This window comes from Oncorhynchus keta, chromosome 2 (genome assembly GCF_023373465.1).
Source record: "Oncorhynchus keta strain PuntledgeMale-10-30-2019 chromosome 2, Oket_V2, whole genome shotgun sequence".
In the NCBI taxonomy this organism is placed as follows: Eukaryota; Metazoa; Chordata; class Actinopteri; order Salmoniformes; family Salmonidae; genus Oncorhynchus; species Oncorhynchus keta.
In genome coordinates this window covers 74,801,994-74,913,767 of record NC_068422.1, presented here as the reverse complement: position 1 = coordinate 74,913,767, position 111,774 = coordinate 74,801,994, and the positions used below count along the sequence as shown (strand labels likewise).

At 42.6% G+C, this 111,774-nt stretch overlaps 5 protein-coding genes across 16 annotated transcripts; 2 read left to right on the top strand and 3 right to left on the bottom strand.

Moving 5' to 3' along the window:
- Positions 1–645: 645 nt before the first annotated feature.
- Positions 646–28,897, bottom strand: LOC118360151 (vesicular glutamate transporter 2.1-like). Its single transcript, XM_035739362.2, has 12 exons — positions 28,400–28,897; positions 25,992–26,247; positions 25,330–25,448; positions 23,408–23,522; positions 13,304–13,391; positions 13,083–13,169; positions 12,310–12,452; positions 7,074–7,223; positions 6,763–6,895; positions 6,468–6,578; positions 4,557–4,684; positions 646–4,427 (listed from the first exon to the last, which is right to left on the bottom strand). The coding sequence occupies exons 1-12, from the start codon at positions 28,471–28,473 to the stop codon at positions 4,086–4,088; spliced, it is 1,746 nt and encodes a 581-aa protein (XP_035595255.1). The 5' UTR covers positions 28,474–28,897; the 3' UTR covers positions 646–4,085.
- Positions 28,898–32,273: 3,376 nt separating this feature from the next.
- On the bottom strand, positions 32,274–60,607 carry LOC118360149 (anoctamin-5-like). The gene is made up of 20 exons (XM_035739346.2): positions 60,282–60,607; positions 42,307–42,377; positions 40,396–40,503; positions 39,669–39,737; positions 38,416–38,700; positions 38,220–38,339; positions 37,983–38,098; positions 37,233–37,367; positions 36,743–36,848; positions 36,371–36,431; positions 36,102–36,253; positions 35,926–36,000; positions 35,578–35,806; positions 35,140–35,318; positions 34,904–35,001; positions 34,585–34,706; positions 34,257–34,462; positions 33,879–34,078; positions 33,578–33,683; positions 32,274–33,377 (listed from the first exon to the last, which is right to left on the bottom strand). The coding sequence occupies exons 1-20, from the start codon at positions 60,355–60,357 to the stop codon at positions 33,153–33,155; spliced, it is 2,739 nt and encodes a 912-aa protein (XP_035595239.2). The 5' UTR covers positions 60,358–60,607; the 3' UTR covers positions 32,274–33,152.
- Positions 60,608–61,090: 483 nt separating this feature from the next.
- LOC118360119 (protein TSSC4-like) lies at positions 61,091–64,836 on the top strand. Of its 9 annotated transcripts, none has more exons than XM_035739287.2 (4): positions 61,091–61,166; positions 62,788–62,929; positions 63,251–63,324; positions 63,431–64,836. In XM_035739287.2, the coding sequence occupies exon 4, from the start codon at positions 63,502–63,504 to the stop codon at positions 64,435–64,437; it is 936 nt and encodes a 311-aa protein (XP_035595180.1). In that variant the 5' UTR covers positions 61,091–61,166; positions 62,788–62,929; positions 63,251–63,324; positions 63,431–63,501; the 3' UTR covers positions 64,438–64,836. The 9 variants fall into 9 exon arrangements, with proteins under 9 accessions (XP_035595180.1, XP_035595208.1, XP_035595169.1 ...); XM_035739315.2 differs by having other exon boundaries at positions 61,155–61,254; positions 62,788–62,912; XM_035739276.2 differs by having other exon boundaries at positions 61,155–61,254.
- A 325-nt stretch (positions 64,837–65,161) lies between these two features.
- Positions 65,162–79,694, top strand: LOC118360108 (anoctamin-9-like). 2 transcript variants are annotated; one of them, XM_052483417.1, is made up of 24 exons: positions 65,169–65,422; positions 68,781–68,852; positions 68,995–69,117; positions 69,324–69,466; positions 69,561–69,610; positions 69,712–69,770; positions 69,927–70,006; positions 71,082–71,216; positions 71,364–71,457; positions 71,549–71,609; positions 71,714–71,796; positions 72,040–72,144; positions 72,261–72,425; positions 72,503–72,539; positions 74,314–74,425; positions 74,931–74,988; positions 75,114–75,211; positions 75,475–75,674; positions 75,884–76,036; positions 76,138–76,282; positions 77,334–77,456; positions 77,723–77,816; positions 78,172–78,284; positions 78,435–79,694. In XM_052483417.1, exons 1-24 carry the CDS (start codon positions 65,399–65,401, stop codon positions 78,466–78,468), a joined length of 2,361 nt encoding a protein of 786 aa, XP_052339377.1. In that variant the 5' UTR covers positions 65,169–65,398; the 3' UTR covers positions 78,469–79,694. The 2 variants fall into 2 exon arrangements, 1 of the variants encoding a protein (XP_052339377.1); XR_008083593.1 differs by lacking the exon at positions 78,435–79,694 and having other exon boundaries at positions 65,162–65,422; positions 76,138–76,277; positions 78,172–78,226.
- A 1,839-nt stretch (positions 79,695–81,533) lies between these two features.
- On the bottom strand, positions 81,534–98,087 carry pkp3b (plakophilin 3b). 3 transcript variants are annotated; one of them, XM_052483390.1, is made up of 14 exons: positions 97,953–98,087; positions 96,383–96,560; positions 93,411–93,499; positions 92,308–92,984; positions 92,041–92,164; positions 91,600–91,804; positions 85,882–86,056; positions 85,663–85,780; positions 85,098–85,262; positions 84,760–84,942; positions 84,461–84,614; positions 84,108–84,303; positions 83,904–83,991; positions 81,534–82,250 (listed from the first exon to the last, which is right to left on the bottom strand). In XM_052483390.1, the coding sequence occupies exons 1-14, from the start codon at positions 97,956–97,958 to the stop codon at positions 82,209–82,211; spliced, it is 2,400 nt and encodes a 799-aa protein (XP_052339350.1). In that variant the 5' UTR covers positions 97,959–98,087; the 3' UTR covers positions 81,534–82,208. The 3 variants fall into 3 exon arrangements, with proteins under 3 accessions (XP_052339350.1, XP_052339361.1, XP_052339341.1); XM_052483401.1 differs by lacking the exon at positions 97,953–98,087 and adding an exon at positions 96,791–97,001; XM_052483381.1 differs by lacking the exon at positions 97,953–98,087 and having other exon boundaries at positions 96,383–96,784.
- Positions 98,088–111,774: the final 13,687 nt, after the last annotated feature.

Below are 111,774 nucleotides of genomic sequence, written 5' to 3'. Positions count from 1 at the left end.
GTCCCAAGGGTCACTCTGAATCGAGCAGTTCTTCCAAATAGCCCTATAAGTGCTGCTCCTCCCTCCCATCTCCATTAAGAGGTTAGAAGAGTCAATAGGTTCGGCTGAGCACGAGGGACTGGTCCATTGATTTCACTACAAGTCAAAGAAGGAGAATAGAGAGGGAGGAAGGGTCCTTTAGTGGAGAGGGGTCACCATATCCTGTAAGCTTAGTGCAAGACGGACTCTGGTCGTGCGCAGACATCATGCAAGGTATACATACCATAAAGCAAATTCTCAAGGAGAAAGGGTGCTCTGGAGGAAGCATGTAACTCTGAAGGACCATTGTACCAATGTTAGTGGTCAGACACATTTGCCACTTTTTCCTTTGGAATCCAAAATACCACAGTTGGACTTAAAGCCAGGCTTCTTCATCAGCCTATACAGACTTCACTGACTGAGCTGTACGATTGTGGATGTGTTCACACAAATACAGACACAAGTTATGTTTTGTTCATTCATTTTTTATAAAATGGATATATAGAGCATTTCATTTTGACATCAACAAATCTCTCCATTGACACAGCCACAGCAAAATAAGCCATAGAATCACACTGCAACTTCACTCAGAGGCACAAAACAGGAAGAAGGTACCGTTACTTCATGTTTTACATCTACCATTTCTGTAAATGTTAGATCACCTTTACAGACAATCTTCACGTCATTGAATATTGCAACAATGAAAGGGGTTTAGGTGGTTAGAGACAGATGGTTAAGGGGGCAATAGGGGTCCAGCCACTGACAGAACACACATCAATCAAACCAACAGGGTTTAGAGAGAGAGAAAAAACTGAACAATAGCACACCCTCCAAAACGACCACTGGAAACTGTACAGAACAACGGATGCGCAGACACCAACAGGAGTGGAACCATAGAGATATGGAGAAGGACATCATCCATGTCACAGGAATGGCCCAGGGTATCATTCTCTTCTGGTGAGCAGTCCCCTCACAAACTCCCTGCATTATCAGCATGTCAAAGAGCTGTGTGGAGGACTCTAACTACATAGGTTTGATATTTTTACAAGTACTTGTGTTTGTTCTTTTCTATATTTGATATCACAAAAAACACCGCTTGAAACGTAAAAGTAACGCTCTAGTTACATATGCTAGTGTTTTACATTTTTCAATGGTTGACAACAACTGTTACCATGGATTTATTGCTTTGTACACTGAGTATGGTTAGCGCCACCTGGAGAGGCCTACAGAGGCCATGCAATGTCCAGCAATTCCCTTAGTATATAGCCCTCCTGTTCAAACCCAGCTTGACACGTTACCTTTGGTTAATTGTGCAAAGAAATTGACACATTAGTAACAGTTTGAGAGACAAAATACATTTTGTGAAAGAAATAAAAAGTAAAAACATTTAGTCTACGGCTTTGTTCCATGCATAAATACATTTCCATAAATACATTGTGAAGTGCTGACTTTAGGTCTCCACAGACAGACAGTGAAAAGCAGGTTTAGGTCCCTGACACGCTACTGAAACCAATGATGTATATAAACCCTGGATTGCTGATGCTATGTATCGGCCAATGAGAGGCTTTGAAGCCATCGGTCAGCCATATTGGCACTCTGCAGTAGGAGCTATCCTCCATTGGAATGAATGGATTTCTACAGTATTTTAATTAAATGTTTATAGGCCAAAATGTAATGTATTTAAGTATTTTTTGTTGTTGTATTGGGGACAGTAACGTTAGAACTTTCAAAACATTATACTTTTAAGGAAAATGTTTTAATATATATATATATATTTTTAAATGTTTAGCTCACATAATATAATTTAAAATGACTCATTAAATGTTCTGTAATAGAATAAACGTGGCAAAAACAAATGTAGACAATAATAAATTAATTTCTATAGCTTCCAAAATATTTATTTACAATGTTGGGGAGTGCCAAGATGGAGGCACGGTGGCTTCTAAACAAGGCCGCTGTCAGTCATCGAGTGTATATATAAATTATTGACTGGAACCCAGTATCTCTACACTGGTCATTCCCACTCTATACACACTGGCTAAATCATGTCTTGCTGCTCTTTTGATTGTCTACCTACTCTTTAAGGAATGGTAAACGTTCAATGTGACATACATTACATAGGCAGCTATACTGTCATGTTTTTTTAAATTCTGTAATGCTCTAATGTTTTTACAAGTAGACGTAATATGAACCTCAATCACCAACTTGGCTAATTGTCCTCCTGGACTGCAATGTATAGTTTTCTTTAACAACATTGTCTATCTGGATCACTATCCCAGTCTAAAAATGTTTCCTTTTCATTAGCAAAACATATCTCCTGCTGACGGACTGTCTGTACAGTAGATATACTGATTGGCTACTTCTGGATCGGCTGGCTGGTCTTTCTCTGCATTGCACAGGCCCTTGATAGTGCCGGGCAGCATTTCTTTATATTGTCCATGTTATATTTCTTTAGTCACCTCAGACAAACATCTACCTTTAAACAACAACAAATCTCATTGAAATGACTTGAATTGACCAGACAATAAAATGGACATAATGATCATAAGAATTACATAACCGAGTTATGAATGTTTGTAACCTCCAATCATAAACATTTATAGATGTAACATTGTTATAGGCATGAAATCGAGAGCTTGGGACTATAAGGTTCTATCTGCAAAAAGATGATACTTAGATAATGTAATGTCTGCTTCCAACTCACACTCTCAAACACATAGATCCCCCTCACTCTCCAGATCCCAATCACCTGAATTCTGATCACCTGTTCACACACCTGTATGTCGTTATCTCACACTATTTAGTTCAGTTCTTTGCACCCCATCATTGTGAGGTATTGTTTGTTTTGTGACACACTTCTATTGGGAGCGCTGTTTTTCCCATAATGTAATCCTCCCGTGTATGATAGTTTTTGCCTGCCTCACTAAAGATGCCTTTTGCCTATTCCCTGCCTGTACTTTAGCCTATCGGATTTCCTGTTATCAAACTTTTGCCTGATCTCCCAGACAACGTTACTAGCCTTTTCCCTGCCTGTACTGTTGCCTTGTTGGACCCCCTGTGTATAACCTTCTGCCTGTCCCTGGACCCAGCTACCTGCCTCCTACTGTGGTCCTTTGCAATAAACACCTGCGCTTGAAACCAGCTCTCCGTCGTGTTCATTACAGATAATTGGCTTGAAAGTTCCGAACCCTCATTGGTTTGAATGGTGTCCGCTATTTTTATTTTGCATTCCTTTGAACTTAACAACTTGAATTGGGGTATATAAGTAGAGAACATTGAACAAAACAAGGCTATGTCACTAACTCCATTTAGTAAAAAATGCAGATAGAACCGTATAGTCCCAAGCTCTCAAAACGGCACTGTAAACACGCAACGCTTCGTCATTATTTTCTTTCATGCATCTTAAGACTTTTACATCAACTAGCGAAAGTGTTATGTTGTTCTTCAAAACATTATTGTATCTGTATGCCTCTGTGTTAAAGACAGTTATTCAAACACATAATAAAAAAAGAAAATGATATTATGCATTGAAAGGACACTACTTTCAGTGCATTCAGAAGAGATACTGTACAACCTAAGACATACAGTCTCATTCCTGGTTAAGTCCCCTTTTTACAGTGACATGTTTCTTTTACACTGCAATGGCTGGCTCATGAGGAGTTGTAATAGGAACCAGTTAGGCATGATGATCCAGGAAGCCAGTTAAATCTTGTCTGATCGTACATAACAGGCTTCTCCAGAATGAAGAAGCTCAGATTGATGAGGTGGAAATGGTTCACACTTACACACAATTGCACTCCAAATAAATATATCTATAATTTATATGCATATTACATTTACAAATAGATCTGGCAATTTGATGTGCTACATCTCTATATTTTGTATTTTATTTGTACAATAAAATCATCTTTTGAACAAATTTTATCTTTTGAAATAATGATTTGAATTTGTGCAAACATACAACAATGGATTGTTATCTTTTTTGTTTGGTTTTTGACTCGTTTCGTCTAAACTGGTAAACAATACAAAATAAGTTTACCGTTAGATGGTCAGTGAGTCTCCTGTCTCTAGGAGTAGTCCTGGTCCTGCCTGTAGCCATACGGCCCTCCCTCTGCCTCTTCCTGGACAAACTCCTCCTTTTTATCCCAGCTGTCAGCCCAGCCCCCGTTCTGCGTAGTGGCACCGTACGTTTTGGCCGGACCGCCGCCCAGGGCACTGTAACTCTGGGTGATGTCGCCCGTCTCCTCTGCCAGCTCATCCTCATCGATGAAGCCACACTTCTCATCGCTGGTCAGCTCTGGGTCGGCCCACGGCTGCTTCTCTCCAGAGGCAAAGATGCCATAGAAGATGACTCCCCCGTAGTGAACAAGAGCAGCGATGAGGAACACCCACTGCCACTCTTCTCGAGTCTTCATGTGGACAGATGGAATATAAAGTGTCTTGTACAAAGTCACAGAGAATTGTAGTTCTATCCGATAATGAATCTACGTTTAACCATAATGTTTTATGGACTTTCCAAGGGTAACAGAATGTCTTACCTTGTTTTTTGTCATGGCACCTACGATCAATGGGCATACCATGCCAGACAGGGTGCCCACACCATTGGATATGCCCATAAGGATACTGGCATAGCGTGGAGCAATGTCTAAGTGATTGACGTTGAATCCTAGTGGAAAGAACGTTCAGAATGAAATACAAGGTTTTCAGTGTGAAGTTACTCTCTATAAGACAAATCTCTAAGACAACAATTGATTAGCACTTGATTAAATAAAAACAAGTGGTTATAGTTCTTGTGGTTTAACTGATTTCACTCTAACTTAGACCTCGTTTCAATCAGATCGTATCAGACCGCGTTGGCCGACATCCGCATAGCGACTGTTGTTGGATGTGTAACTGCGTTATGAACTGACAAATAGGTGAGTGGCTGTTCTTGTGTCACAAACCACTCCCTTCCTTAGTATCCCCACTGCATTAGAAGTTCAAAACGCCAATAGAAGGTGTAGGCTAATGCATTATTTAATGTTAATTTGGATGGGGGGATTCATAGCCTATCAGGAAATAAAACATCACGCATTCGAGTGTTTGAACTTGTAACATGGCTGCATGAACTTCTAATTATAAAGTTGGATTATGAAGTCGGTTGGTTTCGTATTTTGCATCCAATGGCAGTGTCCGCGATAAGCTGACGCAAGGAGCCACTTATGGATTTGATAGCTCTAACGCAGTTCCACCTCAGACACCGTCCAAACAACCGCTATGTGGGTGTTGGCTAGCGCAGATCTGATAGGATCTAGCCCTTACGGTCTCTAGAGCTTTTGCTCATTCTTGGTAGGTAATAAAAACCACCATTATTTAATTACCTTTTTTCTTTAATGAAGACCACAAAACTACTGAAATAATACTGAAATATCAAAACTACTGAAATACCCCAAACATAATATAAATGTAATGGAAATGTAATGGAAATGAAATTGCGATGAATATCAAAGCCCCATGCAGCCATCTTGTTGCAACGGGAGTAGCTGGCCAGTGAATCTCCTCCCCCACACGGAGTGTCCTCTGTAGCTGCACACAGCCAGCCTGTATGGCAGCTCCTCTGGGACTTGTGCTGAATTATTAAATACTCCAGGAGAAAGCCCAAGAAAAATTAGTAGTAGTAAAACCAAGGTCTGCCTTGCAGCCACAAGCTTCAGCTGGAATAGATGTTTGAGAAATGTGAGAAATCGACCCTGTTCCCTTTGTACCTGGATATTGCTGATTGCAAGTCCTTTTTAGACCACATCGGTGGCTGTTGAACGACAAATAGGCAAGTTGGAGTTTTCATCATGAATCTTGTTCTGGAGGCAGCTCTGCAGATTGGTCACTAGCTGGCAAGGCCACAAAGTCATAAAATATTATTTAAAATCTAATCCTAACCACACGGCTAACCCTAATGCCTAACCTTAAATTAAGACCAAAAAGCTATGTTGTGTTTTCTTGAATTTTTACAATATAGCCAATTTCGGTTTTTCATGTGCCCATCTAGAGGAAATCACTCAGTTCTGCCTCCATGGCAAGATTCATGCAATAAATAGTGGCCATTCTAGACAGAATCTACGGTGTAGTTGTTAGATTTGTTCTCTGTCTATGTAACCATATTGCTTCCGTCCCTCTCCTCGCCCCAACCTGGGCTCGAACCAGAGACCCTCTGCACACATCAACCACAGTCACTCACGAAGCATTGTTACCCATCGTGCCACAAAAGCCACGGCACGTGCAGAGCAAGGGAAACCACTACTTCAAGGTCTCAACGCGAGTGACGTCACCGATCGAAACGCTATTAACGCGCTCCACCGCTATCTAGCTAGCCATTTCACATCGGTCACATCTACAAAGAGTAAGGGAGGAGTATCCTACAGGCAGCTGTGATCTATACTGGCAGACTCTCTGATGCCATGTGTTTAACTGACCTGATATGGCAAATCCACTGAAGCCCACAGCAAGGACCAGGAAGGAAATAGCCACCCCTTTTGTGTGGGAAAATCCCACTACCAGCAGCAGCGTAGCCTCCATGCCAAACCCTGCAGAGACAGACAGTCACACACATGCTACAGTAACCCAGGGGCTATGGGCCATCACAGTTGCAATTTAATTACAGTCCCAAAAGTCATTGTACCACATTCATACAGATAGTGTAAAAGCATTACTATTCTATCAAACACATTTGATATAATTGTACATATTGTGCTGAAGGGGCTCTCTCACCTCCACAGTTCATGATCTTCCTGACTGTAGTGGTGGATAGGATGTTCCTGCTGCGTAGGTAGTCAGCCAACTGCCCTCCAATGGGCACAATGATTGTCATCACCAAGTGGGGCAGGGCAGACACCATGCCAACCTGAGGACAAGAACTGTTGCAATCAACATCCACATAGAGGTATTAAAAGGTATTAAAGTCAGTTAGAGCCAAGCACAACATTTTCACACATCCCTCACCTAGGCCTCGAATACCATACCCCAGCAACAATGTTTGGCTAGGCTGGTGCCCTACCCTGGCAATGCTCCACTGGTCTCACCTTGCTTATCTCAAACCCAAACACCTCCTCAAAGTAGGCCGGCTGACTGATAAGCAGTAGGTAGAAGGTCCAGCTTCTGCAGAAGTTGGCCACGATGATTGCATAGACAGGCATGGAGGTGAAGAACTTTTTCCAGGGGGTCTTAAATTTCTACAATGGAGCAAAAGGGAGGAATATACATGAGTTACCGGTGAAAGGCTAGCTGCGGTGAGAAAGAGAGAAACACATACATGCAGCCTATAGAGAGCGCCTGTCCGCACATTCTGATAGATTTATTGTATATTTTAAACCATTTAAAAGTAGGCTAAATGCTACAACCATCACACTTCTATGCAAAATACGAATTGTTGTTCAATATTTAGTTTATCATTATATCATTGGATTTCTATGTCCTGCCTTCCTATAGGCTCTGAGTTGAAATAGGCTATGATGTTAAACTCCTATCACACAGCAATACTGTAGCTACCCATACTGTCAAATATTTTACATAAGCTACCGGTCTATTTACTGTGTTGGCAGAATCTTTTAATATTTAGCAGTAATTTATGCTGTAGCTGACAAAAGAACTGTCAGTTTCTGAAAGAGAAAACAATGGAAATGTTGTTGACCTGTGTTATATAAATAATCTAATATGAAGCGTTACTAGCAGACCAAAGCTCTGGTTACAGTCAAGTCTAGAGCCTGTGTGCAATAACATGATTATCCGAAGGACACACAGCTGCCATCACGCAAATATACTCCCATGTAAACTACAAAGAGCAGCCTGCAACAATAACGAGCTTAGAAGTGCCAAGCTATCTCACTGACATTGAACCCTTGCATGCACTCCTGCAAAGACAGGAAACACCTGGGCCTAAAGCAGACATTACCAATATCCACGTTTCCTTGACACACATACATTTCATGAGCACTGTACACACACACACTCCCCCCCCCCACCCCCCACCCTACTGGTCGGGTGCCAAGAGCAAAGGACTTTGCTGTGCACCAATGGGGACGCTCTGGCTCGAGCAAGGCCCGCCTCCAACTCTTCAGGACCAGTCAGAAGACCAACACGACGAGACTCCACCTACATTATTCTGTGTATACATTCTGCTGTAAACTCTGGCTGAGCAGCCTAATTATTCTGACTCCTCACAGGAGTCACATTCCTTAGGTCCGTGCACGATAAATGGCAGGACAGGATAACTTTGACCAATAAACTGCCTTTTTGATACACCTGATTCCACTCTGTCCAGCGTCGTTGTTTTGCATTCCCTCTCCAGTATGAAACACCAACACCTGTCAGCAGAACGTTTGAATTCAACAATGTTTTGCATGGACTTTTCCCCCATCCTGGTTACGATGGTCTGCCCGCAAATTCTGAAACATTGTCTCGGCTGAAAAAAACATCCATTGCAGTACATCAACCTGGCCTTGGAGCCATATGGAATATACTTTACTTATTTCTGAGCATCTCCAAGACGTCCTGTATCATACCTACTAATGGTCTAGTTACTTTGGACATAGGGAGGTTGGTCGGTGAGGATTGGTGGGCCAAAACAGTTCGGGAACAGTTTGTGCATATATTTTTATGACATTTTGTGACTTTTTTCTTAATTGTGGACTGGCAAGGGTTTTTTCGGCTGTTCATGCACACAAAACATTTTCTCCAGGCAAGCCAAAATTGGAAGCCGAAGTGCCTGTTATCATTCATCGAGAGACAATACTCGTTCTCATGCAAAAAAATACTGCACCAAACATCCTAGTCAGATGCAAAACTGGACGACTATGAAAATAAATGACAATTTCTTGAGTTATTTTAGATGAACTATTTTGAGGAAGCGTATACTGGCTATGGCATCTCAAAATGGACAAACAGTACGACTGATGCTTTTCCTCGTTTTTCAAACAAGGGACTTTTAAAGTAGTATTTGAGCACACGCGTTCAGTTCACTTGGCCAAACTTGCCTAGGCACCAGCCAAATTGAAGCAAGCTGACGTCTTAATCCACGACAGACTAGCAATCCAAAAATTGCATGTTCAAGTCGCGTCAGAGACAACTTTTAGCTAACCCTTCTCTTAACCCTTATTCTAAACTTAACCAAATTCATCTAACCAGCTACATAAATTCACGTAAACTTTGTCGTTTTAGTTATCCTAACATTTTGTCGTTAGTTACCCTAACCGCCAACATAAATTCTCTCCATAATTCTCCTTTGTTATTATGGTGCAAGCAACCTGATCTCAGATCAAGACGTACAATACTATACCTCATTCAAGATGTATGATAAATTAAATCCAATTCGTATGCTATTGTATAACTGGGTAAGATGTATGATACTATAAATCCTCTAATTCATAGAATATTGTACAAGCGCTATTCCATTCATAATGTACCTAACCCCCTGAGACCCAGCAATAATTCATCAGTTCTTGGTCCGTATCTCTAAGGCCATACATGCCACTGTATTAAGACCTGTTGTCCCTTTGAGAGGACATTATGGGCTTTTCAATTATATCACATGTGGGGGTGTGACCTTGACAACTTTATCTTCCTGGTTCTTTAAAAAAATGGATGCCTTTCAAAATGTACACACTTTATGGTCATTTGAAAAGAAGTGTGAGTAATTATAAATGATAATTTTTATGAGTTTGATATTCAAATTGTTTCTAGTAAGTGGATTTCTCAGGGATAGTTAAGTGAGTTGTCAGGACTTGTAATATTTTTTTCACATTAAATAAGAGCTAAACAAGAGCTTATAAAAAAAAGTGCTCTATAGTGGACACCCACATGCTGCAACTATGTTTTTCATCTACTTTACCCATTGACTGTAATGTCAATTTTGTAATATTTACATCCTAATGACCGGTACAGAGGACAATTTTGCACATACAATAAAATATAAATAACCATATTTTTAGACCCCAAACAAATTTTTCCGGGTCACAGGAGGCTAACGTAACGTAACATACCATACTAAATAAGAGTGTCAGCGTGTCACAGATTGCCCTGAGACTATGTTGTGTATTACGGTCGCCAACATAGGCCTACTTCAATGTAAAAGATCAACTGTTTACCTGTTAAATTCTACTATATACTATAAACCGTGCTGCTTAACGGATTGCATAACTTGAAATATACAGTTGAAGTCGGATGTTGACATACACTTAGGTTGGAGTCATTAAAACTTGTTTTTCAACCACTCCACAAATTTCTTGTTAACAAACTATAGTTTTGGCAAGTCGGTTAGGACATCTACTTTGTGCATGACACAAGTCATTTTCCAACAATTGTTTACAGACAGAATATTTCACTTATAATTCCCTGTATCACAATTCCAGTGGGTCAGAAGTTTACATACACTAAGTTGACTGTGCCTTTATGCAGCTTGGAAAATTCCAGAAAATTATGTCATGGCTTTAGATGCTTCTGATAGGCTAATTGACATAATTTGAGTCAATTGGAGGTGTACCTGTGTATGTATTTTAAAGCCTACCTTCAAACTCAGTGCCTCTTTGCTTGACATCATGGGAAAATCTAAAGAAATCAGCCAAGACCACAGAATCAAAATTGTAGATCTCCACAAGTCTGGTTCATCCTTCGGAGCAATTTCCAAATGCCTGAAGGTACCGCGTTCATCTGTACAAACAATAGTATGCAGGTATAAACACTGTGGGACCACGCAGCCATCATACCGCTCAGGGAGGAGACACGTTCTGTCTCCTAGAGATGAATGTACTTTGGTGCGAAAAGTGCAAATCAATCCCAGAACAACAGCAAAGGACCTTTTGAAGATGCTGGAGGAAACAGCTACAAAAGTATCTATATCCACAGTAAAACGAGTCGAGTCCTATATTGACATAACCTGAAAGGCCGCTCAGGAAGGAAGAAGCCACTGCTCCAAAACCGCCATAAAAAGCCAGACTACGGTTTGCAACTGCACATGGGGACAAAGATTGTACTTTTTGGAGAAATGTCCTCTGGCCTGATGAAACAAAAATAGAACTGTTTGGCAATAATGACCTTCGTTATATTTGGAGGAAAAAGGAGGATGCTTGCAAGGCAAAGAACACCATCCCAACCGTGAAGCACGGGGGTGGCAGCATCATGTTGTGGGGGTGCTTTGCTGCAGGAGGGACTGGTGCACTTCACAAAATAGATGGCATCATTACGAAGGAAAATTATGTGGATATATTGAAGCAATAGCTCAAGACATCAGTCAGGAAGTTAAAAGCTTGGATGTAAATGGGTCTTCCAAATGGACAATGACCCCAAGCATACTTCCAAAGTTGTGGCAAGATGGCTTAAGGACAACAAAGTCAAGGTATTGGATTGGCCATCACAAAGCCCTGACTTCAATCCCACAGAAAATTTGTAGGCAGAACTAAAAACAAGTGTGTGCGAGCAAGGAGGCCTACAATCCTGACTCAGTTACACCAGCTCTGTCAGGAGGAATGGGCCAAAATTCACCCAACTTATTGTGGGAAGCTTGTGGAATGCTACTTGAAATGTTGGACCCAATTTAAAGGCAATGCTACCAAATTCTAATTTTGTGAATGTAAATGTATTTGGCTAAGGTGTATGTAAACTTCCGACTCCAACTGTATATAGCCTATCTATTTACTAGGCTACAAGGTCCACTTAAATGAGAGCTGTGCATTGTAATTTGTTGTATGGCTACTTCAAGAATATGAACCTGTCATGGAAAGAAAAGGTGAGGAATTTATTCTGCAATGGTTATGAAAATAAAATAAATAGGAAAAGATTCCTATGTCTATATGTTAGAATAAAATGAAACACATAGATTTTCAGAGATGTGAGATGTGCTTCCGCATGGTCTAAAGTTTCCGGATAGGTTAGCACATTGTCTCAAGTTATATTTGTATAAATGTCAACTTTTTTGGCGCATGCACAATTTGTGGTATATTCTGGACGTACTCACAGTTTATGCATGAGGCCTCAGGGGAGCAGAGATCAAATCAAGCCTGAGTAGGAAGTGGGGCATAGCATCATCTCCCAATTTAATATCATAGGAAACGATTTGAGGAGAAGTGGACTTTGAAGACTTTGAGAACTCTGGCCTAATATCACTCAGAAAACGTAATGGCCTACTAAAAAACCTTGTCAAACTTTCACACAGATTTGGATTATTTCACTGAAACAGAGAAGCAGGGCATGAGGTTAGTTGAGTGAAAGTTGTTTGAAACCCTTCAAACAACTTTTATTCAACCAACCTCAAGCCCTGTCCCTCACCTCAGCAGGGCCCATGAGCTTGGCACTCTCCCCGATGCTCTCCTCTATGTAGACTCGTTCCTCCTGGGTGATGGTAGGGTGCACAGCAGGACTTTCATACGACACAAGGATCCAGAACATATACCAGAAGATCCCAAAGCACCCTGCACAATGATATTGGGATTATTACACAGGATAAATAAAATATGGGTGGTGGATTATGTATATCTTCTAGTCATTATGCAACCATGCAGCAAAGCTACAGAAACCCTATTGTAAATGTGTTTTAATTGTGTCATTGTTGTATGTGAACTTAGATCGGCCTGTACAATAACATTACATTCTTAAAAGGCAGCCGGATCTTTTAGAAATCCCCTATAGACTAAACCCTCAGACAGAAAGGCCAAATTCATCTAGTCCAGGTTGAGATGGAAAATTATTGGAGAACAGACACACCAACACATTGGAAAGAAATCAATGGTCTGGAGGTCTGAAAGCATCAGCAACCAGCTTTAAAATGTCCTGAAGAGGATGTACTCTACTCAACATATTTTCAATATTTTCAAATAGGTTGTTGGTTAGAATGTGATGATGATTAAAAAAAATGTAAAAAACAAATTTTGAAGCTATATAAAAAGATAAAAAGAAAGTGGAAAACTCTATATATGCTCCCAACAATTGAGTGGGTAAACCTAACCAACATTTCGGCACGCAGTGACTTTTCAGGATGGGTGTGCAGCAGCTCATGCTTTTACATTTGGAAGCTATAACATCGCCATGGAACTATATCTTACCATAGAGATAGAACACAGAGGACCAGCCTGAGTACTGCACCAGGATCCCTGCTAGAGGCATGGCAATGACAGCACCAGCATAGGAACCTGTAAGAGGAAATGGTAGAGAGGGGGAAGACACGAAAAAGGACATCTAAATAGACAAAGGAAGTACAACTACTGTCACTCTTGCTTCACTACCATAGTGTGACAGATAAGATACTATTGAAAAGAGTATTTACCACAGAAGGAGGTGGTGGCCAGGCGACTCCTCTCCAGAGGAGGAGCCCACTTACTCCAGATCCCATGGCAGGCTGGGTAGGTCACTCCCTGGGTAGGTCACACACACCACAGAACCATGAGCAACTAAGAGTAGGTAACTGGTTTAAAGTAAATCATACTGCTGCTATTATTCTTAAGTTATAATGAATAAGACGGCCAGAAAATTCTGATCATCCTGCTCCTTATGGCAATAGCAATGGATTCTAGCAACACTGCTTAACATTTAGTATTTAGCATTTTATTAGGATCCCCATTAGCTACTGCTAAAGCAGCAGCTACTCTTCCTGGAGTCCACACAAAACATAAAACATGACTTAATACATGTACACAAGTACATCACAAGACAGAACTACATACATTGTAAATAAGTCTACACGCTTTCATACATTTATACCTTCATAATCATGTGATTCATAGACTACTGAATGCAGGTGAAACACACAACAATGGAAATACAATAAGAAGGAGGTGCGTTGCAAATAGGCTGACACTTTTCACTAAGTTCCCATGATGTGAATATAGCAACCTTGTTCCTCTAAATTCCCCTAACGTGAATAAAGCTAACTTGTTTCTATAGTTCCCACCCTTAATAATTGATATCCTGGGGTAAATCTAAGTATAGACTTTTTTATAGTTACCACACACAATGGGTTAAAAAATCTAATACATTGGAGGAAAACTCGCCTCCCTGCGGACCTGGCATCCTTTCACTCCCTCCTCTCTACATTTTCCTCCTCTGTCTCTGCTGCTAAAGCCATTTTCTACCACTCTAAATTCCAAGCATCTGCCTCTAACCCTAGGAAGCTCTTTGCCACCTTCTCCTCACTCCTGAATCCTCCTCCCCCTCCCCCCCCTCCTCCCTCTCTGCAGATGACTTCGTCAACCATTTTGAAAAGAAGGTCGACGACATCCGATCCTCGTTTGCTAAGTCAAACGGCACCGCTGGTTCTGCTCACACTGCCCTACCCTGTGCTCTGACCTCTTTCTCCCCTCTCTCTCCAGATGAAATCTCGCGTCTTGTGACGGCCGGCCGCCCAACAACCTGCCCGCTTGACCCTATCCCCTCCTCTCTTCTCCAGACCATTTCCGGAGACCTTCTCCCTTACCTCACCTCCCTCATCAACTCATCCCTGACCGCTGGCTACGTCCCTTCCGTCCTCAAGAGAGCGAGAGTTGCACCCCTTCTGAAAAAACCTACACTCAATCCCTCCGATGTCAACAACTACAGACCAGTATCCCTTCTTTCTTTTCTCTCCAAAACTCTTGAACGTGCCGTCCTTGGCCAGCTCTCCCGCTATCTCTCTCTGAATGACCTTCTTGATCCAAATCAGTCAGGTTTCAAGACTAGTCATTCAACTGAGACTGCTCTTCTCTGTATCACGGAGGCGCTCCGCACCGCTAAAGCTAACTCTCTCTCCTCTGCTCTCATCCTTCTAGACCTATCGGCTGCCTTCGATACTGTGAACCATCAGATCCTCCTCTCCACCCTCTCCGAGTTGGGCATCTCCGGCGCGGCCCACGCTTGGATTGCGTCCTACCTGACAGGTCGCTCCTACCAGGTGGCGTGGCGAGAATCTGTCTCCTCACCACGCGCTCTCACCACTGGTGTCCCCAGGGCTCTGTTCTAGGCCCTCTCCTATTCTCGCTATACACCAAGTCACTTGGCTCTGTCATAACCTCACATGGTCTCTCCTATCATTGCTATGCAGACGACACACAATTAATCTTCTCCTTTCCCCCTTCTGATGACCAGGTGGCGAATCGCATCTCTGCATGTCTGGCAGACATATCAGTGTGGATGACGGATCACCACCTCAAGCTGAACCTCGGCAAGACGGAGCTGCTCTTCCTCCCGGGAAGGACTGCCCGTTCCATGATCTCGCCATCACGGTTGACAACTCCATTGTGTCCTCCTCCCAGAGCGCTAAGAACCTTGGCGTGATCCTGGACAACACCCTGTCGTTCTCAACTAACATCAAGGCGGTGGCCCGTTCCTGTAGGTTCATGCTCTACAACATCCGCAGAGTACGACCCTGCCTCACACAGGAAGCGGCGCAGGTCCTAATCCAGGCACTTGTCATCTCCCGTCTGGACTACTGCAACTCGCTGTTGGCTGGGCTCCCTGCCTGTGCCATTAAACCCCTACAACTCATCCAGAACGCCGCAGCCCGTCTGGTGTTCAACCTTCCCAAGTTCTCTCACGTCACCCCGCTCCTCCGCTCTCTCCACTGGCTTCCAGTTGAAGCTCGCATCCGCTACAAGACCATGGTGCTTGCCTACGGAGCTGTGAGGGGAACGGCACCTCAGTACCTCCAGGCTCTGATCAGGCCCTACACCCAAACAAGGGCACTGCGTTCATCCACCTCTGGCCTGCTCGCCTCCCTACCACTGAGGAAGTACAGTTCCCGCTCAGCCCAGTCAAAACTGTTCGCTGCTCTGGCCCCCAATGGTGGAACAAACTCCCTCACGACGCCAGGACAGCGGAGTCAATCACCACCTTCCGGAGACTCCTGAAACCCCACCTCTTTAAGGAATACCTAGGATAGGATAAGTAATCCTTCTCACCCCCCTTTAAGATTTAGATGCACTATTGTAAAGTGACTATTCTACTGGATGTCATAAGGTGTATGCACCAATTTGTAAGTCGCTCTGGATAAGAGCGTCTGCTAAATGACTTAAATGTAAATGTTTTAAATATACAGTACCAGTCAAAAGTTTGTACACACCTACTCATTCAAAGGTTTTTCTTTATTTTTCCTATTTTCTACATTGTAGAATAGTAGTGAAGACATCAAAACTATGTAATAACACATATGCGATCATGTAGTAACAAAAAAGTGTTAAACAAATCAAAATATATTTTATAATTGAGATTCTTCAATGTAGCCACCCTTTGCTTTGATGACAGCTTGGCACACACATTCTTCTTCACATATGCTGAGCACTTGTTGGCTGCTTTTCCTTCACTCTGTGGTAGCCATGCTGGTGAAGTGTGCCTGGAATTCTAAATAAATCACAGTGTCACCAGCAAAGCACCCCCACAACATCACACTTCCTCCTCGATGCTTCATGGTGGGAACTAAACATGCAGAGATCATCCGTTCACCTACTCTGCGTCTCACAAAGCACAGAATTTGGAACCAAAAATCATACATTTGAACTCCACCGGTCTAATGTCCATTGCTTGTGTTTCTTGGCCCAAGCAAGTCTGTTACTTGAACTCTGTGAAGCATTTATTTGGGCTGCAATTTCTGAGGCTGGTAACTCTAATGAACGTATCATCTGCAGCAAAGGTAACTCTAAGTCTTCCTTAGTGATGATAGACTGTCGTTTCTCTTTGCTTATTTGAGCTGTTCTTGCCATAATATGGAGTTGGTATTTTACCAAATAGGGCTATTTTCTGTATAACACCCCTACCTTGTCACAACCCAACTGATTAGCTTAAACACATTAAGAAGGAAAGAAATTCCACAAATTCACTTTTAACAAGGCAAGGGAGTTTCATTTGTTAAGAAAAAAAGATGGTGGTTTACGTCCGTGTATTGATTATAGAGGTCTAAATTCCATCACAGTGGGTTTTAGTTACCCACTACCTCTCATTGCTACGGCAGTGGAATCATTTCACGGAGCGCAGTTCTTCACTAAACTGGATCTCAGGAGTGCTTATAATCTGGTGCGTATTCGGGAGGGAGATGAGTGGAAAACTGCATTTAGCACTACTTCTGGCCATTATGAGTACCTCGTCATGCCATACGGTTTAAAGAATGCTCTAGCTATATTTCAGTCCTTCGTGGATGAGATTCTCAGAGACCTGCACGGACAGGGTGTAGTGGTGTATATTGACGATATTTTAATCTACTCCGCTACACGCATGTATCTCTTGTGCGCAAGGTTCTTAGACGACTGCTGGAGCATGACCTGTATGTGAAGGCGGAGAAATGTGAGTTTTCCAAACAATCAGTTTCCTTCCTGGGTTATCGCATTTCCAGCTCTGGGTTGGTAATGGAGGGTGACCGCCTAAAGGCCGTGCGAAATTGGCCGACTCCGACCACGGTAAAGGAGGTGCAGCGGTTCTTGGGGTTTGCTAATTACTACCGGAGGTTTATCCGGGGTTTTGGTCAGGTAGCTGCCCCTATTACCTCACTGCTGAAGGGGGGGCGGTGCGTTTGCAGTGGTCAGCAGAGGCGAACAGAGCTTTTCATAAGTTGAAGGCGATGTTTACTGAGGCGCCGGTGTTGGCGCATCCGGACCCTTCTTTGGCGTTTATAGTAGAGGTGGACGCATCCGAGGCTGGGGTTGGAGCGGTGCTCTCACAGCATTCGGGTGCGCCACCGAAGCTCCGCCCCTGTGCCTTTTTTTCGAAGAAACTCGGGCCAGCGAAGCGGAATTATGATATGGGGGATAGGGAGTTGTTGGCTATGGTTAAGGCGTTGAAGGTGTGGAGACACTGGCTTGAGGGGGCTAAGCACCCTTTCCTTAACTGGACTGACCACCGTAACCTGGAGTATATCCGATCAGCTAGGAGACTGAATCCTCGTCAGGCAAGGTGGGCCATGTTTTTCACTAGATTTCGTTTCACTATCTCGTATAGACCAGGTTCCCTCAACACTAAGGCCGACGCGCTGTCAAGACTCTATGACACTGAGGACAGGTCCATCGATCCTACTCCCATCATTCCGGCAGCTAAGCTGGTGGCACCAGTAGTAGGGGATGTGGACGCGGACATCGAGCGGGCGCTAAGGGAGGAACCTGCACCTCCACAGTGTCCGGAGGGTCGTAGGTACGTGCCGCTGGCTGTCCGTGATCAATTGATTCGATGGGCTCATTGTCTACCCTCGTCGGGTCACCCAGGTATTTATAGGACAGTGAGAGGTCTTGAGAGGAAGTACTGGTGGCCCACTTTGAAGAGGGATGTGCGATTCTATGTTTCCTCCTGTTCGGTGTGCACCCAGAGTAAGGCTCCTAGACACCTACCAAGAGGTAAATTACAACCTCTTCCCGTTCCACAACGGCCGTGGACCCATCTATCGGTGGATTTTCTTACTGACCTTTCCCCCTCTCAGGGTAACACAACTATCCTGGTCGTTGTGGATCGGTTCTCTAAGTCCTGCCGTCTTATCCCATTGCCCGGTCTCCCTACGGCCCTACAGACTGCGGAAGCTCTTTTCACCCATGTCTTCCAGCACTACGGGGTGCCCGAGGATATAGTTTCTGATCGGGGCCCCCAATTTATCTCCCGTGTTTGGAGGGCATTTATGGAACGTCTGGGGGTCTCGGTCAGCCTGACCTCAGGGTATCACCCGGAGAGTAATGGGCAGGTGGAGAGAGTTAACCAGGAGGTGGGTAGGTTTCTGCGGTTGTATTGCCAGGACCGGCCAGGGGAGTGGGCGAGATATATTCCCTGGGCAGAAATAGCCCAGAACTCACTAAGCCACTCCTCTACCAACATGTCACCATTTGAGTGTGTGTTGGGGTACCAGCCAGTCCTGGCACCGTGGCATCAGAGCCAGACTGAGGCTCCTGCGGTGGAGGAGTGGGTACAGCGCTCTAAGGAGACCTGGAGGGCGGTCCAAGAGTCATTACGCCAAGCGAGTATAAGGCAGAAGAAGAGCGCGGACTGTCACCTCAGTGAGGCCCCCGTGTTTGCACCTGGGGACAGGGTCTGGCTCTCGACCCGAAACCTGCCCCTCCGCTTGCCCTGCCGGAAGCTGGGTCCGCAGTGTATAGGGCCATTTAAAGTCCTGAGGAGAATAAACGAGGTTTGTTATCGATTATTACTTCCTTCGTATTATCGCATTAACCCCTCGTTTCATGTGTCTCTTCTCAGGCCGGTGGTAGCTGGTCCCATGCAGGAAGATGAGGTCCCGGAGGTTCCTCCGCCCCCTCGGGACATCGAGGCGTCCCCAGCGTACAAGATACGAGCTATTCTGGACTCGAGACGCCGGGTGAGGGGCTTGCAGTACCTCGTTGACTGGGAGGGGTACGGTCTGGAGGAGAGGTGCTGGGTTCCGGTGAGGGATATTCTAGACCCATCTATGTTGAGTGAATTCCATCGCCTCCGTCCGGATCGGGCAGCGCCTCGGCCCCCGGGTCATCCCCGAGGCCAGCGTCGGCGCGATGCGGGAGCTGCGCGTCAGGGGGGGGGTACTGTCATGAATATTACCGAAGGTGACTCCCCTTCCTGTTCGGGTGGCGCTCGGCGGTCGTCGTCGCCGGTCTACTAGCTATCGCCGATCCGTTGTTCTGTGTTCCTTTAGTTCTGTCTAATTGGTAGCACCTGTTTCTTGTTTGGTTGTTAGGGTAGGGTTATATATAGTCTGTTCAGCCCGCTTCTGTTTCGTGCGGGCTTGTTCGTCTGTTTTGTTGTTTGAGTGTATTTTTGTTTGCATTTGGGTTTCACGCTGTCCGTTTATATTTCTGTTCATTTGTGTTTCCACTTTTGTTCATGTTATGTTTCCGGGACATTAAAGTGTGTTTTTTCCCCACATCTTTTGCTCTCTGTGCCTGACTCCACACCTCATCACTAATTTGCCGTAACAGGTGGCTACTTTGAAGAATCTAAAATCTAAAATATATTTTGATTTGTTGAACACTTTTTTGGTTACTACATGATTCCATATGTGTTATTTCATATTTTTGATGTTTTCACTATTATTCTATAATGTAGAACATTGTACAAACAAAGAAAAATCCTTGAATGAACAGGTGTGTCTTTTGACTAGTACTGTATGGTTTATTTGTCACATATACCTGATAGTTACAGTTTTACAGGGTCATCCAGTAGTACGACGCCCTTGGAGCAAATTAGGGTTAAGTGCCTGACTCAAAGGCACATTGACACCTTGTCGGCTCGGGTATTTGAACCAGCGACCAATCGGTAACTGGCCCAACGCTCTAACCGATAGGCTACCTTTCCTGGGGTAACATGTAATATCTTATACTTGCAAGCCTTTTGTTAGTTACCACCAGCTATGGGTTTCATTAGGTAAAATTAAACATTTATGAACATGAAATAACCTCCCACTGGGCACAGACGTCAATTCAACGTTGATTCAACCAATGTGTGCCCAGTGGGCAGGCCTTGAATCTTGAGCCTTGTTACAGTCTATTGCCCTTAACGGGTTAGCTGAGATATAGTGTAACGTGTTACAGTACCACCTGTTATTGGATTCATTAGGTAAAATACAACGTTCATTTGTTATCTTAACCTTGTCTTCTAATCTTTCTTCACATGTCCTTTAAATACCTCCCCCATTTTGGCCAAACTGATTAATACATATAAAAAAAATGTTTAAAAACACAAAGTTGCACAGAACCATTTTAAAGACTAAATGTAGGGAACTGTGTTATTCAAATAGATGGTTTCAAACAGATTGTCACAGAATAATGGGAGAAATTGTAAACATAAGACATACTGATAATAGATTTGCCTGCACTGAGCTGACAATCACAAGAGATGATACTACCAGATATGAGCTGCCATGGTTGTAAATCAAATATGATCACAAACAAAAACCAACATACTCTCTTCATTGCCTGTTTGATTAACATTAATAAGAGACGCAGTGCTCTGAGCTAACTGATGAGCTTCTCATTACACTGACAATGCTGCTGCCATTAAATGTTCATTAGCTGCTAATTGGAACAGAGTGTGCTATTTGAAAATGCAATCTGCATGGACATGCTAGGAGGAGATTTATCCTAGCTATCCACTGGACTGATCTGAGATCACTATATATTAATCACTTTTAGGTCCTCCTATAAGCTCATGGAATGTGTACCACTCACAACTGAATTAATATTGCTCTATTTACTGAATATATCCAAAACACCGAAGCCTTTCCTTACAGAGACAAAAACAAGACATAACCAGATTAGCCTTTGTCATCTGATGGCTCATTCAAATCAAGGACCCACTGGGCACAGACGTCAATTCAACATCTATTCCACATTGGTTCAATGTCATTTAATTGAAATGACGTGGAAACAACATTGATTCAACCAGTGTGTGCCCAGGTGGGAGCTACTGGCCCAGTCTCACCTCAGCCATCAATGCCAAACAAGTAAATGTGCGGTTGTTATTGAATTACACCATTCAGTATCACAAGACATTAATTTGAACCCTATTTCTATCACTCACAGCCAACACAATAGACAATTATTTTAAGATAATTATTGCATTGAAAGTAGTTAGTAATGAGTCAGGCTTGTGAGAATAAATACATATTTCCATTCTCTGCAAGATAATGGACAATAAAGTATTATTCTAAAATTCCATCTATGGTGTTCAAAATGATTCTCAATGGTTGGCTCTGGTGCCAGGATGGTGTATCGGTGTAAAGTACTTAAGTAAAAATACATTAAAGTACTACATACGTTTTTGGGGGGGAATCTTACTTTACTATTTATATTTTTGACAACTTTTACTTTTATTTCCCTACATTCATAAAGAAAAGTATGTACTTTTTACTCCAATGCTTAGCAGTAGAGGAAAAGGTCCAATTCACACACTTATCAAGAGAACGTCCCTGGTCATCCCTACTGTCTCACATCTGGTGGACTCACTAAACATACTTTTACTCAAGTAGCATTTTACTGGGTGACATTCACTTTTACTTGAGTCGTTTAATAGGTATCTTTACTTTTACTCAAGTATGACATTTGAGTACTTTTTCCACATCTGATTTGTTTAGCTGGATGTGTTTTATTATGACACTGTGAATGGCATCATGTTTTACTGTACAAGGCAGCCGCTGCCAACATCTCATGTTTCAATATGCCTACTGGACAGTGGATTCATGAGCTGCTGATATATCAGCACATTGTCTTTGGGAATATGATTCTGGCTAGACCAGCATTTTTCTAACTGTGGTGTTACTACCAGAGAGCAGAGCAGATATGTTTCAGCAGGTTTATTGGTTCATTCGGATCCCTATTAGCTTTTGCCGAAGCAGCAGCTATTCTTCCTGGGGCCCACACAAAAACATAACACATGTCAAGTAACAACCCACTGGGCACACACTGGTTGAATCAACTTTGTTTCCACTTAATTTCAATGAAATGACATTGAACCAACAAGGAATGGATGTTAAATTTCCATCTATGCCCAGTGGGAAAACACACTGATAGAAAAGAACAGTCACACAAATTTAAAATAAAAACATATATAATATGTGTGTGTGTGTGGTGCGTGCGTGTGTGCGTGTGTGCGCGTGTGCACGTGTGTGTGTGTGTGTGTGTGTGTGTGTGTGTGTGTGTGTGTGTGTGTGTGTGTGTGTGTGTGTGTGTGTGTGTGTGTGTGTGTGTGTGTGTGTGTGTGTGTGTGTGTCATTTCACCATCCCTATTGTGCCATGAGAAGTTGTTTTATAATTTTTTTAAAGGTAATTTTGCTGTTTGCTTGAGAATTGGAGATGGAAGGGAGTTCCATACGATCACGGCTCTGTATAATACTGTGCTTTGCCGTCAATTCGTTTGGACTTGGGGACTGTGAAGAGACCCCTGGTGGCATGTCCTGTGGGGGATGTATGGGTGTCTGAGCTGTATGATATTTGATTATGCAGACAATCTGGAATTTTCATCTGTTAATCATCAATTAATCTCTGATCAACCGTCAACCAGGAAAGACTGACATGTGCAGTTAAGGGCAAGGTGTGCTGCTCTGTTTTGAGCCAGCTGCAGCTTTACTAGGTCTTTCTTTGCTGCACTTGACCATATTACCCGACAGTAATAAAGATGGGACAAGACCAGAGCCTGTACAACTACAGTTAATTTTTGTGTGAAAAACACAGAACATATTTTTTAGAACAGACAGAGGGACTCTCCCACAACAAATACCCAGCTGCAGATCAATACAACAGTCTCACATTTCCCCAGGGTGCATTCTGGCTGTTGTACTGCCTCTATTCCATTGCCTCTGACATACTGTAGCCTAAACACTGCCACAAAGAAAAACTAGCTATTTTCGAAAACTGTGCTATTGACAGGATAGGCGTACTCAATCTGAATTTGCAAATAAGAAAAAAGCTCTCCAGAAATGTGACTTTTCAATTAAAGAACTCCTTACCTCCACCAGCCCTTGCAATATCCTCACAAAGATGACCAGTCCATAATGCGTCCGTGCCGCCGAGGGGATTAACATATTGAGCGTCGAGGTAAGGAAAATGGCAAGACCAAAAACCCTAAAAGAAACAGAAATATACACATTTCCATGTATCCTATGTCGTAGGCCTTATACATCATTTTGATAAACAATGTGTCCAGTAGGCCTAGTGATTTATTTAAGCTGTATTTATGTCTTGGCCAATTTATTCTTCAAAGCAGGAAACAGTTAGTTTAGTTTAGGCCTAGGCCTCTCATTGACTTCATGTTTAATTAATGTATTAATCTCCGATTTTTAAAAAAACCATCCGGACTAAATTTAGCAGGGACCCATCGAACAAATCACATTCCACACTCATTTACTGGCTTACTATCTAAATGGAGTTAGTCCTATTCAATGTAATTTCTCTGTCCCATTTTATAATGGTTATAAGGCCTATATTCTTCTTCTAATCAAATGGCCAATCTTACGTCCAAATATATATATAATTTTCTTGCATCATTAAAATATTTAAGACTTTGATTTTTGTCATGTCAAGCATTGGCTAGTGCACCATTAACTTCTTGATTTAGGTTAGATAGCAATAATTCATTTGGAGAAATAAATGAAAGCGTGATGACAGGGAGTGCCGACAGCAGAGGGCATTGAGCGCAGCTGAGCCAGTGGAGGCAATCCCAAATGAATAACCGAAACCATGTTATTTTTTTTTTTTTTGTCACGTCTTGTAAACACCCGGAGACCACGCCCCTCCCACCCGCACGCGGGGGGCAACTCTAATCGGATTGAGGCAACTCTCTGGCATCGATTACATCTCAATGTCAATCAAGAAAACATATAGACAATAAACATGTTATACATTAAACTACATTATACAAATGTAATACATCGTATATGTTTAAATAGCCCGCTCAACAAATAATATTGTATTTACTCAACAAAACATTATGATGCCAAATCATTCATATAATTCATATATATTCAGGGTATAAATTGCGATCACCAATTATGGACACTACAATTATGAACAGTGGACCAAAGACCCACTAAAATATATAGTAATTTCCTATTATAATATCCTATATTTAAATGCTGCTCATGCCTCATGTAAGCTAGGCCTAAACCTTATTTATAAGCCATGTTTAGTGTGCACCGTGCATATGAGCGTGAGTAAGCCTTCGGCGACGAGGACCGGGCTGGTCGCCATGGCCCCAGAATGCAGCAAGTTAGACACGGCTCCCCCCGGGGACCTCATTAACAGGTGGCAGAAAGCCCTGTGGACCGGAGCGACACCGTCAAATCTCAATAGCCCTGCCAGCGTCAGCGGCTGAATCGCTCCCTCCCAAATTAATTATCCATTAATGGCCTTCTCCATTGCAGTCACTATTGCCTACTGTCTGTTAAACCTTGGGTCGCAATACTGGCCTGCAAATCCTCCCTCTCATTTACAGTAAAGGTCTAATTGTCATAAAGATGTGAAACGTCCAATTAAACCCTTGTGGGATGCCTTTGTGTCTGCAACATTTCCAGACCATTAAAATGTTGATTTTGTTTAAAAATTCGTTCCTCACATAATTTATTCTGACGGGAAAAGGTGTGATAATGACAAGTTGAAAACCGATAATATATCCAGGCTTCAATAATCTACATCTACGTCATTATCCCAGTTGCTCGGATCTTACATATTGGGTACATCTCTTGATGACTAAAATAAATCGGACCTATTTTCATTTTTTTTCTTGAGGGTCGTTCATTTCATAGTGATACATTTTAGTAACCAATTGAATAATTACGAATAGATCGCATTTGAGACTGTGAGAAGGAATACGAACTTGTGTAAAATAATATATATTTAAAAAAATTATAATAACGAATGTAGGCCTGCCTACCTGTTAGCTGCCAGTCTCGAGCATATGTACCCTCCCGGGATCTGCGTCACTATATAGCCCCAGAAAAACGAACCATGGATCATACCGACTGTCTCTGGGTCCCAGTTGAACTTTGCTTTCTTTCCAGTGAAATAAAAACAAAGACAATAAAATAAACAATACACAATCGATGGAACATCGTAATAAATCATCTTCACATATATAATTCCATTGTAATTCAATACAATAATTCACAAAACGTATAAAGACGTATAATAACCTTAACAAAAGCCTAAGGTCACATATCATAACAGGAAATAGGGATATAGTGAGAAGCAGAAATGTGAGCTATAATCATTACCATCATATACGGTACACGCTGTGTAGGATACACATGCTAAATGCTGTGTTATTATGGAATACAATAGTTTATGATTGTGGCATACCTATAATGGCTGCACTGAAAAAGCATGGAACAAAATGAATCTAGCTATGAAACCAATACACGAAGGGAAATGTCCTGTATCTTCCTTTGCTTATTTTTTATTTTCAATATAAGGTCAGGTCAAGTGTGAGAAGATTAGGAGACCTCGAACATCTGGACTATTTTTAGGGACGACAAATTAGGGAGCAGGAGGGCGGTGACACGATGTTGACGTCAGTAAAGTGTGCACCACACACACCTCTGTGATGATGATCTTCCCATCTTTGTGAATCGTGCTATTGTTGACCATTCCCACGATGGCCACGCCCAGATTGCATCGGATGCCGAAGGAGATACAGAAGCCTAGACCGCTCATGATGGCGATGATGTATCGGCGGGGCAGCCCAAAACACGTGCAGTCGCACAGGGGTGCTTTCTTCTCCTGGGCCTCAGAGGGCCTGCCGTCCTCTGTTAGTTCGATAACTTCACCAGTTCCCTGTCGCTTCTCCATCACCCTTTAAACAGCCAGATAAAAAAAGTCATCCAATTTCGTCGGAAAATCAGCCTCAAATTAATGGATTAACCTATGTTCGATATTTGAATGTTGTGAATAATAAATGCATTTTAGTGTAGCAAAAATTCAGGCCTGTAATTAAGTTCAATGATAGACCTATACAGTTATATATGTTGTAGTCTGCAGCCTTCAAATATAGCCTGCATCAAGTCCAATAAAAATCTTTAAAATGTAAAAGTTATTGAAAATAAGGAAGGAGACTCATTTATATTTTAAAACCATCTTCTTCGGATAGCGTACTGAAACACCATTTTAGGTTATCTAGGTCTACATTAAATATCTATGCATATTCAATCCGCTGTTTTATGAGGATAGTGTATTCGCCCCAACGACTGGGGGCGCTATCTGATGAATGATAACCAACATGATTCAGAACATGATAACTAACATGATCCAGAAAATGTTTTTGTTTTTTTCATTAAACGAAAAGTCTACTTTAGCAAGGTAATTTAGCAACTATTAATAGAAAATAGCGCTGTATGTTAGCGGCACCAGGTTCAGTTTCATCAAATGCCCCCCAAAAAAGCATCGTACATTGGAGCAAGAAGCGAATGAAGATGCGCCCACCGCATTGCAGCAACCGCTCACCTTCACCCTCATTTGCATTCACGGATTTGGCTGTTGCTAATCTCTCCAGGAAAACATTCACCCTGCTGTTTCAAATGCATTATTGGCCATATGCACAATTAATTCGTTTGCCAAAATAAGGCCAAATAAAGCTTAGGCTACAGCTACAGTATTAGGCCTATACCTAAAAAAAAAGAAAGTAAAATCGCCATAAGGAAAAAATTACAAGAACTCTTATCTTATCTTAGCTAATTATGAACTCCTGTTTAGAATATACATTTGGAATATCAAAACTACTGCACATGAAATAGATTAATGTGATCATTTCGTTATGCCCAACGAAAAATACATATTTTTTACGCAACAACATGCAGCTGTTATTTCATACAAGCTAAGTTTAAAATGGGACTTGGAATCCAAATAGGCCTATCGAAGGAAGCAACAATACATCGAAAAAAATCTAAACCAAAACTAAATAGATTCATTTAGAGGCTTCAACAATACATTGATTGACATTAGGCTGCAACTACAAGCATCAGAATAGATGTCAAATGTTATTTGTCACATACACATGGTTAGCAGATGTTAATGCGAGTGTAGCGAAATGCTTGTGCTTCTAGTTCCGACAATGCAGTAATATCTAACAAGTAATCTAACAATTACCCAACAACTACATAATTCACACAAATCTAAAGGGGTTAATGAGAATATGTACATGTAAGTATATGGATGAGCGATGGCCGAGCAGCATAGGCAAGGTGCAATAGACGGTTTAAAATACATTATATACATGTGATATTAGTATTGTAAGATATGTAAACATTATTAAAGTGGCATTGTTTAAAGTGACTAGTGATCCATTTATTAAAGTGTATCAATGTAGGCAGCAGCCTCTCTGAGTTAGTGATTGCTGTTGAGCAGTCTGATGGCCTTGAGATAGAAGCTGTTTTTCAGTCTCTCGGTCCCAGCTTTGATGCATGAAGCCCTTGCCACTTAGCAAGACAAATCAGTTCGACGTTTAGGCTACTAGCAATAAATCGATATCCATCCCGTAAATAATGAAAGAGATAACCTCCTGTAGTTGTTGGTTTCAGTAAAATATTTTAAATATTACAGGGACCCGGTCACAAGCCAATTGCAAACGAAGATAACACTCCGTGGATCTGTATTTAATCGCATACATAGTAGACTAGTTCGCGGCAAATGCTTTTCGCAGCTATCTGTTTAATGCATTAAGGTATTGTTGACTTTTTCCACATGCATCAAGGTCCTTCCTGCGCTTTCACGAGGTTATGCATAATTTTCCCACTACGTCTATTAGAGGCGTGACCATGACTGCAAGCTGTTTGAGATAAAAGTAACACACTTCTCGGCATAGGATAGGAACGTACAGTAGTCTACTACCATTACACCACCATATGACAACACCATATTGTAGGCCTATCACTTGAAAATACAGAAATCATAACCAGCCCTATGTTTAAACATGGGCTAGCCTGCATATTAAACATAATTTCAACACCTACTTGTACATCTGTCCCAGGGTCTTCGCCCCAAATTCCTTTATCCCCTCTTTGGCTCTCATCTTGACGGACTCCATATCCAAATTTGATGTTTTTCTATAAAAGGTCTACTGTTTAAGCTTCATGTTACGGTGCAATGTGACCGAACAAACCCGTGGAGCAAGCGATGTATCTGATTATTTGATAAGAAAAGCAGACAAGATCTGTAGCCTATCACGCGTCGTTCGCTGTAAAAACGCCTACATGTGAGAGAAATCAGATGATCTCTGATTCCCCATTCCCCATATAAACTAATCGTTCACCTCACGTACATGTGCCATCGCAATGAAAATCAACAGATAATTCCTAAATTGAACGAAAGAGAAAAAAGTTAGAAGCGTCGACGGTGAAAACCATATAATCTAAAACAAGAAACAACCAGTAAAAGCGGGAACTAGCGGTGTGTGGAGTTGCTTCTATAAACCACAGAGCTGGGCTTGCGCGTCTCAGTGGAGAGCGCCAGCTTTTCTGACGTCGCGAGAACCTCTGGCTGTTCAGCACCAAGGTCAGCGACAGCCTCGTGCACACTATCTGCGCTTGGTGCACGCCGCATCCACATACCTGATCACCAGAGTAATACTCAATATAGCCCACTGTCCAGAAAGCTATTGTTGTTACACTGTAATCGACTGTTTTAGGGAGTGGTTCAGGCTGGAATAAAAAAGGATGGTTAGATGGTTTGTTTGCATTTGGAAATCATAACCTTACAAAGTGTGAGGGCTATGCGTGGTGACATACAAACGCAAGTTATTTTCAGTTTTACAACCTTTCCCAATATTTGTTTTTATATTAGGCATGAAGTCTACATGGAGCCTACATAAAATACTGTCTTATCTTCCGGAGGGCGGTGCTATGGAAACCAGATGAGGGCTGGATTCCCCTCCTATGAGCTCTCGTGAAAACAGGAATCCATCAATAATTTAGGCATCCCCCCAACACATACACTTTTACCCACTTCTCTCTCTTGCTTGCTCCACACACACATACACACACACACACACACACACACACACACACACACACACACACACACACACACACACACACACACACACACACACACACACACACACACACACACACACACACACACACACACACACACACCTGTAACTATAGCATCAAAGGGTAGATCAAAGTTATTTTGCGGTTCCACCACAGTTCATTCTGAAATATTAAAATGTAAGAGCCGAACACCTTTGAGAGACACATGGAAATTCTTAAAGAAACTGGCAGCTACCTAATGCTAATAGAGTATAAATGGATTGGGGAACTGACGCCATCTGGCGGCCACTTAGTATAATTCCTGTCAGGTTTTTGCATTAGGCCAGTGAGACATCCTCGAAGTACACTACATTTTACATGCAGTACTGGATTGGATGAAAACGTGATAATATATATATATTTTTTAAAACCACGATATTTGATTTGAAGTATTTCTGATATTAATAGGCTGCTATTTTCATGCCTGTATCCTCCAAGATACCCTAGACCCACTTAAATTTGCATACCACCCCAACAGATTCACAGATGACGCAATCTCCACACTGCCCTTCCCCCCTGGACAAAAGGAACACCGATATGAGAATGCTGTTCATTGACTACAGCTCAGCATTCAACCCCATAGTGCCCACAAAGCTCATCACAAAGCTCATCACTAAGCTAAGGACCCTGGGACTAAACACCTCCCTCTGCAACTGGATCCTTGACTTCCTGACGGGCTGCCCCCAGGTGGTAAGGGTAGGCAACAACATGTCTGCCACGCTGATCCTCAACACTGGGGCCCCTCAGGGGTGTGTGCTTAGTCCACTCCTGTACTCCCTGATCACCCAGACTGTGTGGCCAAACACGACTCCAACACCATCATTAAGTTTGCTATACATGTTCTATACATGTTCTTAGTTATACAATAATTGTTGTGCACACATTTAAAATCCTGAAATATTTTATTTAAAAGGACATTATCAGAATGTTGTTAATAAGTTCAATAGCCCTTCATGCAAAACAATTAAGACACAACATATTTAGACAACACAGACTATGATTTTAAAACATATGAGTTGTGAAACATCAAAGGAATGGAACAATAGAAAGTTATTGTTTTTGAAGAACATCCCAAAAAGTAAACATAGACATTTAAGGCATTGATCTACTGGTCATGTACTGTGGCTTCCACCCTGTACGCAAAAAGGACATGAGGAGTCAAGAGTCTCCCAAGGGATTTTGTCTGTATGGCTGAGAGTGGTGTTAGTCAAGCACTGGAATATTGACAAGCCTGAGATAGTGATGTCGTACGTGACTTTGAAGTTGAAGTTATACCAAGTTATACCAAGTCAAATCGTCCAGGGGTATATTTTCCACCATCAGCATGAGAAGATATTAACATTTACAAAACAGATTAGTTCAAAACAGATGAACCTAGAAAAAGCCTACAAATAAAATCTGATCAATATATTACATAATTAACTGCATTATAAGACCTAATCCTACATTGAGCAAACTATACTTTACAAATGTAATCTGTACAACAATCTAAATAAGTGATTTGTTTACTGAACCTAATATGGCAACTACTGTACATACCCCAACATTTTTCATGTGTATACAGGCTGTGATAAAATAGTGTGAACTGATTGCTGTAAAGGGGACATTATGCAGGTTAAATGATGCATGTTTCCTTACATTGAATGTCTATGGGACAGGAGATTGTGATGCATACTCTGAGTCTATATACTGTATAGCTAACACCTCTGTTTGCACAACTCACTTTACAGTAACTTGAAATCTATTCAATAAGCTACAGTTCCTTTTGAAGTTGAATTTCATAACAATTGCTTTGCAACATGTAATCTAAAGTCAACTTTCCTTTTAATATGAGACCATCCAGACATGTTGGAATGATTGACATTAAACAGTAATAATGTAATGGGGTTTTCTGTCTGAAAGACTCATTGGCTAAATAAAACCTGTCCCATATAAGTGCTCTGTGCTAAATCAAAATTAAAAAGAGAAGGCCTCCCATTGTGCTACTGAGTACAAATATAGAGTATGACTGAAAAGCAGATAGGAATGATCAACTTAACTTAAGTGAGTAATGACTAACAGGGCTGAGGAATCTGATTTTCCTGCTTACAATGAGTTTGATAAGTGTCAAAATAAAGAGCAGATAGAGATACATGTGCAAGTAACACAGGCAAAAACACATTTGGGTCCCACACCAGAAAAAATCACACATGCAAGTTGCATATCTTGCCATAAATCTAAACAAGGAAGTGGAATGCAACCCCAAAAACAGGGCTAATATTTTGTCTGGTTTGATTTAATATGCCACTCAAAACATTTCAAACTGAGTGTAGATTATATCCACTGAAAAGAGCTCTATCAGACCAAACATATATACAGTAGACATGGGTGTATTACCGTCTTGGACCATTACAGTATCTCTATCTATCATTACCCAGCTGAGAGAAACCGTTTTTAAAGGGCCACTACAGTCAAAATGCTTTCCCCCCTGTGTTTTATATTGAAATTATACAACAGCTGATGAAATTAACACTCTAAAAGTGTGAAAAAATGTGATCAGTGTTAATTCCTGATAATCACTGGTTGAACATACAATCTACACAGGACCTCCTAATCATCAGGTTTGCATGGATGGGAGTTTCAGCTTTCCATGGTGACATCACCATGTGGTAAATTTGTTGATAGACCAAAAACAAAGAGAGTTCCAAACCTCTCTGCCAATAACATCTAGTTTTGAGTTTTCCCCTCCCCACTCAGACTACTCCCAGACAGTCCTAGCAAAATTCTTGATTGAAAAAAAAGTCTTGATAAAAAGTGATTTTAGCCAATTTTTATGGAAATCTATTACGGTAAGGTACTTAATTGTTACCCAGAAATTATTTGATATTGATATACAGACGGTTGCATTGGTCCTTTAATTGACAGTTTTTACATTGACTCCCATGAAAATATTTCAAATACATGACATTAATCAAAGGAAAACACATCACATTTAATGTAGCCCAGTTACAGCCAAATTGCAACAGATAACATGCCAACATTTGAAGGAAAATAAATTAGATTTTATATGTTACATTCTATCAAACACGCATATGACTTTAATAAAGGTAATTCATTAGATAGCTGCTGATAAAAGCCATGGGATATCTTTGGCAGTCTTTGCTGGATATGTTAGTAACATATTACGACATTGTGGATAAGGTGAGCATTATAATAAAACATTTTCAAGAAGCTGTATATTGTTGGTACAATATCATGAATCCCAATAGTATTTAACAAGTTGGCACATACTTTTGTAGGATTCCATAATATCCCATCACAATCAACACTGGCACTGAATGACTGAAACAGATGCAAGAAACCTCATTGCACAGAAGATATGAAGCAAGCTGAACAATAGGAGCTTGCATTGCAACAGCATTGGACGCTGAGAAAAGGTGACGAGATGTGGCCATCGATCAAATTAATCGGTCCCTGCCTCCAATGAAAGTCCTAATATAGGCGAAAAGGTTGAAATCTGCTAGCTGCTCATTAGAAAATGAATAAACAACAAAACAAAGAGAAACCGTTGATAGGATTGCCCCACTGACAGAAGCCCTTTACTGTACTTCTGTTTGCCTTCAGTGGAGGAGACTTCACAGCAACACCCTCCCAGTTAGGTTAGCCAGGTGGGTGTGAGTTACTGATTTGGGGCCTACAGGCACTCTGATAACACGTCATGCATGTCGGTGGCAGTGCAGACCCCAGGTTTGGGTTCAATGATAAAACGCTGACTCAGCTGGATCTTGAGCTTCTCAACCTCGTAGTTGTGCAGGTATTCCTGGATGAGGTAACGTTCCCGTTTGATCCGAGCCTTCACCTCGGATGGCACATCCGGTATCAGCCAGGCCACAAAGAACTTCACCACAAACACCACGTGCTGATGGGAAAGAAAGAGGGTTTTTACAGAGCATACCATTATCACACACTCACCTTATGAAGTACAGATGATAACATGTTGAAAGACAGTGATAGCAAAGATTGGGCTCTGCTGCATACTGTATATAATGGAGAGAGGCACCTGCCGGTTTAGAGTGGAGAGATGTGCTGTGTTCCATACACATATTTTGGATGTCTTACCTCCATGATAATGATGAAGGCCAGTTTGGCTGCCAGGATGTGCCAGAACTGCATAGTGTGAGAGTACTGCCTCTGGTGGCCTGGAGGGTAGCGGTAGTCACGGTACCTGAGACAACATATAGGACTAATGTCGGGACACAACAACTACATACACTAGTGCTAAACCCCAAGCATTGACCTGTCCTCTGTAAACATCTGGATTAATACAATCACAGCTCCATAGTCAAGACTTCAAGTGAAGTCAAGACAAAGGGTATTTAAATGTGCAAGTGAGTGGCCTGGCATTGCAGTCGCTTCCCACCTGCAGGTGGTGATGTTGCTGTTGAACCAGGCAGGAATCGCCCCCTCCTCGGGCGTACTGAGGAGAGGGATCTGGGAGATGTCATACACTGACAGGCTGTTGTTGATGTAGCCACTCATGGTGGCTTCAGAGCCAGGGTGGTAGGCATACAGGTAGACCAGGCGGGGGATCATGTCTGAAGTAAAGGCCATGATGAATGCCTGGGAGATGAGAGAGCATGAGAGGGGATCCGAGACACATTGAACTATTGAATTATTGTATTTTGATTATACAGTATATATGAATTATAAAATGGGGCTGTTTCACAATAAAGACATAGATTTGAACACTTGATAACAACAATGTGGCTACAGATTAATAACATTTAATCCTACTCACATTGGTGACAACGGACAAGATGGCCACCACATTGAGGATCTCCTGCCATGCTCCGATGTTGTGGGCCTTAGCCGCCACAGGCCGGCGGAACTGGGTGGTGAACTTCCAGGCGTCCACTCTGACCTCCAGGATGTTGTTACAGAGGGCCAGTAGGGGGGCCAGGGGGAAAGAGGCCACAAACAGAGTGATGAAGCCAAACTGGATTACTGCAGAGAGAGAGAGAGAGAGAGAGAGAGAAAGAGAGAGAGAGAGAGAATGTTGATGAACAGCCCTACACCGTCTCCTGTCTATGTGGGAAGAGAGTGAAGTGGGTTAAGGGCCTCCTTACCCATCTCCAGGTACTCATAGAACAGGCCCAGCTGGCTGAAGTTCTGCAGGTCGTGGTCCTGCTCCCAGCGGCTGTACTGGTCTTTCCGGGCCTTCCTGCTGCACCACCAGTTCCTCAGCAGCCTGACAGGATATAATATAGATCAAGAGAATACTGAACTCTGAGGAGGGCACGTGTACAAATTACATACTGAATGTCAGAAATCCTTAACAAGTTCAAGCTAGTTCACACCCAATGGTGGAGTAGATATGCAACTGAAAGGTCATCGAGGTACATTTCACAGTCTATCAGAAGTAGGTCAGAGGTCAGTGAAACTCACGGTAGTAGGGCCTCCTGGATGTTCCCACACACCTGCTTCCCTGTCATGACTATCACCAGCTGGGTGGTCAGCTCAATCAAACAGCCTCCTGGGTCACACTGGGACAAGTTGCAGTGGGTGTTTAACAGTTAGGTTTGAGATCTAAACATAAATACTGTAGTTTATTCTTCAAAAGGTGTGAGTTTCATATAGTAAAATGTGTTCATATACTGTAGATGCTGTGTGACAAAGCTCACCTCCTCGTTCCTCAGCCTGCTGTATTTGCCAAACATGTACGTGTAGTTGCCTGGGTAACCCACAAACTTCCCCTTGAAGAAGGCCACGTAGAAACATGAAGAATAGTAATTGACAAACTGGAAGAGGAACATCTTCATTGTCAACTTGTTTTCATACTCCAGATGTGTCTTGGGAATTTCTGTTGGAGCAAGTAGTTGGAGGTCAAAGGCATTCAAGGCACACAAGATACCTAAACTAACGGTGCAATGTACTGCTGAGGTATGAGTGAATTTTTAAAGGAGAGAAATTTTTATTTTATTTAAATAAGCAGGAAATGGGTAGTTAATGTGACCTGGGGTAAACATCACTTTAACTTGATGTGCCATCTGTGTTCCATCTTCCTGCATTTCCTGCTCCTCCTGATCTAATCGCCATGATAGCGAGCTACTCCTCCTCACCCATATCAGTGATCCAGATGGCCACTCGCTCATAGAAGAAGTTAAGGATCATAATGATGACAAAGTTGATAAAGGAGGCGGTGACAGAGGTAGCGAGCTGCGGGGTGATGAGAGAGCCCACCAGATGGATCTTCTTAGTGGGGCTGTCCTTCATGATGCTGGCAAAGGCTGCATACACAGCCAGCCTGTAGACTATCACCCCAGTGATACAGGCCACAATCAGAAGCATCTGTGGAGAATACAAAATCCACATGCTACCGTGCACACATACAGCACACATACAGTATACTGCACACTGGCGAACAAATGCTTGCAGACATACAGAGTTGGTGTAGTATGTTGGCTTACCCAGAACAGAACAGTAACACCGGAGAGGCAAAAGCGACCACACTTTTTGGGGAGGGGTAGGTATGGCTCCATTTCCTGCACAATAACAAATAACGGAAAGCCCAGTCAGTAGTTTACATTGAACACTTTAGAATTTTCACACAAGCAGTGTGTAATAACCAGCTGGCAGCCCGTACCTGGGTGATCCGGTTGAGTCTCTGGTCAGTGCACTTGGTCTCAAACTCCGGGCGGATCTGGAGCTGCTGCTGCTCCTCCTCGAAATCCACCAGGTCCCACTCATACTCCAACTGGGCCTGGCGCCGCTTCCAGAACTCCAGGAACAGAGTCACTGCAGAACCGACAGGGTCATTACACTCTAACAGTAACCGTCTGTCTCCTTCACAGGGGATGTACTGTAATTCTCCAACAGGTTAATACAGTAACAACAGAGTGGACAGACACTTACCCCAGATCCCCATAAACATGGCAAAGAATACTGTCCCCTCGTTATCAAACAGATGGGATTGCTGGAAGAGGGACATGAGACAGGATGAGCTCCTAACCACCCAGAGGAAATGACATGCTGTGCTTTGGCCACAGCAAGATGACATACTGCACACTCAGCATGGAAGATTTCACTGGCTTTGATTGACAGGATGGTTTAAACAATATAACAATAAGCTAATCACGCATAATATTCACAGCCATAATTTCTTTAAGTGTGAGGAGCCATCAAGAATTAGATGTAATGGCTAATCATCAAGAGATTATGATTAGCCATTTTAGGAAAGGTTACGTTGTGACTGAATGACAGAATAAAATGTGTATGTTCCTTTACCCAGGATGAGAGGCACGTGGAGTTGAGCTTCCAGTAACTACACTTCTTATCACACAGCGGACACATCACAGTACTCCCTCCAATGCTGGGGTCACAGATCTCCTTACTGTGGGAGAGATAAATAGGAAGAATAGAAAGTGGGAAAGAACATTAATACATTTGATATGACGTGACTTTACATGTCCTGTATAGACTGACAGAGTTGCGTGATTTAGTGTACTGTTGGATGTGCAACAACAAAGATTTCATTTTTTTTACACAATTATTATTAATATACTGACTACACACCATTAGGTGTGTGTGTGTATGATAGCCCACTTAGGCATGATTCAATGGCTGTGTTTAAACAGGCAGCCCAATAATTCAATATCAGATCTTCTGCCAATAATTTGGCGAAATATTAGAATTGGGCTGCCTGTTTAAATGCAGCCAATTAACTGTTTTCCTATTTTTCAAATAAGGCACATTTCTGCCCCCTGGTGGTACTAACCTTGTTAAATTATCATCGTAGCTTAGCACACCATAGGTAAAACATATGACCCCCATGACCGCAGCAAAGAACAACATCTCTGTGTAGAAGCCCAGCCAGGCAAAGTAGATCCCAATCTTCTCCCCATAATACTTCCTGTTAACAACACAGACATAATTCAACTTATTTGGCATTAGGGAGTAGGGACACTTAGTATTTGCATGGAGCTATGGATCAGGGGTTCTCAAACTTTTTATCTCGGGGGCCCCCCTCCCATCATTGGGGGACATCCTGCATCTCCCATGTGCATGCACACACACCACGTCTATTTCTATGGGCACAGGGACTGTTCATGATATAAACTGTTCACACCTCTCTTGTAGGTGGAGAGAAGGTTGCAGGTTTAAAGCAAATTTTCATGCAATTCTATACATTTGGTCATGTCTAATGTGTGTTCATGTGATATTTGAGTGACAACAATTATTACAACAATATCTATGGGCTAAAAAAACTAAATAAAAAACATTGGCTGACATTTCTGACAAGTTATAAATAGCTCTCTAAGATATGCAATGACTGACATGATAAGAGGAACTGATGATGTACTACCCTATTTAGAAATGGTACCTTGTGCATTCTACTATTACAACTTTCAAGAGTAAGTTTAAAGCCGGACTGAGTTCGCCCCCCTCCCTCCCCCTGTTATAGACGTAGATCTTTGTGTCTATGCATAGGGGAAATGTAACCGACGTCCAACCGATGTTGTCTTACCTGATGAGGTTGAGGGGCTGCTCCTTGTAGAAACAGAGGAACCTAGCCCAATTCTTATAGAGGTGGTAGCGTTCGCTCTCACACTGCTCATTTGTGTTCCTCTCCCAGTATCGACACTGACAGCATAGAGGACAGGAGAATAGTCAGCTCTAGTTTAGAAATAAATCTGACATCCTCACATGAAATCTACTGTGAGTATGTTGATGTGATGTAGGTGGGGCGTCACCTGTTTCTTACATCATGAAGTGGGAAGGCTGAGGTGTAGGTCCCGTTGTTCAGCAACCGCTTGATACCTTTCTTGTCTGTCTCCTTGAGGTCCTCTTTATGGTACGGACAGCGAGACAGGATGTAGTACACCTGACAGGAAGGGACATCAGATCAGTGTGTGTGTGTGTGTGTGTCGCTGGATTCTGTGTTAAGATACTGTACTCACTATTCTGTTGCGTGTGGAGGGGGGGAAGAAAGTGTCTTGGTTTTCGATGAGGAAGAAGTCTATCTTGTCCTTATCAAATGGAGAGGTGAAGTAGTCAGGCTGTGGGCGCATCACCTTCTCTGGCAGGCGGAACGGTCGGGAGAGCCAGTCCAGTGGAACGTCCTGTCCGTGGGGGATGTCGCTTTCCTTAAAGGGAACCTTGATCTTCAGCACGTCAGCGTAGGTGGCCAACACCTCCCACGGGGCGTGGATCTTCAGGAAGTACGTTTTCAGATCATCTGAGTCCTAAGAGGAATGAGTTGAGAGAGGACAGAGAGAGGCAGTTTGACTGACCATACCATTTAAGCAAAAAACAGAGGAATCATTGAAAATATTGAGTACATTTTTTCTACATTTTCCATTTGAATATAGTACACATTTTCACCTAAAAATTGTAAAGAAAACATAGAAACACTGAGTGTATAAAATATTAGGAACATCTTCCTAATAGTGAGTTTTTTTGTTTGTCCTCAGAACAGCCTCAGGGGCATGGACTTTAAGTTGACTCCAATGTTCACACCTCTCTTGTAAGTGGAGAGTAGGTTGCAGGTTTAAAGCAAATTTTTATACAAATCTATAAATTTTGTCAATGTATAGACCAATTTCAGTCTTTGTTTCCATTCCTTGCAAGGACTCCAGTCAATAACAACGGAGGTGGTGGTGTAAACGTGGTGGTGTAAACGACTGCATTATGTCAAGTTGGCTGGATGTCCTTTGGGTGGTGGAACATTCTTGATACACACAGGAAACTGTTGAGTGTGAAAACCCCAGATGCGTTGTTGTTCTTGACACACACCAACCTGTGCACCCGGCACGTACTACCATACGCCATCCAAAGGCACTCAAATCTTTTGTCTTGCCCATTCACCCTCTGAATGGGACACATTAACAATCCATGTCTCAATTGTCTCAAGGCTTAAATATCCTTCTTTAATTAACCTGTCTCCTCCCCTTCATCTACATTGAATGAAGGGATCATATAAGGTAAGCTTTCACCTGGATTCACCTATGTCGTGGAAAGAGCAGGTGTTCCTAATGTTTTGTACACTCAGTATACGTTAAACACCCTTCTACCACTTAGGAAAGAAGACTATTGAGTGGAATTCCCCTATAAGAAAGCTCTGCTGAGATATGCCCCACCTTGCAGTAATGTGATGTGCTGCTGCATGATGACCACTAGAGGATGCCAGCGTGCCACGGCTTGGGTAACTCACCGATTTGTCCTCAGTCTCAAGCTCCAGTCCAGCCTTCTTAAGGTTGGCCTCAAACTCCCTCCTCCTCTCCTGTACAAATACAGAGACAGACACACATGCACTTTAAGCAATAGCAAGGACCAGGGCAGAAAAGCATTTTTCCTTGTATCTCCCCCTCTATCATCGCTGCTGTTACTTTATCCTTCCATCCATCCTTGTATTCTAACTTCCCCATTCATTCTCATAATCCATTTTGTTCTTGTAGAAGCTCTGTTCAAAGACTGCCTGGCACCAGTCACAGCATTCTCAAAGTCCAAAAATCAGAGGGCCTGGTAATAATGAAATGTGATCTGTCTATGGTCTGTCTGTGGCATGAAATCTTTGCTTCTCTGTCAAGAAAGAGGTGATGCAATTACCCCAACAACAAAGTTTCAACCACTGGGAACTTGTCAGCCACTTCCTTTTAGCCACCTTCTCCTCTTTACCGCCCTGATTCAGGCTGATTATGAGTCATGGTCACGTGGCCAGTTGACCCCAGACACTGTCTTTACTGTGACAAAACGTTTTGCAACGGAAAACTGAAATATCTGTGTTCTTACTGAAGCCAGTCAGGCTCAAAGCAAACCTGACCACTCCAAGGTTAAGGCTCTGTGCTGTCATGTCCGTGTTGATAAACTGCCATGTGTCTCTCTGTAACCACACAATGCTCTCTGTCTCTGTGTTGATGATGGTGCGTTATGCTGCCCACCTGCTTCTTCTCTCCATCCTTGTCATCTAGGTACGACAGTATGAAGTCAATCCTGCGAACCCCGTCCCTGAAGAACACGGTGTCTTTGTTCAGCTGTAGTCTGTCCGTCTGGAGGGCAGACAGAGAAGAGTGTCAGAACACTAACCCACACAAACTATTGCTCTCCTCCTCCTATGAACAGAGAACATCTGCTTACTGAATGTGACAATGTACGTTAGAAGCACGTTAAAAGTACATGGTAGTAGTTTAGTATATGGTTTTGGACACGCCCAAAATGAAATAAACAGATTTATTTTGTAACGATTGTGGACTTTCTCTCTTTTGTGTGGTTTGTCTTATGTAACTTGAATAGGAGTTAGGAGACAGTGGCTCCTGGACATTTTCCAGTGAAGGCATGCCTATCATTATGCTAAACGTAGCCCTAAACTATGGCAAGCAAAGAGGTACATACTGTACTAGGGCCTGAAATTAACTTTTTGTTTTTAATAATAACGTTAAACCTAGTCTTGATATTCTCAGATCATCCCAGACCAGTATACATCCACTTCTTGATTCAAGCTCCAAACCTGGCACAGACAATACTCTTCAATCACAATGCTCCACACTCCAGTTTATTTATAAGCATATTAAGCATATGCAGGAGTAAGTCTTAGTATAGAGAAACTGCACCCTTGTTAAAAGGAAAACTGCTTGTGAAATTGTATATACAGTTGGTTAAAGGCTGTTTCTCAACTAGGTTTGTTTACTCCTGGTTTTATTCCACCTGAGGGGTACAGCTAAGTATTTACAGTGCTATGCTCTGCAGCCAGGACGACAGAGGGAAAACAACCTTATCGACACAGCCTTGGACCTGGAGTGGAGGAAAATGGCTTTTCTTGATCCAATCGGCTAAGATTATGTTCACCAATTCCAGGTATTACATCATCTTTTGAACCTCATTTGTAAAAAAGGATTGTGTGGGGTCAGTTTCATCATGTGACTAGGAGGAAAAGCGCTTCAGTCCGATTAGCAATAAAGCACAGGCGTGTCCCTAAATTCAGCAGTATCCTGGCTCTGCAGGACACACTGTGGTCGGGAATAGAAACAGAGCCCCTCCCCTTTTTGTTTATCAGCCCCACACCCCCAAACAGGGAGGAAGGAAACAGGGGGTGGATACAGCATACAATTCCCAAGATCATCAACAGAATTAGGTTGGCGAAAGCATATTAGAACAATTTGAAATGTATGGCCTTCCCCCTTCATGTGTCAAAGCACGCTTGAATATGAGTGAGAGAGAAAGTGTTCAAGTTCCCTCGTTCTTGAACAACAGATTAATGCTGGATAGAGAACACATAACAGACACATAACAGACACAGTAATATTCTCTCTGTAGGCAGTATTTTAGTTTGTGCTTATTGCCTGGGGAGATCTGATAAAGAGAGGAGCTCTCTGAGAGACACTGAGGTCTTGTGACTGAACAATGAGAACTGTAGTAGAAAGAGGTCAGTTGTTACCAACATAGGTAAGTTACAGAAAGGTATGCAAAACAACCTCTTTTCAATACACACTCACTATTGATCAAGAATATTGATTACGGATGAGGATCAATCAAGCATGTGGAGGAAGACTAAAAACAAGCACATAATCATACATTTCTTACAGCGATGTACACACATAAGTGCAAAAATGAATCTACTAATCCAGTATACCTTCAAAAGCTTTCAATTAATTTGCCCGTTGCATTGCAGAACACTGCTGCATAACAGCACAGAGAGCTTGGGAAGTCATCTAGGGCAGGGATACGTTAATGTAGAGGGAAAGGAGAGTGTCCAGGCAGGTCGACATGGGTCATGGGACTCAAATCAACGTTTATTTGTCACGTGCGCCGAATACAACAGGTGGAGATCTTACAGTGAAATGTGTGAAACTCACCTCTGTGTGTCCAGGTAGCTGTGTTCCTCCATCCTCTATAGAGTTATTATGACTGTGGCCATTACATTCTTCTGTGTAGAGAAAAGAAACACGAGCAGAGATGAGTTGAAAGGGGCAATCTGCAGTTGAAGTCAGAAGTTTACATGCACTTAGGTTGGAGTTATTAAAACTTGTTTTTCAACCACTCCACAAATTTCTTGTTAACAAACTATAGTTTTGGCAAGTCGGTTAGGACATCTACTATGTGCATGACACAAGTAATTTTTCCAACAATTGTTTACATACAGATTATTTCACTTATAATTCACTGTATCACAATTCCAGTGGGTCAGAAGTTTACATACATTAAGTTGACTGTGCCTTTAATTGATTGGAAAATTCCAGAAAATGATGTCATGGCTTTAGAAGCTTCTGATAGGTTAATTGACATCATTTGAGTCAACTGGAGGTGTACCAATGTATGTAGTTCAAGACCTACCTTCAAACTCAGTGTCTCTTTGCTTGACATCATGGGAAAATCAAAATAAATCAGCCAAGACCTCAGAAAAATAATTGTAGACCTCCACAAGCCTGGTTCATCCTTGGGAGCAATTTCCAAACGCCTGAAGATACCACGTTCATCTGTACAAACAATAGTACGCAAGTATAAACACCATGGGACCACGCAGCCGTCAAACCGCTCAGGAAGGAGACGCGTTCTGTCTCCTAGAGATGAATGTACTTTGGTGCGAAAAGTGCAAATCAATCTCAGTGTCACGCCCTGGTCGAAGTATTTTGTGTTTATCTTTATGTATTGGGTCAGGCCAGGGTGTGGCATGGGGTTTTTGTATTGTGGTGTGTTTTGTCTTGGGGTTTTGGTTATTGTGGGAATGTTGCTTAGTGGGGTGTTCTAGGTAAGTCTATGGCTGTCTGAAGTGGTTCTCAATCAGAGGCAGGTGTTTATCGTTGTCTCTGATTGGGAACCATATTTAGGCAGCCATATTCTTTGGTTGTGTTGTGGGTGATTGTCCTGAGTGTCTTGATGTCCTTGTGCTGTGTTAGTTGACACAAGTATAGGCTGTTTTCGGTTTTCATTACGTTTATTGTTTTGTAGTTTTTTGTGTTTTGATTCGTGTTACGTTTGTTTTATTAAACATGGATCATAATCTACACGCTGCAGTTTGGTCCGACTCTCCTTCACCATTAGAAAACCGTTATACTCAGAACAACAACAAAGGACCTTGGGAAGATGCTGGAGGAAACCGCTAACAAAAGTATCTATGTCCACAATAAAATGAGTCCTATATCGACATAACCTGAAAGGCCGCTCAGCAAGGAAAAAGCCACTGCTCCAAAACCGCCATAAAAAAGCCAGACTACAGTTTGCAACTGCACATGGGGACAGAGATCGTACTTTTTGTAGAAATGTCCAAAAATGTCCAAAAATTCACCCAACTTATTGTGGGAAGCTTGTGGAAGGCTACCTGAAACATTTGACCCAAGTTAAACAATTTAAAGGCAATGCTACCAAATACTAATTGAGTGTATGTAAACTTCTGACCCACTGGGAATGTGATGAAAGAAATAAAAACTGAAATAAATCATTCTCTCTACTATTATTCTGACATTTCACATTCTTAAAATAAAGTGGTGATCATAAATTACCTAAAACAGGGAATGTTTACTAGGATTAAATGTCAGGAATTGTGAAAAACTGAGTTTAAATGTATTTGTCTGACGTGTATGTAAACTTCCCAATTCAACTGGACATACATTTTGGACTTAGGATATATAGTATAATGATATACTGTATATGAGTCCATTGATTCTTGAAGGATATTACTTAAAAATGCCTCATGAGCTTAGTTTAACTGAACCCAAAACATACATTTGTTTTAATCCAATGTTTGTAAACATTGTAAATGTAAACAAACACTGTATAGCCTCATAACATGGTTAAAACTATATTGTTGATATCTTGGAAGGTCAGTCCTTGCATCTATTCCACAGGGCAAAAACTGGTTGAATCAATGTTTTCACATTTCAAGAAAAGAAAATCTAATGTGATGACATTGAATCATCATGGAAAACTGATTGGATTTGTAAAAAGACATCAACGTAAGGGAATTTCATCTCTATTTCACCTACCTTTGAACCTGAATCCCATGTCATGGTGAATTCACGTTAGTTGACAACTCAACCAAATGTAAATAAAAAATGTACTTTGAACTGTGGTCTGTGCCCAGAGGTCTAAGGATGGCCTCTAACAGAAAACTATTTACAATGTACAAATTACATAGTGATATGTGTATCTACTCATTTATTTAAGAGAGAGAAAGCAATGGGTTGTTTGTCTAAATATTTTACTTTACTATTCCAGAAGTGTAATTATTCCAGCTTCATCACACCAATTAGCCTAGGTCTTAGGTCTTAATAAGATACATTTTCATATCTAGTGTATGTTTTCAAACTTGTTCACTGTGTATGATACCTTCACTGCATACAGTCAACTGGCTAAATGAATCCTGGAAAAATAAAGCTATGTTATTTAACAACAATTACTTTGTAATGTCATCGGATACACTACATGAAATCCCAAATACACTACATGAAATCCCATATACACTACATGAAATCCCATATACACTACATGAAATCCCATATACACTACATGAAATCCCATATACACTACATGAAATCCCATATACACTACATGAAATCCCATATACACTATGCCTTATGGCTAACGAGACATGGTGTGATCAAAGAAACATACAGGAACTCAAATCCTTCTGTTCACCTGATTTAGAATTCCTCACAATCAAATGTCGACCGCATTATCTACCAAGAGAATTCTCTTCGATTATAATCACAGCCGTATATATTCCCCCCCAAGCAGACACATCGATGGCTCTGAACTCACTTTATTTGACTCTTTGCAAACTGGAATCCATTTATCCGGAGGCTGCATTCATTGTAGCTGGGGATTTTAACAAGGCTAATCTGAAAACAAGACTCCCTAAATTTTATCAGCATATCGATTGCGCAACCAGGGGTGGAAAAACCTTGGATCATTGTTACTCTAACTTCCGCGACGCATATAAGGCCCTGCCCCGCCCTCCTTTCGGAAAAGCTGACCACGACTCCATTTTGTTGATCCCTGCCTACAGACAGAAACTAAAACAAGAAGCTCCCACGCTGAGGTCAGACCAACGCTGGTCCGACCAAGCTGATTTCACACTCCAAGACTGCTTCCATCACGTGGACTGGGATATGTTTCGTATTGCGTCAGATAACAACATTGACGAATACGCTGATTCGGTGTGCGAATTCATTAGAACGTGCGTTGAAGATGTCGTTCCCATAGCAACGATTAAAACATTCCCTAACCAGAAACCGTGGATTGATGGCAGCATTTGTGTGAAACTGAAAGCGTGAACCACTGCTTTTAATCAGGGCAAGGTGACTGGTAACATGACCGAATACAAACAGTGCAGCTATTCCCTCCGCAAGGCTATCAAACAAGCTAAGCGTCAGTATAGAGACAAAGTAGAATCTCAATTCAACGGCTCAGACATAAGAGGTATGTGGCAGGGTCTACAGTCAATCACGGACTACAAGAAGAAAACCAGCCCAGTCACGGACCAGGATGTCTTGCTCCCAGGCAGACTAAATAACCTTTTTGCCCGCTTTGAGGACAATACAGTGCGACTGACACGACCTGCAACGAAAACATGCAGACTCTCCTTCACTGCAGCCCAGGTGAGTAAAACATTTAAACGTGTTAACCCTCACAATGCTACAGGCCCAGACGGCATCCCCAGCCGCGCCCTCAGAGCATGCGCAGACCAGCTGGCCGGTGTGTTTACTGACATATTCAATCAATCCCTATACCAGTCTGCTGTTCCCACATGCTTCAAGAGAGCCACCATTGTTCCTGTTCCCAAGAAAGCTAAGGTAACTGAGCTAAACGACTACCGCCCCGTAGCACTCATTTCCGTCATCATGAAGTGCTCTCAAAGCAACTTGACCATATCACCTCCACCCTACCTGACACCCTAGACCCACTCCAATTTGCTTACCGCCCAAATAGGTCCAAATAGGTCCACAGACGATGCAATCTCAACCACACTGCACACTGCCCTAACCCATCTGGACAAGAGGAATACCTATGTGAGAATGCTGTTCATCGACTACAGCTCGGCATTCAACACCATAGTACCCTCCACGCTCGTCATCAAGCTCGAGACCCTAGGTCTCGACCCCGCCCTGTGCAACTGGGTACTGGACTTCCTGACGGGCCGCCCCCAGGTGGTGAGGGTAGGCAACAACATCTCCACCCCGCTGATCCTCAACACTGGGGCCCCACAAGGGTGCGTTCTGAGCCCTCTCCTGTACTCCCTGTTCACCCACGACTGCGTGGCCACGCACGCCTCCAACTCAATCATCAAGTTTGCGGACGACACAACAGTGGTAGGCTTGATTACCAACAACGACGAGACGGCCTACAGGGAGGAGGTGAGGGCCCTCGGAGTGTGGTGTCAGGAAAATAACCTCACACTCAACGTCAACAAAACTAAGGAGATGATTGTGGACTTCAGGAAACAGCAGAGGGAACACATCGATGGAACAGTAGTGGAGAGGGTAGTAAGTTTTAAGTTCCTCGACATACACATCACAGACAAACTGAATTGGTCCACACACACAAACAGCATCGTGAAGAAGGCGCAGCAGCGCCTCTTCAACCTCAGGAGGCTGAAGAAAGTCGGCTTGTCACCAAAAGCACTCGCAAACTTCTACAGATGCACAATCGAGAGCATCCTGGCGGGCTATATCACCGCCTGGTACGGCAACTGCTCCGCCCACAACCGTAAGGCTCTCCAGAGGGTAGTGAGGTCTGCACAACGCATCACCGGGGGCAAACTACCTGCCCTCCAGGACACCTACACCACCCGATGTTACAGGAAGGCCATAAAGATCATCAAGGACAACAACCACCCAAGCCACTGCCTGTTCACCCCGCTATCATCCAGAAGGCGAGGTCAGTACAGGTGCATCAAAGCTGGGACCGAGAGACTGAAAAACAGCTTCTATCTCAAGGCCATCAAACTGTTAAACAGCCACCACTAACATTGAGTGGCTGCTGCCAACACACTGACACTGACTCAACTCCAGCCACTTTAATAATGGGAATTGATGGGAAATGATGTAAAATATATCACTAGCCACTTTAAACAATGCTACCTAATATAATGTTACATACCCTACATTATTCATCTCATATGCATACGTATATACTGTACTCTATATCATCTACTGCATCCTTATGTAATACACGTATCACTAGCCACTTTAACTATGCCACTTTGTTTACATACTCATCTCATATGTATATACTGTACTCGATACCATCTACTGTATCTTGCCTATGCTGCTCTGTACCATCACTCATTCATATATCTTTATGTACATACACTACATGAAATCCCATGACCCATTCCTCTGTTTCCATCCACATTCCTTCTCTATAGATTTGCCAATGATTTTGCAGATGATAAAGTCGGTCTCCCTCCTATTACACAATAGTTCTATATTGAGAGCAGGGATTGCTGATGTGAAGAAAACAGCATTAGTCTGTCAGTGGAACTGTGTTGTGGTCAGATGTCAGAACACCCCAACACAATACTGCGTTGACATGGACTGCCCTCAGGGCAACAGCATGGTGAAATAGACATGAAGACACTCACTCTCCCAAGAGCTCTCAGACATAAAACCAGGGGAAAGAACTAAACACATATACTTATAAAGACCCACTATCATAAAATCACACTTTCTATCTGGAGACACACAAACAGAAACACACAGCATTCCAGCAGCAGAGCAGAGCACTCCCCCAGCCTGTCAGACCCTGCTAGAGGGAATGTGCTCATGTTGCAGCACTGCCTGCCGCCTGGTTATTTCTGAATGCTGGGAAACAAGCACTTCCCGTGGGGGAGGTTAGGCCTCTATATGCACGGAGGGATGGGGGAGGGGGCAGCAGCCCAGTCAGAGGCCCTGTAGTTCCCTCAGACATAACACAATCTAGCTTACCACAGGAAGGACTTGTTCTGCCCTGAGCCTTTCTTCCATTGGATGAGGGGGATATTTTTTAAGAACCAGAATTTTACTTGTGCCTTGCAAGCCAATGAGAGGCTTGAGGGAGCAGCTCTGTACTGCTGAGAGGAAAATTATAGAGACAACTCATGAGGAAGGAATGATGTTGAGACTGCCAGCCAGCCAGATGAGTCTGAGCACAAGCCTCCCTAACCCCTATGAAGGTCACAGAAGTTGTGCCAAGCTGTGATGATTGTACTGCTAACAGTCCCGAGCTGAGCAAACACGGAGAGAGAGGGAGTGTGTTACCAAAGACAGACAAGGCCACTTTTATTAGACATTTACAGATAGCAGCACATCCACACACATGCAGAAACACACAGTATAGTATACGTATAGTATACATACGTTCACATACACCTCAGCACCCAAGCAACACACATTTTTCAATGTTTTCAAAAATGAATACTATGGGGAACACATATCCTCAAATAAAACTACCACAGTATGGTTTAACACATAAATACACAATAAAGGTATGTGGACACCCCTTCAAATGAGTGGATTCGGCTATTTCAGCTACACCCGTTGTATGAAGTGTATAAAAATCGAGCACACAGCCATACAATCTCCAAAGACACATTTTGGTAGTAGAACGGCCTTACTGAAGAGCTCAGTGACTTTCAACGTGGCACCATAATAGGAGGCCACCTTTCACAATTTCTGCTCTGCTAGAGCTGCCCCTGTCAACTGTAAGTTCTGTGAAGTCGAAACATCTAGGAGCAACAACGGCTCAGCCGCAAAGTGGTAGGCCACACAAGCTCACAGAACGGGACCATTGTGTGCTGAAGTCTGTCCTCGGTTGCAACACTCCCTACTGAGTTCCAAACTGCCTCTGGAAGCAACGTCAGCACAATAACTGTTTGTCAGAAGCTTCATAAAATGGGTTTCCATGGCAGAGCAGTTACACACAAGCCTAAAATCACCATACGTAATGCCAAGCGTCGGCTGGAGTGATGTAAAGCCTGCCGCCATTGGACTCTGGAGCAGTGGAAACACGAATCATGCTTCACCACCTGGCAGTCCAACGGATGAATCTGGGTTTGGCGGATGCCAGAAGAACGCTACCTGCCTCAATGCATAGTGCTAACTGTAAAGTTTGGTGGAGGAGGCATAATGGTCTGTGGCTGTGTTTCATGGTTCAGGCTAGTCCCCTTAGTTCCAGTGAAGGGAAATCTTAACGCTACAGCATACAATGACATTCTAGACGATTCTGTGCTTCCAACTTTGTGGCAGTAGTTTGGGAAAGGTCCTTTCCTGTTTCAGCATGACAATGCCCCCGTACACAAAGCAAGGTCCATACAGAAGATTGTTGAGATCGGTGTGGAAGAACTTGACTGGCCTGCACAGAGCCTTGACCTCAACCCCATCAAACACCTTTGGGATGAATTGGAACGCCGACTGCGAGCCAGGCCTAATCGCCCAACATCAGTCCCCGACCTCACTAATGCTCTTGTGGCTGAATGGAAGAAAGTAACCGCAGCAACGTTCCAACATCTAGTGGAAAGCCTTTCCAGAAGAGTGGAGGCTGTTATAGCAGCAAAGGGGGGACGCACTCCATATTAATGCCCATGATTTTGGAGTGAGATGTTTGATGAGCAGGTGTCCACATACTTTTGGTCATGTAGTGTACCACCTCTTGGAACTAGACCCACATTCAGATAGTAGGAGATCCACTAGTGAAGATGAACATCTAAATAACACCCACTGTCTGCAGAACACCAACTTACTGTAAACACGTCTGTAGTCTCCAGCACACGCTAAATTAAACTGACATTGATAACCCCATTGATGAAGTCCTAGAGAACATCTCATCCTACTGTAGCTGACCTACCAGTACCTTCAGTGGGTAGTCTGGAGTGATGAATAACTCACATTCAGTTAAGCAATAAAGTCCGGGGGGGTGTGGTATATGGCCAATATACGACGGCTAAGGGCTGTTGATATGCACAAGGCAATGCAGAGTGCCTGGATACAGCCCCTAGCTGGCCATATATTGGCCATATACCACAAACCCCCCGAGGTGTCTTATTGCTATTATATAAACTGGTTACCAACATAGTTAGCCTTAGCTCTTTATAAAGGGAGAGATCTGGCAGGTTTCTGTTCATGTTTCCCTTTCTGAAATATAAAATAATCCACAGAGAGATGCATACACGTAGATTAAATTATCCCAACAAAATCACACAAAAAAAAAATATTTTAAATGTCAAATATGGTGTAGGTAAATTCAATTAATGTAGCGTATTGGATTTGAAATGTAATTTCCTTGCTTCCTGTACTAAATCAAATGGAGCGATCCACTGGTAAACCCAGGGCCTTGGCACTCACTCACACAGGACCAAAGGACTCACACTGGCTCTGCAGCCACTGGCATGAAGGGAGGGAGGCTGAGCAGAGTACAAGCACAGTACAAGCCTCAGAGTAACCAACAGCAGTACATACAGACACAGCCACTGACTATGAGGTGAGGTTTGGAGAGGAGATGATGAAAGGATCGATGGACAGACAGGCGTAACATTAAGCCTTTCATCTGCCAGTACCTGTTAATATGATCATCCTGAATGCTGTCAGCATAGCAGGTCCATCTTCTTCAGAGGAGAGACACGGGACAAAGGGGTTAGTCTGCTTAACAATATGCTGCTGGACATTGATAGATGGATTTATGATATCACAAATACACAAATTCTGAATTATAATATCTGGAGAAGCAGAAAAACAATCTGTTTTTGCACCCACCACTGACACAGACATACTAGTCTCAAAGAAACAGGCCAGCTGTTAAATATGTTTGATATATTCTCTGTTTGGCTCAATCACAGCAAGTGGCAGTGTGAGGACAGGAATACATTATTCAAGTTTTATTTGTGCCATAAAGAAGCTGTCACTTTGATGCTGGTGAGGATCTAACAGCACCTGCGTCACCTGCTCACCTGGCACCTGTCTACTTTCCAGTGATAAAGATAAACCTTTAGACAGCCTGGTAAATTATGTATTTCATCAGATCAAGCCAATCTGGTTAGTGATTTAAATGGTAATACGAGGCCTGAGCTTTAGGCTACTTTCCTCTAATGAACCTTCTCCTCTTCTGTTTCAGATACTTGACATCCCCTGTTATTCATGTTTCAAGTTTTATTAGTCGTTTGTACAGGATACACATGGCATACAACGTCCAACAAAATGTTAACTTGCAGGTTCCTTCTCGACAATGCAACAGCAATAAGAAAAGATAAGAATATGAACATAAAGTAAATGGCTCAGTTGTCACACCCTGACCTTAGAGAGCCTGTTTATTTCTCTATTTGGTTAGGTCAGGGTGTGATTTGGGTGGGCATTCTAGTTTTCTATTTCTTTGTTGGCCGGGTATGGTTCCCAATCAGAGGCAGCTGTCTATCGTTGTCTCTGATTTGGGAATCATACTTAGGCAGCCTGTTTTCCACCCTAGTTTGTGGGATCTTGTTTTTGCACAGTTACTAGGTAGCCTGCAGAACGTTGCGTTTGTTTATTCTTTTGTTGGTGTTCATCTTAATAAAGAAAGATGTACGCTTACCACGCTGTGCCTTGGTCTCCTTCTAACGACGGACGTAACAGACGATCCCACCACCAAGTGACCAAGCAGCGTGCCCAGGAGTGGAGGACATCTTGGACCTGGGAGGAGGTAATGGCAGGGGACAAGACCCTGTCATGGAAGCAGGCGGAGGCAGCGAGAGAGGAACGGCGACGAGACCAGGAATATAGGACTCGACGCAAGCACGAGAGGCAGCCCCCCAATTTTTGGGGGGCGGGGGCACACGGAGTGGTCGGGGGAGCCAAGGGGTGAACCAGAGCCAGTCAGGGAGTCGAGTGAGGAGCTCGACACAAGATTCCGGAGAGAGGTGCTGGCGTCGAGAGCGCTGCAGAGCGGGCGTGCTGAGGAGCGTGACACCACTCTGGTGTCATGTGCACCGGTTTCACGCATCTGGCCTTCGGTGCGCCTCCCCAGTCCGGTGCCTCCTGTGTCTCCTCCTCGCACTCACCCTGGGGTGTGTGTCACTGTTCAAGCACCATGTTATGTGGTTCTACGCACCGTGTCTCCGCACTTGCCAGGCTAAAATAAGCATGCAGCCAGGACGGGTTGTTGCAGCTCTACGCTGCAGAACTTCAGTGTGCCTCCACAGTCCAGTACGTCCTGTGCCTCCTCCGCCCACTCACCCTGAGGTGCGTGTCATCAGCCCGGTGCCATCTGTACCGGTCCCACGCATCAGGCCTCCAGTGCGCCTCAACAGTCCAGAGCTTACGGCGACAGTTCCCAGTCCAGAGCTTCCGGCGACAGTTCCCAGTCCAGAGCTTCCGGCAACAGGTCCCAGTCCAGAGCTTCCGGCGACAGTTCCCAGTCCAGAGCTTCCGGCGACAGGTCCCAGTCCAGAGCTTCCGGCGACAGGTCCCAGTCCAGAGCTTCTGGCGACAGTTCCCAGTCCAGAGCTTCCGGCGACGTTTCACAGTCCGGAAAAGGGTCTAGAGCCTCCGGTGGCGGTCGGCGGTATGGTTCCTTCGTGGACGATCCACGGTCCGGTTCCACAGAAGCGGAAGGATCAGCAAGCGGAGCGGGGTCTACGCCCCGAACCGGAGCCGCCACCGAGGTTAGATGCCCACTCAGACCCTCCCTCATAAAGTCGGGTTTTGTGGCCGGAGTCCGCACCTTTGGGGGGGGGGGGGTACTGTGTGTGTGAGAGTGAGAGAGTGCATGTGTGCTAAGGTGAGGAGAGTCAGTGCAGGTGGTCAGTCCAGTTCAGGTGTTCAGAAGTCTGATGGCTTTTAGATAGAAACCGTCTCTAAGCCTGTTGGTATCAGACCTCATGCTACGATACAGTCTGCCCAATGGTAATGAAGTGATCAGCTAATGGCTGGGGTGTGTGAAGTGCTTGATGATGCTGTGTGTGTGAGTGAGTGCATGTGTGCTAAGGTGAGGAGAGTCAGTGCAGGTGGTCAGTCCAGTTCAGGTGTTCAGAAGTCTGATGGCTTTTAGATACCAACAGGCTTAGAGACGGTTTCTATCAGACCTCATGCTACGATACAGTCTGCCCAATGGTAATGACGTGAACAGCTGATGGCTGGGGTGTGTGAAGTGCTTGATGATGCCGCAGGCCTTCCTCAGGTACCATTTTGAGTAGATGTCCTGGAAGGGTGACAGCACGGTTCCAGTGATGTGCTGGGCTGTCTTCACCACCCTCTGAAGGGGCTTGCGGTCTGGCCTGAGAAAATCCCGACCGTACCAGGCCATAATGCAAATAGTCAGGACGCTCTTGATGGTGCAACTGTAATATTTGGAGAGGACCCGGGGTGGCATGTCAAATTGCTTCAGCCGCCTTAGGAAGTAGAGACGCTGTTGCACCCTCTTGACAAGAGTGGTGGTGTTGTTGGTCCATGACAAGTCCTCTGTGATGTGGATGCTGAGGAATATAAAACTAGTGACTCTCTCTACTGCAGTCCTGTTGATGTGGATCGGGGAATGTTCCCTCCTCTGCTTCCTGAAGTCAAGAATCAACTCTTTTGTTTTGCTGATGTTGACAGAGAGGTTGCTGTCCTGGCACCACTATGTCAGTTCACTGACTTCCTCCCTATAGGCAGACTCATCATTGAAGGTTATCAGGCCTACAACCGTGGTGTTGTCAGCAACTTGATGTTGGAGTTGGTGTCGTGCAAAGCCACACAGCCGTTGGTGAACAGGAAGTACAGCAGAGGGCCGAGGACACCCCTGGGGGCCCCCATGTTAAGAGTCAGTGCGGATTAGGTGTTGTTGCCTATCCCCACAACCTGTGGTCTGCCCATCAGGAAGTCCAGGATCCAGTTGCAGAGGTTGGTGTCCAGACCCAGGGCTCTGAGCATCATTATCATATTACAGTTGGCTCTACCAGAGAAAGCTTATTGATGAAGGAGAAATTGTTCTCTGATGAACTAAAAAAGTGCTTCAGTCTCATCTCATGTTAGGCCAGGGATTCTCACAGTTTATAATAGATAGAAGGACAGTTTATAATAGATAAAATGACAGTTTATAATAGGCATTGTGATGCTGCACAGTGATGCTGTACCCTGTTGCTAGCTATTTAATTAGATGGATCTCTAGACTAGAGGTTAAAGCATTCCAATATGTCTGTATATACTGTAAGTCAATAAGTACTAAATGGAAATCAGTGGCCCATTATGTGTCATTCATCCCCCACATAACTAGATCTGATTAGTTTATCAGGGAAACACTGTCGGCAACATACATTCACAACATTCTCATTCACTCCTGACCAACATGGTAAGATAACCGGCCATATGTCTTATGGCCCTACATACAGCAGATGGATCATCTAGAAGGCCAGCATGTGAGGCTTGTGCAACATACATCCTATTGTTGAAAGATGTTAGTGTTTTAGGAAACACAATGAATACACAACAATGTCACTATGTTGCTACTATGGCCTGATGTGACCTATTATGTCTAAACTATTATCATCCTTGTAGCTCCAACTAAAAATAGCACCATGATATATCAGATTGGCTTCTTTTGACTGACTCAAAAATACATGACTCCTGGCTCCAATAGCCTTACTATTGACATCATCCCCAAGTTCCTTTTCTCAGGGGAAAGACAACATACAGGATACCTCACTGAAATTACAATGGTTTCCTTACCCTGTAGGAAGAGAGACCAATCCATGCTTTGCCTTTGTTTACCTTGCTGAAGTCACCAAATGCTAACTTCAGGATTTTAAGTACATTTTATTTAGCATGTTTGAAGCAGCATAGGGTCTATGTTTAGGGGGAGGACATACTCCCAGTGCTAAAGGTAGAAACTCACTGGGTGCAGACGTCATTTCAACATCTAGTTTTGATTTACATTTGGTTGAGTTGTCAATGAACATTAATTCAACAGTGAAATCAACATTGGATTTAGGTTGTAAATTCAATGAAAAAAATATTAAATTCCCTTTTGTTGATGACTTTAAAAAATCCAATCAGTTTTTTTTAAACAAATTTTTTGTTATTGAATTTCTACCCCTTTTTCTCCCCAATTTCATGCTATCCAATTGTTGTAGTAGCTACTATCTTGTCTCATCGCTACAACTCCCGTACGGGCTCGGGAGAGACGAAGGTTGAAAGTTATGCGTCCTCCGATACACAACCCAACCAAGCCGCACTGCTTCTTAACACAGCGCGCATCCAACCCGGAAGCCAGCCGCACCAATGTGTCGGAGGAAACACCGTGCACCTGGCCACCTTGGTTAGCGCGCACCGCGCCCGGCCCGCCACAGGAGTCGCTGGTGCGCGATGAGACAAGGACACCCCTAACGACCAAGCCCTCCCTAACCCGGACGACGCTAGGCCAATTGTGCGTCACCCCACGGACCTCCCGGTCGCGGCCGGTCACGACAGAGCCTGGCTGCGAACCCAGGGACTCTGATGGCACAGCTGGCGCTGCAGTACAGCGCCCTTAACCACTGCGCCGCCCGGGAGGCAGTTCTCCACGTTGATTCAGCGTCACCACATTACATTTTTTTGTTGAATTGATGTGGAATCAATGTTGATTCAACCAGTTTTTGCCCAGTTGGAAAGCTGTTTTGTATCCCTATTCTCACATCGTCTGTTGATGACTTTATGCACATGGAACAAACAAAATCTCCTTTCTTATCTCCCGGATACAAAAGGCCTTGTCCCAGAAGGGAACTGTGCCTTGACAAAACCCTGAAAGTTAGATCAGTAGAGTGGACCAATACCCCGGTGCCCCTCCCAGCGAGGGATCGTGGGCAGAGCAGATAGCAGAATTCATACTTTATCTTCTCTAAAAGAGACATGAAATGTCATCCTTCTAATACTATACTGTTTGAATGAGGCATTCTTGCATAAGGAGGAAGGGTAGAAATGTTAGAATATTACAGATTTTGTCCTTCCCCTAATTCTCCTCATCTCCCCCCTGTTTGGCCTTGTTGCTTACTGCATAATCGCCAGTGAGGATATGGCAGAGTACATGAAAACACACTGTTGTTCTTTGTTCTTCGTAGCTTGTTGCCTGTTAGCCTAATCAGATGTGATGCCCAGGTTAACCCAGAGATAGAACATGAAATGCTTTGGCACAGAGCTTCCTAAACCCACAAAGCAACACAATCACAAAGCCCACTGTGATCAAGTGCATCGATCAATGTTACTCAAGATGTATATATTAATCTGCTCATGGCCACTGAAATGTAATTGTGGAAGACCAAAGAAGGAATAATAACCAAATGGAGGTGAAAGGAGAAAAGTCCAGACATATAATGTTTTTTATCATCCAGAGCACTAACAGAAATGAGAAGTGGGTTAACCCTCACGCCAATATTCAGATTTTCAGATTCTGTCCACAGTCTGTCTAACTCAGCTATCAAAGAGAAAATATAATTACTCAGCTAGTTTCCATGGCAACACCGGGGCTCCCCCTAGTCTGTGAGCCAAGATGAATTCACTGGCTTGCCCTCCACACAACTATCTAATACGTTTCTTTTAGATCATCAATGATTAAGGGTGAGTGCTGTAATGCAAAGATTATTATTTAGGCCTAGTTTGTGCTGGACTGCCCCTGATCAAGACCAATTAGACATGCAGAATTGGAAACACACTATGAAAGGCTTCGGTCTCATCACTTGAAGCATTGAGTTTGAATGAATAGAGGTTTTACTGTGATAGTGAGAGATGTTATTTGTAGAATAGCAGGCCTGGTATTTGATAATACTACAGTGCCTTATCAGAACCTTTCAGTACAACTATTTTGACTATTTAAATGATTTAGAGCCATGAGAGCCATAACAAGGCAGCCAGTGTGAGCATGTGGGTAATATAACTATCAAAATAAATGATTCTGTAATAGAACTGTACTATAGATGCAGATGAACCTGAAGTCTATTCACGTTCAGTCCCTACATAAAACTGTCAACATGGTGATCCACAACACAGACGCACATATAAATAGATATTTTTTGTTATTGTGTAGGAAGGATTTACCTGATAACACCCAACACAAATTCGTTGGTGTGAAAGGGCAGTCTATCAACACAGAACTCCACACTATCTAGACCCACTGTGGGTAGTCAGCCATACTGTGGATCTTTACTAACAAGAAGCCTTACCACCAAAGGGCAAGTGACAGATTGTCCTTAAATTAACCTGCTCAGTCAACTTACTTCACATTAAATGCCTATTGCTCAGAGATAGTGGAACCACATCGCTTGGCCTTGTTTCCGTACTACCAAAATAAGTTAAATGGACAGCAGAGTTTGTTTGAGGAATCTTTACGGTTTCCATTTACATTTTAGAAGACCCGCTTATCCAGAGTGACTTACAGGAGCAATTTGAGTTAAGTGCCTTGCTCAAGGGCACATCAACAGATTTTTCACCTAATCAACTCGAGGATTCAAACCAGCAACCTTTCAGTTACTGGCCCAACGCTCTTAAACACTAGGCTACCTGCCGCCCTATAGGGGGTGAGATGCTAAGAGGGATGTAAATAGTGTGAGAGAGGTTGGAGAGATGCCGGACTGTTTCCATCCATCAATGAACTTGCTCCAACTCACTTCATTTCCCAGCAGAGGAGAGACGGATGTAACAATATCTCAAAACCATATTTACTGTGGCATTATTGAAACTGCTTTACTGTCAACATTATGAATGCTCAAGTACTGTTCTTTCTGAGAAGCCATACATAATAAATTGTAGCCTACAAAGTAATTTTAACAAAAGGAACATTTGTAATTGTTCAATATATTTATTACCCACAGCAGCTCTACATTTTCTGAGCTATCTCTCAACCAGCAACATTTCATAGAGGGACCCTTGCTACCATGACAGCTTAACACATTATGCAGTGGATGGCTGTATTGGAGACCAAGTTGGGTCTGTGGGCAACTTTGTATAGGCACATTGCCACATTCTCACAAATTGTGAGAAAATGTGACATTTTTGTTATAACAAATGTGATCTTGTAATATATTCTGCATATATTCTGACATGTATGTCTATTTGTCACTAAGCACAATTGGAAAAAGAGTAGTACTGTTACAGTCCAACTCCTCCCTACAGATCTCTTCAGTGAGTGACTGCTCAGTCAGTCCATAGCATCATGGTATATTCCCTGTCTAGATAGTCTCTCTACCTTGAGTGCCAATCAGCAGATAATTGTGTTTAAGTGTTCATGCACTTAATGTTAACAACTATCTGGTCTCTAGCGTGTAATTATGTGAGTATTACCTTGGGACAGTGTTGCACCACACAAAGCAAAGGTTATAGATATGGATTAGGGAATAACTGAAAACAATTAGCAATCCAATTTGTGTTGGATTTTACAAATCCATGATTAGACAGTTAAGGACAACCCCATGCCATGTATTGGGAATGTCTGTTAGCACACCATTGCAGATGTCTATCTATAACTTGTTTCCTTTTTGCCATGAAATCTTACAGAAAACATGAACATAGGACACAGCTTATTCACACAGGAGCACATTAAGGGGAGACGTATGGGAGCAATACTGAGAGCAATACTGAAGTTATGGGGCAGTTAATGGTGTTTAAAAGGGAGGGCATATACACAACAATGGCCAGTTTCAAGCGACATTCCTTGTGCAGTGTGGAGTGACAAATACTGTCAATTTTCAATAAAGGGATATAGATAAGCAGAGTGCCGCTTGCATCAGCTTTACTAGGCCTATACATTAGCACAACAGACCAACCTTCCATCGAATAAGACATCCATCTGCAATTTTTTTGAAAAATCACAAACCTGCTTGGAAACTACATCATTATGAATAATATTGAACTTATTTGGGGTCAATACTGATCACTTTGAATGCTGATGTATAAATCAACAAAGAAATGGCCAAATACATGCCATTTTACAGACTTCTGCAATGGGCTTTAAGTAACTGTCCAGTAAAAATCTATTTAAAAAAGTCATATTCTGATAACTCATACCCAAATAATGTTGCTGACTCATATTTGTGGCCAAAGCATAAATTGGAGAAAAAACACTATAAAAACAACCCCACCTCAAACCTGTATCTCAAATAGACGTTTCAAAAATGCATGTTATTTCCTTACAGAGGATGATGTCACCCTAGATGGCCAATCAGCAGTCTACTAGTGTAAATATGTTTTGGGACCGGTATATGCCCACACCATTCTGTTGTTGGGCTATGCCCACACCATTCCAACACCATAACACACTTATAAGAGCGTCTGCTAAATGACTTAAATGTAAATGTAAATGTTAATTGCTATTTTTTGGAAGGACAACTATTTCACTCATATTGCAATTAATTATTGGTCATATTTCATATAAAGATAGAGACACTGGACAGTTACTTTAATTTGTCAGTTTCTCAAACTTCAAATTTGTCTCCCAGTAGACCTGTCAGCATGTGAATGACGTCACCGCATGTATTTTCAGTAATTTCAGAACTATACATTTAGTTGTACAATTCTACAAACACATGGAATTGTTCCCGAAACATAATCTGTTATAAATAACATGTAAATTCCCTGAAATGTGCTCATCTTTAGGCTAAACATTGTATGTGCCTCTCATCTAGGTAGCACACTAACATAGTGACATATGGCACAGACACAAGTAAACCATTAGCCAGACATTATTCCAAACCCAAATAATAGACCGTGGTAGTTCCAGTCACAAAACTGATAGAACCAACCTTTAGTTGGTTGTGTTTCCTTGAACATTTTCTTAAAGCGCAATAGTAAACTTGTTAATAGCCAATGAAAACAAAGATTATGCTATAGCCTACGTTTACCTTGTATATTACCAAAATCGTCTAATCTCTGAATGTGCTCTTTACCTCCAATCTGCGAATCCATTGCGCTCTTCATTTCGATCAAAGTTTCTTCCCTTGCCATTCCCGTTATTCTTCTCATCACCACCGACTACAAGGAAGGAGCTGCTTTTTCAGGAAAGTGAGGACGGAGAGGATGCCACCCCACGACTCGATCCTCGCCACACTGTATTTGAGTTTGAGGCTTGGATTTCACACCAAAATCAACGTTTCGGGCATTTATTGGCTGAAAGAATGCCCCGAAATTGTCTTGACATATCCTGTCATATTATGATTGAACTCATACTGCTTCTCTAGCCACTATACATATTTAAGGGGAGTGGCAAAACCAAGCACATTCTGTCGGCAAATCATTGTGCATAAAGAAGTAGCCTATTCACACAAGTAGCGCTTGGGAATTAGTGCATCATGCATTGGAATTCTGTCTGTGAGGGTTATGCTACCCATGTGAATGGCCTCAAACTTGATGTTTGGCAATTTTGTATGGTTTTGAAAACCCTTCAAATCTCACCAAATGAATTGATATTTTGTACAGCCTAACCATATGAGCCTAATTGACTAGCCTACTCAATTCCTTCAATTTGAGCTATGATGTGAAGAAACACAGTCCACCAAGCAAACTACTATATATATATATATATATATATATATATATATATATATATTTTTTTTTTAAAATCTTTCTCTTAGAATTAGGACAAATTGGGTGATAGTTCTTAAAATGTAACCTACTTTCTATCGTTATTTTTGTAGAAAAAGGGGGAAACACTGGAATATGTTCATCGGTAGATTCGGTGGAAAAGGTTGTGTGTCAACTGTAGGGGCGTCCATGTTTACTGGGGATCGGGAGTGTCGGTGCCAGAGCGGCAGGTTAAATTGGCCAGGGTCAGAGTAAGTAGTACAGAAGGTGTTTTATGCTGAGGCAGTGAAGAAAGTAGCGGAGGATGGGTCAAGGGTGAGGGATCCTGAGAGAATCCCTGTGAGTAGGCCTAGTAGATCTGTGACAGCACAGAGGGATAGGTCAATGACTGATGTATGCTTCATAAGGATGGTTTTAATGAGTGTAGGGTTAGATGGTTGGGTCAGTTAAATGTTTTTACTTTCCCATTTTGTGGATCAAAATATAATTAATTTATACCCCAGTCTTGGTGGCGGTAATGCAACAGACATTGAATGCCATCCACCGTTAAACCTCAGCGAATAAGATAAAGGTTTAGCAACTCAGATGTAGGCCTACATTTACAATCCTGCAGACTATGGCGATAGGGTATCGAAGATTGGGTTATTTGCCCACCAAAGGTAGGAGCGGGGAAAACTACCATACCCAGCATACATTGCAGCATGCAAACCGAAGTTGCAGCGCCAGCGTGAAGAAGGTAAAGACGGAGCTGCAGCTAGCAACACAGATCAGCTTTGAACGCTTTATTTAGTATCTAGATAGTTTAATGAACACATCAATTAAGTATTGTAAGATATATAATGATTATGTGGTTGTGGTGTGTTCCTCCCTTTATTCAAAGTCAGCTAGCCAACCAGGCTACTAGCTAACGTTAGCTAGATATCTAACGTGGATTTCCATAACTGGTTTACTTCGTGGTGGACTACTCAACCCTCCATGTTTTTCTGCTGTGTTCCCGTCAAATACCATGACAAACAAAAGCTAGCTAGGATCGCTGAGAGATGCTCGAACTAGCTACTAATGTTGGGGGGCGTAGTCGCTGTGTGAGCTCTTGTCCGTCGCACGACGACGAGGTGCCCATGTTCTGTCGTTTTCCATATTTTTTCATCGTAACTCACCAAAGTAAAACATTTTAGAGTGCGGGATTACTTTTCTCTGTATGTGCAGTGTGTAATTTCTCCCAAAATATGAGTACTTTGATTACCGTTAAAATACCCTGATCCACGCACGCGTGGGATCTGCACTACGAGCTGCGTGGACAAGAGCTTGTCTCGCGGTATAATTGAGCTGGATGGAGGATTTAGGCCCGTTTTAGGATGGCAGCGCCATTGAGGTTTTTAAACAATTTTAAGTAGTGAACTGAGGGGGACATCCTATAGGTTAAGGAAGGATCACATAATTCCATCCAGGTCATCATGATCGGCCAATTAATTATACACACGATCAAACATCCAAATCGCCAACCTTGGCTTTATACCTGTTCAAACAACACTCTGGGTTGCAATATGACTCCTTTCAGTTTGTTTACACACTCCATAGTAGTAGAAGGAGAAAATTGACTACTTCAAAATGGAGATGGCCTCAGTGGCATTGCCCATGCTCTAGCAGATTTCATAATGGTACAGATACAATGTTCCGTCCTCTTAACTACAATTTCTCTATGGGTGGTATACAAGGCAACTCATAGTCGTTGCGTGATGGACCAGAGCTATTGTGTTGTATTTAGATCCATCTAAGTATATGACTCTGTAATCACTATTTACATATATGCAGTGAGTGGGTAACAGACTGTAATCTGCGTGTATTTTTTATTATTATAATTTTTTTATATAGATTGTCGCTACACCATTTCACTCTGGTATTGGTCACACCATGGCAAAAGTTGGAGCTGTCATCTATCCCCACACGTTTGTTGTCTTATCTGAGCTGAGCAGAATTCCAACCAGCTCCCTCAACCTGTGAGTCTGCAACTCCAGTAAGATACGTCCTCACACTAACACAAACGGTAACATTGCGTAGGATGTCAAACATTAAATTATCTGAAGGCCCTCGGTACTTACAGTACTCAATGTTCACACGACGCTGCAGAGGACTTATAGGCCTACTCCTCTGCAGTTGACTCACCACACCTGATGTCACACTTGACATCTTGTGTTGATGTTGTGCAACTGCTCTGAAATGAGTTTCATTGTTTTTAGCTGTCAATGTACTTATTATTTACAGTATAGGCCTAAGCTTTAAATGGCTAGATCCGTATGGCTGTTTTTAATGTATATCTTTCTGTGTGTCTGTTAAGGGTGGAAGGACTGCCACCACCATTGAACCTCTCTGATACAGAAAGTGGCGGTGTTGCAGCTCTACCAGGCTACGGTCAGTCATTTCTTGACAAAGTGAAAATGTTATAATGCATGCTATATTACCATACATATTATATGTTTCAATTACCACATAGAACAACCCTCTCATACTCTTCCAGGCTCTTGACCCCTTGACTGTGTGAAAGACTTCATTTCTTCCTGTGGTATCAGACCCAGGCCCTTGAGAGCAATGTGTGAGCAAGAGGACCATGGAGACAGTGGCCATAACAAGCTGTCTAACAGTGATGCCATCAAGCTGACAGATGACCTCTCTCTGAGTGACTCCGACCCTGAAGAGCGTAATGAGTCCATAGACCCAGAGGTGGAAGACTTGTCCTCATCTGATGATGAAGTGCACCAGAACTCCGGTCCCGGTCCCAAGAAACCCGCATTCAGTCTGACAGGTGGCAGCTCAAGCTTCTCCAACCGCAGCCGAAGCATCTTTGATTGCCTGGAGAGTGCCGCTAAGCTGTCCTCGTCCAATTTGGGACAGGACAATGTCATTGACGGGGTCTTTGCACGTCCCCCACCACCCCCACTGCTGCCGAGTGGAAAGAAGTATGGGGAGAAGGTGGGGGAATTGGTCAGCAAGCCTCCTCAGAAGAGAGGCGTGCCAGATTACCTGGTGAATCCTGAGCGCTGGACGCGCTACGACCTGGAGGATGTGCCAGAGACCAGTGACAGCAAGAATAGCATGGTGGCTCAGCAGTACATACAAAGCCTGCAGCAGCAGAAGAAGGAGAACACGATGGAAGATGATCCTGAAGAGCCTTTTATACCTACTTTCAACCAGGGCCAGAGCAGTAGCTCAGAGCATAAGATCGTGTTCTCCAGGCCTAGCCGGCCACAGAAGGATGATGCTGAAGAAGTTAACAAGCCTGATCGAACCAAGAAGGTAGGGATGGGTCTCTGTCACTTAGATGATGATGAAGAAGAGGAGGGTATAGGCCTAGCAATCGCCCCCCAACGCCCAAAGGAGAGTGAGCGGAAGAGGAAGTGGACCCCGGTGGGAGAAGAAGAGGGCGCACTGAGTGATCGGAAGGATCAACCGCCTATTGGCTTCGTCATTAATAGGAACGTCAACAGGAAGAACTTCCGCAAGACATCAGAGAAAGAGGAGGACTGAGAGTACACATACTTGACCTCAATCAATTGAAGTCCTCTGGAAATAATGGAGGACCCTAAATATGGACAGTATTTTAGTGCTTCCCTGTAGAACCTCAAGCAGAGGAGTTTTTTTCCTAATCAAGGGAATGGTTTCGACCTCTTGACTTTTCATCAGAATTAATGTAAAATGTGTATTTTGAATATTAATTAACTTCAGACATGAAAATCACTTGTCAGTAATGCTAATGTATATTGCTGTTTCGAAGTCCAAAGAATATTGAATTTAGCTGTCAAGTATATTAGTGGAAGTGTAATGTAAACAATTGTATTTGTAGTAGACCCTTGTAAGTGGCATCATTTTTCATATTGCTGTAACTATTATTGATTATTGGAGCAGTAAAGTCTTCCCACAACTAAATAGTTTCTTTGTCACTTATGAATCTTTGTTCCTGTATTTTCCGTGACTGATGTGAAGCCAATAGGTTATATTACAGTATTTGAAGAATGTGCTTATGAGAATCATAGACATTGCTACGTTCATATCAACTAATTAAATGTATTCGTTGGTTTCACAGATAAGAAAAGCCCATCATTTGCATGCACTTTCAGGAGTAGAGAGATATAAAGAGACTCAGTTTTGGTCACTAACCTATTAAACGATTGCGACTGTCCGATTATGACCAGATGGCCGCATTACTAATCCAGCCGAAGCGCTCAATATCAGCGCCTCACCTTTTGAGAAGCATGACGCTACCTACCTGAAAGTAATTGACTCAGAAACGCGGAAGTGAAGTCAACTTATTATTTTTTTTAGCTCAGTACAGTAGTTTTTCATATTTTTAGTATAATTAGAGCTCCCCGTCTGTCTGAAGTAGGGGTGAACGTTTCGTGAGTAATGAAGACAACGGCGCTCGAACGACAGAAGATGTGAATGGGGATTTTCAATATTCGCTCAATTTGGATATCGAGCGTATTGCAACATGTACTTAATGGATCCAGAGCAGGTGAGGAATATTATTTATAAACAACTTACCTGCAAACAGTTTAGGAAACATGTTTTCATGTAGCCTACAGTATTTTGAATGAGTATAGAATTTGTTTGACTGAATAATGTATTTTTAAAATGTTATGCTCATGGATAATGGTAATGAAACTCTTTTTTTTAGATAGTTTGAGGTGACGGTCATAGCAGGTTAAAATCTATTTCCGTATAGCTATAACCTGTATCAGACATCTATCTATAAGTTTGTGTGCAAGTATGCTGAGTTGTGTTATGTTACCGTACCAAAAGTGATCTACAGTGCTTTATCTATGTACTAGATGTGGGTCAAACATCAAAACACACCCTAGATCTAGATCGAATCCCTGAGCTGACAAGCTGACATCTGTTGTTCTGCCCCTGAACAAGGCCGTCATTGTAAATAAGAATTTGTTCTTAGCTGACTTGCCTAGTTAAATAAAATATTACATGTGTTTTATTTGGACTGAGAACACATGACTGTAGCTCATTGTAGCTGACGTTCCCTGAAACTATTTTAATAATATAATATAATAATATGCCATTTAGCAGACGCTTTTATCCAAAGCGACTTACAGTCATGTGTGCATACATTCTACGTATGGGTGGTCCCGGGAATCGAACCCACTACCCTGGCGTTACAAGCGCCATGCTCTACCAACTGAGCTACAGAAGGACCATTTTCTGCCTCACCATGTGCAGTGCCTTTGAAAAGTATGCAGACCCCTTGACTTTTTTTTTTACACATTATGTTACATTTCAGCATCGAGTCTTCTTGGGTATGATGCTGCAAGCTTGGTACACCTGTATTTGGGGAGTTTCTCCCATTATTCTCTGCAGATCCTCTCAAACTCTGTCAGGTTGGATGGGGTGCGTTTCTGCACAGCTATGTTCAGGTCTCTCCAGAGATGTTAGATCGGGTTCAAGTCCGGGCTCTGGCTGGGACACTCAACGACATTCAGAGACTTGTCCCAAAGCCACTCCTGCGTTGTCTTGGCTGTGTTCTTAGGGTCATTGTCATGTTGGAAGGTGAACCTTCACCCCAGTCTGAGGTCCTGAGTGCTCTGGAGCAGGTTTTCGTCAAGGATCTCGCTGTACTTTGCTTTGTTCATCTTTGCCTCGATTCTGACTTGTGTCCCAGTCCCTGCCGCTGAGAAACATCTCCACAGCATTTTTTATTTTTATTTCACCTTTATTTAACCAGGTAGGCTAGTTGAGAACAAGTTCTCATTTACAACTGCAACCTGGCCAAGATAAAGCAAAACAGTGCAACACAAACAACAAAACAGAGTTACACATGGAATAAACAAACGTACAGTCAATAACACAATAGAAAAAAATCTATATACCGTGTGTGCAAATTAGGGAGGTAAGGCAATAAATAGGCCGTAGTGGCGAAGTAATTACAATTTAGCAATTAAACACTAGAGTGACAGATGTGCAAAAGATTAATGTGCAAGTAGAGGTCCTGGGGTGCAAAGGAGCAAAATAATAACAATATGGGGATGAGGTAGTTGGATGGGCTATTTACATGTATGATGCTGCCACCCCCATGCTTCACCGTAGGAATGGTGCCAGGTTTCCTCCAGACGTGACCCTTGGCATTTAGGCCAAAGAGACCAGAGAATCTTGTTTCTCATGGGGTGAGAGTCTTTAGGTGCCTTTTGGCTAACTCCAAGCAGGCTGTCATGTGCCTTTTACTGAGGAGTGGTTTCCTTCTGGCCACTCTACCGTAAAGGCCTGATTGGTGGAGTGCTGGTTGTCCTTCTGTAAGGTTCTCCCATCTCCACAGAGGAACTCTAGAGCTCTGTCAGAGTGACCATTGGCTTCTTAGTCACCTCCCTGACCAAGGCCCTTCTCTCCCCAAGTCTTGGTGGTTCCAAACTTCTTCCATTTAAGAATGATGGAGGCCATTGTGTGCTTGGGGACCTTCAATGTTGCAGACATTTTTTGGTACCCTTCCCCAGATCTGCGCCTCGACACAATCCTGTCTCGGAGCTCTACAGACAATCCCTTTGTCCTCATGGCTTGGTTTTTGCTCTGACATGCACTGTCAACTGTGGGACCTTATAGACAGGTGTACCTTTCCAAATCATGTCCAGTCAATTGAATTTACCACAGGTGGACTCCAAGTTGTAGAAACATCTCAAGGATGATCAATGGAAACAGGATGTACCTGATCTCAATTTCGAGTCTCATAGCAAAGGGTTTGAATACTTATGTAAATAAGGTATTTCTGTTCAAATGTTTTAATAAATTAGCAAAGAATTCTAAAAACCTTTGTCGTTATGGGGTATTGTATGTAGATTGCTGAGGAATTGTTTTTATTTAATCCATTTTAGAACAGGGCTGTAACGTAACAAAATGTGGAAAATGTCAAGTGGTCTGAATACTTTCCGAAGGCACTGTATAGGCTAGATTCATTGCAGCAGCTAAATAAATAAATTATTTAAAAAATCCCAGACCAACTTAAAATATTTCACAGATTTAAAGGTCGCTTATCTGGCCTTTTGTGTTTTAAAGCATAACTTCAACTCATCTAAAGCATGCAGATCTTTGAGAAATTGTCAGGTCAGCTTTTTACCTTGGACCATGTTTCTCTGAAGAGTGTCTATGATTAATGTGATGCTGAGGCCTGATGTATGACACCATTCCTCTGGCAACCCATGCCATATCCACTACACAGTAACCTACATCAGAGCCAGCCTCCTTTCAACGTTTGCCTGGTCTTCTTGGCTGTGCTCCTGGTGAAACAGGTTATCTCATTAAATCTTATGCAAACTGCACTAAAGAGGGTAATAGTGGCACACCTCCAAAATATAATCAGTCAAGATTGTATCATATCTCTCAAGACATAGCAGAGCGTAGAACTCCCACCCACTGAGTATGAGGAGCAGTCTATGGGATATTTTCACTGACGGGCGTGTTGGAGCATGTCATCTGGAAAATCCTGTGGGAGTCTGGAAGAATGAAAGTGAAAGACTGACAGGCTTTAGAGAGAAACCTGCACAACAACAGAGATGGCAAGAGGGATGGCCCAGTTGCCTTTATTTGTTTTACCCCTCTGCTTAGAGATGTGTGTTATTGACATCTCATGGACCAACTGTAAAAAGTAATTTGCCTAGTGTCCCTTTTTTCGACACAGGATAGTGAAGCCACAATGACAATTTGGCTATAGTGAATGAAGGCATATCATTGACCATTATGTTAGCTGAGAGGTTCCTTGTGGTCCATGTTGACTGGCACATGCCTGGCAGACCACTTCAGTGAGGTGGGGAGGAGGGCCAGCCCTTGTATCACAAGAGAGATGTCAAATTGTCCCTCTTTGTTACCCTGTGTTTTAGGATGGTATTGAGCTGCAGGAGAGAAACACGGATGGCTTTGACAATACCATGGAGGCATTACTCCCAATTCTGGTGAGACCCCACATCACACACCATCTATTCATTTCACTGCATTCATAACTAGAGACATACATAGTCATACAGGTGATAATTATTCAACCAGTTTGTATGACACAGTCCCTAGAATACAGAAACGCTTGTATATCTCCCATAGCACCAGCAGAGGACATATGATTATGTTCTAGTTGCTGATGAAGTTGAGGACCAGGATCACCCAAAGTTTCTGAAGCAGGTGGCTTTTATTGACCACCTGAGGAAGAAAAACATGGAAGTAACAGTGAGTTTGTGACTTGATTAAATCACGTTTAAATTCCATATGGAGTGATGTTGAGGCAATGTTACTTTATTGGGTTGTGTACAATATTTTATTGGAATGTGTACAACTGTAGAGAATGTGTGACATTTATACTGTAACATCATGGCCAATCCTCCCAAAATGAACCTGGTTCAATGCTCATCATGAACTTTGCCTTTTTGTGTCAGAAAATCGTTCATGATGACAAGGTGTTTTATGGTGTCCGGGCCCCGAAGGAGATCTTTGACAAGTACAGGTACCTACTTAAGGTGTCTGATTCTTGCAACTGGAGCGGCGACCGGAAATGTGTCACCATCCCTCACTCAACCAGGTGAGATGCATTGAACTCTCACTCTTGCCATTCCATATGCAAATGACGTTAACTTCCAACATGTCCTCTTACCTTCTTCCTGTTTTTCTTTCAGAATCAGAGTAGTGCATTACATCCTACACCACACCCATATCAACACAGGAGGTATGTGAAGTGCTCCCTCCATTGATCTCTTTAGCAACATATTTGTCCCTGACTTCAATTGTTCTGCACTCCTAACCCTCTTTTTAATTTAAACACAACAGAGAACCTCAGAGAGCTCCAGGAGAAGGGTGTCTTTGAGGCCGCGTTCTGCCTGCATGAGGTAAAAAAAACAGATATCATTATTTGTATTCCTGATTACTTGTTCAATTTTGAGGGGCATTGTAGCTGTTTATGTCTTGTATGATCTTAAGTAGCCCATATGAAATTCATTGATGTGAAATACGTCTACAGTATGAGCCGCTTTCTGTTTTTATAGAGGAACAAGCAAAAGGTGTTGAAACAAAAGTGGGCACGATGGTCTGCTCTCTGTACGACCCAGCCTGTCGATGATGTCAGGTAAGACCTTCTATATATCCAGCTGTGTTTCTGTGTCTTTTGGTTTCACAGTGACCTTTCCTCAATTGGATTTACTCAACTCTTGCATCCTCTCACCTCCATCCTCTCTGGCCTCCTTTTGAAAAAGGTCATAGGTAATCAAGGAGACGAGGAAAAGTGGACAAAATTGTGCTTGTAATTAATGAGACTCCTTGTCCAATAGCACATTGAAGAAAATTACGCTTACAGGGTGGAATCCCCAAGTAAATGTATACAGTGATTAAAATAAATGTAGCTAGCTAGTTGTGCAAGACGTTGTAGATAAATGATCAATAGAATATTGTTATGAAATGTTTGCATGCTTTACTCCTTCAAGAAAATAGCTGATTTCAAAGTGGGTGTGGAAGATTAAAACTCTTCCACAAAGGAATCATGTAGGATTCATTTGTGCTTCCATTACAAAACGAGGCTATCGAGGAAGGGAGGACCATCTTCAGTTTGCCTACAAAAAATTGTCGCTCTCCTTGACCACTTATCGGTTTCCAAGTCAACGAGGAGAGAGGACTGGGGAGAGAGGGTGGAGAACAGACTTTTGCCCAATGAAGAAAAGGCCTATTTCTCTCGCTTTCAAAGCAATTAACTCTGTTACCAAGAAGTATGCCAGCTAGTGGTTATATCCACACAGAACGTTGGGTTTGCCGATGCAGCTAAATGTGATGTGCTTACCTAAAGCAGGATTTCCCAAACTCGGTCCTGGGCCCACCCCTGGGTGATCGTTTTGTTTTTTTCCCCTAGCACCACACAGCTGATTCAAATAACCAACTCATCATCAAGCTTAGTTTAAACCAGCTAAGAACAGCCCTTAGCTATGGTACATTGGCCATATACCACACCCCCTCATGCCTTATTGCTTAAATATACAGCATGCAAATAGCAATACAACATGTCATTTACCTCAGTCATGTGAAAGGGAAATTATCAAGATAAACTACATGTTAATTAAATATGTATTTTTATCCCCCCTGGAAACCTAGTAAGGGGTGTTAACTGAAAAGAAATGTCATTTTCCTGGTTTGAATGTATCTATGTCTGTCAGGAGTTACTTTGGAGAGAAGGTGGCTCTGTATTACCTGTGGTTGGGCTGGTACACCATCCTGCTGGTCCCTGCAGCCATTCTGGGTGTGATTGTGTTCCTGTATGCACTGGCTTTCTTCAACACCAGCCCCCTCATGTGAGTTGACAGGCCCACTGAGCCAAATTCTTTATTAAGCTGATTGGTGCTGACATTTTAGTAGGAATAAAAAATTGGTTACATGGCGTTGCTCCTCTTTAAAACGCATGTGTTTCTGAAGGTGCATTGTGTGTCTTCATATTACAGAAAAGAGGTCTGTGAGTCTGACACTGTTATGTGCCCGAGGTGTGACAAATGGTGTCAAGTATGGCAGCTGCGTGACACCTGTTCCTATGCCAAGGTAACTCATGTCATTCTACCATACTGCAAACTTTACTATTTAAAAAAATAGTTAATTAAGTTTGTATGTTCAAAATGTGTCTTGTGTGCAGGTGAGTCCTCTGTTTGACAATGAGGGGACGGTGTTCTTTGCTATGTTCATGGCAGTGTGGGGTAAGTCTCTCACACAGGATAAAACTGATTCTTTCCACCCAATACATTTTTAATTCAGATAAATCTAGACATTGTTATGACTCATGCCCTTCTTATTTTTCCAGCAACCATTTTTCTGGAGCTGTGGAAGAGACACAAAGCAACATTTGTGTCTAAATGGAAAGTATTTGACTGGTGTGAGGAAGAGGTATGGCTTCACTTAGGCTTAAGAAACCATTATATGTCTGGATATACTGTATACTATAGGATGGTTTTAGCATGGTTTAGGTTGTCTGTTACTCATTCATATTACCCAATCATATGCTCTTTCAAATAACTAAAATAATGTCCCATTGATTACTGTCATCTTATGGTAGTGATCCATTGTGTGATTGATATGACCACAGACCTCTGTGGTATAATCCTGAATATTGTTCCATCTGGCCTGCAGGAGGAGCTCATCCTGGGAGTAGTCAATGATCCAGACTGCCATCCCAAAGAGTTTCGCCATTCTTATCTGCGCAGCACTCTAGTTCTGGTGCTGGTCACTCTCATGGTCAGTCACTCAGTACCATATTGAAACAGACGTAGCGATTTTCATCCTGGGCTATACCTGTGTTTAGCTCCGGTTCAGTCATTGTTGTCCTCTCACTGTGTGTGTTCTTTTACCAGTTGGTTCTGATCATCGGGCTAACCCAGGCTCTGGTGGTGTTCCGTGTGGTTGCTGCTGTGCTGTTGTCAGAGGGAACATGGGAGTTTGTAAAGGACCATGCCAACACTGTAGCAGTAATGCTGGGTGCTGTACTACACTACTTCACCATGCAAGTTATGACCAGAGTAAGTTCAACCAGCAACCCCTCTAAGTCATGTAGACCTGCACAGTCCCTAACTCTTCTCCTGTCTTACCTGGATAGGTCAACAAGGCCGTGGCCTTCAAGCTGTGTGAGATAGGTGAGTCTGAAGAGGGAACATCTTAATTTGGATGAGCAGAACATATGTTTGCATTGAACATTTTCATTTACAATCAAACATGTACAGTTGAAGATGGAAGTTTACATACACCTTAGCCAAGTACATTTGAACTCAGTTTTTCACAATTTCTGACATTTAATCCTAGTAAACATTCCCTGTATTAGGTCAGTTAGGATCACCACTTTATTTTAAGAATGTGAAATGTCAGAATAATAGAGAATTATTTATTTCAGCTTTTATTTCTTTCATCACATTCCCAGTGGGTCAGAAGTTTACATGCACTCAATTAGTATTTGGTAGCATTGCCTTTAAATTGTTTAACTTCGGTCAAGTGTTTCGGATAGCCTTCCACAAGCTTCCCACAATAAGTTGGGTGAATTTTGGCACATTCCTCCTGACAGAGCTGGTGTAACTGAGTCAGGTTTGTAGGCCTCCTTGCTTGCACACGCTTTATCAGTTCTGCCCACAAATGTTCTATAGGATTGAGGTCAGGACTTTGTGATGGCCAATACCTTGACTTTGTTGTCCTTAAGCCATTTTGTCACAAATTTGGAAGTATGCTTTGGGTCATTGTCCATTTGGAAGACCCATTTGCGAGCAAGCTTTAACTTCCTAACTGATGTCATGAGATGTTGCTTCAATATATCCACATCATTTTCCTGTCTCATGATGCCATCTATTTTGTGAAGTGTACCAGTCTCTCCTGCAGCAAAGCACCCCCAAAACATGATGCTGCCACCCCCGTGCTTCACGGTTGGGAAGGTGTTCTTCAGCGTGCAAACCTCCCCCTTTTTCCTCCAAATATAATGATGGTCATTATGGCCAAACAGTTCTATTTTTGTTTCATCAGACCAGAGGACATTTCTCCAAAAAGTACGATCTTTGTCCCCATGTGCAGTTGCAAACCGTAGTCTGGCTTTTTTATGGCGGTTTTGGAGCAGGTCTTTGCTGAGCGGCCTTTCAGGTTATGTCGATATAGGACTTGTTTTACTGTGGATGTAGATACTTTTGTACCCGTTTCCTCCAGCATCTTCACAAGGTCCTTTGCTGCTGTTCTGGGATTGATTTGCACTTTTCGCACACAAAGTACATTCATCTCTAGCAGGCAGAATGCGTCTCTTTCCTGAGCGGTATGACAGCTGTGTGGTCCCACGGTGTTTATACTTGCGTACTATTGTTTGTACAGATGAACGTGCTACCTTCAGGCGTTTGGAAATTGCTCCCAAGGATGAACCAGCCTTGTGAAGGTCTACAATTTTGGCTTGGCTGATTTCTTTTGCTTTTCCTGATGTCAAGCAAAGAAGCACTGAGTTTGAAAGGTAGCCCTTGAAATTCATCCACAGATACACCTCCAATTGATTCAGATTATGTCAATTAGCCTATCAGAAGCTTCAAAAGCCATGACATCATTTTCTGTAGTTTTCCAATCTGTTTAAAGACACAGTCAACTTAGTGTATGCAAACTTCTGAACCACTGGAATTGTGATACAGTGAAATAATCTGTCTAAACAATTATTGGAAAAATGACTTGTGTCATGCACATAGTAGATGTCCAAACCGACTTGCCAAAACTAGTTTGTTAACAAGACATTTGTGGAGTGGATGAAAAATATGTTTTAATGACTCCAACCTAAGTGTATGTAAACTTCCAAACTTCAACTGTACATGTTCATCACTGTCATTCTATCAGATGGAATTGTACTTAATTTATTTCACTGACTCACTTAGCTAATATTGCTGCTTTTGCCTGCAGAGAAGACACAGTCGCATGCAGCCACCGAGAGGAGCTTCACTGTCAAGATGTTTACCTTCCAGTTCTTCACCCTCTTCTCCTCGCTCGTATATGTGGCATTTTTCCTGGGCAGGTACTGAGTGCAACGTGTGTGTGTAGTATTAATATTTGATCGGGCTGACGGTACATGGGGCTCCCGAGTGGCACAGCGGTCTAAGGCACTGCATCTCAGTGCTAGAGGTGTCACTACAGAACCTGGTTTGATCCCATGCTGTATCACAATCGGCCGTGTTTGGGAGTCCCATAGGGCGGCGCCCAGCGTCATCCGGGTTAGGGTTTAGCCGGGGTAGGCCGTCATTGTAAATAAGATTTTTTTTCTTAACTGACTTGCCTAGTTAAATCAAATAAATAAAAGATGGCAGACTAGCCTAAAACCAAGGGGAAAACTGTTGGTAAAGTACTGCTCTGTGTCAGCTGTCATGGGCAGCCTAGCTGTATGGAGAAGGTGCTTTCTGTATCCACAAGTGTCCATGTATCTTGAAATGTTTGAGTCCTGAACCATAAATGTGTAAGTATTTGAAATGTTTATGCATATGTGCATACATTTAATGAGTCTAACACGTTGTTCTCGTGCATAGGATAAATGGTCGCCTAGGCAGCTATGTTCGTATTTTTGGTAAATGGAGATTGGAGGAGGTGGGTAGCGCATCAATATTATATATATTTTTTAAAGTATTACTTAACATGGGATTATGACATGGTTGAATGGTTTGGATTGTCTTTAGACTGTTGCCATATCTGCCTTTTCCTGTCCTTGCCAGTGTCATCCCAGTGGCTGCCTCACTGACCTCTTCATTCAAATGGCCGTCATCATGGTGCTCAAACAGACACTGAATAACATCTTTGAGTTTACTGTGCCGTAAGTACAATATATAGCTATGGTTTTCTACCTGCTTAACATAGATACATTCTGAGGAAATGAATAGGTTGAATAAGCCCTTTGATGTGTTGAGTAAGCTTTTGGTAATTCAAATAAACATTTGACTGTCAGTCAGATGATAAAAACCCCATGTAAATATGAATTCTAGTTAATGAATTGAATTAATTCTAATGAACCGAATTGGACATCCAAAGTGGAGCATCATACTTTCTCACTTTAGGTTGTCCAATGTTGTTGTGCAGCTGGTTCAAGAGTTACTTCAAAAGGACTACAACTAAGAAGCTGGAGAGGAAGTGTGGCCACTGCTACAAAAATGCATGTCGCGAAGAGGAGAGGAGGGGCCATGACCCATGTGATATCTGCAAGCTGCATGATTGGCTGCGCAACTACGATCTGAATGACGTAAACTTTTTCAGTCTCTTCAATGAGTTTCTGGAAATGGGTACGTCACATTAACAAGTCACTACCTTCCATGGATGTCTCAGTCCAAAGTCTTTATTTATTTCACCGAAGTGATTCTATCTCTCTCTTACACTGTGATTCATGGTTTCTTTTATGTTCAATGTTTCTGCCCAGTTGTTTTTATTGACTTCCCAATCTCCTGTGTTGCATATTAAATCTCTGTTGTGTTATTACACTCTTCTCATGCAGTTCTTCAGTTCAGTTTCACCACCATCTTTGTGGCGGCCTTCCCTCTGGCCCCTCTACTGGCCCTCATCAACAATATCTTTGAGATCCGTCTGGATGCCATCAAGATGGTCAGCTTGGAACGCAGATTAGTCCCCAAGAAAACCAATAATATTGGTGAGTTAATCAGTATATGCAAAAGCTTGTGCATCTCTGGTAAACTCCTTGCCATGTTTTTGTTGGGGCTTGTATGCTCATCCCATAATATGATTTCTCAGGTATATGGATCAAAGTTCTGGAAGCTATTGGTGTTCTGGCTGTCATTGCCAATGGGCTAGTCATTGGGGTGTCCTCAGACTTCATCCCTCGGCTGGTCTATCGCTATCACTACGGACCCTGTGCCAATGGAGAAGAAAATGTACAGTAAGTTCTACTCTAGCACATTGTGCAGTGACTGGTGCATGAGTTGCACTTACAGTAGAGTAGACCTCTCACACATGGTCTGGACTCTTAAAACAATGAATGCCATAGTAATAATGTAGATAATGTCATCTGATAGACTACATTCGAGCCTCCTGAGTGGCGCAGTGGTCTAAGGCACTGCATTGCAGTGATTGAGGGGCCACTACAGACCCTGGTTCTATTGAAACTGTTCCAAAGGCAGAGTTCAACAGTTCCCTAGTTTAGTCTTTATTGGCATAAGTAACCATGCTGTGGGTAAACACTGGTGGCAGATGTCAAAGACATCCTAAAGTTGTAATAATACTGACTCGCCATGTTATCATGTGACTATTTGTTTGCCCTTCAAGCTGGTTGTGAAAAAGCCTCGCAATTTAATTATATCTCCAAATTCCAAGACAAATTAACATGGAAATGTCAAATCAAATAAAATTTTATTTGTCACATACACATGGTTAGCAGATGTTAATGCGAGTGTAGCGAAATGCTTGTGCTTCTAGTTCCGACAATGCAGTAATAACCAACAAGTAATCTAACTAACAATTCCAAAACTACTGTCTTATACACAGTGTAAGGGGATAAAGAATATGTACATAAAGATATATGAATGAGTGATGGTACAGAGCAGCATAGGCAAGATACAGTAGATGGTATCGAGTACAGTATATACATATGAGATGAGTATGTAAACAAAGTGGCATAGTTAAAGTGGCTAGTGATACATGTATTACATAAGGATGCAGTCGATGATATAGAGTACAGTCTATACGTATGCATATGAGATGAATAATGTAGGGTATGTAAACATTATATAAGGTAGCATTGTTTAAAGTGGCTAGTGATATATTTCCAATTATGATTTTGTAAGCTAAGCTTAGTTGCTAAGTTGTATGTTTTGTGTTGATTCATGGGGCATTACTTTTTGGGTTCTCTAAACGGTTAGCTGCATAAAACCTCATGAGTTGTAGAAGGGTTTGTTTTTATATGACCATAATCCCTTTTCCCCCCCTTATAGCTGTATGAAGGGCTATATCAACGACACCCTATCCACTGCTCAGATAACAGACCTGAATGTGCGGAAGGACTTTTTCCCCAGTCAACTGATCACAGAGAGCGGCTTCAATGTTACACAATGCAGGTGGGCATCTGTGAGGCACAACTAGGTCACTACGGAAGCTACTATTTACCAAAGCCTGTCTCAACCTTACTGCCCATCTCTTAATTTCACTGTTTATATTAACTGAGTGTTTGAATAATAATCAGAAACCAAAGCAACTAATTCTCCTCAGGCATCCATACATGTAGCTAGAGTCTATGCAGTCACAAACAGAAAAAAAAACAGTCCATTGATACCAGTAGTTGTTGCGAGAGATTGTTGATGGTGAAACTGGTGTGTTTTCCCAGCTATAAAGACTACAGAAATGATGTTGACTACAGCCTCACCTCCCAGTTCTGGCTCATCATGGCTGTACGCTTTGCCTTCGTCGTCCTATTTGAGGTATGTCTTTCTTTGCATCTGTATATTTACGTCAAACTACTTACATTATTTTCAGTTTAGTTTTGGCACATCAGGAATCACTGAATTCCATGTTATTGATTTTAATTAAGCTCTGCACCCATGATCCAATCAAACATTATTTAAAATTGTGACACTTTACAATAAAACTAAAGATGTAAAAGCAAACGCAAAGGATGTCTAAAACTATAAAATCACTTGTTTAAGGCCAAGCTAAAAAGATGAGTTTAGGGTTTTGTCAAAACCTTATCCTTGCAACTCCAAATGGCCATTGAGCAATACCAAATATCATGGATATGATTGAACAAGCCTGTCTGTCTTTCACCTCTATCTGTAGCATGTAGTGGTCATCTTTAAATGCATTGCTGCCTGGTTTGTGCCTGACTCCCCCATGCTGGTGATGAATGACAGACTGAAGGATAAACTCAGTAGGCTCAAAGAGGAACTGCAGTGAGTTAAAACATATGGCTATAGACTACCACAATATTCCTTGTATGAACATGTATGATTAAGTGTTGCCGTACTTCATCTGCATGGAACTTATTATCACCATAGTGATTTCTATGATCAGATTAAAACTAATGTTGTCTGTGTTGACAGGGATATGAAGTACAGCCAGTCCACAGATGTGTGATGACCACAATGGAGGGACATCCTGAGGCATGACACATGACTTTGAAGCCTTGAAAAAGACACATTAAAAGTGATGCTCTCTGCACTGACCTGAGATCAGCATTTTACAGAATAGTTAGCGCCTGGTCATTATGAGAGGTAGGACAGCCCCATCTCCCAACACCTCTGCGCTTTCTCCCACATGGTCAACGCACTGTTTATACCTGTGTGATTAATGGCCACCCGTGGCGCATGCGAGGGTAACCCTGATAGCCGATCGGGGTGACAAGTTTCTACGAGGATTAAACGGCTCCAAACTGTATTTCAAGTGTACCCCAATATAAATGAAGCAATATACTGACAGACTAACCCCAGATACCAGACGCCAAACCACAACTGGGGTTCATAAGAAGAGGTCCATATAACATTGTATTTTCTTGAATGACCCAGCAGTAGCCTCAGCCGAGTCCCCAACAACCAGATGTTCCGGTTTTCAGGGGAAATGGAAAGGGAGTCTGTGACTTAACTTACGCTTTTGGACGTTAACAAGGCGACACTCCATCTTAACTCTTCCTCCACATTTACTGGATTGGTTGAACAGTGCAGAAGATAACGTTTTTTTTCTTCTCGTCAAGACCAGGGGATCTAGTTTCAGGCATTTATTTTTCCTAATCAAAAGGGGACCATCGCAGTCTCAGAAGTTTGGTTGGTGCGTAAAACATGTGAAATCAGATAAATAAAAAGGTGTGATGGATCCGTACACCAAACATGTTTTGACTGCATCAGTGATAGCGTACAGGTTTTTCGACTTTGCAGACTTCTTCAGTGTGTAGATTTATTTTATGCCTGCTACATTAGGTTAACCTAGCAGGGATACCTATACAGTAACAGAGTTGGGGTTAATTTTGTTTCACAAACTGTACGTGCTATACAAATGGAAAACCTGAGTTGAAATGTATTGACTCCCCTACTCTGGCCAATATTAATGTTTTACAAAGAATAGTTTTATTTTGGTAAGGGTGTAACAACCTGTTTTGCAAATACTGTACTGATGTTTCCATGCTTTTAGTAACCTCAATGTTCTCTCAACATAAAGAATCACAAAATGTGAATAATGTAATTTATCATTGTTATATAATTATGCATCTCTTAACTTTACTTTTAATCCACTGCATTTATTCTTTATTTGAAATGATATTTGGGAAAATTGTGTTATTGCTTTTTAAATTCAAACATAGGGTCGCTTCATGTTGTGTGTATGAGTGATTTTACTCTCAGCTGAATGTGTACTTGAGGACTTTTTTTTGGTAAGCTAAGTAGACACAATTAACTGCCATTTGGTGGACCACACCCTGTTTATATTTCTCTAACAAGTTAAGCCTGATCAACAACAAAAAAATAATTTTTACATTAGGTCAGGTAAATAAAATAAAGAGAGAGATGTTATAGAGACAATTGGTCCATTAGACGGTTGCTATGAAACAACCCTCTATGACCATAATGTCTGTATACCACAAGAGGGCAGAGTGGTCTAATCTCCTACAGCCCAAAGTTATATACAGCACTAAACTACATAACCTACCTTGTTTAAACAGTTTTGGTGAAGGAAAATGAAAGGGCTCATCTACATGGTCTGCTTAAAGCAGTTCCTAACTACATGTCATCTTATTGTAGATGAAACTATTCTATCCATGTCCCCTGGCCTGTCATTTCATTGAGAGTTCCTCCCCACTATTAGAGTTAAACCAAAAATATTCTCAGTGTTCCAATAACATAAATCCTCTTAGTGGGTTCACTTCATATCTGGAATGCATTCCGTGAGGTTGCAGAAATACTAACGTAACACAGCATATAAAATACTTTTGTTCTTATTTTAAAAACGTCATGTTTGTGTGGACATATCAGACTTAACTCATGGTTGAACAGTTCATCACAATCTTCCTTTCTCTATTCTTAACTTTTGTTTCTCACTAAAACTCTCTAAGCCCCCTCTCTGCTGACTCTCTCTGGTCTCCCTCTGCTGACTCTGATCTCAGGAGATAAAAACCAAGCCAGATCCTACTGTCTGCATTCCAAGGCTTTCTCCATTCCCTTTATAAAGAGGGTTGTTATAGCCTGTCTTTGCTCTTCATCTGGTCCTTTTACTCCCCCACCATTTCCCATGACTTCCCGGAGAACCTTACCCTCTCACCACAGTTCATACCTCATAGTGTGCTGCCAGACTGAGGAACAGTATCTGTAAACTTAAACACGCCCTGTTTGGCCTGCTGCCAATGAGAACAATTCCTCCCACAAGAGAAGGCAGAGTACAGGGAGCCCAAATGCTTCAGAGGAAACTCCGTACTATGTGCATGTAATTCAAATGACCAAGTAAAAAAGTGAAAACAGAAGTTCCCTTGAATTGGATTGTATCTTTAGAATGCAATCATGTATCATGCCAAATCATTTAAATTAAACTATTACTTATGAGAAGCAATTCAACTCACATACTGTAACATAACACCTCACATACTGTAACCTAACACAGCCTGAGCTAGCCCACGTAGATGAATAATGCAGAGAAGTAATGACCTGTGTGTGCAGTGGTCTCAGAGTTGGGTTAACTCCCTGTATCAGACACCTCCAACTCGTCTATGCTTCACTCAGACATACATCAATGTGTCAGAGGTCATACTGGGTAGTACTGTAAAGTCTGTTTCCATATTCAGCACTTTATTTAGGTGTCATTATTACAAATTGTTTCTTAGTCATAAATGACACAAGGGAGAGTGAATTTCAGAGGCAGGGAACGTTTACGATTAGTAACCATTATTATTATGTTATTTTTTTATTTAACTAGGCAAGTCAAGAACAAATTCTTATTTATAACGACAGCCTAGGAACAGTGCGTTAACTGCCTTGATCAGGGGAAGAATGACAGATTTTTACCTTGTCAGCTCAGGGATTTGATCGAGCAACCTTTCTGGCCCAACACTCTAACCACTAGGCTACCTGCTGCCCAAACAATGTAGCACAGATCTGTGAGGGAGGGGTAAGATAATGAGAAGTTTATTTTCGTTCTTAAAGGACACACTGGGGACAACTGTCTGGTCATGTCAGATGCTGTTTATTGTTAGTTATTTGGGGTGAAAATAAGCACAGGAAAGCATTGTATTACCATAAAGTGGAGACTGGGGTGATTAAAAGCAGGGTCTGTTTAAATTGCTCTGGTGATTATTAGTTCAAATGGGAGTTTGAGGGCACCCATCCTGTATCTTGTCTTTCAGTGAAGCAGCCATGTACAGTAGAACTAACAATATAGAGGATTGTATACACAGTATGTCTGTAGGAATGGCAGGTTGAGCCCATATGGTACCAGAGATGAAAAGAGGCATCCAATGCCTTTTACAGGACGAGTCCACTAAGTCCAAACATTCACACACATGCATGCACACAGGCATGCACACGCACACACACCGTCCTAAAATGAAGATTCCTCAGTCATCCAAAACACTCTCATGGCAATACAAATATTAAGCTGGTAAAGCAGTCCATTTTGAAAGACCAATAAAATGTGATAAAATCAAAAAAATATTGAGTAAAGAAAAGCTGCTTCTCCTCCGTCCTTAAATACATTCGGTAAATACATTCCTCAGAATTCTTCAGGTTCCATCAATGCATCCATTTGAGACCAGATGTGTCAGGTTCATTGTGGGGGTCCTCCTGCTGGCTCTACCAGCAGGTCCAGAATATGGATCCAGTAAAAGGGCCAAGCAGTCTGCTCTAAATGGCCGTGTCGGTGAAGTCACACCTCGTGAACCCTTTCTGTAAAACACAAGGGAGAAGGCCACTTAGATAGAGCAGTCTGTTTTTAGAAAGGGTAAATAGTAGGCCCAGGACGATACCAGTATCACAATATTTTGTTCCATGGCAAAAATGAAAACACGAAGCAGATCAAACTCTTTGCTCCTTTAAAAACCTGCTGTATGTAAATAGTGTTGTGCTGTAGCTTGGAAAATCAATGCATGTGACTGGATGACAACATCCTGATGTTTGTTTCCAACATTAGGGCTAAAGAAGTTAAATCCACTTTTTTGTTTTCTTGCCACCATACTAAAAAGTATCAAATCAAAAAATCTAATCAAATGTTATTTGTCACATGCCCGAATACAACAGGTATTTACAGTGAAATGTTTACCTACGAGCCCTTTCCCAACAATGCAGTTAAAAATGATTGCAAAAAAAATGATTGCAAAAAAAATGATTGCAAAAAAAAAAAAAAGGAAAACAGTAACACCATAAAATAACATAAGGAGTATCAGTACAAAGTCAATGTGCAGAGGTACATGCAGGCCAGTGGAGGCTGCTGAGGGGAGGACGGCTATTAATAATGGCTGGAATGGAGTCAATAGAATGGTGTCAAACACATCAAACGTGGTTTCCATATGGTTGATACCATTCCATTGGATCAATTTCAGCCATTATAATGAGCCATCCTCCCCCCTCAGCAGCCTTCACTGATGTAGGTAGTGCAATAGTTTTTTTTTTTAAATAAAGGTGTCAATGTAAATAGTCCGGGTAGCCATTATATTAACTGTTCAGCAATCTTATGGTTTGGGGGTAGAAGATGTTCAGGAGCCTTTTGGTCCCAGAAGCTCTTGTACCACTTGTCGTGAGGTAGAGAGAACAGTCTTATGACAATTTTTCACAATTCTGGTATCGTTCCGGCCCTAGTAAACAGGCCTAAATATTCTACAGTGTGAAGAGGGCACATAGAAGGGACAGTGTTTACAAGTGTCAACTGAAGATTGATATTTAGCACAGAGAAAAAAACAGACAGCCGTTATCTTGCAAGAGACCATCAATGGCTGCTCCCAGCATTCCACTGCCAGATTCCAAACATACCATTTAACTGACCATCCAAGGAAACACAAGACACTGCACTACAAACTCAAGTAGCACTATAGCACAAAGAAGAGGACTGTCCAGTTGCCAACCACCAAACCAAGGTGTTTTACTGGTCCTGTTCAATAAACACCAAAACAACTCAAGCAAAGAAAACCATGACATAAACGATAGTCTAAATATATAACCGGTAACAGATAACTAGATTGTATAAACTTGAACTGATAACTGTAGTACCTGCACAGAATAAGGATTCCTAAGGGCCACAAGAAAAATTCACTTCCATGAAAATGTAATAACTAACAGCTTTAGTGAAAATATTTACATTTGCTGTGCCAAAGAATTATGGGGGATATCAGTCGATCCAGGGGAGGGGGAGGGGAGAATTCTTAGAACTGATTAAAAAAAAGAGTTAGACTAACCGTTAGAGGCCATAAAGAAAATAAAGAACCATCTGGACCAAGACAAGAGGTTAGAAGGCCATGCACAATGGAAGAGGCCAAACGACCCCCCCGTTTCCTGCTCTCCAAGCCCATCTATCACAATGTCTATGTTAAATGGTGTTAGCCTCACCTGTTTATAATCTTTATGCAGCTTGTTGTACTGGAACATGTTGAAGAGTACTGTGGAAGCAGCCTTGGCAGCCTTCAGCTTCCCTGAGCTATAGTAGGAGAAAAACACAGTCAAACACAACAGGAGCCAGACAGGAAATTGGAAATAAAAAGCAGACACAATGAATAACAAAACCAAGAACACTGAGAGACAAGATTCACTAACCTGTTGTCGTGGGAAGACTTAATTGCAACAAGTTTGGGGAGTCCATCAAAGAAGGCGATGTCTCTCGCTGCTAGTGAGCTGCCTGCAACCAGGTTATTGAGGGTCCCACATATGTTGACCACCACTTCACTGGATGGTTCCTTCTGGTGGCCATCACTGGGGAGCTTGGTCACCAGAATGTTCACTACCTTCGTAGCTAGAAGTCAGAAGGGAGAGAAGTAGCCATTCTTTAAAGTCTCCTTATAAGGGGAATTACTGTGATTAATATGAATGGAATGGATGGATACAAGGTTGTGGGCAGGAGAGACAGAGGTAGAAATGAACAGTGTGGGGTACTGGGGGTTGAGTCTCACCCATGTCGTCCTTGTTTCTGCTGTGTCGGGACAGGTTCCTCAGGAGGCCAGTGAGGGAACGCATCTCCTGGTCACTTTGTGTCTGCAGGAGGTCCAGGACCACAGGCAGCATCCGCTCCTGCTCTAAAGCCACCCAACTCAGCACTGACGCCCACTGATACGCAAGGAGGAAGGGGAATTCAACACTAGTGTTGAGTACATTTTCAGTTGAACTGTAAATGTGAATGAAGCATACGTAGCCTGTCATGGTGAAGTGATGGCTAGGTCAGCCAGTGGGGGAGAGGAGGGGTGGGACTTACCCTGGTCTCTCCGGCTGTGATGTTCTGCAGGGCCCCTGCTGCAGCCTCTCGTGTTGCCGTGTTGGTCTCATAGTGCTGAAGCACGCGGTTATACAGCCCCACCACCTGGGGGTGCCACAGCCACTCCGCCCCCTTTGGCTGCTTAGCCACCTCTGAGAAGGTGGACAGTTCCTGGTTCTGTCGCTATAGAGATCAGGGGAATAGATTAATTACAGAAAAAACAGATCATGGTCCCATGTCCATCAGGATGACGACATACTGTATAATGTTTCAGTGTCTTGAAGTTTAGCTGTAATTTGATATTTCCTTTGGGTTTGCCTTGGGTAAATGACACCTACCTCCTTTGCCTTCTTGCTCTGTGGGGTGAAACAGCCAATGGACTCAGTCTCAGTAGTGGCTCTGGCCCGCGTAGGCCCCTCCAGTCGCAGTAGGGTTGAGGGAGGGATCTCACTGTACAGCTGATAAGACAGGTTCCTCAGGACACACACTGCATTCTCTACACCCTGCAGGCACAGACAAAGATTGAGGGAGGGGGGGAAGAGAGAGAAAGAGAGAGTGAGAGAAGGGGTGAGGAGAGGGTGAGATGGAAACATAGGTGGCCATTGTGTCTCTCAAAGCAGCCTGCATTACATACAGCAGATAGGCCACAGCATGACCAGTCTGGCTGTCTGGTAGATAATACAAACAGTAACACTAATGACGAACTGTACATATAAAATGATTGGCTCTCACTATACTCCAGCTGAACCCATGAGTTGCTGAAGACTGTAGTATATGAGATCAAATCAAATGAGATATTAAATCAGGGGAAAGGGTTTACCTGAAAGAACATGCCCAGAAAAATAATCAAGTTGTGAAAGAAACACACAATAATGTGACATAAGTAGAAAAGTTGAGGCGTACTTTGTCCTCTGCTTTCTCATCCTGAAGGGAGTTCTGGATGTAGGCCACCAGCGAGTCCACCAGCCCTCGCATGTCTCTCATCTGCTGCCTCGTCCTCTCATTCACTGAGCTCAGGTTCCTGAACAGAGGAAGAGAGTACAGAGAAGTTGTATACAGTACATGTATCAGTCCTTGTACAGTGTGTATGTATACAACATGTAGGCAGATAGGTATAGCTACCTCAGGCAGCCTGTGGTGTTGTAGAAGATGTCTGCCTCAGATGGACTCTGACGGATCAGCTCTGAATCTCCACCACTGCACAGGGGCACCAGCACCCTCTCTGTGAGCTCACTCAATGTCTCTCTGGCCAACTTCTCCTTCAGACTGTCCTTAGAGGACATGTTCCACAGAATACCTGCAGGACAGACAGAGGAGAGAGAGGGTTTATTGAACCACTCTGTCGGATACACAAAACAGCCTCTATGACCAGGATAGAGTGTGTGCTGATTACCTGACATCCAAATGATTGAACTTCAATAGGTCTAAATAATCACTATTATCACAGTGGGATTCATGTCATATGATTCCAAAGTAAACGCTGGGAATCCAATTTTCTATTTTCAATGTGGCCAATGAATAATATCTGATGTATTAATATCAAATCAATTGTTATTTTGTCACATGCGCCGAATACAACAGGTGTAGGTAGACCTTACAGTGAAATGCTTACTTGGAAGCCCTTAACCAACAATGCAGTTTTAAGAAAAAAACGTTTTTGGACAGTATTTACTCAAATAAACTGAAGTGGGGCGGGGGGGCAATGCAAATAGTCCGGGTAGTCATTTGATTAGCTGTTCAGGATTCTCATGGCTTGGGGGTAGAAGCTGTTAAGAAGCCTTTTGGACCTTCTACGGATCTGTAATGGGAAATATTATGTCTATAATACATTAACTGTCACAGTATGATAAGAATTTCAGGGAAAGTATTTACAGAGCATAAGTGACACATCTATCGCCCCCACACACTGGTTAATCTAATGGCCGAGGCTGCGGATCCGTAGGTAACTCCACCCCATCCCCCTGGATCCTTTTTCCCCAGCGCTGAAGATCCCATCACGTTCTGCTTGTGTGTTTCTTTACCTCTACTCACCAGGTTGTGGTCACCCTCCCTTCACATTTCTCACTGTCAGTCGTGAATTATAATTATTTTACAGGTGAAGTTCACAGGCGAAATGCCATGCAGCGTCTGCATGCCAACCATTTGATCTCAATCCAATTCATGGGAATATGCATAGACAGCTGAAGTCAGAAGTTTACATACACCGTAGCCAAATACATTTAAACTCAGTTTTTCACAATTCCTGACATGTAATCCTAGTAAAATGCGATGTTTTAGGTCAGTGAGGATCACCACTTTATTTTAAGAAAATGAAATGTCAGAATAATAGTAGAGAGAATGATTTATTTCAGCTTTTATTTCTATCATCACATTCCCAGTAGGTCAGAAGTTTTCATACACTCAATTACTATTTGGTAGCATTGCCTTTAAATTGTTTAACTTCGGTCAAATGTTTCGGGTAGCCTTCCACAAGCTTCCCACAATAAGTTGGGTGGATTTTGGCCCATTCCTCCTGACAGAGATGGTGTAACTGAGTCAGGTTTGTAGGCCTCCTTGCTCGCACACACTTTTTCAGTTCTGCCCAAAGATTTCTATAGGAGTGAGGTCAGGGCCTTGTGATGGCCACTTTGTTGTCCTTAAGGCATTTTCCCACAACTTTGGAAGTATGCTTGGGGTCATTGTCCATTTGGAAGACCCATTTGCGACCAAGCTTTAACTTACTGACAGATGTCTTGAGATGTTGCTTCAATATATCCACATAATTTTCCTTTGTCATGATGCCATCTATTTTGTGAAGGGCACCAGTCCCTCCTGCAGCAAAGCACCCCCACAAAATGATGCTGACACCCCGGTGTTTCACGGTTGGGATGGTGTTCTTCGGCTTCCAAGCCTCCCCTTTTTCCTCCAAACATAATGATGGTCATTATGACCAAACAGTTCTATTTTTGTTTCATCAGACCAGAGGCCATTTCTCCAAAAAGTATGATCTTTGTCCCCATGTGCAGTTGCAAACCCATAGTCTGGCTTTTCTATAGTGGTTTTGGAGCAGTGGCTTCTTCCTTGCAGTACGGCCTTTCAGGTTATGTCGATATAGGACTCGTTTTACTGTGGATATAGATACTTTTGTACCTGTTTCCTCCAGCATCTTCACAAGGTCCTTTGTGTCACATGGAATGACGCTGGAGAGACAAAGCAGGTACGGGGAGTCAAACATTTAATATAGAACGGACATGGAACGAGACAGGAACAGCGTCAGCATACAAAACAAAGACAAAAACAATCAATGCATCAGCAGGGAACAGAGCAGGGAAACTGATAAATATAGGGGAGGTAATAAACAGATGATGAGTGAGTCCAGGTGAGTCCAATATCACTGATGCGCATGACGAGGGAAGGCAGGTGTGTGTAAATGATGACAGTATTGCGGGGCAGCCGAGGGATGAGCGGGAGCAGACGTGACAGTGATTTTGGTGGCCCACCATCGTGAGAGATGCTCGGGAATCTCAGCCTGCTCGGTCTGTGCCCGGAAACAAAACCTCCATCAAACCTACATCCAGTCGGCTTCGACCTCTTCCCATACCCAGCCGCCCCTGGTCACACATAGCTCAGGACTTCATCACTGGCCTTCCTCCATCTAACGGTAACTCAGTCCAGGACCACAGGAGCTGTTGTCATTGCACCTGGAGGAGGGACCGGTCTGTTCTTCGTGCCTCCGCCAGGAGGGGGGGGGTACTGTCACATCTGCTCATGCCACACCCCCTAGTGGTCTTCAGGTTGACCTGCAGCCATTCCCCCAGTACACTCTCTCTCTCCCCCTCCCTTTCTGTTTGTGTGTGATTCTGTGGTTGGAGACAAGTGTGCTGGAGTCAGATCAGATCCCTATCAGCTGCAACTCCTTCCATTATCAAGACTCCCACTCTGTCAGATCGTAATCTCTGCTCAGTCACTTTATGCTTCTAGCCTTTATTATTATTCAATATCCTGTTTCCCTGCTGTACCTGTTTCCCTGCTTGACGATGTTTATCTTCTCACTGCAGTTTTGCCGCCCTGACTCTGGCTCCTGTCTCCTGTTCCACATCTCACCACCCTGCTACCCTGTTCTGGACTCACCACACCACCACTCCCTTGGATTCCCCTCCGGACCGGTTTACCCAGTCCCAACCCATCACTCTCCAACCTCAGCCTCCACATCTGGTTTTCTACAACTCATCCAAGCTTCCCCGGACCTGCACTCCATATGTCCCTGTGTTACAATAAATACCTTGGTTCATTCATCTCTGTTTCCTAGTCTAAGTCTGCTCTTGGGTTCCCCTGTGCTGCTCCTCATAACACTTTGCTGTTGTTCTGGGATTGATTTGCACTTTTCGCACCAAAGTACGTTCATCTCTAGGAGACAGAACGCGTCTCCCTCCTGAGCGGTATGACGGCTGCGAGGTCCCAAATGTGGTACCTTCAGGCGTTTGGAAATTGCTCCCAAGGATGAAACAGACTTATGGAGGTCTACAATTGTTTTTCTGAGGTCTTGGCAGATTTCTTTTGATTTTCCCATGATGTCAAGCAAAGAAGCACTGAGTTTGAAGGTAGGCCTTGAAATACATACACAGGTACACCTCCAATTTACTCAGATGATGTCAATTAGCCTATCAGATGCTTCTAAACCATGACATAATTTTCTGGAATTTTCCAAGCTGTTTAAAGGCACTGTCAACTTAGTGTATGTAAACTTCTGACCCACTGGAATTGTGATACAGCGAATTATAAGTGAAATAATCTGTCTGTAAACAATTGTTGGAAAAAAAATACTGTCAATACTGTGTCATGCACAAAGTAGATGCCAAAACTATAGTTTGTTAACAAGAAATTTGTGGAGTGGTTGAAAAATATGTTTTAATGACTCCAACCTAAGTGTATTTAAACTTCCGACTTCAACTGTAGATCTTCTTGAGCTAAACAGTGAAGAAGCGAGCCTACAGTGTTGTTTTCAATTATGTACAGTGAGCAAAAATTTTAGTAGATGGTGTTAACAAACTGTAGCACTAACCTGTGTTTAGTTTTTATCAAAGCACATATTTTGCCTAGTGGTGCGCATTGCTGAGTTTTGGCCACATCAGAGAAAAATCCAACCATTTGCACAATCATCCTAAAATCTCATATGAAATGTTTTATTATTTTTTGTCTTACAGTAACGTTATACTATGCTATTATATTCAGTTCTGTTATGTAGAATACTAGAATTATGTGATGTTGCAGACATTGATTCCCCAGACTACTTTGTTCTCTGGGCAGCCTAACAGTGGAGCAGAGACTGTGCGTAAAGTAGAGAATTCCGCACATTCGCAGAAGCTTCGGACCTTTAGCTGTCGGGAAGTGGGGTCCAGAGAAGTCGGATCCACAGCTACTCCGTTATCGTATTAGCCAATGAAAGGTCAGTGGCTCCATATACCCTCAATCAACTGATCAGAGCACTCTTGTACATTTATCATAATCTCTCTCTCTCTCTCTCTCTCTCTCTCTCTCTCTCTCTCTCTCTCTCTCTCTCTCTCTCTCTCTCTCTCTCTCTCTCTCTCTCTCTCTCTCTCTCTCTCTCTCTCTCTCTCTCTCTCTCTCTCTCTCTCTCTCTCTCTCTCTCTCTCTCTCTCTCTCTCTCTCTCTCTCTCTCTCTCTCTCTCTCTCTCTCTCTCTCTCTCTCTCTCTCTCTCTCTCTCTCTCTCTCTCTCTCTCTCTCTCTCTCTCTCTCTCTCTCTCTCTCTCTCTCTCTCTCTCTCTCTCTCTCTCTCTCTCTCTCTCTCTCTCTCTCTCTCTCTCTCTCTCTCTCTCTCTCTCTCTCTCTCTCTCTCTCTCTCTCTCTCTCTCTCTCTCTCTCTCTCATGCAGTTGACACAGGGGAGGGTTCAAATACATACAGGGTCCAGGAATCTCAAGGACTATTACTCAGAGGAGGAGGCAGCCAAGCATGAACAAAGCACAAGAGACTGCTGTGAAATTAGGCTGCCGCTTTCAATGGGCTGAGGGATTTGAGTGTCCTCAGGTTACAGGGCATTCTTCATTCCCAGCTTGACCCATTTACAAAGGGAGCCTCTATTACATAGTTACTACCGGTCCACATGCTCAACCTGTGTACAGACAGATTCCATCTCTACAGACTACAATTAGGCTCGGTTATATTTGACAGAATCTTCAGCACGTGAATGATAAAAAAATCTATAGCCTAAACATTTGTGGTGGGCAACAATATTGAAAAACCTATATTGATATCAAATTGAATTATGATTGCTGTTACCTTACACAATTATGTAAAAATAAAAAAAACCATACATGACTATTTCTGCAAGCACAACGTAACTGCCTGTTGATGGGGCATCAACTGGCTTTTCATTGTATCCAAAGTGGTTGGGTAGGTTAGGCCCCTAGAACATTCACACAGCAAGCAGTTGTCTGTACTTCTCAAAGCCGTAGAAGTAAACAGAAAATATAACATTCACACAGTAGCTATGTTATTCATAAAATGATATAATATTGATATCGGTTAGAAAAAAAGCAAATGTCATTGATATATAGATTTTCCATATCGGTGCCCATCACTACTAAAAATATATTATTTTGGTTGGGATTCTATTTGGGATTTGAACTTTATTAACTTTATGTTGGACTCTAATTGAAAGAAAGTGATTACTTGAATCTCTGATTGGTGACAATATACTGTATGTTTCTTCTGCTCACCTCATGTCACGTTGACTATTTTGCTTTTGTTGCTCTCATATTGACAGTATTTCCTTGAACTTTAAAATTGTAACTTGGTTTGAGATCCAAGCTGATTGTTAAAGTATATAGATGATCTTACCAGTGATGTTCTTGCGAAGCTCCTCATCTGGTTCTTTCAGGACACTGATGAGCTTGGCTACTCCCCCAGCCTCAATGAGGGCCGCCTTGTTGTCCATGTTCTCATAGATGAGGTTGCGTGTAGCGCCTGTAGCGTAGCGCTGGACCTCCTGGCTGTCACTGCTGAAGAGCTGCACCAGGGCTGGGACACCCTTCAGCCGGAGCACCTGTTGTCGACAGGGCGGGTCAGGGGGAGACAGACAGGTGGATGACTGACTAGTCTATATGACTATCAGGCTGACTTACTAAGCCATAACAAGACAACAAATTCTATATTACAATGGCATTTTTGATAAGAGCACAGAGAACTCAGTTTAGTTTAAACAGTAGGGCTGTAAATTCTATTTTGAGCAATGAAGTATGTTACTGTATATGGCTATTTTTATTGAGAAGGATCTGTTACCTGGTTCTTGGCATCACTGCTATGGTAACATTGGTGCTGGATGTAGGCTGCTCCCAGCACCTGCATGGCTGTGTCGGACATGGAGAGGTAGTTGACCGCGGTGGGCATGTCTAAACTGTGCATTCTGTCCACAAACACCAGGAAGACAAAGGAGAGTGAGGTTAATCTGAAGCCTATAACAGTTATGTAAGAAGAACAGAATGTACCTAGGGCTAAGTTTGTTCGTTTGATATTCCAGGAGATTTTAACAGTCCATGCTTCTCTCACCCTCCGAGTTTCTCATTGCTGTCAGCTGAATCCCTGCCCCCATCAGGCACGTCCATGCCTTTCCCCATACTCTTCATGCTGTTCAAGGAGGCCGGTCGGGGCAGGGAGTTCTGGTACTGCCCCCAGCCTCCGTACACACTGCCACCGCCCCCGCCAGACACCTGCTGCCACTGCTGCAGCCCCGACGCTGAGCTCAGATGTTGCTGCTGCTGTTGTCTGTTGTTGATGCGACTAATGGTACGGTGGGCGGGGCCTTTGTAGGAGTGCTGGTAAACTAGCTCCGCCTCTCTCCACCCACCGCTACCACCCCCCGCCAGGGTTCCACTGAGTGTGCGCCTCATCGTTGCTGGGGCAGGTATACCTCCACCATGGTAGGAGTGTAACTCTGTGGCCATGCCATCACGGGCCACCCAGCTGGCCACTGGGTTTTGCTGCTGGTGGCGCAGGGTGAGCAGGCCTCCCACACCCTGGACCACTGCCTCTTGGTCAGCCTGACAAACTGATCTGGACCTGGTGGTCCTCGTCCGGCTGGTCTGGTAGCCACCCAGCTGGATGTCGTCATGGTGGAGGTAGCCAGTGTTGACTGGAGGCTGGCTGATTCTGTATCTGGGTCCTAACTCCACCGCTGAGAGAGATGAGTACCTACCTCCCAAGTACTGCTGGGATACCGGGGGCATCTAGAGGCCATACAGAGAGGACACTGTTACACTTAACTATCTACACTACAATAATCCCCAAAAAGCAAACATTGGCCAAACTGTATAGTCTAAAAATGAGGTCATGGGTAAGATGTTTTTAGACTCTTTGGGCAGTAGAATCCTGTACAGAGATTTTTGTTTTCCTGTGACTCATCTAAACATAGTTATGGTAGGATCCTGTGAAATACTGCATGTATGTGCTTTGAGGGTGCAGCTGTGAAGTGTGTCACTGTGGTAGGACTGTGGAGTTTCTTTTTTTAACGCATATCTCTCCTGGTTTAGATAAGGGACAAAGGTGGCATGGCAATCAGCTAGAAAAGCAGGACTTTGGGGCTTTTAGATTAGGGATTATCATGAAGGCAAAAATAAACACACACAAATAAAATGAAGTCCGACAGTACTCACCTTCATGGTCCTACTCCCTGTGTTATACACCATTGACTTAGAGCTGAATCCGGGGTTGTACGTGTTATATCTCATTGTGCCACCATGGTCTACATGTGGATAGAGAAAGACTTTGTCTTAGACAGAGAATGCAACCACAACTTTCTCCTGAGATTACAATTTCACAATTAGTCTAATTACATATTAATGAAGCTATAACCTGTCCTGCAAAGCACTTGTTCTTGTTACTAAAAAAGTGTAACAAATGATGACTCTGATTAGCTTCTTGCCACTTGCTTTGCTATTTGGACTCATGGTTACTATGTTTGTGCATAAAAAACAACAACAATATCAGCCTCAGCTGTACACCAAGACAAGCAGCAAACATGTAGAAATGTAAACACACACCCAGGGAGATATTGCACAATACCTCATGTTTTAGAGGGGATTAGCCTAAAACTGGAGCTGCACTGTACCGAGATATCGAAACATTGAGGACAGGATAATGTTGGACTAAGCAAGCAAGGTAGTATACCTTTGGGAGATTCTTCGTTTTGTGAGAGAGTGCATTAAAACAGACCCTGGCATTTCATGCTGGACCAGCTAAACACATAAAGACCACTAGAAAGTAATGCTGACACTATAGCTTAACTAATATGGTATAGTGAGGGTTAACTGAGTGGATATGTCCCAGTGAGGCTGACTCCTTGCAGAGTGACCTAGCAGGGGTTGAGAGAGGCCAACTGAACTGTGTGGGAGGATTCCATGCCTGAGGGTTGACACTGAACAGGACAATTCTGGTCAAAAGAGAGTCTACTTACTCACAGGAAACGGCTACAAAAACATTGATTTACGCTGACGACAGACGCTCACTTCAATCTGATATTAATACTGGACCTTTTATGTATATCTTAACTCATTAACTTTAATAGATATATATTTTTTTAAATAAACAAAGGGGAGGTTTGTTAAACTAATTCCCTGCATTCACAAAGTTGTCTCTGCACTGTGTGAGAGCTGAGCTCTGTCCACTACTTTGCAGGTCAAGTGTTACTCTACCTTTTAGGTCTGAACATTAGGTCATAAAAATCTACTTTTCTTACTGTGTATACAAATACTGTATGTTTTGCCTGTATAACCATGGCAACAATGTGATAATATGGTGTTGTAAGTCATTTGAGACCTGGGAACCTGTATTATTTATAGCCCCCTGTTGAGTTTGAATTAGAGTTGCGATAACATAAGCTTTTGTCAAATAAACTATACATTAAATTCCCAATATCCCCTCAATTGTGAGTTTTACACACACACACACACACACACACACACACACACACACACACACACACACACACACACACACACACACACACACACACACACACACACACACACACACACACACAATTATGATCAATTGTTGGGAAGTACTTCACTGCTGAGTGAAATAGGCCCACTGTCACTGTATGTTTTCAATCAAAATACCCATCTTAATTACAGTTTGTAACAGCACTATAATTAACAGTATAGTTTTCCCAACTCAAGTTGTTTGCCTTGTCATTGCAAAACACAGGCAGCTGACTGATTTATGTGTTGTTTTCACGTAGTTCTTTCTGAGACGCCATCTGACCACAATATCCAACCCAACCCACTCAAACCTGTCCAAAATAGAACATGAGTTGAGCAGCTTGGTGCTACTGATAACCCATTCTGAAGAGCTGAATGGATTGACAGGAATGTTCCATACATCAGAGGGTCCCATTTTTTATTTTTTTATCTGAGCTTTATGTTATCAATAACCACCATGACTAGCAGTTCAAGAATACCATTATACTTTATCATATTATACTGTATTGTGCATAATTTTCCTCCCCAATCCTGTAAAAAATTATGTCATAAGGTGTCAACTATCCGAAATGGACATGCTCAAAACATTGCCTAGTAAACTAGCTACCTAATGATATCATTCTAGTGTTAAAAAAATAAACATTCTCCAACTGTAACCATGTTGAGGAATCGAGCTAAATTGTCCTTCTATTAGTATTGGGCATGAAATAATCTTTAAACCCTTAAGTGTTAAATCAGTCAGCACAAGGATCAAAAGCTCAGAGACTAAATACTAACCTTTTCTTCGATAATTAGCTGAGTTTATCTTCTGTCACTTATGAGCCGTGTGACTGTTACTTGTTCATACTGTATAGGCATCAAACTTCTGCTAAAATCTAAAGCTAGACGCAAATGACAAATCCATGAAAAGGAATCTGTCACTCACATAATATGGTTCATTGCCACATGCAGTGATAATTCCTGGCTGTGACTAAATGTTCAGATTTTTCAGAATATCACATCTTCTGTGTAAAAGCATCTGTGTATAAATAACTTTTTCCACACAGAATTACTGTGAAAGTTTGGCATCTGGCAAGACAGATTGAACGCTTTACTGGTTTGGCGTAGCATCTGTAGACACCATGACTGCAGATGTGAGAACCATCTGTCAGATCACTCAGATGTGTTACCTTGCATGTTATGAAATACCTGCAGGCCTGCATTTTTATGGCATGTAGGAGAGAGTAATATAGCCTAGATGGGGAGGTGGTCTTAGGGGAAACCGCTGTACCTTAATATGACTACTCACACCACACTATAAACGCTTAACCCCATCTGGTACCAGCAAGACCAGTCTGCCAATACAAGGACAAGTTTCACTGATTACAATACAATAATAATCTATCAATATTGACAAGTCTTTAGGCTACCAATGATAAAATGACCTTTTCCATGTTTTGTACATCAAGGGAAAGCGGATCATAGTAAATTTGGACTGGACTTATGTTGAAAGAGTACGGTTGAGCCATCTTCCCTAAGGGTGTAATTGAAATATTTAATGAGTATTTGGTCTGGTCTACACACAGCCGGTAATTCGTTTGTTGAAAAACAAATGCCTCACATTTCTAAAATAGGACACAGGCTAAAATGTATAATAAGTTGCCCACCTGGGGAAATGCAGTTCGAGCCGTTCAGCCGTGTGAGGGATGAAGACCTCTTTTCGGCGAGGCGCAGATGGACTTGTTGTTGAACCCTCTTAGCCCTTTCCACCTCGTCCATTATGGAACCCCTCGGTCCCAACTGCACATCGGACGGGACTGCATAAGTGGTGACCGCGGTGTTGGGCTGTAGGGCGGACAGAAAGCAGCTCTCTGATGCAACGGTCGCACTCATTGCGATAACCGCAAATTGAAACAATCCTTTAAAATTGACAATCAGATATAGTCCCTATACGTTATGATGTGTAAATGACGCCAAGCTCATATAAATAAAGTGGCAGACTCGTGCATTCAACTCCTATAATTCCCAAAGGAATGCAGACCACCCTGCTGCACTTCTTTCCCGTCAGTGACAACCTTCTCTCTGAGCTGATGCTTGCCTCCTCGAGCCAAACGCTAGGAGGAGTTATTTGATGTGACGCAGTCTCACATTGGCCACCTGGAGAATGTTTCAATTAAAGCTGGAATCCTTAGTTGCAACATACATGTTTGGTCATAAATTAAAGCAACTGTTCCAGTGAAAATCGAATTTGTAAAAGTTCATATTTTGTTAACTCATATGTTGTTGACTCATTCTATTCTCGTATATACTCGTGCGTGTGGCCAAAGCATAAAACACTTCAAAAACCCCACCTCAAAGTTGTAGGCTATCTCAATGCTTGCTAATCAGCGTTCTGCTGGCATGATTTTTAATGACCGGTATATGCCCACAACATTCTGTTGTTGGGGTACACCCACACAATTTCAACACAGAGAAGCTGCATTTTGACTAACATAATGAAAAATGTTTGGAAGGAAAACTATTTCAATCATATTTTAATTTATTGTATGTAACATGCAAAATAAATCTGGAAACAAACACTGTATAGCCTCAAAACGTGTTTAAAACTGTAATTTTGAGATCGTGTATGGTCAGTCGTTGCATCCATAGCACTTGTCTATGAATTTGAGAGTGGTTACATTTCTCCAGGCCCATCCCTCGATCTTTTACCACAACACAGACCCGGTGACCGATTCTAGCTTTAAACCAAGGCAGGCAGCATACTTTATTATCTTGTTTTTCCCTCACTACTGAATTGATGTGAAATTATTCTAAGTTGTTATTTAGCCTATTAATTAGCTATGAAAAGACAGGACATCATTTCAAAAAATGGTATCTATATTTAACTAGGCAAGTCAGTTATTTTCAATGACGGCCTAGGAACAGTGGGTTAACTGCCTTGTTCAGGGGCAGAATGAGATTTTTACTTTGTCAGCTCGAGGATTTGATCTTGCAACCTTTCGGTTACTATTCCAACGCTCTAACCACTACCTGCCGCCCCATTTGAGACCATGTCATCTCCTTTTGAACCAACATTGTTGGCATCTTTAACTCATGCCCAGTTTTAGGTACCTAATGTAGGCGCTGTACATGGTACTGCGTGGTGCAAGATACAATAGGATACTCAAAAGGTTTACATGTATCATTATCCCATCAGATAATCCAATCACCCCAACATAGTCAGATTAAGTGACTCACCATCATAAAAGGTTTTATTATCCTTTGCCAGAGTGTTTAAAATATTTTCTGTATTCTTTCAGTATTCCTTCTTTCTGTCCTCTTCAGTTAGCTCTAGTCCGTCTGTTCTCTTTTCCTGAAATCTCTGCTCTTTTAGGGAGGCGGTGGTTTTAGACTAAGGAGTGCCGGGCTCTGAGGGCTCACCCCTGACTTAACCCTTCCCTAATACTCCACACCCTGGCCCAACGTAGATGAAGATGGGAGTATGGGAGAGTGATAAAGACAGAGAGAAAGTTGAGTCAAAAAGGATAGGCTAGGTTAGAAGTGAAGATGTGAGAACATATTTTACCTGAATGTGTCAAAATGAATCCCTAACTGTCAGGGCCCAAAATTGTTGTGGTGATATCAATGGGTTTGATGTCAGTGTACTGGTTCTGTTTGGTGAAGATTTTGTATGAGTGTGTGGTGACATCAGAGGGTTGGACCAAAGGGGTAAAAGTGTTGAACACTTTGGTTGACCTTAGCATAGTCTGTACTGTATGTCATTAAATCAAATGTTATTTGTCACATACACATGGTTAGCAGATGTTAATGCAAGTTTAGCGAAATGCTTGTGCTTCTAGTTCCGACAATGCAGTAATAACCAACGAGTAATCTAACCTAACAATTCCAAAACTACTACCTTATACACACAAGTGTAAAGGGATAAAGAATATGTACATAAAGATATATGAATGAGTGATGGTGCAAAACGGCATAGGCAAGATGCAGTAGATGGTATCGAGTACAGTATATACATATGAGATGAGTAATGTAGGGTATGTAAACATAAAAGTGGCATAGTTTGAAGTGGCTATTGATACAGTGCCTTGCGAAAGTATTCGGCCCCCTTGAACTTTGCGACATTTTGCCACATTTCAGGCTTCAAACATAAAGATATAAAACTGTATTTTTTTTGTGAAGAATCAACAACAAGTGGCACACAATCATGAAGTGGAACGACATTTATTGGATATTTCAAACTTTTTTAACAAATCAAAAACTGAAAAATTGGGCGTGCAAAATTATTCAGCCCCTTTACTTTCAGTGCAGCAAACTCTCTCCAGAAGTTCAGTGAGGATCTCTGAATGATCCAATGTTGACCTAAATGACTAATGATGATAAATGCAATCCACCTGTGTGTAATCAAGTCTCCGTATAAATGCACCTGCACTGTGATAGTCTCAGAGGTCCGTTAAAAGCGCAGAGAGCATCATGAAGAACAAGGAACACACCAGGCAGGTCCGAGATACTGTTGTGAAGAAGTTTAAAGCCGGATTTGGATACAAAAAGATTTCCCAAGCTTTAAACATCCCAAGGAGCACTGTGCAAGCGATAATATTGAAATGGAAGGAGTATCAGACCACTGCAAATCTAAGACCTGGCCGTCCCTCTAAACTTTCAGCTCATACAAGGAGAAGACTGATCAGAGATGCAGCCAAGAGGCCCATGATCACTCTGGATGAACTGCAGAGATCTACAGCTGAGGTGGGAGACTCTGTCCATAGGACAACAATCAGTCGTATATTGCACAAATCTGGCCTTTATGGAAGAGTGGCAAGAAGAAAGCAATTTCTTAAAGATATCCATAAAAAGTGTCGTTTAAAGTTTACCACAAGCCACCTGGGAGACACACCAAACATGTGGAAGAAGGTGCTCTGGTCAGATGAAACCAACATTGAACTTTTTGGCAACAATGCAAAACGTTATGTTTGGCGTAAAAGCAACACAGCTCATCACCCTGAACACAACATCCCCACTGTCAAACATGGTGGTGGCAGCATCATGGTTTGGGCCTGCTTTTCTTCAGCAGGGACAGGGAAGATGGTTAAAATTGATGGGAAGATGGATGGAGCCAAATACAGGACCATTCTGGAAGAAAACCTGATGGAGTCTGCAAAAGACCTGAGACTGGGACGGAGATTTGTCTTCCAACAAAACAATGATCCAAAACATAAAGCAAACATCTACAATGGAATGGTTCAAAAATAAACATATCCAGGTGTTAGAATGGCCAAGTCAAAGTCCAGACCTGAATCCAATCGAGAATCTGTGGAAAGAACTGAAAACTGCTGTTCACAAATGCTCTCCATCCAACCTCACTGAGCTCGAGCTGTTTTGCAAGGAGGAATGGGAAAAAATTTCAGTCTCTCGATGTGCAAAACTGATAGAGACATACCCCAAGCGACTTACATCTGTAATCGCAGCAAAAGGTGGCACTACAAAGTTTTAACTTAAGAGGGCTGAATAATTTTGCACGCCCAATTTTTCAGTTTTTGATTTGTTAAGAAAGTTTGAGATATCCAATAAATGTCATTCCACTTCATGATTGTGTCCCACTTGTTGTTGATTCTTCACACAAAAATACAGTTTTATATCTTTATGTTTGAAGCCTGAAATGTGGCAAAAGGTCGCAAAGTTCAAGGGGGCCGAATACTTTCGCAAGGCACTGTACATGTATTACATAAAGATGCAGTAGATGATATAGAGTACAGTATATACATATACATATGAGATGAGTAATGTAGGATATGTAAACATTATATTAAGTAGCATTGTTTAAAGTGGCTAGTGATATATTTTTACATCAATTTCCATCAATTTCCATTATTAATGTGGCTGGAGTTGAGTCAGTGTGTTGGCAGCAGCCACTCAATGTTAGTGGTGGCTGTTTAACATTGGGTGGTGTAGGTGTCCTGGAGGGCAGGTAGTTTGCCCCCGGTGATGCGTTGTGCAGACCTCACTACCCTCTGGAGGGCCTGACACCACACTCCGAGGGGCCTCACCTCCTCCCTGTAGGCCATCTCGTCGTTGTTGGTAATCAAGCCTACCACTGAAGTTCGTTCGCAAACTTGATGATTGAGTTGGAGGCGTACATGGCCACGCAGTCGTGGGTGAACAGGGAGTACAGGAGAGGGCTCAAAACGCACCCTTGTGGGGCCCCAGTGTTGAGGATCAGCGGGGTGGAGATGTTGTTACCTACCCTCACCACCTGGGGGCGGCCCGTCAGGAAGTCCAGTACCCAGTTGCACAGGGCGGGGTCGAGACCCAGGGTCTCGAGCTTGATGACGAGTTTGGAGGGTACTATGGTGTTAAATGCTGACCTGTAGTCAATGAACAGCATTCTCACATATGTATTCCTCTTGTCCAGATGGGTTAGGGCAGTGTGCAGTGTGGTTGTGATTGCGTCGTCTGTGGACCTATTTGGGCGGTAAGCAAATTGGAGTGGGTCTAGGGTGTCGGGTAGGGTGGAGGTGATATGATCCATGACTAGTCTCTCAAAGCACTTCATGATGACGGAAGTGAGTGCTACGGGGCGGTAGTCGTTTAGCTCAGTTACCTTAGCTTTCTTGGGAATGGGGACAATGGTGGCCCTCTTGAAACATGTGGGAACAGCAGACTGGGATAAGGATTGATTGAATAGGTCCGTAAACACACCAGCCAGCTGGTCTGCGCATGCTCTGAGGACGCGGCTGGGGATGCCGTCTGGGCCTGCAGCCTTGCGAGGGTTAACACGTTTAAATGTTTTACTCACGTCAGCTGCAGTGAAGGAGAGTCTGCAGGTTTTGGTTGTGGACCACGTTAGTGGCACTGTATTGACCTCAAAGTGGGCAAAAAAGTTATTTAGTCTGTCTGGGAGCAAGACATCCTGGTCCGCGACGGGCTGGTTTTCTTTTTCTAATCTGTGATTGACTCTAGACCCTGCCTCTTGTGTCTGAGCCGTTGAATTGCGATTCTACTTTGTCTCTATATACTGACGCTTAGCTTGTTTGATTGCCTTGCGGAGGGAATAGCTACACTGTTTGTATTCAGTTATGTTTCCAGTCACCTTGCCCTGGTTAAAAGCAGTGGTTTGTGCTTTCAGTTTCACGCGAATGCTGCCATCAATCCACGGTTTCTGGTTTGGGAATGTTTTAATCGTTGCTATGGGTACGAGATAGTCAATGCACTTTCTAATGAACTCGCTCACCGAATCAGCGTATTCGTCAATGTTGTTGTTGGACGCAATGCGGAACATATTAACGTTCTCTCGTGAACATGCTGCTGTCATTGATTATGTAATGTAGGGACCATGCCAAGGTCTGTCAAGGTGATGCAGGAAGGTGGCACCATAGAGACCCTATAATTCATAATGTGATTCTATGGGTGGCACTGTGTGTCATGAAGTCTTTCTCAGGAACAGATTGCTGTCAATGATTCCCATTGGACGACCGAACTTGTCAAGACCTGTCATGATCATCGGCAGCTAGCTGACTCAGGTTGAGGGTGGTTGCAGGTACACACACACACTGAGGTCTTGACAATAACTTTATCAGTTGGAGGGGCATTCAACCTGAAAAGCAGCTCTTGTTTTCTCTTCCGGATGTCTCCAGATATATGTCTACAAGCTAGTTCAGACGAACACACCGTACCTTCAAACTCACCATTGGCCTGAAATCTTACTGAAATTAAAGACATTTTTGAAAATCATTATTGTGATTGAAAAGCAGCCCATTGGATAAGATACATTTATATTGCTGTTTGCATTTTTGTATGTATGAATACATTCAAAGCATTTGTTTGAAAAAGTCCAATCATTTGTTTCCACTGTGTTTCATTAGGACACAAGCTAAACTGATTTCAGTCCCAAATTGCATAGTTTTGAGTGAGAACAAAAACAAGTATTAGTGAGGTCATCACATGTGCCTTTCCTTACTCGGAAACAGTGACATCACTTTGGGAGTCTGTTCAGAATCCATGGCTACTCATTACAGGCTGTGGTGACACTTTATTTGGATAGTTAATCAGTAAAATGTTCAGCTAACTAACTATCTCCTAACCTTAACTTTGACCTTTATTATAAACCTAAACCAAACCCTGACTGCATTCTTAGCAAGCAGTTGCTTACCAACAGATAATTTGTTGATAGTATGACCATCTGTAGAGATTCTTCAGATGGAAAAGATGGATTATACAAAAAAAGTGTTACACAGTGTAACATGTACACTAGGAGTCGGGAAGCAAGTACAGGGAGTGAATATTTCATAAATAAACAAACATGGAACAATACAAGAAACACGAGTAGTATACAGACATGAAACACAGGAACATAAACAATAACACCTGGGGAAAGAACCAAAGTGAGTGACAGTTATAGGGAAGGTATTCAGGAAGGTGATGGAGTCCAGGTGAGTCTGATCAGGCACTCACAATAAGCAGGCTGGCGACCTCGAGCGCCAGATCGGGAGTATAGTTAGTTCCTTTGTTTTGTCTTTTGTTTTAGTATGGTCAGGGCGTGAGTTGGGTTGGTTGTCTATGTTCGTTTTTCTATGATTTTCTATTTCTGCATTTGGCCTCGTATGGTTCTGAATCAGAGGCAGCTGTCAATCGTTGTCCCTGATTGAGAACCATATTTAGGTAGCCTGTTTTCCATTGTGTTTGGTGGGTGGTTGTTTTTAGTCTTTGTGTGTCTACACCAGACAGAACTGTTCTGGTTGTTTTGTTATTCAGTTTACTTTATTAAAAAGATGACCACGTACCACGCTGCGCATTGGTCCTCACCTTCTTCCACCGACAACGGCCTTTACAGTAACGGCAAGCCTAAATAAGTTACGGAGTAAAAATGTGCTTAACAAGTCACAAAATAAATTTCATGGTCTCACTCAGTGTGCAATATTAGTGTTTAACATTATTTTTTAATGACTACCTCATCTTTGTACCCCACACATACAATTATCTGTAAGGTCCCTCAGACGAGCAGTGAATTTCAAACACATATTCAACCACAAAGACCAGGGATGTTTTCCAATGCCTCGCAAAGTAGGGCAGACATTGAATATCCATCCCTTTGTCCATGGTAAAGTTACTGAATATCCATCCCTTTGTCCATGGTAAAGTTACTGAATATCCATCCCTTTGTCCATGGTAAAGTTACTGAATATCCATCCCTTTGTCCATGGTAAAGTTACTGAATATCCATCCCTTTGTCCATGGTAAAGTTACTGAATATCCATCCCTTTGTCCATGGTAAAGTTACTGAATATCCATCCCTTTGTCCATGGTAAAGTTACTGAATATCCATCCCTTTGTCCATGGTAAAGTTACTGAATATCCATCCCTTTGTCCATGGTAAAGTTACTGAATATCCATCCCTTTGTCCATGGTAAAGTTACTGAATATCCATCCCTTTGTCCATGGTAAAGTTACTGAATATCCATCCCTTTGTCCATCCCTTTGTCCATGTAAAGTTACTGAATATCCATCCCTTTGTCCATGGTAAAGTTACTGAATATCCATCCCTTTGTCCATGGTAAAGTTACTGAATATCCATCCCTTTGTCCATGGTAAAGTTACTGAATATCCATCCCTTTGTCCATGGTAAAGTTACTGAATATCCATCCCTTTGTCCATGGTAAAGTTACTGAATATCCATCCCTTTGTCCATGGTAAAGTTACTGAATATCCATCCCTTTGTCCATGGTAAAGTTACTGAATATCCATCCCTTTGTCCATGGTAAAGTTACTGAATATCCATTCCTTTGTCCATGGTAAAGTTACTGAATATCCATCCCTTTGTCCATGGTAAAGTTACTGAATATCCATCCCTTTGTCCATGGTAAAGTTACTGAATATCCATCCCTTTGTCCATGGTAAAGTTACTGAATATCCATCCCTTTGTCCATGGTAAAGTTACTGAATATCCATCCCTTTGTCCATGGTAAAGTTACTGAATATCCCTTTGAACAAGTTATTAATTATACTTTGGTTGCTGTATCAATACACTTAGTCACTACAAAGATACAGGCATCCTTCCTAACTCAGTTGCTCATGGATTTCACCATGTGGCCAATGGTTACTTTAAAACAGCTATAGAGTTGAATGGCTGTGTTAGGAGAACACTGAGGATGGATCAATAACATTGTAGTTACTCCACAATGCTAATCTAAATTACAGAGTGGAAAGAAGTATCCCACTCGGAGTGGAAAAAATATTCCAAAACATGCATCCTGTTTGCAACAAGACACTAAAGTAATACTGCAAAGAATGTGGCAAAGCTATTCACTTTTTGTCCTGAATACAAATCCAATACCATCCATATTTTCAAGCATAGTGGTGGCTGCATCGTGTTATGGGTATGCTTGTAATCGTTAAGGACTGGGGAGTTTTTCCAGGATTAAAAAAAACTGAATGGAGCTGAGCACAGGAAAAATCCTAGAGGAAAACCTGGTTCAGTCTACGTGCCAACACACATTGGGAGACAAAACCTTTCAGCAGGACAATAACCTAAAACACAAGGCCAAATATACACTGGAGCTGCTTACCAAGATGGCATTCCTGAGTGGCCTTGTTACAGTTTTGACTTAAACTGACTTGAAAATCTACAGCATGACTTTGAAAATAGCTGTCTAGCAATGATCAACAACCAACTTGACAGAGCTTGAAGAATTAAAATAATAATAATGTGCAAATATTGTACAATCCAGGTGTGCACAGCTCTTGGATACGTGCACAGCTCTTGGAGACTTACCTAGAAAGACTCGCCAAAGCTGCTTCTACAAAGTATTGACTCAGGGGTGTGAATCGTTACGTAAATGAGATATTTCTGTATTTAATTTTCAATACATTTGCAAACATGTCTAAAAACTTATTTTCACTTTGTCTTTATGGAGTATTGTGTGTAGATGGGTGAGGAACATATATATATATATTTACTCTGATTCTATACTGTATTGACTCAGGGGGTTGAATACTTATATAATGATGATATATTAGTGTTTTATTTTTTAAATATTCTTTACAAATTTCTTTTCCACTTTAACATGGCAAACTATTTTTTTGTAGATCGTTGACAAAAAATGAAAATTAATTACATTTGAATTCCACCTTGTAACACAATAAAATGTGGGGGAAAAAATGGGTGTGAATACTTTCTGTAGGCACTGTATGTTATTGTCTTATAGCTGTGTTCCCTAAATCACAACATGACTAATCCAGAGAGACCAGGTTGGGGTCTGGGAGGACAAGGCTGAGAAATAACTCACATCTCAGAATGATAGAAACCCAGGGAAAGTAATTGAACAGTCCACTCTGCCTTAGACAATTAAACCACAGGATGTTCTGAAATTAGACAATAACAACTCAGTTGAGTTCTTGGATTTCATAGCTCATCATAGAGAAACAGTAATCTAGCCTCTCTGAGTCTACTGATTCAAGACAGGTTGAACAACACCAAAACCATTCTTATGAGTTTTAAATAGCAACTGAACCAGGTTATGAAAAATAAGAAGTGAAGGCTTTCGACCCCCTAGAAACACTGGGGGATTTTTTTTGGAGCCCCAGTAGGAGCTCATGCAGATAAACCCAGGGTTAGTGTTTGACAGGCCGGTGGGGAATGGGCTGCTAGCCACTACATTCTCACACTCCCCTGTGTATTTCTGAGTGTACTAACCAAAGCATGAAACAGCAGTTATACCAGATGTTAGTCTCACATATCGTAGAGATAGCACAGCACTGGGTGATGTTGGCATGGTTGGATGAGCATTACATCTTTCTGCTTGCTTCATCAATACATTTAGTTCTCTAGAATACAAAACTCGGTTTTCTCAGTGTATTGCTGATTTACTTTCTGCCTGGCAGTAATCGGCTACTTGGCTTATTTTGTCACACAAATTAATTGGTTTTCATATTTTAGATCAGATGTTTGAATGATTAATCTGCTTGGTGTTAAGATCATGATTGCCAAAGCCACATTTTACCATGAGGGACAGATAGCAGAGGGGTCTATAAATCAGGCATGACTGTGTGCTTGTGCTCAGGATGGTCATAACAGCTGTCACACAACTGTCAATCACATCAGGACTCTCAATCAGTGACCCAATCAAATCGTCTCCTCGTTATTCTTTCACAGTCAGTTCCAACAGGGCTGTCACTGTCAGAGACATATCGATTGTCTTCTTCTCTCTCCCATTCCTAATGGAGAACACAACCATCCCATCCTTCCAAAACAAAAACAGAATGTGCTTGCTGACACCCACCTCCTTTCACTTCCCAGCCAGCCACACCCTGTAATGTCAGAAATGTGTGGCATTTGTCACACCAAGCCTTTAAAAAAAGTCATGACCAATGTGAGTATTTCACAACCATCATCTCTGTGACTAGAGAGGTCTTAGGCCCACGGCTCGGCTGCTTGGGTTTGACACAGGTTATTTTGTACAGGACCTTTGTCATTTTACCAACGTAAATATGTCAGTGAGTGCTTCCCAATAATTGAGGTGTAACAAGTTTTGACATTGAGTGAATTAGTGATGTGACATTGGTATGGAAGCTGTGCCACTCCCCCACTCCAGTGTCACAATACCAACAAGAATCAAGAAGCATTTTGTGTGTAAAGTATCTAACAGCTTTGGTATATTCAGAACGTAACCGTGTTAGAACCAAGGACACATGGTCTCAAAGGCATCTTGAAAACATATTGGTACTGGACCATGTTATGCGTGGGTTATAAAGAGACCCTGTAGTCCAAAGAGACCACTGAGAGAGGGCTTTGATGGATACACTTTATATGAAGTACAAAAACAAAACACTATGGACACCAACCATACACACTCCTCATGAGATTTGCGCCACAGCCATTGGCTAAAAAAGGCTGAGAGGTACAAAGCGAGGCACATATATAGAGCCTTCACTGTGGTGAGAACTAAACAAGAAAAACACTTTGTTGGGACAGATCCACTGCAGTGTGTACAGACAGTAATGATAAAAAGCCATGGCCCCAAAGCCATGAGTGCATGAAGCCAGCTGGTTCCCATTGTTACCTTTAGTCTTGGAGTTTGATCAATGGTAGGCATTGTCCCCTATGTGCAGGTCCAGAATCTATAATTCCCGACCCTTGTCTATGATTATAATTTACTATGAAATGGACCCAAAACATAAGATGGACGAAAGACATTGTACTCTGATAAGGTGAGATACTTCAGTACAACATGGACCACATAGAACCTTGTCCAGATACAGTATACTGTCTGCCCTCTCTTAGGTAGTGTTAGAGGTTTTCTTGGAGTTTGCCTGGTCTTTATTCCCGAATGGGTCTGGTTGTAAGGTTGTTAAACTGTTCTGGTATGTGAAGAATCTGTGCAGCACTGTCGGGTCAGGGGAGTGGCCTCTTCATCCTTACAGTGAGGCCTTAAATCCGGGCTGAGGACAGCCAAAGTGCCTCGCCACAAGAGGGTGAGTTGAGGTGTCCTAATGACAGAGGTGTAAAGTAACTAATTAACTACTCTCGTTACTGTAATTGAGTAGCTTTTCTGCTTGTACTTTTTTCAGTATTTTTCCAAATCAGTAGTGTTACTTCTACTTGAGTCAAATTTCATTCAAGTAACGGTACTTCTACTTGAGTAGGATATTGCAGTACTCTTTCCACCCCTGGTGAGTAAGTGAAGGAGGGGTTTCTTGAGTCAGTGAGTGAGTTAGTGAGGAAAGAGGGACTGAGTTAGTGAGGGTGAATGGGTGAGTGAGTGAATGTCAGTTGGTCACATGGACAAGTAATGAGTAAAAGAGGGGTGAATGAGTAATTGAATGGGTGAAAGAATTAGAAATGTTTATTTCTGGAGTCTGGCAACATTATTATTTATTCACTTAATTTTGTATTGCTTTTTATTTATCAATAGATTTTATGTTTAATTTATTTTCAAATGTTAAAAGTATATTTTTAACAAATCCTTATTTTTTTTACGTACAGATGTGCCTTGTTGCAACTCATAAAATAAATTAACGTAGTTCATTTCCTCTCTTCCCTTTAAAAATGTTACGCATTGGAAAAGCTCATGTGTAACAACATTTGCGAAATTAGCTAATAATATTTTTATTTTAAAATTAACTCAATTTTTTAAATTTCAACTTTATTTAACCAGGTAGGCTAGTTGAGAACAAGTTCTCATGTTCAACTGCAAAGCAGTGTGACACAGACAACACAGTTACACATGGAGTAAACAATTAACAAGCCAATAACACAAACAAGTCAATGACACAGTAGAGAAAAGAAAGTCTATATACATTGTGTGCAAAAGGCATGAGGAGGTTGGCAATAAATAGGCCATAGGAGCGAATAATTACAATTTAGCAGATTAACACTGGAGTGATAAATGAGAAGATGATGATGTGCAAGTAGAAATACTTGTGTGTAAAAGAGCAGAAAAGTAAATAAAAAATAAATAAAAATACTTTTACTCTGAGTACTTTTTACTTTTACTTGAGTAGTTTTTTTCCACCAGTAATTTTACTTCTACTTGAGTCAAATTTAATTAAAATAATAGTACTTCTACATGAGTATGTTAGTGGTGGCTGTTTAACAGTCTGATGGCCTTGAGACAGAAGCTGTTTTTTAGTCTCTCGGTCCCAGCTTTGATGCACCTGTACTGACCTCGCCTTCTGGATGATAGCGGGGTGATCAGTCCGTGGCTCGGGTGGTTGATGTCCTTGATGATCTTTTTGCCCTTGCTGTGACATCGGGTGCTGTAGGTGTCCTGGAGGGCAAGCAGTGTGCCCCTGGTGATGCGTTGGGTAGGCCACACCACTCTCTGGAGAGCCCTGGGGTTGCGGGTGGTGCAGTTGCCATACAAGGTGGTGATAAAGCCCGACAGGATGCTCTCCATTGTACATCCGTAAAAGTTTGTGAGGGTCTTAGGGGCCAAGCCAAATATCTTTAGCCTCCGGAGGTTGAATAGGCACCTTCTTCACCACACTGTCTGTGTGGGTGGATAATTTCAGATTATCAGTGATGTGTATGCAGAGGAACTTTAAGCTTTTCACCCTCTCAACTGCGGTCCCGTCGATGTGAATAGAGGCATGCTCTCTCTGTTGTCTCCTAATGTCCATGATCAGCTCGTTCATTTTGTTGACGTTGAGGGAGAGGTTATTTTCCTTGAACCACTTTGCCAGGGCCCTCACCCTCTCCCTCTAGATGTCTTGTAATTAGGCCTACTACTGTTGTTTCATCTGCAAACTTGATGATTGAGTAGAGGCGTGTGTGGCCACACAGTCATGGGTGAACAGGAGGATCAGCATAATGGGGTTGTTGTGCGAGTTGCACCGGTTTGTGTCAAGAACTGCAATGCTGCTGGGTTCAACAGTTTCCCGTGTCTATCAAGAATGATCCACCCCCCAATTAACATCCAGCCAACTTGAGACAACTGTGGGAAGCATTGGAGTCAGCATTGGAGTCAGCATGGGCCAGCATCCCTGTGGAACGCTTTCAACACCTTGTGGAGTCCATGCCCAAACAAATATTAGGAAGGTGTTCCTTTGGTATACTCAGTGTACATGTAACTATTGATAATCTATACTGACCAAAAATATAAATGCAACATGCAACAATTTCACTGAGTTACAGTTCATAAAAGGAAATCAGTAAATTTAAATAAATCATTAGGCCCTAATCTATGGATTTCACATGACTGGGCAGGGGAGCATCCATGGTTCCCCCACAAAATGGCTTTATTACAGACAGAAATACTCCTCAGTTTCAGCAGCTGTTTTGGTGGCTGGTTTCAGAGGATCCCGCAGGTGAATAAGCCGGATGCGGAGGTCCTGGCATGGCATGGTTACAAGTGGTGTCACGCCCTGACCTTAGAGAGCTTTTTATGTCTCTATTTTGGTTTGGTCAGGGTGTGATTTGGGTGGGCATTCTATGTTCATTTTACTATGTTTTGTATTTCTTTGAGAAACATACCTGGCCAAAACAATCAGGGACAGGGACAGCTGCACAAACCATCCAGCCAGGACGGGTTGTGCAGGCTCCTAGCTCGAGACCCCCAGTGCGCCTCCACGGCCCAGTGTATCCAGTGCCTCTGCCTAGGACAGGGCCTCCTGTATGTCTCTCCAGCCTGGTGAGTCCTGTGCCTGCGCCTAGAACTAACTCTCCCATATGTCTCCCCAGCCTGGTTAGCCCTGTGGCAGCTCAACGTACCAGACTGCCCATACGTCTCCTCCCTCCAATGATGATCCATGGCAAGAAGCCTCCAGTGATGATCCATGGCACAAAGCCTCCAGTGATGATCCATGGCACAAAGCCTCCAGCGACGATCCATGGCAAGAAGCCTCCAGTGATGATCCATGGCACGAAGCCTCCAGTGATGATTCATGGCAAGAAGCCTCCAGTGATGATCCATGGCAAGAAGCCTCCAGTGATGATCCATGGCAAGCCTCCAATTGTGAGAAATGGCACGAAGCCTCCAGCGACGTTCTCCAGTCCGGAGCCTCCAGCAACATTTACATTCATTTACATTTAAGTCATTTAGCAGACGCTCTTATCCAGAGGGTGCCCAGTCCGGAGCCTCCAGCAACGAGGATGCCCAGTCCGGGGCCCGCTGCGAGGGATCCCAGTCCGGCGGCCATGGTCCCCACACCAGATGCGCCACCTAAGCGGGGTGAGCCAGAGGAGGAGCGGGGTCTCTGTCCCGCACCAGAGCAGCCACCGAGGATAGATGCCCACCCAGACCCTCTCCTATAGATTCAGGTTTTACGTCCGGAGTCCGGGGGGATATGGTTCTCAATCAGGGACAGCTGTCTATCGTTGTCTCTGGAGGCGTCTTATGGTAGAGAAATTAACATTCAATTCTCTGGCAATAGCTTTGGTGGACATTGCTGCAGTCAGCATGGCAATTGCATGTTGGCGTTGTGTGACAAAACATCCCCATTTTAGAGTGGCCTTTATTGTCCCCAGCACAAGGTACACCCGTGTAATGGTCATGCTGTTCAATCAGCTTCTTGACATGACAGGTGGATGTATTATCTATAGAACATTCCTGGGATATTTTACATATATTAT

What these genes read in the sequence shown, in the direction of transcription:
- LOC118360119 (XM_035739287.2), top strand. Translation starts at nt 63,502, where the DNA reads ATGTGTGAGCAAGAGGACCATGGAGACAGTGGCCATAACAAGCTGTCT.
- LOC118360149 (XM_035739346.2), bottom strand. Translation starts at nt 60,357, where the DNA reads ATGAGAAGAATAACGGGAATGGCAAGGGAAGAAACTTTGATCGAAATG. An exon ending in TTGAGACTGAGGACAAATCG is followed by an intron (nt 38,701 to 39,668) that starts GTGAGTTACCCA and finishes CATTCCTCTTAG; the next exon opens with GACTCAGATGATCTGAAAAC. An exon ending in AGCAACATCACCACCTGCAG is followed by an intron (nt 33,684 to 33,878) that starts GTGGGAAGCGAC and finishes ATGTTGTCTCAG; the next exon opens with GTACCGTGACTACCGCTACC.
- LOC118360108 (XM_052483417.1), top strand. Translation starts at nt 65,399, where the DNA reads ATGTACTTAATGGATCCAGAGCAG. An exon ending in GTAAATGGAGATTGGAGGAG is followed by an intron (nt 74,989 to 75,113) that starts GTGGGTAGCGCA and finishes TGTCCTTGCCAG; the next exon opens with TGTCATCCCAGTGGCTGCCT. An exon ending in CAATGAGTTTCTGGAAATGG is followed by an intron (nt 75,675 to 75,883) that starts GTACGTCACATT and finishes CTTCTCATGCAG; the next exon opens with TTCTTCAGTTCAGTTTCACC.
- LOC118360151 (XM_035739362.2), bottom strand. Translation starts at nt 28,473, where the DNA reads ATGGAGTCCGTCAAGATGAGAGCCAAAGAGGGGATAAAGGAATTTGGG. An exon ending in CTCTGTGTTCTATCTCTATG is followed by an intron (nt 12,453 to 13,082) that starts GTAAGATATAGT and finishes ATCATTGTGCAG; the next exon opens with GGTGCTTTGGGATCTTCTGG. An exon ending in GAAGATCATGAACTGTGGAG is followed by an intron (nt 6,579 to 6,762) that starts GTGAGAGAGCCC and finishes CTGTCTCTGCAG; the next exon opens with GGTTTGGCATGGAGGCTACG.
- pkp3b (XM_052483381.1), bottom strand. Translation starts at nt 96,608, where the DNA reads ATGAGTGCGACCGTTGCATCAGAGAGCTGCTTTCTGTCCGCCCTACAG. An exon ending in AACACCACAGGCTGCCTGAG is followed by an intron (nt 85,781 to 85,881) that starts GTAGCTATACCT and finishes TCCTCTGTTCAG; the next exon opens with GAACCTGAGCTCAGTGAATG. An exon ending in AGAGCAAGAAGGCAAAGGAG is followed by an intron (nt 84,943 to 85,097) that starts GTAGGTGTCATT and finishes TGATCTCTATAG; the next exon opens with CGACAGAACCAGGAACTGTC.